Genomic DNA, 144,179 nt, shown 5'->3' with positions numbered 1-144,179 from the left:
TTGGTTCTGATGTTTGTTGCTGTTCTAGATCCATAATTTTATTGATCTTAGACCCAGTAATCATCTTAAAGAAAATTCACCACTGAGTACAATATCTACACTAACAGTTTATCATATAATCGTCCCCTCAACTTTACCAAAAAATTATTGTTATTCACTCACCCGGCATAGAGTTCTTGCTGCATTGGTGAGCAAATGTGTCATCAGCACCAGTGGACAGCACTGGCATCGGCAGCGTCGGGTGTTGGTTTCAGCATCGTTGTTGGTGAGCACATATGGAGTCAGCACCGGTGAGTAGCAGCAGGTGCAGTTGGTGTCGGTGGCAGGTTACAGCGTCGGTGCAATGTACATGCATGAAGACTGCTTACTCTCCACACCCAATCTTCTTGGTTGAAAAGTTGAGGTCTTCTCTCCAGTTTTCTCCACTATTACTACATCAAGTCCATTTGTTTATTGGACTCGATACGATTACTGGAAACATTCTTGTACATTGTTAGCCTTGGTTGCTATGGAAACGCCTAATATCTTCTTTCTGTTTCTGTCTTTAAATTCCTGTTTTCTTCGGGGCCTGTCACTTAGGTCACCACGTTCAAATGTTTTTCGGATGACAAGAGACAGTGTGGTATTGGGTTACAAGGCACAGAGGTCTCTCAATTCAGTTAACTTGCATGTTGTGTGTAGCCGATCCTTTTCTCTGGGTGATCAGCTATGTCGATCTCCCACAAGCTTCTTCTCCAAAGACTATAGCTGGTTAAGGGAATTTATTAAAATACTTCTCTATCCTTGAAATAATTTTGGTACTTGTATAGTACTTTTCCAGTCAATCACTTTATATTTTCAACTTTCACAGATAATAATTTCTGCAAGCTAACTTATCCTTACATGTTAGACTCATTACACTTATTCAAATAGCATACATGTGTCTTGTTTCATTCATAGCCAAGACGTGAAGTAATTCAAAAGTCTCTAATCTCAAGCGAGTCCAATACATGAATGTACATAGCACTCTATATTCAACTGTTCAATAGTCTTTTTACAATCACCACAGACACTAACACATCAAAGAATATGACATAATTATTAGTTGAGTTCTCCTCACGTCTTCTGTGGCACTGGCAGCAAACACTTCTCATCATCAGTGACCCGCCCCTCTTACATTCTTCTAATAACAAACTTCCGACCTGCACACAGAAACAGGTGGGTCGGTAGAAACGTTCTCACTCTCCCGCACTCATACCTAAAATATCGGGTGTTTGAGTTGGTGGAAGGCCGAGTGTTTCTAGAACTTACCCCAAAATTCTTGACGCACTACAAACTCAATTATAGCACACTGTTTCTCATGCATTGACATAGTTACAGTACACATTGCCATGTTGCACAGTACAATTCAGAGGCCTCTAGCAGTAGAGGGCATGAAGAATAAAGATGTAGAATGTTACTGAGATTTGCTTTATTTAAAAATCTGTAAGAGTTTTGACATAAAACATTCAGAGGCATTACTTTTCAGCACCACCTTGTACATGTTTACATGATAATAAAGCAATCACTGTACCTACCTACACACCAGCTTGCCACCATTTTCGCACCTGCAGGTGCACCTAGCACACTTGCAGTTACCACCATCATTTAGTTCAATAAATTGGTACATGTAACTGATGTCACCCACTTAACTAGTTTGAGAATCAGTTCCTAACAACAAGTTCATGCTTAAATTAGGGACTACTAACAAGGAAAGTATTTGCATTTGAACAAATATATCTGTATGAAATTTTGGTTACAGCTCCATTACACACCTCTCATAGTGCTGGTGGATGTTGCTTTTCTGCAAGACACCAAAAATGTCTCTGCAGATGTCATTGTAGAAGCCAAATGCAGTACAGGTATCTTGACTACAAATGCAAGTGAAGACTTCAATAAAATGCTCAGAACAATATGAATGATTACAAAATCCACAGAGAATAAAGTGAGTTGATCACATGTGATAACTGAACAGCCTGTAATATCGGAGGTGAATACCACATCAGTGACACTTTTGAAGTTGTCCACAGATTCACCAATATTTTTGCCAGCATTCTACCATGTATAACGAAACATTGGCCTATATACTACTGCAGATAGTTGACTGTAGAGGACAGAATGCATTTTCATGATAAATAATGTGTCACATAATTTTGACTCGTGTAACTGGAATGTAGTTTAAGTACGTCTTTTATTCTCTTGGCGTATATTTTATATTGCCTAAAAATATACATGTCCAGAGGTTAGCTTTAGGCGGACTGATTTTTAAAACTACATTATTTCCTCCAGAGACTTCCAGTAGTACTTGTTCATCCTTATGTCCATATCAGGAGTCACAAAGTACTAGAGATTTTCTCAGCAAATATGGATTCAAAACTGACCGTAAAATGTCTTCAGATGTTCTTTAATTATCTTCCCACTAACACTTGCATCTACAGAGACTTTTGGCAGGCACCATTTCTTTATTTCCCTTGACACACTGGGTCCACACTTTCCATTTGGTTCTTGGAATCATACAGTTTGTCTGCCAACCATCTGTCCATTGATGTAACAAAGTTGATCGTGCAGCTGTGTGTTGCACTGTTAACTGATTGTGGCATCGAGACAGTGTTTCTCTCCACTTTTTGCATAGCGTTCTTTTTGAAGAAAGCTCATAGGTGAACTGACTCTGAACACAGTTCCATACAGAACCCATTTGGATGACTTCAGTGACAAATGTTTGAGCTATTTGAATCATCTCTTCTTTGTCGTCCTTATCTTTTCAGGATTGGAGCATAGTTCTATGGCGTGATGCTATCCTAAACTCATTTTTCAAATTAGCAATAAATCCTAGTGATTATGTAAAGTTTGTGTGTCTGAGAGTTCTGGCTATGCCCAATGTCCAGTGTTGTAAATGCCAATAATGAATGGAGGAAGAAATACATTCTTGTGCTCCTTCAGTACAGGGTATCTTTAAAGATGCTTGTCATATGTGTTGAAACAGTAGTCAGATGGCATAGTGGCAGGCAAAGGTTGAATTTGGCAAGGGATACTCAGCAGCCTCTAATGGATGACTGCAGAGGTTTGCAGATAAACGAATATCACAGGTGTAATAAGGGACATTTAAACGACCTCTCATGGGACTGTGGTGTAAATGTGTTTCAGTCCAAATGCTTTCCTTGTAAGAACCCAGGAACATAAATAACACCCATCAATAGTTACATCAAAAATACTTTTGTACTTAACTGGTCTGCTATACCTGCCAGTTGCAGTTTTAATTTTCACTCCAGTTACAGGGTACACAACACAATCTTTATTATTAAATTATATTTGTTGTTATATTAAGTTGCCTGTTCAGGTCCTAGGTGCATCAATTGAGCTGAACAGACTGCCAAGTCACCCTCTGCGAATGGTATCATCAGATGCGGTATGGAGGGGCACACCACCTCTCTGCCGTCGTCATGTTTCCTGACCTTGGAACTGTTACTAACTGGTCCAGTAGTTCCTCAGTTGGCCTCATGAGGCTGAGTGCACCCCATATCAGTCATAATCTTCCCACCAAGAAAAAAAGCCGTGGCACCGCAAGGAATCAACTTGAAGTCTTCCACATGACAATAAGCCACACTGCCCACTCAGCTATGGAGGTGGACATCCATACTATTAGGGTGGTTAAAAAATGACTCTGAAGCATGTGACACATCATTTATGGTGTTGACCAGGCAATTCACTTCAATACTGTTAACAGAAACATTTATGATTGGCTGAATTTTCTCTTCTGACTCCTTTTTCAATTAGCAAAAATTGCTTGGTGGCCCAGTTTTACTGTCTTTGCCAAAAATTAAATCAAAAGCTGCACGAAACTCAGGCTGATTCTCGCCTAAACTGCATAATTTTCTGGCTATCTTATATTTTTCTGTGGTATCATAATCTCCATTCTGCACTGTGCAGTGTAATCACTTAGTTGTCAATCACATTCATCTTTATTGAGCCACTCACTGTGTAAATCATCAATAACAAATTGTTCACTTTCATGAACAATGATTAATGTCTTAATTCCTTCACAGCTGTCAGAAATGTTTATACTATTATATTGATGATCAGATTCCAGTGTGTCTCTTACTGAATCTGTAATAAGGTCCACTGCAGCAACCTCTATACAGTGGTAATTTCGTCAGTACATATAAGTTTCTTTTTGTGCCTGGCTCCTGTCCTTGCAGCCATAGGTTCCACTTCCAGTCTGCTATTAATTAAGCACTGTGACGCCACAACTGTCTCAGACTGTGCCATATAAAAATTCATATTGGCTTCGTTGTTTGCTGTTGATATTGACCCACTCACCTGTGTCAAGCTCTGCTGCTACAAATCTTATTAAATGTTATTCATTATGATCTTTGTGATTAAATAAACACTAAATTTACATCTACAGATGGCGTACTTTGGCCCTGTCTTCTGTTTCCACCACAACCGTGCTGTCTCCAGCTTCCCCATAATTATTTGTTGCCCAAATTGGCATCAATAATACATATTCGTGCCTCTTTGTCTGTGTTATAGCTGTTGCTATGATCCCTTCTCCTCATTCCATCCCTGGTCCTATTCATAGCAAATTTTGTCCTGCTCCCTTGTCAGACCTCATCCAGGAGAAAATTTAGTTACCTGGCTGCTACCTGAGTTGACTATTACTCTGCAACACATTGCCATTCTGTCTCCCATGTTGAGTGGTACTTAAGTAAATAAATTAGTGAAATCAAAGTGAACTAGAAATTAGAATATAAATGGAAAACTTGGTTTAGTTTAGAGAGTTACATACTCGCATTCAGTGAGCAGAACAGCAGAAGAGACAATGACCATGAAGTCAGCGAGTTCCACATAAGCGGGCGCTGTCGATTCAGCCGTCAGGGCATCGCCCGACCGGCTCACGTGTTTCTCAGTTGTCGCATGTGAGCAAAGGCCCTCGCCTACATTCCAAGAGCCAATGACCGACGTCAAGAAGATTCTTCGAGAAGCTTTTCAACGTGACAGAAGAGGCAATGGCCGTGAAGTCGTTCACCTCCAGTGAACTGAAGTGAATAAATATGCGAGACGCGGTGGGCCCGACAGAGGAAGACAGTTGAAGACAGATGAAGACAGACGGAGACGAAGACGAGAGACGAAGGAAGAAAAGAAGAGTAGCAGTAGTTTTCAGTCAGTTTCGGTGCTGAAGACCGTCTTGCAAGAAGAGACTGCATCATGCACAGACGCACCAAGTCCGCCGCTGTAATGGAATAGCAAGCAGCAGCCGCGGCGCCAGAAGACAGAAGTTAAAAGGTATTGGAAGTCTGGTTTTTACATACCCGGGTGACTCGTGAGGACGGGAAGGAGACGGCCTCACATCAGTAGTTACCTGTGAGCTGGGATGAAGACCTGACAGCCGAAGACTGGCAAGCGGGAGTCCGTGGTTCGAGTTCGGGACACTGGCCTTCCCCCGCCGCGCCGCTCCGCTGGTCGACGCACAACACACGCGGCCGCTTAGAGAAGAGAAACACTGGGACGTCACATTCAAGGTATCACCATCCGATGCACGACGTCGCTCGCAATAATTAAACGGGCCACCTCGCGCTGCGCGTCTCCGGTCAGCTGGGCGAGACGGCGACACGAGATACACACCGCTACGCGTAATCAGACGCCGCCGCCGCCGCCGCTGTCGCAGCAGAAGGCTACGCAAACGACACGGCTGCCGCTCTCCGAACCAGAACGTCCCAGTAAGATACAGTTGTACGAAACTTTCAATAAAAGTTATCTATTTAAAAATGATGTTTCATTCGACCTCATACCCGAGCCAAGGGAGAACCCACCCTGCCCACATGTTGTAAGAGAGAAAAGTTAATTTATTTAATATTTTCACCCTGACAGAATGCTTTAGAATGCTCATCCTGACAATTGACAGCATCAAAAGAGAAAACCCAGTTACATTGAGTGACAGAACTGTCACATTTAGTAACACAACTGTTACATTTGATGTCAGAAGCCGTTTTAGCTATTACATTTGGTGTCAGAGAAAAAACCCTTGGCTCAATATGAGGTGTGAATGACAGTCACTAAAGGTCCACAGATAGTATTTTTTAATGTGTGAAGGGATAGAGGTTTGCATAGCAGTCGTAATATTTTCTTTATTTAGAAGTGTATTTTCTCTCATGATTTTAAGAGTTTGTCGGAAATATTTAAACATCTTTTAAATTCAGTGTAGTAAGATTGTGTAACTAATAGTTTGTAAAATGATGACACGAAATCGTACAAAGTCAGAGTCAGCACCACAAGCGGTTTCTACTGATGAAGCTATTCAGAGCTTAGTTAATCAAATAGCACAGCTTAAAAGTGATAATAATGCATTATTTAAACAGTTGAGTGAGGTTAGGCAAACCAGTTCAATCCCTCCCACCCTAGATTCCTCAGCAGCAGCCTTAGTAACTCCTTTTTCAGGTAAACCTGGCGAGGACATAACAGCCTTTTTTGATGATTTAGTAGCAGCTGCAAAGTTAGGATCATGGTCAGATGAACAGCTCTTACAAATGACAAAGTTAAGATTGACAGGGGAGGCTAAAGCACACGTCTTATACCATGAAGAATTACGGAATGCTCCAACATTTGAGGAATTGAAGAAAGGATTGCTTAAACGTTTTCAAAAACAGAACAGCTGTAGATTTTATAGGGAAAAATTAAACACTATCACTCAGAGGCAAAACGAGTCGTTAGAAAGCTTTGTAGATAGGATTCGAAAAGTTAATATTAACACCTATCAGTTGACAACTAGTGATGAAGCAAATAAAGTTATTTTACAAGAGGCAGAAAATAGAGCTCTGGATACATTTTTACGTGGGTTACCTCCTGAAACGTCCCGTCGTGTCAGGGCAGAGTTTCCTAAAAATTTAGCAGAAGCTGTATCTGTGGCGACAGCTTTTGAAGAAATAGACATTGCCACCAGATACAAGGAGAAGCGAAATGTATTTTCAACAGGAGTACGATGTTTTAGGTGCATCGACAGGGACATATAGCAAAAAACTGCAGCCAACCTCAATGCACTAATTGTCAAAGAATAGGTCACACATTCAAGGAATGCAGGTCTAAGAAAGTTTTTGGAAATAGAAATCAGTTAAACTCAAACGGGAATGTCGGAGCCGCCGCCAGGCGTTCCCAATAAAATTTCATGCCATTAAGGCGAATGTGAAGGCGGAATGCTGGTTATCTGCTACCATACAGGATAAAGAGGCAAGGATACTGGTGGATACAGGCGCAAACGTATCAATAGTAAGTAATGAATGTATTGGAGAAAAGAAATATGACCCTCCAAGGTATAGATTGAGTGGAGTACGAGGAGGTACAGTTAAGTCATTAGGATGTACATCATTGATTTTCTATATTCACGGTGTACAATTTCAGGAAGATGTAGAAGTGGTAACAAAGGTAACTGACGGGTACGACGCGATCCTAGGGTTGGATTTCCTGAATAAACATCACGCTAAAATCGACCTCAGACAGCAAACTGTAGAACTTAGCGGAATAGTGTTTCAGCTAGGTGACACCGCTGCAAAGGGCCCTCTGCCGCAAGATTTCCCTAACCGGAAGGTGAAATCAACTATACTGCGTGCAACGTCCTTGAAGGTTGATTCGCGGGATCAGATACCATCTGGCTCAGGAAAACTTCTCTGGATGACCGTTGACCACGAAGTACCTACAGATACAGTGTGTCTAATAGAGCCTTTAGAGGAAAATGAGGAATTAGATGTATCACATTGTTTTGTACGTAGGAGTGTTGTACGGGTTCAAGACGTTGAGGGAGAAAGAAAAGTACCGGTACATATTGACAATTTCGGAGTGGAGGACAAAGAGTTGCATAAGGGAATATTAGTGGCTGCAGTCAGTACTTTTGAAGAAGAAGATTTCATTTGGTCAGATATTACTGATGGTCAGAAACCAGACGCCTACAAAACCGCATTGCGCCAGAAGATTGAGCATTTGAAAGGAAAGGATAGAGACACGATAGAAGCAGTTTTAGTTGAGTTCCAAGATTTATTTAATGCAGAAGGTCCACTGCCAGCAACAGATATCACACAGCATAGGATTCCAACAGGAAATAGCCCCCCAGTTTATAGGAAGCCTTATAGAGTTGCGCATCACTTACAGCCAGTACTGGATGAATTTATAGAACAGCATCTAAAAGATGGAATTATAGAATATTCTGATTCGCCTTATAATTCAAATATTGTAATTATTCCAAAGAAGTCTCCCGACGGTACGAAACGATATAGATTTTGTTGTGACTACAGACACCTTAACAAACTAACTATGTCAGATGTTTATCCTCTTCCAAACATTACAGATATCATTGACAGTTTGGCTAACAGTAAATACTTTTCAACAATCGATCTACATAGCAGATATCATCAATTGGAAATTGCACCTGAAGATAAGCATAAAACAGCATTTTCTACCCCTGGAGGCCACTGGCAATTTAAAAGAATGCCTTTTGGTTTGAAAAATGCACCAGCAACTTTTCAAAGACTTCTCGATGGAGTATTGCAAGGACTCAAAACTCAGAAATGTTGTGTATATCTAGACGATATTATTGTATTCTCCAGAGACATTAATGAACATGCTGTGCGTCTGCGTAATGTTTTTCAGAGACTTAGAAAAGCTAAATTAACATTAAATATGGAAAAATGTAGTTTTGCATTGACAGAGGTTACATACCTAGGGCATGTCATTAGTGAAAAAGGAATTAAAACAGATCCTCGATTAATTTCGGCAGTTAAGGACTTCCCAACACCACAACGCGTTAAGGAGGTACAAAGTTTCATTGGTCTCGCATCGTATTACCGAAAATATGTTCAAAATTTTGCTGAAATTGCCCGACCCTTAACCCAATTATTGAAAAAGGGTGCAAAATTTCATTGGTCTGAAGATTGTGAATCAGCATTTCAAACCCTTAAAGATAAGTTAACACACAGTCCAGTATTAGCCTACCCAGATTATAACAAAGAATTTATTTTATCCTGTGACGCAAGTGGTCATTCAGTAGGAGTTGTTTTGAGTCAGAATATTAATGGCACGGAACACCCCATAGCCTATGCTTTGAGACAACTAACAACGGCAGAAAGAAATTATTCCACAACGGAGAAAGAATTGTTAAGTGTTATTTATGGTATCAAATACTTTAAATGCTACTTGTATGGTAGGAAATTCAAGGTCATTACCGACCACGCAGCTTTAAAATGGTTGCTTGGATTAAAGGATCCATCTAGTCGTCTCACGCGTTGGGCCCTATGTCTTTCCGAAATGGATTTCGAAGTTATCCATAAACCAGGCAAAAAACACACGAATGCAGATTGCCTAAGTCGGAAAATAGCACTTTTGGAAGCAACAGGCCGAGATACTGAGGACTGGAGAAAGGCACAAGATGAGGATACAGAATGTAAAAAATACGTAACTCAAAAACAATTTTGCTTTCAAGATGGTGTATTATGCCGTAAAACAAAACTTGGACCGCGAATTGTTGTTCCCCAACACCTTAGACAAGAAATAATGGCAGAGGCCCACGATCATATCCTTGCAGGACACAGTGGACAGCGGACAACCGAAAGACGTGTAGCAGAGCGATTTTGGTGGCAAACCAGAAAGCAGGATGTTGCGCAGTACGTTCGTAATTGCATTGCGTGCGCACAACGAGCTGAACTTTCTCGTTCAAAAATACCCTTACAGCGGCTCCCCGAGGCTTCATGTCCATTTCAAATCTGCGGATTGGATCTCTACGGGCCATTTCATAAAACACCTGCTGGTAATAAGTATGTTCTTACGATTATAGATCACTTTTCACGCTATCTAGCTATGGTGAGTCTCCCAGATCAGCAAGCAAATACAGTTGCCCAAGCTTTAGTTAACAACTGGATACTTAAATTTGGCATACCTGAAGCTATTATCACAGATCAGGGATCTAATTTTATGTCTGAACTAATGAAACAGCTCTGCCACTTACTAAAAATACGCAAATTACGCACAACTCCGTTACACCCTCAGTGCAACGGGCGCACAGAAAGAGTTCATCGGACAATTGGCAAGATGCTTAGTTATTATATTAAGGAACAACATTCTAATTGGGATACGTATTTACCAATAATCGTGTCGGTATACAACGCCAAAACGCATGAAGCAACTGGAATGTCACCTTATGAAGTGGTCTATGGAAAAAACATGCCGTCCCCTTTTGATGTAATCAGGCCGAAAAACGGAAAAGTCGGAGAAACAGTAAGAGATTTCAGTCGAATGATGAAGGATGTATGGAAAAAGGTTCAAAAATCTAATACAAAGGCTTTGGAACGACAGGAAAGATTAGGTAATACCCAAGCTAAATATCCAAATTACAAAATCGGTCAGTGGGTTATGCTTTCAGCTCCTTACATAGCGAAAGGAAAAACGAAGAAATTTGTAACGAACTACAGAGGTCCTTATCAAATTATTGAGATCACGTCACCAGTCAACGTTAAATTGCAACTGCCCACCCGAACTACCATTGTCCATGCAAGTCGTTTAAAACCTTTTAAGGGCGCTCCAGATGTAATTCCTTCAACAATAGTGTCTGCTTTTCCGAAGGGTGGAGGAAGTTCCCGTAAAGGAAAAAGAGTGGCCACGCCAGCACAACATACAGACATGGCACCATACAATCTTCGTTCAAGGGTGCGAATGTCCTAGTTGAATCTTAGTAGACTATGGACTGTATACAAATGTAAATAATTAATAAATTATAATGGTTTATTTTTTAAGAAAGAAAAGATGAACGTAGAAACAAGTAGATCTTGTAGTTAACAATGTATTCCTTCTGTTCTTTGTTTTTGTTTTTACTAGGTTGGTAGGTTCATAACCATGTTGTTTGCTTTTTTCAGAAAACGCCATGCAAGCATTTCGTACACAAAACCTGTCCTACCTCAATCACTCCCTTGACAGTTTCCTTCTGAAGTCATAAACTCACAGCAAGTCAAAATTGATACTAATGTTATGATGCAACATGTCTTACAATTAAAAGGTGAACACAAAACTAAAATTATAATGCTAGAAACGAGTATATCTGGAACCTTTGTGTTGGTGTTTCTGCTTTGTACAGTTTCCTGTTATTTAAGACGAAAAAATAAGCCAAATAATAATATACCACTTCATCAAATCCCTGTTAACTGGATACCACATTCTTAACTGATGTACTTCAGTAGTTACTTTTGAGCATTAGTGTATTAATTTTGTTTATTGTACTTCATTCTTTATTAAACGGTCTCTTGTTAACATAAACAATACTGTAGAATAGATATTCTTACATTAGTATAGGGTAGATTAAACAGCTGTTGCCCTGTAATTTTCTAAGTGCAAAATCTATTTTTTGTGTATTCATTGTCATCAAGATTTGTTACACTTATTACAACCATTTATGTAAGAACTATGTGATTCATGACCTTACAGTGCTTTTGTAAAGTGATAAAGTATTTTCCACATACTTAATGTGAAGCGTGTGTAATCTTCTAACTCGAGAGTTTTCAGTGTTTGTGCTTTTGCCGTGTGAAGAGTGGAGGAATGTTGAGTGGTAAATTCGAGGGCGAATTTCTCCGAAGGGTGGAGGTATGTTGAGTGGTACTTAAGTAAATAAATTAGTGAAATCAAAGTGAACTAGAAATTAGAATATAAATGGAAAACTTGGTTTAGTTTAGAGAGTTACATACTCGCATTCAGTGAGCAGAACAGCAGAAGAGACAATGACCATGAAGTCAGCGAGTTCCACATAAGCGGGCGCTGTCGATTCAGCCGTCAGGGCATCGCCCGACCGGCTCACGTGTTTCTCAGTTGTCGCATGTGAGCAAAGGCCCTCGCCTACATTCCAAGAGCCAATGACCGACGTCAAGAAGATTCTTCGAGAAGCTTTTCAACGTGACGGAAGAGGCAATGACCGGCTCACGTGTTTCTCAGTCGTCACATGCGATCAGAGGGCCCCGCCTACATTCCAAGAGCCAATGACCCAGATCAAGAAGATTCTTCGAGAAGCTTTTCAACGTGACAGAAGAGGCAATGGCCGTGAAGTCGTTCACCTCCAGTGAACTGAAGTGAATAAATACGCGAGACGCGGTGGGCCCGACAGAGGAAGACAGTTGAAGACAGATGAAGACAGACGGAGACGAAGACGAGAGACGAAGGAAGAAAAGAAGAGTAGCAGTAGTTTTCAGTCAGTTTCGGTGCTGAAGACCGTCTTGCAAGAAGAGACTGCATCATGCACAGACGCACCAAGTCCGCCGCTGTAATGGAATAGCAAGCAGCAGCCGCGGCGCCAGAAGACAGAAGTTAAAAGGTATTGGAAGTCTGGTTTTTACATACCCGGGTGACTCGTGAGGACGGGAAGGAGACGGCCTCACATCAGTAGTTACCTGTGAGCTGGGATGAAGACCTGACAGCCGAAGACTGGCAAGCGGGAGTCCGTGGTTCGAGTTCGGGACACTGGCCTTCCCCCGCCGCGCCGCTCCGCTGGTCGACGCACAACACACGCGGCCGCTTAGAGAAGAGAAACACTGGGACGTCACATTCAAGGTATCACCATCCGATGCACGACGTCGCTCGCAATAATTAAACGGGCCACCTCGCGCTGCGCGTCTCCGGTCAGCTGGGCGAGACGGCGACACGAGATACACACCGCTACGCGTAATCAGACGCCGCCGCCGCCGCTGTCGCAGCAGAAGGCTACGCAAACGACACGGCTGCCGCTCTCCGAACCAGAACGTCCCAGTAAGATACAGTTGTACGAAACTTTCAATAAAAGTTATCTATTTAAAAATGATGTTTCATTCGACCTCATACCCGAGCCAAGGGAGAACCCACCCTGCCCACATGTTGTAAGAGAGAAAAGTTAATTTATTTAATATTTTCACCCTGACAGAATGCTTTAGAATGCTCATCCTGACAATTGACAGCATCAAAAGAGAAAACCCAGTTACATTGAGTGACAGAACTGTCACATTTAGTAACACAACTGTTACATTTGATGTCAGAAGCCGTTTTAGCTATTACACCCATTATCCAGGCTTCTATTATTCATCTGATTCCCACGACTACCGGAATTTTGTTGTTAATTATTTATATCTCACTGCAAGTGCTCTTTCTCTGGATTTTGCACTTCCTGCCTTCTTCCTCGAAATTGTGTTATCCACACTCTCCACAAAATTAGATATCAGTTCAGTGGGGCTATGGACTAGGTTCCACAGCAGGTAATCCAATAGGTGCCTTTTCAAAGTAGATATCTCTGTCAGAGTGCACAAGGGTTTGTCAAAATGCACCAGTTTCTGCAGTTTGGCATGGCAGAACTCATATATACTTCCATGACTGCTGCTGAAGCATGGCCCATTCAGCAAAGCATTCTGTAACTGCAGATGCTTGCGACCTACAAAGGTAATTGGTCCTTGGAGTAGTTCTTGTTGAGCAGTATCATTTCGAGTAATAGAAAAGGTATCAACACTCTTGTACACAGGCATCCTTGATCTTCTAGTCCATCTTCTCCTCCTGTAAGGCACGGCTGTGTGCTTGGTGCGGCTGCCTCGAGTCGAATGAGCATGCTCCTGCCTCTGTAACGGAAGTTGGTAGTGATAAGAATGGGCGCGGCAGGAAGTAGCGCGCTGATAAACCGCAATGGCGACGCCGGAAGTCGAGCAATTCAGCGGATCGCGCTCAGTTAAATATTAGCGCGATCCGCCGAGCCCTAGCATCGGCCGAGCGAAACTTGTTCAAGGTCACCCGCCAATATGGCGGCGCACACAGCCATGATGTAACCTCCTCCTCACTGATCTCAGCCTCCCTCATTACAGCAGTAGGCAGTTCTGTTGCAATTCCTGCCCGGTTCTGTTTTACCTAGCCCACACTTTCGGTCATTGCTTTTATCACAGATTCCGTGTCTTTTGCTTTGCTCTCGCACACCATCTGCACATCAGCTATCCTCTCCTCAGAATCCTTTACTATTGCTGTCACCCGATCTGCCAGCTTCTTTTCAACTTGACTGACCTTAGGTCCAATTCCTTTTAATATACACCGGGATTTCACTGTCTGATCATTGAAGTAATTTTGACTTTTCATTTAATTTTTACCTAATTCTCCCATAAACGTAAACTCCCCCATCTAGAAGCCCTGGTGGGGCCACTGGTACTATCAAATGGTGTGTCTTGCAGAACCACACTCACAGGGTGACTGCTTAATCCCCTCCACCACAGCTAACAATCAGCAATGACAACACTAGAGCAGCTACAGGTGCTTCTTGCACTTAATGTTTGGTCTGTAACTGCTGGTGTGTTGGCGATGACAGAGAACTCCAAACCGTGTGCGTGTGTGTGTGTGTGTGTGTGTGTGTGTGTGTGTGTGTGTGTGTGTGTGTGGGGAGGGTGGGGGGGAAGGGGGGGGGGGGAGGGCGCCACGTTGTTGGGGAATCCATACCTTTGCTGTTGAAATAATTACTTATATAATTTTATATTATTGAGGTGGTACTTAAAACTTTACGACTACCTGACATGTTGTCCAAGCTGCCACTTTGCAACTGTGTTTGTAGTTACTTGGTAGGTTTGTCTTTCATAAACATTTACCTTAACAAGGCCAACTGAAGATACTCTGGGATTGGTTAAATGGTGCTGTGGCTACACTGAATGTTTCTAGAAATTAACCTTGCAAGGAATCTCTTACCAGAAACATTCATATACAGATCCTGCCATATACACAATTTGAGGTGAAACAAATCACCCACACTTTACACTCCTGTGTAATTGCTCCACTCTGTTGAGCAACTCCTAAAGCTCTGCATTTACATGCTCAACGGAACATTTCTCCCAATGCTTGTCATTTTGATCGGAGTGTGACATAATCTTCATATTTGTTTGAAGAGCAATATGTGTAGATATTATCTGCAATTGTATATTCGATGTTAGAGTCCAAACTGTTCACAGCACCTTCGATAATCAGTACATGATTTTCTTTACCAAGATCTTTCCCCAGAGACCCTAAACCACAGGTGACATTGCTGAGCACTGCACATCGCTTAAATTGACTAGTTGCCTGTCATTTGCGACCCATGTCGTTCTGGTATTAGTTTAGACAATGGGCCTCTGCCAACTACTAACCTTAGATTACACCTTTTCCCTGTCTGGTCAGGGTGTTTATGTCTGCACACTTTTGTTCACACTTCCCAGAGCAGTGAAACTGTCAGTTGTCTAGACTAAAACTTGCAGACATAAAGCATCTCTTGAACTTCTTGTGTTATGCTCCTCCTAAACAACTGCTTCACAACTTGAAAACAGCCTGGACAGTCTTGACACTGTCATCTGTTTCTCACTGCTCTGCAGCAGTTTCTGACTTGTTCAGTGTGATATTTTTTATGCTTATAAGGATTATTTAGCAATAGCTGTTTTATGAAGAACCAGGGTTATGCGACTTTTGTGGTTTTATTAAATAAAAACTGACTGACTTGTGATACCAGTATGTTATTTATGGGACAAACATGTATAAACATTCACTTAATGTTAGTTTACTAAATATTTTTCAATGAGATGTTATGTTACCTGTATAAGTTTAATTGCCACTACAGCAGAGACTGAGATCAGGTTAAGTTGCATTCGCTACACAAGTATAATACACTTAGTAAAATATGATACTACTACTGGTTAATCTTATCCTCTAAATTGATGGAAAGCTCGTAAATGATCTACACACAAACACTTTAGAAACTGACTACTGTTTACTACAACACTACAGCATTTAATTTTGTTGCCTTTGGAACTTTGATTATTACTGTTCTTTGACACTTAAAGCACAAAAATGTCAAATTTAGAGTCATTTGCAAGTTCTAGCAATCTTTTCAGTGTCATTTTTTGCCACCACACTGAATCAACTCAAGTGACAACTTCCCAATCTGGCTGCACCTTTTGAAAGACACTACTTGAAGGCATATCATCCTCAGACAGTTCAACGGATTGGACTTCTGGGGACACTTATAAACCTTCACATGGTTTTTCCTGTCTAGGCACATTTTGTTTTAGATTTTGAGATGGCAACATTCTGCCAGAGAGAAGAGAAACAAGAGAATGGAGTCCCTCGGGAATCTGTTGTAAGTGTGACAATGTTTGACTCTGTAGTCAGTAGTATTAAGTTCACAGCTAAGTGTCCCAATCCAACTCTCAACAATCAGTCTTTCCTTCTCAACCCATATGGTAAGTCTCCGCTGACCTGCGGTTCTGGGTGACTTTTCCAAAGTCTACCCCTTTTCCTAGACCTCTCCAGTTCTTTTCCTTCACCCTTCTTCCTTTCCCTTCAACCCTTCTGCCTGAAGAAGGAGCCACTGGCTCCAAAAGCTTGCCAATTCTAACAGTCTTTTATGTGTGTGTTCTGCTGCTGCTGCTTGGTGAGTAGATTTTTTATCTATCCAATTAAATAATCCATATATCTAAAAACAAAGATGATATGACTTACCACACGAAAGCGCTGGCACGTCAATAGACACACAAACATACAGACAAAATTCAAGCTTTCGCAACAAACTGTTGCCTCATCAGGAAAGAGGGAAGGAGAGGGAAAGACGAAAGGATTGGGTTTTAAGGGAGAGGGTAAGGAGTCATTCCAATCCCGGGAGCAGAAAGACTTACCTTAGGGGGAAAAAAGGACGGGTATACACTCGCACACACACACATATCCATCCACACATATACAGACACAAGCAGACATATTTAAAGACAAAGAGTTTGGGCAGAGATGTCAGTCGAGGCAGAAGTGCAGAGGCAAAGATGTTGTTGAATGACAGGTGAGGTATGAGTGGCGGCAACTTGAAATTAGCGGAGATTGAGGCCTGGTGGATAACGGGAAGAGAGGATATATTGAAGAGCAAGTTCCCATCTCTGGAGCTCGGATAGGTTGGTGTTGGTGGGAAGTATCCAGATAACCCGGACGGTGTAACACTGTGCCAAGATGTGCTGGCCGTGCACCAAGGCATGTTTAGCCACAGGGTGATCCTCATTACCAACAAACACTGTCTGCCTGTGTCCATACATGCGAATGGACAGTTTGTTGCTGGTCATTCCCACGTAGAATGCGTCACAGTGTAGGCAGGTCAGCTGGTAAATCACGTGGGTGCTTTCACACGTGGCTCTGCCTTTGATCGTGTACACCTTCCGGGTTACAGGACTGGAGTAGGTGGTGGTGGGTGGGTGCATGGGACAGGTTTTACACTGGGGGCGGTTACAAGGGTAGGAGCCAGAGGGTAGGGAAGGTGGTTTGGGGATTTCATAGGGATGAACTAAGAGGCTACGAAGGTTAGGTAGACAGCGGAAAGACACTCTTGGTGGAGTGGGGAGGATCTTTGCCTCTGCACTTCCGCCTCGACTGACATCTCTGCCCAAACTCTGTCTTTAAATATGTCTGCTTGTGTCTGTATATGTGTGGATGGATTTGTGTGTGTGTGCGAGTGTATACCCGTCCTTTTTTCCCCTAAGGTAAGTCTTTCCGCTCCCAGGATTGGAATGACTCCTTACCCTCTCCCTTAAAACCCACATCCTTTCGTCTTTCCCTCTCCTTCCCTCTTTCCTGATGAGGCAACAGTTTGTTGCGAAAGCTTGAATTTTGTGTGTCTATCGACGTGCCAGCGCTTTCGTTTGGTAAGTCACATCATCTTTGTTTTTAGATATATTTTTCCCAAGTGGAATGTTTCCCTCTATTAATTCACATCATTAATTTGAACCCAACAATTAAATAATCCATTGTTTTTGTTTTTTGTTGATGACTGCTATATTCTTCTACTCCATTGAACTTCCAACAATTGCTCATCATTTGAAACTGATAATTAGGATACTGGAGAAATGTTCAGATTTAACGAGTTTTAAATTTTCATCAGAGAAAAGTGAATGTGACAATTTTAACCGTTCCCACAATATTTTTAATTTGCCCATACTAAAGATGAGGGATACTGCTCTAAATTTTCAAAGCTCTTTAGAGGTTTCTGTGTCTAGCTTTTGTTAAGAGAATTTAAATATTTTTCACACTGTAAACTGCAATGGCCAATGATCTAAAAGGACTGGAATATATGGAAGTGTCTCAAATCGTAGATTATGGAGTGAGTCGTACATTTCTGCAGCAGTTCTACAACGCTTTTGTGGACAACTATGGATGTACTGTTGAAGGTTCAACAAGGCAGCCATATGAGAAAGTAATGACACTGGTCAGCATGGAGGAATTAACCTGGCTTTGGGTGTTTAAGACCAAACATTATTTCCATCCTATCTGCTGAAGTTAGTGAGTCATTACCACCCGTCTGTGAGAAGATCCCCATGCATCATACGTATAGCTAACTATTGATCTCATAAGTACTGACATTCTGTAATTTTTCTCTTCCTCCAATGGAGCAAGTATTCATGAAACAACTGCAAACAGCACAGCCATTTAGGATTAACAATAAGCATGGCCTATGGTTCTTCGTGCAAGCCACATTATTGTACGCAGCCCAGGGTATAGTAGTTAAGCACCCTCATTGATAAGGAAGTCCAGAATTATTTTAGATATATTATAGTACAGAAATGATAGGCTGCAGACTGTTTTATAGCATTTTGTAAGAGCACTGAAGCTACATGATAGTTTACAGAGAGGGTTACAAACATGGGTATTAAATCTGCTACTCTGAATTATTTTCGAGATATATCATCACCCAATAACTACAGGTTTTTTATGCAGCTTTATGTGCAATATTGAGGGAAATGAATCAGATGAAATGTTATTGTTGCACTAAATCTTCATCTGCATGGTTTAAGTGTCCTCCACGCCATCTGTGGTATGTCCCCAGTAGATACACAAGGCTCAGAGGTGTCATTCTGCTTAGTACCAGAGCACATGGAATTAAAGGAAATTAAGATGCAGTTAAAGATGCCTGCGTAGAAGACAATGCTGGATAGTGTGCTATCATACTACATCCAGTCACTTGGGTGTTGAGGTACTGGATCATGTGATAATGGAAGAAAGAGTGGCTGCTGCTAGGATGGAGGAACAAGTAGCTATGAATGGTGAAGTAAGCAGTTTGGCCATGTTGTTTGTTCCTCTTGTGAGCTACTGAAGAGAGGTGAAGCTATTTTAATGTCCTTCTCGATAGGACACTGTCCAGTGATGTCAATTACAACTGTATGTGCCTTTACTATGTACACCCCATTTTAATTGAATGTTTTTATATCAATTACAACAGAGCTGGTATACTAGCTGACCTCTCCCATATTTTAGGTGTCTGGGAGACTAAAATGATATAGGTTTCAGCATTTCTTGTTATGTCTGACCTACTAAGTTCTTAGGCATCACGGTGGCTGTTTCATACTTTTTTCTATGGAATGATCTGAATTTTATAGAACTACTATAGAACAAGTTTAATGGACTGAGTGCTTGTATGTGAGCAACAATACAAAGTGGATCAGATTTCAGTTGCAGATTGAGTTTTAAATATTTTGACCACATTGGTTTCAAATACATTCATCTATAAATACCAAGACATTATTTGCTCTGGAGAAAGAAAACTCATTTACGGAACCTTGTAGATAATATACTTCTTAGGAAGTGAAAATTCATTGCAATATATATATATATATATATATATATATATATATATATATATATAATAGAGGGAAACATTCCACGTGGGAAAAATATGTCTAAAAAGAAAGATGATGAAACTTACCAAACAAAAGCGCTGGCAGGTCGATAGACACACAAACAAACCCAAACATACACACAAAATTCTAGCTTTCGCAACCAATGGTTGCCTCGTCAGGAAAGAGGGAAGGAGAAGGAAAGACAAAAGGATATGGGTTTTAAGGGAGAGGGTAAGGAGTCATTCCAATCCCGGGAGCGGAAAGACTTACCTTAGGGGGAAAAAAGGACAGGTATACACTCTATATATATATATATATATATATATATATATATATATATATATATATATATATATATAATGGAAGGAAACATTCCACGTGGGAAAAATTATATATAAAAACAAAGATGAGGTGACTTACCGAACAAAAGCGCTGGCAGGTCGATAGACACACAAACACACACACAAAATTCAAGCTTTCGCAACAAACTGTTGCCTCATCAGGAAAACACGCACATATCCATCCACACATACAGACACAAGCAGACATATTTAAAGACCTTTATATGTATATATATATATATATAAACAAAGATGATGTGACTTACCAAACGAAAGCGCTGGCAGGTCGACAGACACACAAACAAACAAACACAAACACACACACAAAACTCAAGCTTTCGCAACAAACCGTTGCCCCACCAGGAAAGAGGGAAGGAGAGGGAAAGACGAAAGGATGTGGGTTTTAAGGGAGAGGGCAAGGAGCCACTCCAATCCCGGGAGCGGAAAGACCCACCTTAGGGCGAAAAAAGGACGGGTACACACTCGCACACACACACATATCCATCCACACATATACAGACACAAGCAGACATATTTAAAGACAAAGAGTTTGGGCAGAGATGTCAGTCGAGGCAGAAGTGCAGAGGCAAAGATGTTGTTGAATGACAGGTGAGGTATGAGTGGCGGCAACTTGAAATTAGCGGAGATTGAGGCCTGGTGGATAACGGGAAGAGAGGATATATTGAAGAGCAAGTTCCCATCTCCGGAGTTCGGATAGGTTGGTGTTAGTGGGAAGTATCCAGATAACCCGGACGGTGTAACACTGTGCCAAGATGTGCTGGCCGTGCACCAAGGCATGTTTAGCCACAGGGTGATCCTCATTACCAACAAACACTGTCTGCCTGTGTCCATTCATGCGAATGGACAGTTTGTTGCTGGTCATTCCCACATAGAATGCATCACAGTGTAGGCAGGTCAGTTGGTAGATCACGTGGGTGCTTTCACACGTGGCTCTGCCTTTGATCGTGTACACCCTCCGGGTTACAGGACTGGAGTAGGTGGTGGTGGGAGGGTGCATGGGACAGGTTTTACACCGGGGGCGGTTACAAGGGTAGGAGCCAGAGGGTAGGGAAGGTGGTTTGGGGATTTCATAGGGATGAACTAAGAGGTTACGAAGGTTAGGTGGATGGCGGAAAGACACTCTTGGTGGAGTGGGGAGGATTTCATGAAGGATGGATCTCATTTCTGGGCAGGATTTTAGGAAGTCGTATCCCTGCTGGAGAGCCACATTCAGAATCTGATCCAGTCCCGGAAAGTATCCTGTCACAAGTGGGGCACTTTTGTGGTTCTTCTGTGGGAGGTTCTGGGTTTGAGAGGATGAGGAAGTTGCTCTGGTTATTTGCTTCTGTACCAGGTCGGGAGGGTAGTTGCGGGATGCGAAAGCTGTTGTCAGGTTGTTGGTGTAATACTTCAGGGATTCCGGACTGGAGCAGATTCGTTTGCCACGAAGACCTAGGCTGTAGGGAAGGGACCGTTTGATGTGGAATGGGTGGCAGCTGTCGTAATGGAGGTACTGTTGCTTGTTGGTGGGTTTGATGTGGACGGACGTGTGAAGTTGGCCATTGGACAGGTGGAGGTCAACATCAAGGAAAGTGGCATGGGATTTGGAGTAGGACCAGGTGAATCTGATGGAACCAAAGGAGTTGAGGTTGGAGAGGAAATTCTGGAGTTCTTCTTCACTGTGAGTCCAGATCATGAAGATGTCATCAATAAATCTGTACCAAACTTTGGGTTGGCAGGCCTGGGTAACCAAGAAGGCTTCCTCTAAGCGACCCATGAATAGGTTGGCGTACGAAGGGGCCATCCTGGTACCCATGGCTGTTCCCTTTAATTGCTGGTATGTCTGGCCTTCAAAAGTGAAGAAGTTGTGGGTCAGGATGAAGCTGGCTAAGGTAATGAGGAAAGAGGTTTTAGGTAGGGTGGCAGGTGATCGGCGTGAAAGGAAGTGCTCCATCGCAGCGAGGCCCTGGACGTGCGGGATATTTGTGTATAAGGAAGTGGCATCAATGGTTACAAGGATGGTTTCTGGGGGTAACGGATTGGGTAAGGATTCCAGGTGTTCGAGAAAGTGGTTGGTGTCTTTGATGAAGGATGGGAGACTGCACGTAATGGGTTGAAGGTGTTGATCTACGTAGGCAGAGATACGTTCTGTGGGGGCTTGGTAACCAGCTACAATGGGACGGCCAGGATGATTGGGTTTGTGAATTTTAGGAAGAAGGTAGAAGGTAGGGGTGCGGGGTGTCGGTGGGGTCAGGAGGTTGATGGAGTCAGGTGAAAGGTTTTGTAGGGGGCCTAAGGTTCTGAGGATTCCCTGAAGCTCCGCCTGGACATCAGGAATGGGATTACCTTGGCAAACTTTGTATGTGGTGTTGTCTGAAAGCTGACGCAGTCCCTCAGCCAAAATCCCCAAACCACCTTCCCTACCCTCTGGCTCCTACCCTTGTAACCGCCCCCGGTGTAAAACCTGTCCCATGCACCCTCCCACCACCACCTACTCCAGTCCTGTAACCCGGAGGGTGTACACGATCAAAGGCAGAGCCACGTGTGAAAGCACCCACGTGATCTACCAACTGACCTGCCTACACTGTGACGCATTCTATGTGGGAATGACCAGCAACAAACTGTCCATTCGCATGAATGGACACAGGCAGACAGTGTTTGTTGGTAATGAGGATCACCCTGTGGCTAAACATGCCTTGGTGCACGGCCAGCACATCTTGGCACAGTGTTACACCGTCCGGGTTATCTGGATACTTCCCACTAACACCAACCTATCCGAACTCCGGAGATGGGAACTTGCTCTTCAATATATCCTCTCTTCCCGTTATCCACCAGGCCTCAATCTCCGCTAATTTCAAGTTGCCGCCACTCATACCTCACCTGTCATTCAACAACATCTTTGCCTCTGCACTTCTGCCTCGACTGACATCTCTGCCCAAACTCTTTGTCTTTAAATATGTCTGCTTGTGTCTGTATATGTGTGGATGGATATGTGTGTGTGTGCGCGAGTGTGTACCCGTCCTTTTTTCGCCCTAAGGTGGGTCTTTCCGCTCCCGGGATTGGAGTGGCTCCTTGCCCTCTCCCTTAAAACCCACATCCTTTCGTCTTTCCCTCTCCTTCCCTCTTTCCTGGTGGGGCAACGGTTTGTTGCGAAAGCTTGAGTTTTGTGTGTGTGTTTGTGTGTCTGTCGACCTGCCAGCGCTTTCGTTTGGTAAGTCACATCATCTTTGTTTTTGGATATATATATATATATATATATATATATGAGAATCAAAGATGAGGTGACTTACCGAACGAAAGCGCTGGCGGGTCGATAGGCACACGGACAGGCACAGGCATGCACATGGAGTTCGGGCTTTCGCAGCAGGCTGTTGCCTCGTCGGGAGGGAGGGAGGGGAGGGGAGGACGGGGGGAGGTGGGTTTTAAGGGAGAGGGTGAGGAGTCGTTCCAGTCCCGGGAGCGGAGGGACTTGCCTTAGGGGGAAGAAAGGACGGGTGTGCGCTCGCACACGCGCACATATCCATCCACACATACAGACACAAGCAATATGTCTGCTTGTGTCAGACATGGTTATGTCTGCTTGTGTCTGTATGTGTGGATGGATATGTGCGTGTGTGCGAGTGTATACCTGTCCTTTTTTCCCCCTAAGGTAAGTCTTTCCGCTCCCGGGATTGGAATGACTCCTTACCCTCTCCTTTAAAACCCACTTCCTTTCGTCTTCCCCTCTCCTTCCCTCTTTCCTGATGAGGCAACAGTTTGTTGCGAAAGCTTGAATTTTGTGTGTATGTTTGTATTTGTTTGTGTGTCTGTCGACCTGCCAGCACTTTCATTTGGTAAGTCACATCATATATATATATATATATATATATATATATATATATATATATATATATATATATATATATATATATATATATATATATAATAGAGGGAAACATTCCACGTGGGAAAAATATATCTAAAAAGAAAGATGATGAAACTTACCATGGGGTGTACATAGTAAAGGCACATACAGTTGTAATTGACATCACTGGACAGTGTCCTATCGAGAAGGACATTAAAATAGCTTCACCTCTCTTCAGTAGCTCACAAGAGGAACAAACAACATGGCCAAACTGCTTGTGTCTGTGTATGTGTGGATGGACATGTGTGTGTGTGTGTGCGCGAGTGTATACCTGTCCTTTTTTCCCCCTAAGGTAAGTCTTTCCGCTCCCGGGATTGGAATGACTCCTTACCCTCTCCCTTAAAACCCATATCCTTTTGTCTTTCCTTCTCCTTCCCTCTTTCCTGACGAGGCAACCATTGGTTGCGAAAGCTAGAATTTTGTGTGTATGTTTGTGTTTGTTTGTGTGTCTATCGACCTGCCAGCGCTTTTGTTTGGTAAGTTTCATCATCTTTCTTTTTTATATATATATATATATATATATATATATATATATATATATATATATATATATATATATATATATATATATATATATATATATAACTGAAATATAAATAAATAGATGATAACTGTAATCTGTTATGGCCTAATGAAATTACACCTATCCAGTCATAACTGTGGATTCTTTGACTGCTCTGGGAGATGATGGATCAGAACTACAACATATGAAATATTAGTTCACTATATCACAAGAATGATAAAAAGGTTTACTTAATTTTGTACGATCCATAGCCACAAGAATGTGCTGAATATTTACAACTGTCTTTGAATATTAAAGTATCAAATGATGCGTACATTTATTAAACTTCCTCCTAAAGTATACACATCACTAAGTTCTGAAATATAGTTCATTCTAAGGCATGAATAACACTTGTCTCCTAACTAGGTAATGTCATCTGCTGGATCAGAGGTCATGAACCATGCAGATCCTCACTCTGCTGGGCTGTATATCAGCCTCCAAGTGCTGGTGCTGTGTAGCTGGGAGCAATGGTGTGGCTTCACCAGTGCCAACCATTTGTCGGTACGGATTGTAGAAAAGACATCGACACAAGCAGTGGACTTCAGTAATGCACCATGATCTTTGGACAATACCACATAATATCATAATTAAGTAGTTTTATTAGTCAGAAGCTTCAGTGCAAAAATAGAAAAAGAAATTATGGAAAACATAAAACAAATAATTTAAATGTGTTTGGGTATATCATCATAGAAGTGCACCATGGATGACCAAAAATGGTCCTCACCACCTTTCGGTTCTGTCTGAAGATCTCCCTTGGTGCAGGGTGTGGGACAGAGCCAGGAGCGGAGCAAGTGGCCTACAGTTTACATTCCTCTGCGTTTGCAGCTGCTAGTGATGGCCAGATATGCCCATTTTTGGATATTACATCTAATCTCCCAACTATAAAGTGAAAGCAATCTCATGGGGCAGGAGAGAGATTTTGAGATGGCTGACGCCAATGAGGATCAGTCATTGCTGATGCTTTCCACTTTCTATCCTTGTTTTGGATGGAGTCACTTGCAGGATGTTTCTGGCTTTCATGAAGATTTTTCTGAACATCTGTCTCTGTATGGTTGGTGGACAATCATGCAATGAATGGCTAGGTTTGGTGACCAGGTGTATTATTTCCACACTGATGAAACTAACTTCACGGTGGATGTCTGAGAGTGCAACACCTCTTTCTTTTTTTTTCTCCTGCCATTTGTCCCTTTTAGTTTGGGATCACCTTTTCTAGAATTTGACAAATTTTATTTTATTTTATTATTTAAATTTGTGGCTACATGCCCTTCCTGAAGCCATTGTCGTCAAGGTAACCTAAGGGCAGAAGTTGTTTGCACCTATCTGTGCATCGAGTAAACTTAATTCTGTATCCAGAATGAGATTTTCACTCTGCAGCGGAGTGTGCGCTGATATGAAACTTCCTGGCAGATTAAAACTGTGTGCCCGACCGAGACTCGAACTCGGGACCTTTGCCTTTCGCGGGCAGAGCACTTGCCCGCGAAAGGCAAAGGTCCCGAGTTCGAGCCTCGGTCGGGCACACAGTTTTAATCTGCCAGGAAGTTTAATTCTGTATGTCATCAAATTTTAACGGTTTGTGTATTGCATTCTCTGAGGCACGATTTGGGGACTGGCCCAAAATTTGCCTAAACAAGCTTGGGCAACTATCTAAAAATCATACTCTGGCTGGCCTGTGAGCAGCCGACAGTTGCCAGTCTGCATCTCAGATTCATTCCAGGCATGGCTCACCTCCCGAGTTAATGTGCTGTGCATTATACTATGTGAGCTGGTCATGGGAAGCAATACTAGCTAAATGATGTATCTTTGTAAACAATGTGGGCCTCCTGCAGCAATAAGCCAGCACATTTTATTTAGGCAGTATCATCATGGTGAGAGATTAATAATTTTTATGTTGTATACATCTATCAAGAAAGTTATATTGTGAATATCCCATATTGTTACAGGAGTGGGGGAGTACTGTAAAATTACGCCCAGAAACAAATCCTTGCAGAGATACAGAAAAGTTTATGTACAGTAAAAAATGTTCAATGCCCACTGGTGTAAGCTGTCTTCCAGATTATATTCACTACTCATTTTTTTATTTGTTGTGTGTCCATGTATTTAGTCCACTGACTGTTCATGATCCAGTCGTAACAGGTGCAATCAAAACCTACATCAGACATTTCAAATGCAACATATTGTCGTGATAGCATGAAAACAAAGTTAGAGATTCCATGCAGTGTATCAGTGTAGACACATAAAGTAAGTTCAAGTAATCAACATGAGAAATAGCAGATATAATTTTCTAGCATGACATTCATTGATGTGTGTGTGTGTGTGTGTGTGTGTGTGTGTGTGTGTGTGTTTTCAGGGCCACAAATGGTAAACTGCAAAACTTCTAAAAAAAAAAAAAAAGTTTAACAAGTTATTCCAGTGGCTTGGAGACACTGAATCATGGTAGACATTGCACAGTTAACATACCAGATGTGGAGAAGCAAGTGTTAACAATAAGCAGACAACAGTTCCAAAATAAATGTTGTGACAAATTGCAGCTACTGAATGAATCATCTACACTCTTGCAAGATCTGCATGAGCAGTTAGTCATCCTTATGACGTAAAGTGTGTGCCTAAGCCACAAAAAGCATCACATCAGATGATTACATATCTGCCAATGAGCTCTAAGGCAGAAGACACTACCAGGTGTACCAGTATGAAATGAGCGTTAAGATACAAATGTGTCGACAGGGAACATTTGTTGTGAACGAGCCTTAATTTTTTTTTTGTTTGGTTGGTATGACATCTGTCAAAAATATTTAGTATACATCAAGTCATGGAACAAACAACAACATATGTGAAACTTCCTGGCAGATTAAAACTGTGTGCCTGACCGAGACTCGAACTCGGGACCTTTGCCTTTCGCGGGCAAGTGCTCTACCATCTAAGCTACCGAAGCACAACTCACGCCCAGTACTCACAGTTTTACTTCTGCCAGTATCTCTTCTCCTACCTTCCAAACTTTACAGAAGCTCTCCTGCGAGTACTGAGCGTGAGTCGTGCTTCGGTAGCTCAGATGGTAGAGCACTTGCCCGCGAAAGGCAAAGGTCCCGAGTTTGAGTCTCGGTCGGGCACACAGTTTTAATCTGCCAGGAAGTTTCATATCAGTGCACACTCCGCTGCAGAGTGAAAATCTCATTCTGGGAACAAGATATGTTTTCACCGTGTTAACAATGTCGAATTTTGTACCAGAAAGTGATGATTTGCGGAAAGCATTAATTTTTTGTTTTAATTTGAAAAAAAGTGCTGCAGAGTCGCATTGAATGCTTGTCGAGGCATATGGTGATCATGCTCTATCAGAAGCAATATGCAAAAGATGGTTTTGATGTAAGAAATCAAGAACGTGGAAGACCACCAAAAAAGTTCGAAGACGCCGAATTGCAAGTAATATTGGATGAAGATAGCAGGAGCAAATAGCAGCAATGCTAAATATTGCACAACAAACAATTTCTGACCATTTGAAAGCTATGGGAAAGATCCAAAAGTGTGGAAAATGGGTGCCACATGAATTGAATGAAAGACAGATGGAAAACCGAAAACCCATTTGTCAAATTTTGCTTCAAAGACATGAAAGAAAATCAATTTTGCATCGAATTGTTACTGGCGATGAAAAATGGATTTATTTTAAGAATCCTAAACGGGAAAAATCATGAGTTAATCCGGGACAACCATCAACATCGACTGCAAAACCAGATCGATTCGGCAAGAAGACGATGCTCTGTGTTTGGTGGGATCAGAAACGTGTGGTGTACCATGAGCTTCTAAAACCCGGTGAAACTGTGAATACTAATCGCTACAGACAACAAATGATCAATCTGAACTATGCAAAATGGGCCAGAAGACATGGCAAAGTAATTTTTTTACATGACAATGCACCTGCACACAAAGCAAAACTGGTTCAGGATACAGTCAAAACACTTGGCTGGGAGCTGCTACCCCACCCGCCGTATTCACCAGACTTGGCCCCTTCCGACTACAATTTGTTTTCATCAATGGGACACGCATTGGCTGAGGAACACTGCAATTCCTATGAAGAAGTCGAAAATTGGGTGTCTGATCGGTTTGCTTCAAAAGATGAACATTTCTGTTGGCGTGGTGTCCACAAATTGCCAGAAAGGTGGTCAAAACGTATAGAAAGCAATGGTCAGTACTTTGAAGAAAATGGTTTTACTTTTCAATTCAAAATCAATGCTTCATTAAAAAAAAAAAAAAAAAAAAAAAAAAAAAAAAAAAAAAAAAAAACGCTCATTTCATACCGGTACACCTGGTATTATTATTCGTTTCATATCAATGTGTGGATGGGAAACTACACAGAGCTCTGTAGTTTACCATGGCATTGCCAAGTGCTGTTTATCAACATTTTTTGCACGGCAAATTGGAGGATGTTATCTTTGCACAAAGCCATTGGTTGTGGTTTATGCAAACCAATACACCTCCCACTCTCTATACTTTGTACAGCTGTACCTAATCCAAATGCATAATGAGATAGTAGATCCACTGCAACCACGGCCAAAATTTTCAACACACACACACACACACACACACACACACACACACACACACACACTGTTAATATCAACTGACTTCAGCTGAGAGAACCTTCACTCTTACATGTGTAATGCTCATTCATTGATACAACATTCAATACAGAGGGAGGGGAAAAATTATGGAGTTTTTATTTTATTGGAGTAATAAATTCATATAAAAGTTTCAGTGACAACAACAGTACAAATATATAATTTAAAATGGACACAATTAACATCTAGTTTACAAGCTAATTTTAGAGCTCAGAATTTCTATATTTCATGTATTCATTATATGAAAGATATGCACTGAAAACAGAGATAACAATAAGAACTTTAACGCAGTTTTGCCAATGAATACCCCTTTTCTGGTGAAGAAACAGTAACATTAATATTTGAGGACAGCTTGTACTGCTTCCAGGCAGCGCCATTTTGTGGGAATGTAAAAAGGCTCAAAGATACATGGAAATGGTGTATCAAAGCCTGTGACCCTTTGTACCGGTGCTTCCAGATGTAGAAAACACTCTTCCTGTAATAAATACAATGCAAAAGTTTGAAATATTACAAACATCTACTAACAGAGCAGAAACAAGTTCATGCTAACCTCAGTCTATAGTTGTCTCATTCTGCCCACTCTCTCTGGCAGTATTGTAATGAGTAACACACATTACCATGTCTAAACTAATACAGAAATGATCCAACAGAACGTCATGAAAAATATGAGAGATTAAGAGTCATGTCATGAAATATTTAAGGCGAAAAAATGTGGAAGCCTGTCACAAAGGACAAAGCCTTAGTTGATTTCAAAATGGATCAATTTTGACAAAGAAATGTGTACTGAAATGAGGAGAGAGGAACAAGGAAAATGAAGAGAAAGAAAATCCTGTAGTGAGATGACAGTAGAATGTCTTTATGCTCACATGTGGCTTGAGACAGAAGAGGGAAAATAAGGTGGATAGAATCTCAATGGCGTGACTGACTTATTCAGAAGAAGATACTAAGTGACTAACTACCAAATAAAAATTCAGCTCTCTCCTCCTCCAACGGAGGCGAGTGAACAATGACAGTAACACCAGGAGACAGTGCAATTCCAGTTAATTTCAGGTTGGAGGGAATGACATTATGGCTGCACAACAAAAGGTGGGGTATTGAGATTCATGGTTTTGCCTGTATAGGAGTAATTCTGAGTAAGGTGTTATGTATGGACAAGCCAAGAATGGTGTCGTCCCTAGTTAGTGGTTGCTATAAACTCTAGGCTAGAAAGATGTTAGAACTAGCCGAAATGGTTGTTTAATAGGTGAAAGGAACTGAGGGGATGGCTCCCTCGTACACCAACCTATTTATGGGTCGCTTAGAGGAAGCCTTCTTGGTTACCCAGGCCTGCCAACCCAAAGTTTGGTACAGATTTATTGATGATAGCTTCATGATCTGGACTCGCAGTAAAGAAGAACTCCAGAATTTCCTCTCCAACCTCAACTCCTTTGGTTCCATCAGATTCACCTGGTCCTACTCCAAATCCCATGCCACTTTCCTCGACATTGACCTCCATCTGTCCAATGGCCAGCTTCACACATCCATCCACATCAAACCCATCAACAAGCAACAGTACCTCCATTATGACAGCTGCCACCCATTCCATATCAAACGGTTCCTTCCCTACAGCTTAGGTCTTCGTGGCAAATGAATCTGCTCCATCCTGAATCCCTGAACCATTACACCAGTAACCTGAAAACAGCTTTCGCATCCCGCAACTACCCTCCTGACCTGGTACAGAAGCAAATAACCAAAGCCACTTTATCATCCCCTCAAACGCAGAACCTCCCACAGAAGAACTCCAAAAGTGCCCCATTTGTGACCAGCTACTTTCCGGCACTGGATCAGACTGTGTTGTGGTTCTCCAGTAGGGATACGACTTCCTCAAATCCTGCCCTGAAATGAGATCCATTCTTCATGAAATCCTCCCCACTCCACCAAGAGTGTCTTTCCACCGTCCACCTAACCTTCGTAACCTCTTGGTTCATCCCTATGAAATCCTCAAACCACCTTCCCTACCCTCTGGCTCCTACCCTTGTAACCGCCCCTGGTGTAAAACCTGTCCCATGCACCCTCCCCACCACCTACTCCAGTTCTGTAACCCGGAAGTTGTACACGATCAAAGGCAGAGCCACGTGTGACAGCACGCACGTGATTTACCAACTGACATGCCTACACTGTGAAGCCTTCTATGTGGGAATGACCAGCAACAAACTGTCCATTCGCATGAATGGACACAGGCAGACAGTGTTTGTTGGTAATGAGGATCACCTTGTGGCTAAGCATGCCTTGGTGCACGGCCAGCACATCTTGGCACAGTGTTACACCATCCAGGTTATCTGGATACTTCCCACTGACACCAACCTATCAGAACTCCGGAGATGGGAACTTGCCCTTCAATATATTCTCCCTTCCCGTTACCCACCAGGCCTCAAACTCCACTAATTTCAAGTTGCCGCCCCTCGTACATCACCTGTCATTCAACAACATCGTTGCTTCTGTACTTCCGCCTCGACTGACATCTCTGCCCAACCTCCTTGCATTTACACATGTCTGCCTGTGTCTGTATACGTGCAGATGGATATGGGTGTGTGCGAATGTATACCTGTCCTTTTTTCCCCCCTAAGGTAAGTCTTTCCGGGGATTGGAATGGCTCCTTACCCTCTCCCTTAAAACCCACATCCTTTTGTCTTTCCCTCTCCTTCCCTCTTTCCTGATGAAGCAACCTCGGATTGCGAAAGATTGAAATTTGTGTGTGTTTTTGTGTGTTTTTTATTGTGTGTATCTACCAGCGCTTTCTCATTTGGTAAGTCACAGCATCTTTGTTTTTATATATATCTTTCCCACATGGAATGTTTCCCTCTATTATATTCATATCATTAACTTAAGTGTGATTTTTATACAAAGGCAACAAACTCTGCTCTGGCTGTAGAAAGTTTATTATAACCCTGTCCGGTTTCACGGCAGTTTAAGCGCATCCTCAGGTGATCTTAACAGGGACTGGAAAGGGAGTATTTTACAATTTTTTTTTTACACAGGTTTAGTGAATACAGTTACATGGAGTAGAACAGACCCACACATTAACTACTTACGTAATTGTGTCTACACCATTATGTAATGCTTTCTTGAGGCCTCTCCCCATCATGCACATCAATGATAATATTAAAACCCGCTAAAAGTGTTTGTCAAATAGATCAAATGGGGTGTCCCTAAAACAAAATAAAAAGACTATTTGCTGTGGAGAGAGTAAAAAAGCTCTTCAAAGCATGCTAAATTGTATACAAGCACAAATAAAAAATACCATAACATCAGCTGGAGGTGATCTGTGCAAATGCATTTTCCTCATGGTTGCTTGCACAGAGCTCTACTTAGTTCAGCGAGCTGATACTATGGTATGTTTTTATTGGTGCTTATATAAACTTTTGCATGCTTTGAAGGGCTTATTTTACTCTCTCTGCACCAAATATTCATTTTATTTTATTTTAGGGACACCTCAGTTTATCTATTTGGCGAATGCTTCTACCAGGTTTTAATTTTAACAGTGACATGAAGGACAACCAGAGACTTCAAAGAAAAGCATTAAATAATGTTTTAGACACAATTAAGTAACTACTTAATTGTGGGTCTATTCTCTCCATGTAATAGTTTTAATTAAGCCTGTGTACAAAGAAAAATTGTGAAATACTTCCTTTACAATCCCTGTTTACATCACCTGAGCATGCACATAAACTGCCATGAAAATGGTCATGGTTTCAATAAACTTTCTACAGCCAAAGTGGTGTTAGTTATCTTTATATAAAAATGTGGACATTTGGATGTGGCTGCCTGCAATTCAAGATATGTACGTAAGTTTGAACTGGAAAGTAATGATGCAGATATACTTTTTCATGCAGGCAGTGGTTACACCTCTATATTCATGGGTTGTATTTTCTAGCTTTGATCACTGAATTATTGACTTAACAAAACGCATTGTGAAGCTGGTTGGGGTTCCATTCCACATTGTTATCTTCATGACATACCAACCTCATTCAACAAGCAGTTAACGAATAATGTACAAATGAGCTCTGATGAGCTTAATTCTCAAAACAGAATTGCAGAAGGAACAGAGAAGATAATATGAGTAAATATCTAAGCTTCAGTATGGAGCCACTGACAGTGACTAACAAACTAGGATGATGGTGGTGGTGGTAGTTAGTGTTTAACGTCCCGTCGACAACGAGGTCATTAGAGACGGAGCGCAAGCTCGGGTTAGGGAAGGATTGAGAAGGAATTCGGCCATGCCCTTTCGAAGGAACCATCCCGGCATTTGCCTGAAACGATTTAGGGAAATCACGGAAAACCTAAATCAGGATGGCTGGAGATGGGATTGAACCGTCGTCCTCCCGAATACGAGTCCAGTGTGCTAACCACTGCGCCACCTCGCTCGGTAAACTAGGATGAAATGCTTCTACATCTTCATCGATGCTCCACAAGCCACCATCCAGTGTGTGGCAAAGGGTACCCTGTACACTAATAGTCATTTTCTTTCCTGTTCCTTGTAAATAGAGAGAGGGAAAAATGACTATATATATGCTTTTGTATGAGCCCTAATTTCGCGAATCTTGTCTTCACGGCCCTTACGCGCAATGTATGTTGGTAGCAGTAGAATCGTTTGGAAGTCAGCTTCAAATGCCGGTTCTCTAAATTTTCTCAATAGTGTTTCTTGAAAAGAACATCCCTTCAGGGATTCCCATTTGAGTTCCCGAAGCATCTCCAGAACACTTGTGTGTTGTTTGAACCTACCGGTAACAAAGCTAGCAGCCCGCTTCTGAACTCCTTTGATTTCTTCCTTCATTCCGACCAGGCGTGGATCACAAACACTTATGCAGTACTCAAGAATAGGTAGCACCAGCACTCTATATGCAGTCTCCTTTACAGGTGAACCACTCTTTCTTAAAATTCTCCCAATAAATCGATGTCGACCATTCACCTTCCCTACCACAGTTGTCACAAGCTCTTTCCATCTCATTTTGCTTTGCAACATTACACCCAGATATTTAAACAACTTGACTATGTCAAGCCAGACACTGGTAATACTGTAACTGAACATTACAGATTTGTTCTTCCTACTTGTCCACATTAACTTACACTTTTCCACATTTAGAACTAGCCGTCATTCATCACACCAACTAGGAATTTTATCTAAGTCGTCTTGTATCTTCCTACAATCATTCAACTTCGACGCCTTACCGTACACCACATGATCAGCAAACAACCACAGTTTCCTGCCCACCCTGTCTGCCAAATCATTTTGCTCGTATTTTTGTTAACAGCCTGCAATGGGACACTATGTCAAAAGCTTTTCAGGAATCTATAAATATGGAATCTGCCTGTTGCTCTTCATCCATAGTTTGCAGTATATCATGTGAGAAAAAGGCAAGCTGAGTTTCGCAAGAGCTATGCTTTTTAAAGCCTTGGGATTTGTGGACATTAGCTTCTCAGTCTCAAGAAAGTTTATTACATTCAGACTCAGAATATGTTTAAGGATTCTGCAGCAAACCAAAGTTAGAGATATTGATCTGTAATTTTGCAGGTCTGTTCTTTTACCCTTCTTATAAACTGGAGTCACCTGCACTTTTTTCCAGTCGCTTGTTGGGACTTCGTGCTAGGTGAGAGATTCACAATAAATGCAAGCTAGGTAAGGAGCCAAAGCCATAGAGAACTCTTTGTAAAACCAAACTGAGATTCCATGTGGGTTTGGTGATTTATTTGTTTTCAAATCTTTCAGCTGTTTCTCTATGCGACGGATGCTTATTACTGTGTTGTCCATCTAAGAGTCTGTCTGATAGTCAAATGATACGTTTGTACAATTCTTCTGTGTGAAAGATTTATTGAATGTGATAATTAAGACTTTGGCATCCATTTTGCTATTTTATCTGCCACACCAGATTGGTCAACAAGGAACTGAATGGAAGCCTTAGACCCACTAAGCGATTTTACATAGGACCAGAATTTTCTCAGGTTATCTGCCAGATCTTTTGCTAAGATACGATTATGGCAGTTGTATGCTTCGTTCATAGATCTTTTCACAGATGAATGAATCTCTACTAACCTTTGTTTGTCATCATTTGTGTGTTCTCTTTTGAACCTGGAGTATAACAGCCTCTGCACCCTCAGCATCTTCCGAAACTTGTTATTTGGTGGGTCTTTCCCATTCTTTATACGCTTACTAAGCACATAACTTTCCAGACCACAATCTATAATTTGCTTAAACTTTGCCCACAAATCCTCAAACTTTGCCCACAAATTTGCCCATAAATTCTATACATCCATCTTACTGGGACTAAGCGATATCAATTCACTGTCTAAGTGAGATGCTAACAACTGCTTATCTGCTCTACCTAGCAGAAACATTGACAAGGTTTGGTCTGTTTGTAGCTACACGAGCTATGACATTTCTATTGCGTGTGAGCTGCAGAGCTAGCTGTTACAGACAGTTTTCAGAAAACTGTGTTCGAAAGTATTTCACATGACTGTCTGTCTGTACCTCCTGCAATGAATCCATAGGCATCTGTCTCTACTCAGGAGGTTAACGTCGCCTCTAACTAGTATTGCAAGATCTGGGTACTTCCACATTACCGACTGTAGACTTACTTTCAATAACTCTATAACTGTCACATTGGAGTAGGAATTAATCTGTTTTCGCTTACACCTGTTATATGTGGCCAGATAACTTCACTGTCACGCTAAACTTCGACCTCAATAGAGACAATGATTTTTATCAAATGCAATAACCATTCCCCGTCCTATGGCCTCTAATCTTTCTTTGCGATATATGTTCCGTGACTCACTAAATATCTCGGAGCTTTCCACTTTGAGTTTCAGCCAGCTGTCGATCAAAAGATAATTTGAGAGCAAGAAATTTCCTAGATGGCAATAAATTTGGGAACTTTGTTATTAATACTCCGACAGTTAACTAATAAAATTTTGACAGTCAAAGTGTCTTTACTCTGAACACTGTCTGGCTTCCTTTGCTGAGTATCACCTGGTGACTGTTCATCAGAACACCTCAATCTACTATGTAGCCTAAAAAACCCTTATGCGCACTCCATGTACTCTGCTACCTGAGTAGCTGCTTCCATTGTGTAGCGCACCCTCCGATCAAGGGGAGTCCTACAAATCCCCACACGACAACGTAGTTCTAGAAATCTGCAGCAAAGACCATCGCAGAGTCAACGAAGCCTTTGGTTGAGACCCTCCACTTGGCTCCAAACTGAAGGAACCCAATCAACTCTGGGAACAATGCTGCAAATTGCGAGCTCTGCTTGCGCCCCATGCTTGAAGCCAGCAGTCTTCACCACCTCCATCAGCTGTGTGTATGAACTGAGGATGGCCTCAGAACCTGTGTGATAGGCATCATCGGTGCTGATGTGAGCCACAACTTGCAGAGGACTGCACCATGCATGCTCGACAGCCGCAGGCAATGTCACCTCCACATCTCAGATGAGGCCTCCCTGGCAGACATACCAAGTGCACATTGGCTTTCTTTCCAGCCATGAATGCTGTCTGCCTAAGGGGCTCCATAACATGCCCAACACTGGAGCTCCTGATAACTATTAACCCCTCTGCCCATGTGCCTGCTTGGACCCTGCCAAAGGAGCAGCCGCCTGTCCATGTCAGGCCAGACAGCCAGTCTCTACATTGTTTCTCCACCTCGAGCAACACGAATGCATTACCACCCGCCACTCACCCTGCTGTGAGGGCAGATCCACGGCGTTGGGTACACTAGGAGGTGCCTCGGAAGCAGAGCCTGTGGGCCACAGCATGGCACAGTCCGAAGCATGACTGACAAAGAATGACTCCCTTCTAGATGGATAATTTCTGAGTGGAAATCAAATTAGCTCACAAGACACTGACTGCAAGCCTGAAGGCATTAGACAATGAAGGATGGAGGAACAGGCAAGTTTATGGAAATGGGGGCCAGCCGGGTAAAGCTGCCACCCATCAATCCGCTATAGTTGAGTGGTTGCCTTTCACATATTTTACTTATTGTTCCATCCAGGAATTTCCATTATTGTTATACCAACAATTAGAAATATAGCAGAGCACAAGCATCATCTGAAGAGGAAACAATAACTGCTGAAATTAAGTTTACCAGGACAGCCACAAGTCGCAATCAGTAGGTTTTATTTTTTACCAGTTTTGATCCATAACTTTACAAGAGACATCATCAGAAACTGTTTGAAATACAGTAGTTGGCTGATTACATTGCCAACAATGTAATCACCCAATTATTGTGTTTTAATCAGTTTCTAATGATGGTCTTGTAAAATTATAGAGCAAAAGTGGTAAAAATAAAACATACGGACTGCGACTTGTGGCTGTCCTGATAAACTTAGTTGGAAATACCACCAGAGGACAGACCTTTACACATGTTTGTTGTTAATGGGTCCAAAATTACAATTACTTTACAGTGCACAACATTGCTTAAAGTATGCCAAAATGGAGTATTCAAACTTTTAGGCACAATACTGAGAGATAGTGGGGACAGCTTCATTCAACCGAAGAACGATGTCACTAGTGTAGGCAATGGGCTGCATTTAAACACTTGTTAAACAAAAGTAAAAGTCTTCTGATTGGGGGTTTCTACACACAGCTCTTTCTCTTTAACAAATTAATTCCTCTTCATACAAATATTAAGTATGCCATTTTTACATAAATATGGTAACATTTATTTTTTGGTAACAACTGTTTAATCAATGATATCTTCTTGGGTTAAGAGAGGTTCTTCCCACCATTTTTAGCATTGCGCGTAAAAATATGCATTACAGGCTTCAACTTTGCTAGGTTTTAATTGTGCCTTATTTTCCAGGGTAGGTTGTATTTCCTTTGGCTTCCAGTTTATGTATGAAATTAAGTCATTCACTGCCATACAAAATGCAAAAAGATAAGCTTAGTGAAACTTGTTTCTTTGCTTTGCAAAACTTACTGAGACATTTTTGATTCACTATCAAAGTGATACAATCCCTGCTTCCATTTCTTGCTGCAGATTTGACAACTTTGATCTGTAATTTACTGTCAACATTCAATGTGTTAAAAGAAGAAAAACTTACAGTAATCAGTTCTTCAGCAAAATTAGTACAGTTCACATTTTAAAAAGTGTCTTGGAATGACACATCAAAATTTAGCTTGGGATTTATTGGGGATCGATTATTGAAGGAACTTCTAAATAGCAACAAAGTCACAGAGAGAGGCACAATGGAAGTAAAACATGAATCTATGAAGCTTACAGTTGCATTTATTAAAAGATTGTAGAAAAGTGTCTAGTAAACTATCCTCTAGTTAGACTTATTTGTTGTCTGGGCCCAAGAAATACTGCGTCAAATGAAAAGTCCTGTCTAGAGAAAATGGGGATGATTTTCATCAACTTGGTGGACAGCAACAATGATTGTTCAGATGAATGTGACAGCCTGCTCCTGCAGTATAGAAATTTTGTAGAATCTGATCCATGCACCACTTTTTCCACTTTTGATCCCATATCCCAGAATTCTAAATTGGATTTTTTTAAATATATTGTTTGAAAATATCAGATGATGTAAAAATTCTGCTGATATTGTCACATGGACAAGCCTCCATACGCAGAGGATTCTTAGTAAACAAAATGTTGGAAGATGTAGAAAACCTAAAGGAGTGTTCTTAAATTTCATTGAGAATAATCAAATACCACATCAGTCTTTATGGTGGCTTACTAAAAGTGGAAATAGCAAAAGAGCTTGTGTGTCCAGCAAGTAACACTAGGCAGAGATACATGCTGTATCTTGAGAACAAAAAAAGACAAGGAAGCTGAAGGTGTCTCTGAAAGAAAGAAAAAACTGAAGATGAATTTAAATCATTAAACAAGCAGTGAGCTTGTTTAGAAACTGATATTGTAAAGCTAACAAAATTGACTGATGAGTTATTAAAGAGAGCACAGAAGACAGTGGGTATTGCATTTTGTTGTCAGTCAAACACTTTCCGAAGAACAGCTACGGAAAAGATGGAGGGAATAACTGAAATTGAGGACCAAAGAAGAAAAAAAAGGAAGAGTTTAAAGAACTAAGCAAAAATTTCACTATGATCTAAAAATCAACAGTGCTGCACAAGAGGATGTTAATGCAAGAAATTTCAGATTATAACAACAACAACAACAACAACAACAGAAGAAGACATAATGTCTGAGAAAGGGAAGAAGATAATAACAACAATAATAGGGAGGTAAGTTATTCTTGTATTTTATGTGAAAAATATTTTATTGAGGCCTACAGTTTATGAAATTGCAGTTGTTTTACTTGTTTAAGATTTTTATATACTCTTTAAGAACTCCTTATATTTATAAGCTTCTTATAGATATATATTCATTTTTCCAAAGAAACAATACCAGAGAAGGAAAGTTACTACTCACCATATAGCGGAGATGCTGAGTCGCAATAGGCACAACAAAAAGATTCACTCAATTATAGCTTTCGACCATTAAGGCCTTTGTCAGCACACACGCACACTCACGCAAATGCAACCTGCACACACATCTGAAGTCTCATAGAACTGAGACTGCAGACATGTGAGCAAGTTACGTTTGCGTGAGTGTGTGTGCACGCGTGTGTGTATGTGTGTCTACTGCTGACAAAGGCCTTAATGGCCGAAAGCTATAATTGTGTGAATCTTTTTGTTGTGCCTATCGCGACTCAGCATCTCCGCTATATGGTGAGTAGCAACTTTCCTACTCTGGAATTGTTACATTCCATTCTGGATTTTCCATTGTTTGATTTTTTCCAAAGAAAAGTGTACAAACAATGGTATATACCAATGAAAAGATCTCGTTTTGATATGTTGGCAAAAGTACACCATATCTGGATAAGTATGAGGAACACACTGTGTCTGCCAAAGCTACTTTACATCTAATGGATTCTCTATTACACAAAGGCTATTCTGTAACAACTGACAATTTTTTACACATCGGCTGGATGTGCTGATTATTTGGTCCAATGCAGAATAGATATCTGTGGAATTCTTGAAGCAAGTAGACACCTGAAGATGGCGGCCAGATGGATTGCCGAAATATCGTGTATTGAAGATACATACCAGTGAAGAGCTTACTCATGTACGGTGCCGGGAAAATCTACGGGATCACACCTACTGACTGTTTGCAGCCATAAAACTTAAAAAGGGAGAAATCAGAGCTTTTCAAAGAGGCGAAGTCATGGTCCTGAAATGGCAAAAACAATTTGCACTTTGAGCACTGTACTCAACCCATCATTGAATACAATAGAAACGAAAGAAGACAATAAAAAAGTAAACCTCAACTGATATCTGATTACAACGATAAAATGGGAGAATTGACAGAGCTGTTCAAGAACTTCCTCATTACAAGACCATGGCAGAAACAGCAGAAGAAATATTACAACAAAAAATTTGGCATCTTATTGATCAGTATCTATTTAACAAATTTATTATATTCCAGAAAATTCAAACCTCAAGAAAACAATTTTGGTATTTAGGATGAATGTAATTGAGACTTTTGAAAAAATACGTACAAGCATTACTTAAACACATACAAGACAGATAGAAAGGCACGTCATATCCCACATACTTCTGAGCCCAATACAAAAGAAACTTTGTAGAAAATGTGCTGTATGCTGTTCCAGAAGAAATTCTGATGGGGGAAGGATAGAAAGATACCAGAATATGGTACAAAGATTGCAATGTGGGCTTGTTTACAGAACCTTGCTGAAGCTTTATCACACCCAGAATTTTTTTTTAGTAAGCTTCTCGTGCATTTGCAATGTTGAACATGATTTGCACATTTCCCACGTTATGCAAGTCATCTATCTATTAAAACTTGCTTCTAAATTCAGTTTTTTTTCCTTGTTGCATTCCTTTTAATACTATCCTTATAACTACTACAATTATTGAATAAGAATGCCCATAATTTCGGACAGAAAAAGTGGAAAATCACTTGCAGTTGGAGTGTCAACTAGGGGTACAGAAATAGTTAGTTCTCCCACAACCTTAAGCCTTATAAAATTTTTTTCCTCTTACTATTCTCTCTCTCTTCTGCCAGATAATGCTCATGTTTCTGGAAATCAGCAATTTTATGCATTTCTGTGTGTTTTCATATACTGCCACTTTGTAAATAGATTTTTATCAGCTTGAGATAAATTTCCTCAAAATATGTATCTTGAAACCATTTATTTGTGACGTTACGAGAACTTGAAACTAATTTTCAAATGTCAGAAAAATCACTTGATGTAAAGTAATTATTAAAACAAATTATAAGCTGCTCTTGTACAGAAACATTCAGGTGGGTCATATGAAGAAGACAGCACATCTAGACATCAACTTATCAATGCTATAAGCTGTGTCAATCATGCAATTCGGGTGTTCAACAGTTGAATACCACGTACCATACATGAGAGAGTTATGATGTCAATGAATGGTTTAATGGTGGATGTTTGGAAAAATTTATGTCAAGTTCCCAAATTTAATCAGCCATGTGACCTGCCTCTATGTTGATCTTCATGATGAATAAGATCCTAGGAGTATCTTTTTCACTATTCATTTCATAAGTATGACTAACTGACACTTAGATAATTCTGAAGTAATATTTTAAAATACTAGCAGAAAAAACAATGTAATTAATAACTAATTCTTTACCTGTATTGTTGCAGCTACTTCAGCACCAAAGCCACATGTCAGTGGAGCTTCATGTGCAATAACCACACGGCCTGTTTTCTTCACAGACTGAAACAGGAAATTTTCAATTTCATTTGTTTTTAATGTCATCAGTAAGTCCAGTAACTAAAGAATGTCATAGGTAAGTGGAAGTCCATGCTACAATTCTAACAGCAAACATACATGAGTTCGAGTCTCGCTCCGGCACACAGTTTCAATATGCCAGGAAGTTTCACATCAGTGCACACTCCGTTGCAGAATGAAAATCTCATTCTGGAAACAAGACTAACTTCCCTTTGTTAGTATCCACAATTACTTAGTAAAGTTGATGCAGCTGGATGCAAGTTTGTGTTTCAAGTTTTAGATTAAAGGATATAAGAGCCTGTTGGCCATCATATTTGGGAACAATATTTATGCATAGTTTCCCTTGTTGACAATGCATCTGTGTGAAATAACTGTGCAAACTTATTTGGTTCTTGGGAGCATAGACTGTGTTTAACAGACTTCACTTCGTAAATGCTTTTTTCAGTGCCACATTAAATGTTTATGGTGATCTTAATAACGTACACTGTTTAACTGCTTGCTTTTATAAATTTGAATTATCAGACGAGTTTCACAATAAGAGTTACCTTTGAAATTCATTGATTGGGTGGTCTAGCCTGGTTATCTTGATATATGAACAGAAACTTTAGTGAACTAGTCGTTGCCCTACTGGTTGACAAAAGTAATAAATGTGTATCCAAGTGAAACTAAAAAACAGTGCTGCTGCACCCATTATTGCATAACATTGTTCAATAACCCAGACGTTTACAGTGTGGAGTCATGAGGGTCAAACATGGTTAGTTCTGTTTCACATTTGGCTGCAACATGATGTTGCTTCCAAGCTACAAAAATTTTTGTATGGAACGATAAAGAGGAACTTCCAGAATAACAGACAATAGACACTTCTGAAGTTTGTTAAAGTATTTTTTATTTTAACAAATATAACAATACAGTGATCTACAAATAAAAAAAGAGGCCCTCTTTCATAAAAAATAACGAAATTCTGAATGGCAGTACCAATATTGCTTTACTGAAATAAATGTTGGACACTAATGAAACAATAGACCAGAAGAGCAGAAAGGACACAAATGAGATATCTTAGAAATGTGGTGAACTATATCTAACTGGACAGGAATTGATTTGACAATATCAGAAGAAAGCCTAGTGGAGAAATAATAAAATGCAGAAAGAGTGGGAGAACACGTGGCAGGATAAGAAGGGTCAGGATTCCACAGATTTTGTTGAACTATGAGTTGAAACATGGTTATGGCATGATGTCATATGATTTTTAACTCTAAATTCTCTTTTGTAATTATTTTCCCAAATAAAATTTATGCACACGCTTTCAGTATTCTACACAATGATTTTCACCTTCTACAGACTCACATTCTGGCAGTCAACACATCTTTCAAGTAAAATTCTGGATCTTCTATTTTGAATACAGTCCCTCTTAGAAAAGACACTGATGACATTAACAGTGACTTTTACGAGTACTGCACATAATTACACTCCTGGAAATGGAAAAAAGAACACATTGACACCGGTGTGTCAGACCCACCATACTTGCTCCGGACACTGCGAGAGGGCTGTACAAAAAATGATCACACGCACGGCACAGCGGACACACCAGGAACCGCGGTGTTGGCCGTCGAATGGCGCTAGCTGCGCAGCATTTGTGCACCGCCGCCGTCAGTGTCAGCCAGTTTGCCGTGGCATACGGAGCTCCATCGCAGTCTTTAACACTGGTAGCATGCCGCGACAGCGTGGACGTGAACCATATGTGCAGTTGACGGACTTTGAGCGAGGGCGTATAGTGGGCATGCGGGAGGCCGGGTGGACGTACCGCCGAATTGCTCAACACGTGGGGCGTGAGGTCTCCACAGTACATCGATGTTGTCGCCAGTGGTCGGCGGAAGGTGCACGTGCCCGTCGACCTGGGACCGGACCGCAGCGACGCACGGATGCACGCCAAGACCGTAGGATCCTACGCAGTGCCGTAGGGGACCGCACCGCCACTTCCCAGCAAATTAGGGACACTGTTGCTCCTGGGGTATCGGCGAGGACCATTCGCAACCGTCTCCATGAAACTGGGCTACGGTCCCGCACACCGTTAGGTCGTCTTCCGCTCACGCCCCAACATCGTGCAGCCCGCCTCCAGTGGTGTCGCGACAGGCGTGAATGGAGGGACGAATGGAGACGTGTCGTCTTCAGCGATGAGAGTCGCTTCTGCTTTGGTGCCAATGATGGTCGTATGCGTGTTTGGCGCCGTGCAGGTGAGCGCCACAATCAGGACTGCATACGACTGAGGCACACAGGGCCAACACCCGGCATCATGGTGTGGGGAGCGATCTCCTACACTGGCCATACACCACTGGTGATCGTCGAGGGGACACTGAATAGTGCACGGTACATCCAAACTGTCATCGAACCCATCGTTCTACCATTCCTAGACCGGCAAGGGAACTTGCTGTTCCAACAGGACAATGCACGTCCGCATGTATCCCGTGCCACCCAACGTGCTCTAGAAGGTGTAAGTCAACTACCCTGGCCAGCAAGATCTCCGGATCTGTCCCCCATTGAGCATGTTTGGGACTGGATGAAGCGTCGTCTCACGCGGTCTGCACGTCCAGCACGAACGCTGGTCCAACTGAGGTGCCAGGTGGAAATGGCATGGCAAGCCGTTCCACAGGACTACATCCAGCATCTCTACGATCGTCTCCATGGGAGAATAGCAGCCTGCATTGCTGCGAAAGGTGGATATACACTGTACTAGTGCCGACATTGTGCATGCTCTGTTGCCTGTGTCTATGTGCCTGTGGTTCTGTCAGTGTGATCATGTGATGTATCTGACCCCAGGAATGTGTCAATAAAGTTTCCCCTTCCTGGGACAATGAATTCACGGTGTTCTTATTTCAATTTCCAGGAGTGTATATCCAGAAACATTACATGACCATTTCCAATAATATTATTCTGAGACTTGAATTTACAAACTAGCTTTTTTACCAACAGTTACGTTGCATATTGACATGAAATTCACTGCTGCAATATACTCTGTCAGAATTTTCCTATCTGTTTCATTTCTATACGGTTTCTTTCTGTTGTTAGTAAGCCAGCAGTTGTCACTGAAATGTCATACACTATAAATATAGCCTCCCCTTATTGTTTCAGTGCATTTCATGCTTTGATTAAACCAATTCTGTAATTAATATTTTTGCAAGTTGCGTGGGAAGAGAAGATGTCATCCATTCATCCCTAGTAATCATCCAAATACACACACACACACACACACACACACACACACACACACGCACTTGTAAAAACAAATAATGACACGAGCTGCACAGCATTCACTATGTAGTAGCAATCAGTGTTGCTGTCTGCCACGCTGTGGATTGCCAGTTGAAATATGACCACCAACAAATGTTTGTTATTTAGAATTTACGATTTCTGGAAGGTTCTTAAAAACTGTTATGTCTGTCATACTTGCATAATCTGGAATATTCTGTGTTTGTATAAATAGCGGCAGTCTCTGTCCATGGCAGCACTCTCCATCTAGGAGGCAGTTCTCTTCTGTCTGTACACTGGCACTGATAATAAACGTACTTTCAGTGCTATGTGCTGTACTTTACTGGTGACCCTGCTTTCAGAGTGACCACTGCTTGGTGGAGGTGCTGAGTATTCATAACACCTACATCCCTGGGCTCCAATTAGGCAACACCCACTGTGGCACTAAATACAGAGAGCATAAAGTGATATTTTGACCCATGTGAACTGTAAGGGCAACAGCTTGCAAGTCAGTAACCAGGGATAGAGTACAAGAGTGTTGTCCACATTATTGACACACACAGTTAGCACTCCCTTGGGTGTCCCCAGTACGGTCATCCTATTGGTGGAGGGCATATCCCTGTAACACACTAGCACCGGTCTGTTTAAAATGTGTTTCTTGTGAACACAAGCACATGGGACATTCCTGGGCTACGAGTTTCAGTTCTCTCCACATGTGTGCTGTACCCACTGATGTTCCACTGTAGTATGAGAGGCCACTTTATTGGTGAGGTTCTTCTTTCACCCTTTTTCTCTGCTGGAGTGGGGATCATGTGACAGATGGAGGCTTAGTCTGGGAAGTAGACATTTTTCCCAGGCAGGCTTCACATTCCATTGTAGCCAAAACTGAAACTGTCATGTAGAATGAGATCTATATGACCTTACAATTTATGACCTGCTTTCTTCTTTGGTCAGCAATTTCCATTTGGTATGACTGCTAGATGAATATCTGTGGCAATGATAGTGCCAATGCTGGCCTGTTTACTAGAGTCTGCTTGTTGAGGTGCTGGAAAATCTATAAAGTCAGGAACTGTGGCCTTTCCTGATGTTATGGGGGAGCTATAGGCTTCATAATAAAGCACTGCCAGAGCAGCACTTACATATGCAGGTGTTAGTGGTAGCACTATGAACCTCTGTTGTGCAAAGGCATTGGCTTTCTGAGAGCTGAAGCACGTACAGGTCTCATTGTTTTATGGATATTTTTTGCCTTGCCTTATGGAATACGTTCTGTTGCTTTTATCTCCTGCATCTTCCATTCTTCAATGTAGACACTGCAGGGTACACTCCAGACACGAAGATCCACACAGCAATTAACACACTTCAGAGAAGATGAGCTAACAAATCCTTAGTGGGTTTATTACATTTACAGCAAGTGGCTTCTCTTTTACACTCTATATTGGTGCCCAAAACATTGATGTGTAAAACAGCACATTGGGCTGGGTATAGAAAGCCCTACATTCAAGCAAATGAATTTGGTCTTTATGTGCTCTGTAAGTGTTATTCTTCTGAAAATAACAATAAAGGTATTGGATTTTACCAATTTGACATCTTCCCTTTTCGCACATCAATCACACCAAGCTTTGGCCCAATCATCCTATAGATTTCTTTGCGAAAACCTGTTCCAGCTCACATGCCCACTGGCAGTCATAAGGCACAGGTGGACAGGCAAGCGACACACTGGCTGTAAAACTGCTAGGCCATAGTCTACACCATGCTACTTCACTGGTAGAGCACATGCAGAAAGGATTGGCCACATATCTCATGCACGTGCAGGATGCGTATAATTGGACCACCTGGCGAGACGCTTCTCTTAGCTGCATTTGCCCACAGGTGAGCTGATGGGTGCCAAGGAGTTCCCGCACCCTATGGGGCAGAGTTAGAACAGCTTTATCTATAATATCCCTGCATAACACAACATCTTTGCTATAGTTTAGGGTACCATGTAGCTCTGTTTCGATGGCATATTCTCTAGGTCATTTAGCTGTTTTGAGGTTTGTTGCTTGTTCAGAACTAGATGTTTCAACTAAAAGTGCTTCATTCCTCATTCATTTAGCAGATTAAAAAACATTCTTTTTTGCAGCAACTATATGCCAAAATATTTAAATAATTCCTATAAAATGGGGACTGGCAATATGAGCCCTGTCGTTGAGTTGGGCATTGATACACACCAGCAGTGCACCTATTCCGCTGGGAGGTAATTTGACTTAGTTCAAGGGTTGTAATTTGACTCAGTTCAAGGGTTTCACCTCAATCCCAGGAAAAGCTTTGGAAACAAGGGTCCACCGAGAGTCCCACTCGCTAGGATAGATAGAAACTGTCTGAAAAGGTTGTAAGGTGTCGCAGGGTACGTTGTGCTGAGAAATAACTGTCAAGAAAAAAAATTCAATATGTTGGGCTGTTTCTGAGCTAATTAGCATTAAGTTAGCCGATCAATACGTTGCGTGTACAAATTCAAATGGGCCACCAGATATAATTCGTATCAGATGTTCTCATAACGTAGATGGTTCGATCCTTACTACTGCCCCATTTCAATTTTTGTGTTGCTTTCTTGTTAGGTTTTAGGAGACCAATTGAAGAACAACATTTGGTGACACTGTTTCTGGCGAGCCACTTGATTTGCATGCGAAATGACTCAATTGGTTAACTTCAATGCTAATTACTAATAAATGGCACAATGCACCAAATTTTTTTCTTAACAGTTATTTCTCACCATAGTCTGCTCTGTTTTTCAAGCTGTTTCTGACCACATTGTATAACTGAGGTGCTGCAAGTGTCTCTAGAGATTGCCTACTAGTGACTGTTCAACCTTAACAGCCATGCAGCATACTTTGAGATTGAAGTAAGTTTTTTTAAGGTTCATACCATCCTCACAATCTGGGCGGCTAAGCCAAGTTCCCTGTTCATCATGACATACAACATTCCATCGCTGCATTGTATGGTGGTTGCAGAAGCTTGCCCAAAGCTTACAGTTACAGAGGACTGGCGGCGCTTAACACTTTGCAGCTCAGGAAACCTGTGTTCGTCAAGCTTATATTCAACAAACGAATGCTGAGCTCCCGGAGCTGCTCATAATTTAGAACAAGCTGGGAGTACATGTGGCTTTATCAAAAGTACCACAGATGCGGTGAGCATTACCCCCCCCCTCCCCACCCCCCTCACACACACACACACACACACACACACACACACACACACACACACAAGAATCCTTTAGTCATTTTTACTGGAAACTTCTGAAACAGCGCGTCGCTGCATGTCGAGGAGGAGGAGGAGGAGGAGGAGGAGGAATGCTGTGAGTTGTGCTGCACACACTGTAGGAAACCAGTTGGCATCACTGGTTGTTGAGCTGCGTGTTGCCAATTCAAATCCAACATCAGGAAATATTTGTTATTTGTTACTTGGTTATCAATTCTGGAAGATTCTCAACCTTTCTTATGTCTGTAATATTTGCAGATTCTGGAATATTCTATGTGTGCATAAGTAAGAGCACTTTCCATCCAGGAGGCAGCTCTGTTCTGCATGTATGTTGGTGTCCATAATGAATGTGCTTTCAGTGCTAAGTGTTGAACTTAACCGACAACCCTGATTTCAGATTTGTTCTCGCTTGTAGCTACAATGTGACAACATACGTTACTAATGAAGGACTTACCTTGCTTACTGTGTCCACATCCCAAGGAAGAATGGAAACTAAGTCAATGACTTCACAGTTCACATTCATTGTTTTCTTTGCTATTTCAGCTGTCTCCCTCAGAACATGTATCTGAGTACCCCATCCAATTAGAGTCACTGCATCCCCTGGAATGCAATAACCACAAATTCAAACTTTAATAATACTACACAAAACCATCAGTATATCAGTTACTAAGACAAAACATCTCATTCAGAACAATTGAAACATTGCCCCTGTTTTTCTTTCAGTTGATACTGAAACAGACAAAAATATGCTGGAAAATATGGACACTGTTTGGACCTTTTAAAGAGAATGCACAACTTTGTTACTGTACATGAAAAGTGGATTTAATACTTTGTGCTAGAAGTAAACAGCAAACAGCCGTTTTGTTGCTCTCCCCAAGTGAGACCCAGAATAAAGGGAGGAAACAGTGGAGCATGTTAACAAACTTCCTTTTATTTCATCTTCTCCTTCTTCCAAAGATGGGAGCCCCTCCATGCCTGCACTGTAATGGTGACCACAGCACTAGAATGGTGACTACGTCACTTCTGCAATGGGTTAGTATTTCAACTGATTGGTCACTGGATGTAGGTCTGTGATGTTCTATATACATCTGGTTCACATCACCCACTGATTCAAGCCAATCGAAAGATAGCAGATAGAAATGTTTGAAGGATAGTGGGTTAAGAGCAGAGAGGGAGAAGTGCCACGGCAAATAGCATGAGGAAAAAACCTCTGCTACAGTCAGGATGAGCAATAAGGGCAGTTGGTCAACTTGCTTGCCACCTGCGACAGATCATCCTGGTATCATGAAACTGCTTTTTACTATTGTCATTGCTCATGTTCGTCACAAAGATGTCAGTCAAATCATTGCGACAGAGCCATGCAGCATTATGGATATCTCTTGCTGAGCTCTTACCTGACTTTACTAAGCACAGCAGCAGACCCGGGTTGAATGCGGTGTCTTTTCTGGCATCACCCCTCTTTGGCTGAGCTAAGAGCTATGCCTCCACCTCCCCCTCCCCACCTCCAGCCCCTCCGCCCCATAGTGGTGGCAGAGCTTGACTGGTGTGACTTCGCTGTCTGCTGAGACATTCAGCTGCTACTTCTTCCTGTGTCACATATTCTGTGGGAAGTTGTCAGACGCTACAGGCAACTGTGTGATGTCCCACAGTATTTCACTGTGGACATCACTCGTCATGCCCTGTTGCCACCGATGGATTTTGGCCGCCATTTGAGCCTCCCGCAGTGGGGCGACTGTGGCAGCTGGTGTCTTCATAACTGGCTGGGCAGCAAAGATGAAGACACGCATCTCTTAGTTGGGAGTGCTCTCGCTCTCCTTCCACTCTATGGATGGAGTGGTGGTGGGGGAAGGCTCCCCTTCTGTTTTGCACTGTGTGTAAGTACTGCACACAGTTGCCAGCAGGTCACCTACATTCTGCACCCAGCGCATCTATGAAAGCAGCCCCCTCTCCCACTACAGCAGCTGTGAAGCTCGCAGTTACCCTTTCGGCAATTGCAAACAATGTGGTGAGCTTGTCGGACACAGGCAGTGCCTGCCGCCTTGCTACTTGCTACTGGTCCTCCCCACCACTGTTACTGGTGAGATATTCCAGCTGTTTGTGGTCAGTGGAAGGCACTGCTGTTGTTGACTTGTTTCTCAGTTGTGCTGTCTATCGAGTCCATAGGCTGCTGCCATTTTCCACTTCATCAGCATATCTTCTGCGCTGGAGCCATGGTCTCTTGTCTGAGACTTGCTTGTGGCCCAAGAAGGCCTGGCTGCCATGCCAGATGGCAACAAATGGCCCACTACAGCAGGTGTAATTCTGTGCTGTTTCTTTTCTTCTGTCACAGGTGTGGCCATTGTGCTCATGTGAGCACTTGACACACCTTAGTGCACTGTGACACTTCTTAGCCACATGGCCCTTACCTTGGCACAAGGATTGGGGTTTAGGACCCAGGTCTGGAGGGAAAACTTCTACTCTGATGAGGAAGCCCAGGAGCTTCCACAGCTTGAACATTTTGTCAGAGTTTCATGCTGTTTGAGCAATGATGGTAAACAGTGGTGGTCTCTTCTTAATTGTCTGGTTGTGTCTCTTGATTGCTACATCTTCAAAGCAAGCACATAGCAACCCTTTCTAGATTGGCTTTTCGCCGCAAATCCAAGGTAACTCCCAGAGGCATGTCTAGGTTGCCTTCTCTCACTGCGTTGGTGGCGGGTTGTTCTTAATGGATGGTGCCATGGTGCGAGCAGCCGCAACACTTGAATGTCATGAATTCCGACAAATCACTGCCTGCAGCTCGAGCACGGCATCTGAGTCAACAGATCACTGAATTCGAGCATGCAGCAGTCAACCATTTTGTCGTACAGCTCTATCCATCCTACACCTCTGCACTGGGTGTATGCAGAAGGGACATGTGTACAATCAGCTGTCTTCTTGTGTCAATCATTTTGAGGAGCACTACCGACAACTTGTTAACTGAGTCAGCTTTCCCTTATCTGGCCCCTTCCCTCCGCCCATACTTCAGTGCAAAAATGACAAATATTCCTTTCATCATAAGAATGACATTAACAACAAGTTTGTGAACACCACAGTGTGAGCATGCCTTCTCAGCTTAGCAGTGGAGTGTGGTACAGCTGTTGGTGCATTCACTATGGCTACTCAGACTGAACTCAACCTCAAACTTTATCAGCAGTTCTCCCAAGTCTATTGCACAGTTGAGTTTATATACTGCTCTTTGTGGTCAATGTTTCAGAAGACTGGTACATGAGATTTAGAAACTTGATCTATATCATAATCTTTGCCCAAAGGCAAAATATAGGTTTCAGTTTCTGCACAGAAATCAATGGGAAGTTTAAAACATAGCTTCAGTGATTCTTGTAATATGTCACACCTTCCCTGGATGTGACATACCACTTTCGGTTTAGGCGGCAGCAGTAGCAGTGGAGAGTATATAATGCATGTTGGAGGGGAGGCAGAAAACAGTGCAGTCATTACCATAATGTGGAAAGAGTGTGTGATTTATCCAAGTTCCAAAAGGGCATGATCATTAGCTTTCAGGCCAAAGATGGAAGCATTTCTAAAAAGGCTATGTTTTTAAACTGTTCGAGTGGCACTATGTTTCAAGTATACAATGCATGGCAAAACCAATGCTGAGCAACTGCGGTGCACTAATGCTGACTGCTGTTCATAGGTGAGATGAAGGTTGGAATTTGCACACCAATACCGCAACTGGTGGCCTTTCCAGATAACAGATGAATAATGGCGTGTACGGTGTGAGATGTATGAAACAGACACATTGCAACAATTGTCGGATGGGGACCAGGCCGGACGGCATTCCCTTGGTGACTTCTTCATTCTGGAAGGCACAATGAATCAACAGAAGTATGCATCTATCCTTGGGGATCATGTCCACCCCTACGTGAAGTTTGGTTTCCCTCAACACGATGGCACCTACCAGCAGGATGATGCGATATGCCACACAGCTCGCACTGTACATGTGTGCTTCGAAGAGCACCAGCATCAGTTAACTATAATCCCTTGGCTACCAAACTATCCAGATTCAAAACTAATCAAGAGTCTGTGGGACCACCTCAATCATGCTGTACGTGATGTGGATCCTGAACCAAGAAACCTAGCACAGCTGACCACAGCACTGGAGTCAGCATGGCTCCACATCCATGTTGGTACCTTCCAGAACCTCATTGACACTCTTCTTGCATGTCCCACAGCAGTCTGTGCTGCAGAAGGTCGTTATTCAGGCCTTTGACAGGTGGTCACATTAATGAGACTGGGCAGTGTATATTAGTGCAAAGTACATTAATTATTTTCCTGTTTAAAATTTTTATACCTTTGTTCAAAAACAAACAGATGAAGTTTGATTTGTGGGGCGCTCAACTGCGCTGTCATAAGAGCCTGTATAAAGTCCTAATTTTTTCCACAGTCCGATTTTTTTTTTCTTCGTAGTCCAATCTAGTCACTTGTCGTGAATGATGATGATGATGATGATGATGAAGACAACACAAACACCCAGCCCCGGGCAGAGAAAATATCCAACCTGGTTGGGAATTGAACCTGGGACCTCGTGAGCCAGAGGCAGAAACGCCAACCACTAGACCACGAGCAGTAGGGGGGGAGGGGGGGGGGGACCGGAGGGGGAAGAAAGAAACCATAGGCAGAGAATCTGAGAATATCGAGCAAGGTAACCAGAAAATTTATTCCTTCATCTTTATTGAGTGTGCACAGCTGTAGAATATGAACCAGTTTAAACTAAAAATAATGTATCCTTGTACCATTTCGAAAGAGAATGGATTATGAACCCTTTTTCTTCCAAGAACCTACGATCATCGGAATGATTTCCATGGCGTGTTGGGAAACTGGCTAACACTACATCTGAAAGATGATGATAAGACAGCACAATGGCTGTATGACTTACTACCACAGAGATAAGTGGAAGTATCTCAATCACAGCTTCCCACAGAGACGGTTAGAATGCAGAGGATGCACTAATGTAATGCCTGCCTAGATTTCCTGACTTAACCCACTGTGAGTTCTTCCTGTGGGACTTTCTGAAAGATATCTTGTCTATGCAACTATTTCCCACATATCTTGATCTTCACTTGTAGCTCGTGTGATTTACAACATGTCTAGCAGAATGGTGCCACAATAATGTTTATAAAATGTTGTATGTTTTCAATCTTCTCACAGATTTGCAAATATAAGGAGCAGTCAAGTGAAAATAAGACAGATGGAAAAAAGTAACTAAGCCATATACTATTTCAAAATTAACTGCCATACCTGTTAACACATTTATCTCACAAAGCAGTCAATGTCTTCATGGGAGAATGTTTGCAATTGCCTACAGAACCATAACTGTACCCAGGTGTGCTGTTCTTTGTCCAAAGTAAATTGACGGCCATGAAAGTCTTTCTTTGGGGCATCAAACATATGTGAATTACATGGGGAGAGATGTGGACTGTATGGAGGATGTGTATGGGCTTCCCAGACAAACTTCTGCAAGATGTGGGCCTGCCCACAAGTTGCCAAGGTTGTTTTGTCTACAATGGAGAAGTTTTGCTGGGAAGCCCTTACACATCCTCCAAGAAAGACATCTGTAACCATCGATTTGCATCAAACAAAGAGTATATTCTGTGATACCATCATCGTTCTGTAGGCAACCAAAAACATTTGTCAATGAAGGCACTGACTGTCTTCGCTCACAATGGGATAAATGTATCAACAGTTATGATGATTACTTTAGAGTTTACTTACATTTTTCCCAATTGTCTTGTTTCCATGAGACTGCTCCTTATAAATACACTCCTGGAAATTGAAATAAGAACACCGTGAATTCATTGTCCCAGGAAGGGAAAACTTTATTGACACATTCCTGGGGTCAGCTACATCACATGATCACACTGACAGAACCACAGGCACATAGACACAGGCAACAGAGCATGCACAATGTCGGCACTAGTACAGTGTATATCCACCTTTCGCAGCAATGCAGGCTGCTACTCTCCCATGGAGACGATCGTAGAGATGCTGGATGTAGTCCTGTGGAACGGCTTGCCATGCCATTTCCACCTGGCGCCTCAGTTGGACCAGCGTTCGTGCTGGACGTGCAGACCGCGTGAGACGACGCTTCATCCAGTCCCAAACATGCTCAATGGGGGACAGATCCGGAGATCTTGCTGGCCAGGGTAGTTGACTTACACCTTCTAGAGCACGTTGGGTGGCACGGGATACATGCGGACGTGCATTGTCCTGTTGGAACAGCAAGTTTCCTTGCCGGTCTAGGAATGGTAGAACGATGGGTTCGATGACGGTTTGGATGTACCGTGCACTATTCAGTGTCCCCTCGACGATCACCAGTGGTGTACGGCCAGTGTAGGAGATCGCTCCCCACACCATGATGCCGGGTGTTGGCCCTGTGTGCCTCGGTCGTATGCAGTCCTGATTGTGGCGCTCACCTGCACGGCGCCAAACACGCATACGACCATCATTGGCACCAAGGCAGAAGCGACTCTCATCGCTGAAGACGACACGTCTCCATTCGTCCCTCCATTCACGCCTGTCGCGACACCACTGGAGGCGGGCTGCACGATGTTGGGGCGTGAGCGGAAGACGGCCTAACGGTGTGCGGGACCGTAGCCCAGCTTCATGGAGACGGTTGCGAATGGTCCTCGCCGATACCCCAGGAGCAACAGTGTCCCTAATTTGCTGGGAAGTGGCGGTGCGGTCCCCTACGGCACTGCGTAGGATCCTACGGTCTTGGCGTGCATCCGTGCGTCGCTGCGGTCCGGTCCCAGGTCGACGGGCACGTGCACCTTCCGCCGACCACTGGCGACAACATCGATGTACTGTGGAGACCTCACGCCCCACGTGTTGAGCAATTCGGTGGTACGTCCACCCGGCCTCCCGCATGCCCACTATACGCCCTCGCTCAAAGTCCGTCAACTGCACATACGGTTCACGTCCACGCTGTCACGGCATGCTACCAGTGTTAAAGACTGCGATGGAGCTCCGTATGCCACGGCAAACTGGCTGACACTGAAGGCGGCGGTGCACAAATGCTGCGCAGCTAGCGCCATTCGACGGCCAACACCGCGGTTCCTGGTGTGTCCGCTGTGCCGTGCGTGTGATCATTGCTTGTACAGCCCTCTCGCAGTGTCCGGAGCAAGTATGGTGGGTCTGACACACCGGTGTCAATGTGTTCTTTTTTCCAGTTCCAGGAGTGTACAAGTACTGAAATTATGTAAGACACATTTATGGTAAAATATAACTTGTCACTTAGAGTGAAACTACGCTACGACAAATGGCACACAATCATGTAATTACTTCTGAAAGACGAGTTATTTATCAAGCAGCGGATGGCAAATGGGCTGTAGTGATGGTAACGAACTAATTCTGTAAACTTTTGTTATGTAGAGAGTAACAGATTAGAATGCCTTATGGCAACTGATTAATTCTTCCCATATTCATCTAGTGAGGAAAAAAATTGTATTTGAAGGAAGTATAATTGACTCTGACTGAAACTTTCAGACACATCCAGGTAAATTCCTTCTGTGAAACACGACTCATCCAACCAAACTGATTTCTTATGTTGCTCCATAATCCAGGTTTTATGACTTCCACAGCAAATTTTTCTGTTACAAACATTTGCAACACTGGTAAGTGATGTTGGAACTCCAGCTCGCCACGAAATTCCCTGCGTCTGGAGCTCTCTTTATGTTATTTTGGGGCTGAAAGGCTCGCAAGTGTGACATTCAGTTCTGCAGTGACTTTTGCAGTTGTTCTCTTCTTATTTTTCATCATGGTGTTCTTGAATGACCATCTGGCATGATTACACGAAACACAATTTCGTCCATGTTGTGACTTTGCAGATGATGTTTTTCCACTTTTTTGGGATATAGCATAAATCTTTGATACAGTGCCTCTTGAAATACCAAACACTTCGGCTACCTTGGCTACAGATGCACCTACCATACGAGCACCAACAATTTTCCTATGTTCGAATTCACTTAGCTCTGACATAATGCACTTGCAACTCCACAGAACACTTGCAACGGATTGAGGACACTGGACATGGGCCGTTCTTGGTCAAATACTACAGTGCAGCCTGCAGGCTTGGCTAGCACATTCATTTATGTCCAAGCATGCACTTCTCTGGTGTTTCCACATTTTTGTCCAACCCCTGTATGTATATGGTACCAAAATGATCATGGGAGATGCTTTATAATTAAAAGCAAAACATGACTGTTAAAAAATATTCTTCAACTGCAGTAATATTAAGACAGAAAACTCAGTAACAATTTATATTTTTAATTTCCTTGTATCACACACACGCATAATTTTTTTATACAACAACTAAAAGGAGATAAAGGAGATTACAAGATTAGATGCTGACATTTCCCTTTTGGGGAAAAAATGGTGTGCATAGGAGCTTGATATTGCACTCATTTCCAGAGTTAGTGAGGTACATGTTATGAAGCAGTTGTCAAACTCAGAAGTAATAAGTTTTCTTCTGCGGTAGAATGTTGCTGATTTTATGCTTGAATATAGATCTACAAATTTTGAGTAAATGTGATGAGGTTAAATTGCATTCAAGAGTTCACCAGACTGAATATATGTCTCGAGGCAATCCATTTGAAATTACATACCTTTATATACAAAATAAGCAATGATCAAAGTGAAATACAAATTGCAAATACTTTTACTGATCATTTCACAACTGCAATACCATCTTGAGCAGGAATCACTAAGTTTTACAATGATGAGCAGAAACTATCATTAGGTGTTACCTACACAGATAAACAAAATTTACCAAGATTATATGAAACGACAGTTTCTTAGAATACTGCTCTGTTTAGCAACTTAATTAGGCAATGTGATATGTAACACATCAATCACGAGAAAGTAAAGGATTAACTGAAAACATAATTAAATATGTGTCAACGATGACATATCATTCCCCATCCCCAAGTAACTAACCTTCCAACACAATATCTGCCTTCCCCAGAGGAAGCAGGTACTCATCAACTGGCACATCTTCAACTGCTGACCGATATAGCACCTTGGGTTCCAGAAAGATGCATGGATCATTGTCTCTTATGCAGGACGCCAACAAACCTTTAGCCTTCGCTGCTCCCCGTGGCACCACCACCTAGCAGAAAGAGAACGAAAGTGAAAAGAGAGAGAGAGAGAGAGAGAGAGAGAGAGAGAGAGAGAGAGAGAGAGAGAGACAGACAGACAGACAGACAGACAGAGCGAGCGAGCGAGAGATATAGATAGATATTCAGTCCACCCAATACCCACATAAGCAAGGAATTTGGATAGGGTAAGAAGTGAGAAGATATGCACAGGACATGACATGCCAGATTCTGTGATAACTTAAGTTCATTTCCTGTGTGCTCACACTCTACACATTATCAGAGGATAGATCAGTATTCTACGATGTGATACTGACATAATATGGACATGTCAATTAAACTAACTTTTTTGCTACACGATTAAACCTGACCTCAACATTTGAGTGGCAACCCATAGTAATAATAATAACAATAAGTAGAGCCTGCCTTTTATGTAATTACATATTCTGTTTCTTTATATGTAGTTATAAGAAAGACTAAAATTATGGTGAATTATACCGAAAGGATCCTTATTTCAAAGTTTTAAGTGACATATTTTGAGATATAATACATATTTCACACTATATTACATAATTTTTCATATTTTATTATTATTGTGGGTTTATTACAAATTTTATAAGTCCTATACATTTTCATTACATAGCAAAACAGGAAAAAAAAATTAAGTTTTATTATTGTGTTTCTCAGACTGTCGTCTATCCCATAACCTCAAATCTAAATTGCACCAGTCCAATACAGACAACAATGAATTGTTTTAAATGCTTTCCTTTCTTGCTCTCAACACTTCACAATGTGTGACAGTCATTATTCGCATGTACATTAACCATAGCTCCGATTGCGTTTTCGTTGTCATCAAACATGGATGTCTACTGACAGTGCTTTACCCACTGATGATGACAAAGTTCTCTGTCAAACTTGTCATAAACGTGTAGGATGTACAATGAAATTTGAAATTAAACAACATTTACAAAGCAATCTACATATTAGGAGTAAACAACGGAATTCTTCAAAGAAACAGATTCCACTTAACACAGTTGCAGGGGCAGCCTATATCATCTAACAGTGAATTTTACAAAGAACTGTGTTTTGTACTGGGCAGGGAACATACCCTGAAACAAACTTCGGGTATCTGAATTTAAACATTTCTTACAGAAATATTGCAACTGCAACATTCCTGATGAGTCCACTCTCATACAGAATTATCTAGATTCCTTCTATGCTGACATATTAGAAAACAATTGGGCTGACGTTGGCACATCACCTATATGGATTTCTGCTGATGTAACGATAGGCCATGTCATCACTAATCTAACTGTGAATGAGTTGGACTCTGAGGCTGCATCTAAATCCTATTTAATTTATTGTAAAACAAATTTGGAGGCGACAAATAGTACAATAATTGCTAGATTCATTAATCATGGACTTTCAGTACTATGATCAGATAGCATCAATGGACATAGGGTCATATTTATGTACACAGATTAGTTCCATACATGGTGAAAGCAAGGAAATCATTTAATACATTCTATCTGAACTTAATGCATGTTACAAGCATGGCTCATGCAGTCCAACGAGTGACAGGGAGAGTTAAACATCTATTCCCAGAAGATACATATCAGCAATGAAGGTTTTCTCGAAATGTCCTTTTCATGTAAAATGCTACAAGGAGCGACTATATGATGTACCTCTGCCTCCTGAGTCATTGACAAGAAGGTGCACAACATGGATTGAAACTGTGATTTTCTACCACAAGCACTTCGAAGCTGTGAAGTCAATGATGGAGAACACTACTTCTGATCCTGCACTGTCTGTGAGTGAATCCTTGTCAGCATTCAACAGTTCTGAAGCACTCAGTTCAGTTTCATATGTCAAAAGTCACTCCAGCTGGTTTACAGACACTATCAAGAAACTGGAGGCTTCAAGTATGCCTCTCCGAGAGACTGTGGGAATAACAGAAGATGCAGTTCAGGTCAGTGTTATTCCAGGTAAAGTGGGTAGTGTACAAAACCCACTGAGAATATTATTCCTAGCATAATCTCTCTGTACAAATACGCGCCATTGACTTCTTACAAAGTTGAGTGATCTTTCTCTACTTATAGAAATATACAGTGGAACCTTGCTTAACAAGCATCTCCTGTAACACACAATTTGCATAACGAACAAAACAAACTGTAAAAAAAGGACTCGTTTAATGAGTGATGAAAATTTAGTGTGATGTCACCAGCCATTCATGCACAGTGGGTGAAATGTTGAACAATATATTAGCAGCGGTACATGGAAAATGTCTTTAGTATGTACTGCAGTCTGGGTTTAGCGCTCTTCCTGCTACTGTCTTCATGCAGCTTGTGATCACAAAGTTTTCTAAACTTGTGTTCACACAATGTCTTTTTTTTATTGATCACAAAGTTTTCTAAACTTGTGTTCACACAATGTCTTTTTTTTTGTTTAGAAATGTCCCAAAAATAAAGCTGCAAGAAAACAACCACAAGAGAAAGAAAATGACATTAGGAATGAAACTTAAAATCATTGAAAATCATGAATGTGGTGTGAGTGTTGCTGATTTAGCATGCACAAACAATCTGTCTACATCAACTATTTGCACTACCCTTAAGAACAAGGACAAGGCTAAGGAGATAGATGCTTCAGAGAGAGTGACAAGAGTATCTAAACGACGGTTTCATATTCTGGACAATGTCGAGAGGTTGCTCCTTACAAATGAATAGTAATTGTAAGGTGACACTATTAACATCATTTGTGAGAAGGCAAGAATGATTTTCACTGACCTGGTTAAGAAGATGCCATAATCATCAGAGACCGAAGAGGTGTTTAAGGGAAGCTGTGGGTGGTTCAAGAAATTTAAGGAAGAACCAGCATCCACAGTGCTGTGAGGCACAGCAAAGCAGCCAGCTCTGACACAAAGGCAGCAGAAAACTTCATCAGCAACTTCAAGATGCTCGTAGATTCTGTGGGTTATCTGCCACAACAGGTTTTAATTGTGACGAGACAGGTCTATTCTGGAAAAAGATGTCGAAGCATACCTTTATAACAGCAGAGGAGAATGCATTGCTTGGTTACAAGCCAATGAAAGACCGTCTCACACTGCTATTCCGTGCCAATGCAAGTGGTAATTTGAAAATTATCAACTGCTGCTTGTTTACCATTCAGAAACTCTACAAGCCTTCAAGAAGTGTAAAGTACAGAAGATTTTTTTTGATTGGATCAATGAAGTACTTGGTTCTTTGGTGAGGAAATATTTGCTAGAGATGAATCTGCCACTCCATGACTTGCTTGTTATGGACAACGCTCCTGCCCATTCTTCAGGCCTACAAGACCACCTCCTTGAAGAATTTCAGAAATATCACTTCAACATTGTTGTCTGCATCAAGATGATCAAAAAGGGATGGGAAGGGATTACCAAGATAACTCTCACTTCTGCTTGGAAGAAGCTTTTGCTGGAGTGCGTTGTTGAATGTGACACTCAGGCATTTGAGTTAGTTAACTATGGAGCCCCTAGCCAACAAGATTGTGTCTTTGACAAAGAGCATGGGACTAGAAGTGGATAACAATGATATCAATGAGCTTGTGAAAGATCACAACCAAGAAATGATCACTGAAGAGCTTATGGAGTTACAGTGCATTTAACAGCAGAAGTTGTGGAGAGGTATTCTTCAGAGGAGGATGATGTGATAACAGCAAAGCAGAAATCTTCTGGTGCAATAAGAGAAATGCTGAACGCATGGAAATCAGTTGGACTGTACATTGAAAATCATCACTCTGATATAGCAGTGGCAATATGCGCTACAAATTTATTTGATGATAATGCTATGTTGCATTTTCGCCAAGCCTTGAATTGTTGGCAGAAACAAATGACTATAGATAGCTTCCTGGCCAAAAAGAATTAGTTGTGTATCGTGAATAATAAATAAAGTACATAATACTGTACATATAATTTTCTTTGAATAAATGGCATGAACAGGATAAAACTTCTAGCACTTTTTCTGCATGGAGCACATTACTGTATTTTATATTAATTTATATAGTATAAATTGTTTCACTTAACAAATGTTTCACACTACGAGTAAGATTCTGGGACAAATTATACAAGGTTGTACTGTACTAGCGGACAAAGACCATGTATGGTAACAGAACATTTGGAAAAGTACAAGGTGCACAACTTTGCTTCCGCCGTTTGCCGATAGGTGGCGACAACGATGAGTAGCGGTCGAAAGAAACAGATAGCAGACGTCAGGCAGTTAGCTTGGACCTCAGTCAACATAAGCTCATTCAAACATTAGTCGATTTGTCTCTGCATCATGAACTTGTTTTGGATTGAAAATGTCAGTTTACGAGCCTAATTCTCGTCATTTGCGGGAGGTGTTACTGTTTTATTTCAATATGAAGAAAACAGCGGCTGAGTCTCATCGAATGCTCTACAGTACGTATGGTAAGGACGCTATTAGTGAGACTGTGTCTCAAGTGGTTTCAATGCTTCAAGAACGGTGATTTTTAACTTCGTAGACCAGCATAGTGGTGGAAGAGAGAATGTTTTCAAAGATGCAGAATTGGAGACATTGCTGAGTGAAGACTCGCATCAAACTCAAGAAGAATTGGCACGATTAGTGGGTGTGACACAGCAAGCCATTTCAAATCATCTCAAGGCTATGGGCATGATTCAGAGAGAACTTGGGTCCCGTGTGAGCTGAAACCAAGAGACGTTGAATGGCGTTTGCGAACAGTTGCTTCAGAAGCAAAACCGGAAGGGATTTCTGCATCGCATTGTGACTGGGGACAAAAATGGGTTCATTACGATAACCCTAAATGCAAAAAATCATGAGGATATCCCGGCTATGCTCTCACGTCGTCAGCCAAACCGAATATTCATGGCTCCAATATCATGCTCTGCATTTGGTGTGACCAGCTCAGCTTTGTGTACTATAGGTGTTAAAACCAAGTGAAACAATCACAGGTGCTTGTTATTGAACACAATTAATGTGTTTGAGCAGAGCATTAAAAGACAAACAGCCTCAGTACAGCAAGAGGCACGATAAAGTGATTTTGCAGCATGACAACCCTCGACCCCATGTTGCAAAAGAGGTCAAAATATACTTGGAAATGTTAAAATGGGAAGTCATACCCCACCCTCCATATTCTCCAGACATTGCTCCCTCTGATTATCACCTTTTTAGATCAATGGCACATGGCCTGGCTGCCAACACTTCCTATCTCATGAAGAAGTCACAAATTGGATCGATTCATGGATTGCTTCAAAAGATGAACAATTTTTTCGACACAGGTTTCGTACACTGCCCGAAAGTCGGGAGAAAGTAGTGACCAGTGATGGAAAATACTTTGAATGATACATGTGTGACCAATTTGTTTCATTAAAGCCTCAAATGTTGGGGAAAAAATTATGGAAGCAAAGTAGCACACCTTATATATTATAATTAACTGTGCAGTCTGTTACAGTGACTTAAATACTTGAATAGGAGACACTTATACTTCAGTGCTTTGTAACTTCAGTTCTTTGTAACAGAGGTGAACTCATTAAGAATTAATGCAGATAGTTGACTAGTCTATCTGTGAACTTACACTTTTCCAGAGGGGAGGGGGGGGGGGGGGGAAGTTTATTTTTTATGTTTTTTTACATCTAATTGCTTCTTATATGTTTGTTTATATATTTCAACAATTTTGGTTTCATATGTAAGTACATATTTCTTAGTTTGATATTACCTAAGACCTGGGCTATAAATAAAAAAAATAAAAATAAAAAATAATAATAATAATAATAGTTTGCATTATTACAAACTACAGATGGCTCCAAAATGCAAAATGAGAACTAATGAGGAGATCTACAAAAATACACAGAAAATATCAGAAGTAATGGCTAAAAAGAAGATTAATATTTTTTGGAAACCTCTTTTGAATGAATGAGAACAGGCTCACGACACAAATATTCCTGTATTTCTGGAAGAAGAAATTGACAATAGCACGGATTACAGACATAAGGAAAGAACTAGAAAGAAACGATATCAAAGAATCAGAAATAACAGACAGAAACCTTTTTAAGAATAAAATACTAAATTTAGAAACCTTCAATATAGAAGAAATAAGAAATCGGGAACAACATGGATAGAAGAAAGGAAAAGATAACATGGGGAGAAGATGAAGGAGTATTTAAAAACTATAAACAACAATGAAAAAAGAGGAATTGAAGTTTTTTTGTGAGCCTAGGTGGTAAATATGAAAACAGTAATAAACTGATCATGATGGTTCAAAAGACCTAGATCTGTGAGGTTGGACTTGAAACTGGTTTGCAACACCAAACATTAGTCAAAACCAATAAAATTGGATAGCAAACAAGAACCATTCAGTGAACCATTTTCCACAGCCTTTATGGCACTTTCATGAACTTCCAGAATTCAATAAACATGATTTTCTCGCAATTTCTAGTGACCTCATGGCTGTGAATGTTCCTCAATATGTCCTCAAAAAATAGAAATTTTCAATTAATATATCGGCCTGACAAGTTTGGGAGTCTGGAAACTTCACAATAATTGATTTGATCTAGAAAATAAAAGTTCTTTTTTTCTTTTCCCAGGAGTTAAAAATCTTTCACAGAGTATAGCCTATACTAGTTGCCTCAGTAAATGCTCATGAAGATTATATCCTACTCGATGAAATCAGTACATCTTATGTTTCGACTCCTGGGTCCGCCAAAAGAAATAAAATTTTAATTCACTGCCTTTAATGAAAAGAATTTTACTACTGAAACATGTTGTAGGTGGGCTTGAATCTGGGTCTGAGCTAGATGTTGCAGTTGCTAAGAGACTGGACTTTTATAGGAAAAAAGGCTTGCAGATAATAACCCTTATTTGGGTATAAATTTCCTCCAAGTTTTCTAGATCAGTTCGGCCAAATGCTGGGATGGTTCTAATGATAAAGCCACAGCTAATTTCTTTTCCTGTTCTCCAACTTTAATTAATGTACTGACCGTTGCTATCTTACAACATTAACTGACCTCCTTTTCTTGAAACCTCTATCTCCAGGTCATACAAGTAAACTTCCATCAAAGTTCACTCACCACTAAATCGACACAGCAGAAATTTTTGGAAATTTGTGGTAAGGTCTTATGGGACCAAACTGATGCGGTCATCGGTCCCTTGACACAGCAGACAGTTGGCCTCAAGCTCCATTTTGATACACATTTTATGTCTGGAAGGTTCAACACCACTCTAATGTGAAATTTTGAATATCGGAAGAATTTCTATAATTCTGAATGTTTAACTTATAGCTACACTACATGCTATATGAGGTCTGTAACCGTGAAGCACATGTGATTGGCAAATAAATATTTCCTTGAAATCAGTTAATAATAGTTCATGTTTCACACCTAAATCTGGCATTCCATGTCCAACATAACATTTGGAACACAAAAATCCAAAGAATATAAGTACTACTGTGTTGGAACATTATTAATGAAAAATTTGACTGCTTTTGATGAAATATCAAAAATCATTGAAATTAAGTTCACCCAACACCATTCAGCACTTATAAGAAATTAGAGTTTTCTCATTGTCAGAAGCAAGCAATATTAATAAGTGTTAAAGTAATCTTACCTTAAGCCTGTGTACTCGTTTTATTTCACAGATATCTTCCATCGTCCAAGGTTGTCACAGATGTGACACAATAAATGCAACAACGTATGTTTAATATGGAAGTTAATTTCTCAGTCTCTTTGTTTCAAATCACAAACATTGCTATTTAGAATCATCCTACGATATGTAGCATCATCAGTAGCAGCTTACACTATCAACTAGTAGTGCTTTTACATAGTGATCACTGACCTCTTAATTCCTGCTGGACGTATTCCCTTCCTCCAACCACTTTATCCACAATATGTTCCCACAATTTGTTTTGCCCATTCTAAGCCTGCCATCAGTGTGAATGTCCCTACTTTCAAACGAACTATCCCAGAATTTGCCTTAAGCGATTTAAGGAAATCATGGAAAACATAAATCACGATGGCCGAACGCAGATTTGAACCATCACTCTCCTGATTGTGAGTCCGGTGTGCTAATCACTGTGCCACCTCACTTGATCAACAATGATATCAATGAGAATTAGTGAAGACTCTGATAACGATGGAGAAAGAAGTCAGATTCGTGCTCTTCCACGTAGTCATTCCAGCATCAGTGTCAATAAATTTAAACAAGCCTGGGCAGCTGAAGTGGCATGGCATTGTTAAAAAAAATCAATACTCCTTATTTAAATCCAAGACTTCCACAAAAATCAATTCACAGAACTTTAATAATTCTTTGTCTCTTTCACAGTAGATATCTGCATAATGTAGCTTTACTGTACAATTAAATGATGATGGCATCCTCTTGGGTAAAATATTCCGGAGGTAAAATAGTTCCCCATTTGGATCTCCAGACGGGGACTACTCAAGAGGACGCCGTTATCAGGAGAAAGAAAACTGGCGTTCTACGGATCGGAGCGTTTTTTTTTTTTTTTTTTTTTTTGTTTGTGGTTTTAGGGCGCAAAACTTCTATGGTCATTAGCGCCCAAGGATCGGAGCGTGGCATGTCAGATCCCTTAATCAGGCAGATAGGTTAGAAAATTTAAAAAGGGAAATGGATAGGTTGAAGTTAAATATAGAGGGAATTAGTGAAGTTCGGTGGCAGGAGGAACAAGACTTCTGGTCAGGTGACTACAGGGTTATAAACACAAAATCAAATAGGGGTAATGCAGGAGTAGGTTTAATAACGAATAAAAAAATAGGAGTGCGGGTAAGCTACTACAAACAGCATAGTGAATGCATTATTGTGGCCACGATAGACACAAAGCCCACACCTACTACAGTAGTACAATGCCAACTAGCTCTGCAGATGATGAAGAAATTGATGAAACGTATGATGAGATAAAAGAAATTATTCAGGTAGTGAAGGGAGAAGAAAATTTAATAGTCATGGGTGACTGGAATTCGACAGTAGGAAAAGGGAGAGAAGGAAACGTAATAGGTGAATATGGATTGGGGCTAAGAAATGCAAGAGGAAGCCGCCTGGTAGAATTTTGCACAGAGCATAACTTAATCATGGTTAACACTTGGTTCAAGAATCATGAAAGAAGGTTGTATACATGGAAGAACCCTGGAGATACTAGAAGGTTTCAGATAGATTATATAATAGTAAGACAGAGATTTAGGATCCAGATTTTAAACTGCAAGACATTACCAGAGGCACATGTGGACTCTGACCACAATCTATTGGTTATGAACTGTAGATTAAAACTGAAGAAACTGCAAAAAGGTGGGAATTTAAGGAGATGGGACCTGGATAAACTGACTAAACCAGAGGTTGTACAGAGTTTCAGGGAGAGCATAAGGGAACAATTGATAGGATTGGGAGAAAGAAATACAGTAGAAGAAGAGTGGGTAGCTTTGAGGAATGAAATAGTGAAGGCAGCAGATGATCAAGTAGGTAAAAAAATGAGGGCTAGTAGAAATCCTTGGGTAACAGAAGAGATACTGAATTTAATTGATGAAAGGACAAAATACAAAAATGCAGTAAGTGAAGCAGGCAAAAAGGAATACAAACGTCTCAAAAATGAGATCAACAGGAACTGCAAAATGGCTAAGCAGGGATAGCTAGAGGACAAATGTAAGGATGTAGAGGTTTATCTCACGAGGGGTAAGATAGATACTGCCTACAGGAAAATTAAAGAGACCTTTGGAGAAAAGAGAACCACTTGTATGAATATCAAGAGCTCAGATGGAAACCCAGTTCTAAGCAAAGAAGGGAAGGCAGAAAGGTGGAAGGAGTATATAGAGCGTCTACACAGGGGCGATGTTCTTGAGGACAATATTATGGAAATGGAAGAGGAGGTAGATGAAGATGAAATGGGAGATATGATACTGCGTGAAGAGTTTGACAGAGCACTGAAAGACCAGAGTCAAAACAAAGCACCGGGAGTATACAACATTCTATTAGAACTACTGACAGCCTTGGGAGAGCCAGTCCTGACAAAACTCTACCATCTGGTGAGCAAGATGTATGAGACAGGCGAAATTCCCTCAGACTTCAAGAAGAATATAATAATTCCAATCCCAAAGAAAGCAGGTATTGACAGATGTGAAAATTACCGAACCATCAGTTTAATAAGTCAGAGCTGCAAAATACTAACGCGAATTCTTTACAGACGAATGGAAAAACTGGTAGAAGGTGACCTTGGGGAAGATCAGTTTGGATTCCGTAGAAATGTTGGAACACGTGAGGCAATACTGACCCTATGACTTATCTTAGAAGAAAGATTAAGGAAAGGCAAACCTACATTTCTAGCATTTCTAGACTTAGAGAAAGCTTTTGACAATGTTGACTGGAATACTCTCTTTCAAATTCTGAAGGTGACAGAGGTAAAATACAGGGAACGAAAGGCTATTTACAATTTGTACAGAAACCAGATGGCAGTTATAAGAGTTGAGGGACATGAAAGGGAAGCAGTGGTTGGGAAGGGAGTGAGACAGGGTTGTAGCCTCTCCCCGATGCTATTCAATCTGTATATTGAGCAAGCAGTAAAGGAAACAAAGGAAAAGTTTGGAGTAGGTATTAAAATCCATGGAGAAGAAATAAAAACTTTGAGGTTCGCCAATGACATTGTAATTCTGTCAGAGACAGCAAAGGATTTGGAAGAGCAGTTGAACGGAATGGACAGTGTCTTGAAAGGAGGGTGTAAGATGTACATCAACAAAAGCAACACGAGGATAATGGAATGTAATCGAATTAAGTCGGGTGATGCTGAGGGAATTAGATTAGGAAATGAGTCACTTAAAGTAGTAAAGGAGTTTTGCTATTTGGGGAGCAAAATAACTGATGATGGTTGAAGTAGAGAGGATATAAAATGTAGACTGGCAATGGCAAGCAAAGCGTTTCTGAAGAAGAGAAATTTGTTAACATCGAGTATAGATTTAAGTGTCAGGAAGTCGTTTCTGAAAGTATTTGTATGGAGTGTAGCCATGTATGGAAGTGAAACATGGACGATAAATAGTTTAGACAAGAAGAGAATAGAAGCTTTCGAAATGTGGTGCTACAGATGAATGCTGAAGATTAGATGGGTAGATCACATAACTAATGAGGAGGTATTGAATAGAATTGGGGAGAAGAGGAGGTTTTGGCACAACTTGACCAGAAGAAGGGATCGGTTGGCAGGACATGTTCTGAGGCATCAAGGGATCACCAATTTAGTACTGGAGGGCAGTGTGGAGGGTAAAAATCGTAGAGGGAGACCAAGAGATGAGTACACTAAGCAGATCCAGAAGGATGTAGGCTGTAGTAGGTACTGGGAGATGAAGAAGCTTGCACAGGATAGAGTAGCATGGAGAGCTGCATCAAACCAGTCTCAGGACTGAAGACCACAAGAACAACAACATCTGCTTAATTATCTTAAGAGCATCATATACAAAATTATAAGAAACAGATGACGAGAGAAGTAGGATATTTTGCTCCGGAGCAGTTTTCAGTTCAAATGACATTTACACATTTACTACACATTGACTCTATTGCATCTTCTCTGTTTTTAAGTTTATACAGAGGTACTGTAAAAGGAGAAAAATCAAAATATGTCCATATACAAATACGTACGCTACACTGACCGGGGGCCATAGAGTGAGAACAGCAATGTTACGTCAGAGAGAGGTGACGTCATCTACTCTGGCGCAAGGCCAGGCTCTGGCGCTGTGCCAAAGCTGAATCGCGGCCGCGCGTGGTCTAGAGATCCTACCATGCGCGTCCGGGATTCGAACCAGTCAGTTCTTGCCCAGCGCCCGGTGAGAGCTACAGTCTAAGACGGCGTCAGTCGTCGAGCAGCCGCACGAGCAGCAGCACCGGATCTATTGTGAGATGCCTCGTTACAGGAGAAGATACAGATATTCTCGTCCTACTGTGTATAAGGCATTAGAAGACTTGGAGATAACTGTTTCTAACAAAGGAGCACAGACTATTTTGCAAGGTCCATCTGTGTTTTGTGGTTGTGTTATTAATTTTGCAATTAACCAATTAGATGTCAATCAATGTGGTAATGGTTGGATTACTGTTGCTGTTGTTCGTTATCCTGGTAATGCAGTGAAGAATGTAAGTGGTTTGGAAGCTTTTAATGCAAGAGACATTATAGCTTATCGCACTTATCATGTTGGGGAAGTGTTTAAACAATGGAAAATTCAGGGTGGAAAGTAACAGTATTACGAAAAGGAAAGTTGCTACACCCACGTAGCAGAGATTCTGAGCCGCAGATAGGTACAACACAAAGACTGTGACAAATGAAGTTTTCGGCCAGTAATGCCTTCATCAAAAATAGACGACACACACACAAACACACACACACACACACACACACACACACGACTGCAGTCTCAGGCAACCTGTGTGCCTGTTATCTATTTTTGATGAAGGTCTTACTGGCCGAAAGCTTCATTTGTGACTGTCCTTTTGTTGTGCCTATTTGCAAGTCAGCATCTCTGCTACATGGTGAGTAGCAACGTTCCTGTTCATAATCTTGTTACGTATACAAACCTAGTTTGCCTTGTATTATTTAAATTATGTATGTATTTTGTTAGCAAATGATTACTGATGTGACAACATGTAGCATCTAAGGTGAATTTATTGTAATTATCACTGTATCTCCTGCCCCATTATTTCAGTATCAGCACAATGCTCCTTTCTCTTGTTATTATGCTACTTTGTTCTGGCTCTTAGCTGTATTAAGCCACTTCCTAGATGACATCTGTTCATTTTATTCTGTGGGTGTTTTATTTAATTTCATTAAAAGCTCACTAAACAAAAGACAGAAATGTGGAGATAACACTCAAAAGTTATCACAATTTTTAAAATTTAGTATGTTTAGTTATAGAAGGGGAGAAAAGGATGAGAAATACTGTATTTATGTGAATCGAAAGCACTCTTTCTTTTACCATATGCAGTATTCAAAATTCGGGTGCACATAAGATATGACAGCACATTACATTTGAGTACAAAATTGAATCCGTCATTCAAGGCAACATCATTGGCATTTATCTGTTGTTTCTCATGTCACAATGCACTGTTGCAATTTTCAACTTCTTTTCATTATTATTGGCCTATTACTGCGTAGTGTGTTTGCATTACATAATCATGAAATGGAAGGCAAGCAGAGATCATCATATGAAGCTACTTTCAAGCGTAAAATCATTCTTTACACTGAAAAATAAGCTAACAGGATTCTAGTACCTTCCGCCGCGGAAGTCGAACACGCGCCAGAACAAATGGACGTGGTCAGCCCATAGAGGGCTCTGCCTCCGCGGCGGCTATTCCACGCAGTGAGGGCGCCACCACTAAGCCACGTGTAGACAGCGGCCGATAGCCGCTCCCTCCGGTTTTGTATATAGTGACCCGCTCTGCCCTAGTCCAGTCAGTCTGGTACTCGCCCTGGATTTCGTTTCTATCTCGGCGGTACTGCGTTCTGGTCATTGCTCGTTGTTGACATTTGCAAGTAGTAGTGGATTTACATTTGGTGTTGTGGTTTCCACAAGCCTCCGTTGTTTATCTCTTCCTTGTTGTGTCGTGGTCGGTTGTTGTCATTTGTCGTTGGTCTGTCGTCCGACTCGTCCTGTGTTTACCTGGTGGTGCGTGCTCCACCACCAGCGGATTCCCCGCCTGGCGGCTCTGATACGCAGCCCAAGGTGTTCCCGCAGTTGGTTTTGGTTACTACAAGGATGATGGGACAAGTCCAGTGTAGCTGAGAGTAACGTTTGCTTATGGAAGAAACAAAAATTGGCATTATTTGCAACTACTGTTACTAGAAACGAATTCACTGGTCTACACAAAGGAAGACATCCTGATGTTGAAGTAAAAGTTTTGGAATTCATCTATGAAAGGAGGAAGAATGGGCAACCAGTGACTTGAGATACCATTAGAAACAAAGCAAAAGAGGTGACTGCGGTTCTTAATAGGCCAAGGCATGAGTTTAAGGCTAGCTGTGGATGGGTTGATCATTTTATGAAATGGGTGGGCTTACTTTATGATGCTATACATGCTAAAAACTTCCACACAACTCTGAGGAAAAACTTCAGTAATTTCAGCAGTATGTCATCACATTTCGGAAAGAGAAGAATTTTTTGATGGGCCAAATAGGTAACACTGATGAGACACCAATATGGTTTGATATGCTACATAATTACATGATTGATGAACAGGGAACAAAAGAAGTTTCCATCAAAACATCTGGGTGAGAAAAACAGCATGTAATTGTAGCACTAGGGATCACAGAAATGGGCACCAACATCCTCTTTCTTAATCTTCAAGGAGAAAACAAACCTCTAAAACCCCTAAGAATGAAAATCCGTTTCCCAATGATGTCATTTTTCAAAATCAAGAGAAGGGATGAATGATAAACTTTCATGCTTGACTAGTTCCAAAATATATGGGAATTCCATCCTGGTGCACTTTCCAAACTATCATCCATGCTTTTTCTTGATGCATTTCATGGTCATCTCACTTATGATGTAAGAAAGAAGATCCAAAGTCAAGCCTGACCTTATTATTATTTCTGGAGGAATGACTTCTGTGTTACAACCTCTGGACATTAGTCTCAATAAACCTTTCAAAGATTATGTTCAGAAACAGTATGAAAAATGGTTTTGCAAACCAAACTGTGAACTGATTCTGAGAGGAAAGATTAAGTGTGCTGTGCCACACACAATTGCACACTGGGTTTCGGCTGCCTGGGAAAGCACTGAAGCACCAGCGATTATAATATATTCCAAGTACTCTAGATGACAGTGAAGATAACATGCTCTGGAATGATACTGAAGATGATGGGAAAGAGGAAATGAATCTGTTTCTGTTGTAGACTCCTCCAAGGATACCAGTAATGATAACATTAGTGGATAATGATGAGTAATAACTCTTACTTACAGTACATTTGTTTTGCATATCATGCAGCTAATCAAGTTAGTTGTTCTTTTCTAATAATGACTGTTTCACTCAGCAATGGGTCATTTAAAATTGGTGTTTTTTCATAGTTCACTTACACATTCATTGTTGTGCAAAATAAATTTAGCCTGCTAATGATGCACCAACAAACTCTTTTTTTTATTTTTATTTTTAAAATTGTGGTACATAAATATGGTAATCAAAAATTTTATATATTAAAAAAATAAAATAAAATAAAAAATAAATAAAAAAAGATCACAAGTTATCAAAACACATAAATTAGCGCAGAGAAATACAGAGAGCCTTGTACAACAGCATTGAAAGAATGTATATGTTTTCAAAATGAAGTTAGGTTGCCTGACTATAAAATAAGCAACACGATACCAATTGTCTCTTAGATAGCTGTGATAGGAGAACAATCTCTCTCTCTCTCTCTCTCTCTCTCTCACACACACACACACACACACACACACACACAGTTGCACCTACAAAAAAGTACTAAAAACACTCATTAGGAGGTTATGGACTGCCAAATCCGCTGAAAATTTTCAAGTAAGTGTCAGATGGTTTTGCAGACTCTCACAATACATAAACAAAGCATCTCAGCATTAAAAATGTCTGCTGCATAAACTAATTGTTTTAAGTGACCACCTCAGATGATAACCAAAATGATTTAAGTTGAGCGTATGTTCAGACCATGGGACTGGTCCTCTCGTATCCTAAATCCTGTAACATAACGGAATTGTTCAATAATGACTCTCAGGTCTCTCACTGGATCATGTTGTGTAAACCTTACAATATTTCTTTGACACAACTTCAACATTCACAGGCAGTAGGTGCCGTAAGTAGCAATGGCAAGTGCCCACATTCCGATGGTGTTCTCCAAGAGGCCTCATAGAAAGTAGCACATGTATGACCAAAGTGATTTTAATGTGTCCAGAGTCACCCACTAAGCTGTGTTCTTTCACAAGTGCATTATGTCGCTGTCGCTGTTCTGCTGTCAATTTTGGTTAGCCTCCTGGCCACAATGACACTTGACAGCAGTACCGGTTACCTAGTGCACATGCCCAAAGCCACAGCTCTGTTTCTGGTACGGGGTTTGGAGATGATACCATTTTGTATGTGGAAGCTTCTCTGACAGGCACACATTACTCTCAGATGAGGCTTCTAGAAGAAGATTATTGCAGTTATCTATATGAAGTTACTATCTGAAAAAAGCTGCATAAATAATCAAAAATAATTTAAGTGGATAGATAAAAAATCTACTCATCAAGCAGCAGCAGAACACACACAAAAGATGGTTGTAATTAGGCAAGCTTTTGGAGCAAGTGGCTACTTTTTCAGGCAGAGGGGTTGAAGGTGAAGGAAGAGGGATGACGAAAAATGAGGTCTACAAAAAGGGGAAAGTCACTTAGAACTGAGGGCCAGGGGGGACTTACCGCACGGGATGAGAAGGAAAGATAGATTGTTAGGGACGGCATCGGATGAGATTTGAAAACCTTACAGAGTAAAGGTGGATGACAGGGTAATATGCAAGACAGAGATTACTGCCTAAGCATCATGTATGAGTTAATAAGAGTGAAAAGCTAAGTGCATTGTACGAACAGAGGTGGGAGGGAGTGGGTGGGGCGGTGAAAAATATATTGGTAAGACAATGAAAGATGTAGAACACAAAAACGGAGTGAAGAAAAGAGTAGATACTGTGAATAAATCAGGAGATGGAAGAAATTAATGTAAATTAAGGCCAGCTAGGTGACAAGAACCAAGGACATGTTGTAGCACTAGTTCCCACCTGTGGAGTTCTGAGAAACTGGTGTCTGGGGGAAGAATCCAGATGACGTGTGGTGAAACAGGTGCCGAGGTCACGGTTGTCATGCTGTATAACAGCTGGTATATGACATGTCATTTCACATGTGGCTCTCCCTCTGATAGTATATGCTTTGCTAGTTAGGGCTGCTATAGGTGTTGGTAGGAGGGTGGATGGGCAAGTCTTGCAGCAGGGACGGTCACAGGGATAGGAGCCATAGAGTAGGGAGATGGGTGCAGAAGGAGCATAGGGTCTGACAAGAATATTGCAGAGTTTGGGATGGTGACAAAAAGCTATTATAGGTGTGGTGGACATAATCTCAGACAGAATGGATCTCATTTCAGGGCATGATTTTAGGAAGTCACGGCCCTATTGAAGTATCTGATCAATACATTTCAGACCAGGATAACACTGAGTCACCAGTGGTGTGCTCTGAAGTTGTTTTTTGGAATGATCAGCAGTACCAGGATTGGATGTGATGGTGTGATATGCTCTTGAACTAGGATAGTGGGGTAATTATGTGCAGCGAAAACTGAGGTGAGAATGGTGGTGTATTGGTGTAAAGAGTCTGCATTTGAACAAATATGTTTGCCTCAGATGCCAAGGCTGTTTGGGAGGGAACTTTTGACATGGGAAGGATGGCAACTGTCAAAATGTAAGTACTCTTGTTTGTTGGTAGGCTTAATGTGGACGTAAGTACATAGTTGGCCTTTGGTGAGGAAGAGATCAACATCAAGGAAAGTAGCAAGAGCTTCGGAATAGGACCATGTGAAATTTAATTGGGAGAGGCTATTCAGCGATTCGAGGAATTTTAGCAGGTCAGCCTCAGCATTAGTGTGTATAGTGAAGATGTCATCAATGTATCTAAACCAAACCAGAGACTGAAGACTTACGAACCTCAGGAAAGCCCCCTCCAAGCGACCCATGAAAAGGTTGGCATAGGAAGGACCCATCCTGGTTCCCATATGCATACCCCTGATCTGTTTGTATGCCTGCCCCTCAAGGGTGAAACAGTTGTTGGTAAGTATAAAGTTGACTGAGGTGAGAAGGAAAAATGTCATAGATTTGGAATCAGATGGGTGTTGACTGAGGAAATGTTCAGCAGCAGACACACTATGTACATGGGGGATGTTGGTATAGAGGGAGGTGGCATCAATGATGACAAGCAAGGTGTGTGGTGGGAGTGGGATGGGCACACATTTCAGACGATCTAGGAAATGGTTGGTATCTTTGATATAAGAGGGGAGATTTTGGACTGCGGGTTGCAGGTGATGATCAACTAAGGCAGATATATATTCCGTGGGTGCTTTGAAGCCAGCAACTATTGGATGGCCAGGATGACAGAGTTTGTGGATCTTAGGAAGAAGGTAAAAGGTGGGGGTGGGTGGTATGGGTGGGGTGAGAAGTTCTATGGATTGAGGTGTTAGTCCATGTGAGGGGCCTGAGGTTTTAAAGAGGGACTGCAAGTCAGTTTGAATCACAGGGATGGGAAGCTGATGGCAGATGCTGTATGTAGAGGTGTCAGACAGCTGACATATATCTTCACTAACATACTCCTTTTGGTCAAGTACTACAGTGATAAATCCTTAGTCTGCTTGGAGGATAATGATGGAGTCAAAACTTCCTGGCAGATTAAAACTGTGAGCCGGACCGAGACTTGAACACGGGGAACTTTGCCTTTCGCAGACAAGTGCTCTGCCAACTGAGCTACCCAGGCACGACTAATGACCCATCCTCACAGCTTCAGTTCTGCCAGTTCCTCGTCTCCTACCTTCCAAACTTCACAGAATCTCTTCTGCAAGCCTTGCAGAAATAGCACTCCTGTAAGAAAGGATATTGCGGAGACATGGCTTAGCCACAGCCTGGGGGATGCTTCCAGAATGAGAATCATATCAGCGCACACTCCGCTGCAGAGTGAAAATCTCATTCTGGAAACATCCCCCAAGCTGTGGCTAAGCCATGTCTCCGCAACATCCTTTCTTCAAGGAGTGCTAGTTCTGCAATGCTAGCAGAAGAGCTTCTGTGAAGTTTGGAAGGTAGGAGATGAGGTACTGGCAAAATTGAAGCTGTGAGGATAGGTCGTGAGTCGTGCTTGGGTAGCTCAGTTAGTAGAGCACTTGCCCGCGAAAGGCAAAGGTCCTGAGTTCGAGTCTCGGTCTGGCACACAGTTTTAATCTGGCAGGAAGTTTCATATCAGCGCACAATCCACTGCAGAGTGAAAATCTCATTCTGGAATGATGGAGTCGTCAGCTTTTAGGGAGTGAAAAGCCTTGAGTTCTGCAAAGGAAAGGTGAGGGTCATGTTGTAGGGACCTGAGGAACAGCTGTGAAGCAATTCTGGATGTGAGGAATTCTTGGAAGGCTTGCAAGAAATGATTTTGAGGTAGTGGTGGTGGATCAAGTTGGGATCGTGGTCTGAACTGTTCAAGGCATGGTTCAATGCCAGGTTTGCTGTTGGAAAGGTTTTGGTATTGGCTTTCAAAGTGATATTTCCAATTGATATTATATGTGAAAGAATGTACATCCTCTACCGAAGCAGCATGATCAAACGCAGGTTTAGGGCTGAAAGTGAGACCGTTATATAATACAGATACTTCAAGAGGGGAGAATGCCTTAGAATAGATGTTAAGGGCACTGTATTTTCATGACTAGTTCTTGTGATTATGGGTTATTCTTAGTCTGGCGGGCAGCTGTGAAAGCTGTGGGATGTTAAGGAGGTTGGCCAAGCTCGGTTTGTAGGAGAGTGGTTGCTGATGGTGAGGCTGTTTATGGAGCTGCAGAGGGGCAGGAAGGAAAACACCACTGTTCAGGTAGTTTAGGAGATGGTGGGATACCTTTCTGAGGAGAAGTCTGACATGTTGTTGCACTTTGAAGTTGCATGTTGTTGTAGTTTGAAGTTGGATTGATGGTTGATAGCATCCAAGAAACATGAGGAGCAGATAGCTGCAGGATTTTGTAGGAGGAGAGAAGTACGGTGGAATGGAAATTGGCTGATGAGGTATACAGGTCACAGATTAGCAGGACACGGGCAAGAGATTGCTGTGGAATGGAAATTGGCTGATGAGGTATACAGGTCACAGATTAGCAGGACACGGGCAAGAGATTGCTGTATTTGAAACTGTAAAGGAGCCTGGTGTAGAGTAGGATTACATAAAAAACAGGGGTTTTCAATGTTAGGACATTAACAACAATTACACTGTTACTTATGAATTTGCATATAACAATTTATGGTTCATTACACTGCATGGACTATTCCTGATAGCCTTTCACTGATCCATTTGCAAATCTGACAGCTATTTTCTATCTCGCCCTCCACTTATCTTGTTTACGCATAATTATTTCACATTTTTGTGGATTTGTTTTTCAGCAAACCACTAATGTCGACTTTTATTGCCGTCTCTTACATCACTTTAATTGCCAAGCTAAGTAGCTTACATTTTCTTCTATGACTTTTGCTTTCTGTTTACCCAGTTTTTAAAATTTTGTCTGTTTTCAGGACTTCCCAATTTTTTTCCCCCTTTTTTCTTTTCTTTTTGTATCATATAGATCGCCTGCACATTACCTCTTATTAACGATTTTCGTAAGGATTTTTACTGTTTTTTTCGAATTTTTTGCTTGCTTTTCTTCCATTTTTCTAACTTTTCCACCCTCTCCTTCTTCTTCTTCTTCTTCTTCTGCAAACTCTCTTCTGTTTCCATGATGAATCCCATCTCAGATTACATCTGTTCTTTTTGAAAACATGCTTTTGCACTATCAAAACTAAGATCCCAAATTCTGTTTCTTGAAACTTGCTCCCTTGGAGTTACTCTAAAAGGTTTAACATTCAAAGTACCTGTTTCTGGATGTAGGCCAGCAACACACTTGTCCACATTAAACCTAACAACACACAACAGTACTTATATTTTGACAGTAGCCACCCTTTCCATATCAAACATTCCTTCCCATACAGCTACTGCTGTGACCGTCCCCACTGCATAACTTGCCTATGCACCCTCCTACCATACCTTTAGAAGCCTGGTAATTGGCAAAACATATACAATCAGAGGGAGAGCCACATGTGAAATGACACGTCATATACCAGCTGTTTATAAATACTGTTCGGCCTTTTACATCAGAATGATTACCAGCAAATTATCAATTAGGATGAATGGGCATACGTAGAGGGTGTATACTGGCAACATGCAACATCCTGTTGCACAGCATACTCTACAACATGACAATCGTGACCTCGATGTCTGTTTCCCCACACTCATCCTCTGAATTTTTAACCCAGACACGAGTTTCTCAGAACTCCACAGGTGAGAACTAGCACTACAACGTGTCCTTGGTTCTTGCCACCCAGCTGCCCTCAATTTACATTAATTTCTTCTATCTCAGCATTTCTTCACAGCAACAACTCTTTTCTTCACTCCGTTTTAGTGTTCTACATCTTTCATTGTCTTACCCGTCTATTTTTCATCACCGCTCTCCCACCTCTGTTCGGTAAAATGCACTTAGCTTTTCACTCTTATTAACTTATGCATGATGTTAAAGCTAATCTCTGTCTTACATATTACTCCATCTTCCACCTTTAAGCTCTCAGTTTTTCAGATCTCGCCCGATGCATTAGACAATTGTCCCTAACAATCAGTCTTTCCTTCTCACCCCATGCGGTAAGTCCCCCATGACCTGTGGTTCTGGAAGACTTTCCCAAAATCTACCCTTGTTTGTAGACCTCTCCAGTCCTTTTGTTCCACCCCTCTTCCTTCCCTTTCAATCTCTCTGCCTGAAGAAGGAGCCACTGGCTCTGAAAGTGCCTAATTAAAACTGTATATTGTGTGTGTTTACTGTCTCCACTTGGCGAGTAGATTTTAATCTATCCGATTAAATTATTTTGTCAAAAACTGATGGGTTACATTGTTATCTTTGCATAAATATTCAGTCAGATCAGATAAGGTTTTGAAGTGGTGCAAGAACTGGCAACTTGCTATAAATATTCAGAATTTTACAATTTTGCATTTCACAAAATGAAAAAATGTGGTATCCTACGACAATAACATCAATGAGTCATTACTGGAATTGGCCAACTCATACAAATACCTAGGTGTAACACTTTGTAAGGATATGAAATGGAATGATCACATAGGCTCACTTATGGGTAAAGCAGATTATAGACTTTGGTTTACTGGTAGAATACTGGGGGAGTGTGATTAGTCTACAAAGGAGATTACTTATAAATCACTTGTGTAACCGGTTCTAGAATATAGCTCAAGTGTGTGGGACCTGTACCAAATAGGACCACCAGGAGATATTAAATGTATACAGAGAAGGGCAGCATGACTGGTCACAGGTTTGTGTGATCTATGGGAGAGAGTGTCACAGAGAAACTGAAGTGGAAGACTATTGAAGATAGACGTAAACTCTCCTGAGGAAGTCTATAAACAAAGTTTCAAGAACTAGCTTAAAATGATGACTCTACGAAAATACAACCCTTGTGATTCACTCAGACAGGGATCGTGAGGATAAGATTAGAATAAATACTAACAAAGAGATAGAGAGGCTGGCCAGTACTTACCTCAGCTCAGTACAGCCGATAGATACACAAAAAGAGAACCGAAAATTTACGGTCCTAGCTTTCGGTACAAATGTTCCTTCATCAGGGAGGAAAGGGGAAAGAAAGGGAAGAAGGGAAAGTAGATTCAGTTACTCACAACCCAGGTTATGAAGCAACAGGGAAGTAGCAAGGATGGAGGCATGGTTGTCAGAGGGAAGCCAAAGATATTCTACTGTAAGTACTGTGCCAGCTTCAAACCAAAGAGGATGCATACAGAAGTAAAGAGGTATATAGTATAAAGATAAACACAACTATGTAGGATGAAAAGATGCGTGAATGGCTAAAGAGGAAAGGGAAAGAGGAGAAGACTGAAGAGTAAATGGGAGTGAGGTTGTTTAACGTAGGTTCAGTCCAGGGGGATGGTGGGATGAAAGGATGTGTTGGAGTGCAAGTTCCCATCTCCGCAGTTCAGAGGGACTGGTGTTGGGTGGGAGAAGCCAAATGGCACATACGGTGTAGCAGGTTCCTAGGTCCCTAGAATTATGCTGGAGGGCATGCTCTGCTACTGGGTATTGGACATCTCCTAGGCGGACAGTTCGTCTGTGTCCGTTCATGCGCTCAGCCAGTTTAGTTGTTGTCATACCGATGTAAAAGGCTGTGCAGTGCAGGTATGTCAGTTGATAAATGACATGTGTAGTTTCACAATGGCCCTGCCTTGAATTGTGTGTGTTTTACCAGTAGCAGGGCTGGAGTAGGTGGTTGTTGGGGGATGCATGGGGCAGGTTTTGCAGCGGGGTCGGTTACAGGGGTAGGAACTGCTGGGTAGAGAAGGTAGTCTGGGAATATTGTAGGGTTTAACAAGGATGTTACGGAGGTTAGGGGGGCGACGAAAGGCAACTCTGGGTGGTATGGGGAGAATTTTGTCAAGGGATGATCTCATTTCAGGGGTTGACTTGAGAAAGTCATATCCCTGGCGGAGTAATTTGTTGATGTTTGTTCCGTTTATAGTCCACTTCTCTTTTTTTATTTATTGATTTATTTTTTTACATTCCATAGTTTTAACGTTCGTTATTCGCTGTTTTCCAGCCAACAATCACTGCCAACAATCTCTTCCACACCTACTAGTATCATCCATTTCTGTCTATTTCGTGTTGCTGGCGATATTTTTGTGCCATTGGCTATCTTTCTCTGCCACAGGAAAATTTTTTTGGGACATTTCTGCGCCACGCGCGATCTCTTTTGCGGCAAGCGCGATCTCTTTTTTGCCACTCGCTATCTCTGTTTTTGAGCAACATGTGTTCTTTTCCCCTGATCTGGATATATTTGCTTGGTCTGGTCAACTTTTTCTGTATTTTTCATATTTAGTGGTCTTCCTTTGGTATTGAACATTACCAACACAATTTCTTTCTTTCTCGTCCTTCCCTCCGTGTTTTATTCCTTCTTATGATTACTATTTTAACTTTAGTTATTTAATTTCCCTACCCACTATGTACCCTAATCCTATACCACATTATTTACATTCATTCCGGAAACATGCATTCACCGTAGCCAAACTGCAATCCCACATACTTTTCCTCCAGTCCTGATTAACCTTTGGAATTACCCCTAAAGGACTTACCTTAAAAGTTCCCATCTCTGGGTGCAATTCCTCCTTCCACCAGTCTCTCCTGGACTTCCAGAACCTTCAATCCTTAGCCCTTATCCAACTTATCCTGAATCTCTACACTACTTCATGTAACCACCACTCCCAACAGCTCCTATCTCTCTTCAAAGTCCTCCACCTCTCAAACCCTTGCTTGGAGAACACACTCAGGAACATCATCCTAGAAGCCAGCTGCAAACTTGAGTTCCATGCCACACACCACCTGAAAAAACTATCCACAGTGCTAGTGTAACACCTAAGAAGTGGGGTCCCTCTCCCTATCCCTCACAAACACCAGCCACAACAGAACCTTCAACAAACCCCCCCTCATAGCCAACAAACCTAGCTTAGCCACCCTACTCAATCTCCCCATCCCAGCACATACCACAAACAGGCCAAATCTCAACTATAACCACAGTCAAATCCACATATCACCAGTCCCAATTCAGTTCTAAACCTCTCATCCAGATCCCTCTCTCCTCCAGAGACATCTGTTCTATCAAAAGGCTTAACCTTTAGCCCCACGCCTAAATTCAACCACACTGCCCTGGTTAAAGATCTCCTCTCATTCACCCAGAACCACAACTGGAAATATCACTTCACTACCCAAGCACAGCCCCCAAATACTAGACCCAGTGTTGAACCCTATCTAGAACAGTTCCGACTGCCTTCCCAAAGGGATCCTCCTCCCCTCCCCCAAAACCATCCCTTGCAGACATTTCAGGAATTCCTCACATCCAGTGTTGCCTCCCAGTCCTTCTTGAAGAACATCCCGACAACACCTAACATCACCCCAGCTGAATCCCATGCCATTAAGGAGCTGAAAATAGACCGCTCTATTGTCATCCTCCCGGCGGATAAAGGCTCCACAACTGTCGTACTTGACCGTGTGGAGTATGTGGCAGAAGGACTGCGCCAACTCTCCGACACCTCAACCTACAAAGCTGTTACCCAGGATCCCATTCCCTCCATCCAGACTGAGCTGCAGAAAATCCTAAAAATCCAAGGTCCCTCACAAGGCCTCACAACGGCTTCCATAGACTTCCTCACTCCACCTGAGCCACTTACCCCTACCTTCTACCTATTACCCAAAATCCACAAAGAGAACCATCCTGGCCGTCCCATTGTAGCAGGCTTCAAAGCCCCAACAGAACGTATCTCAGCTCTGGTAGACCAACACCTCCAACCTATCACCCGCAGACTCCCATCCTACATCAAAGACACAAACCGCTTCCTAGAATGCCTCAAATCCATTCCCACTCCTCTCCCACCTGAAACCTTTCTTGTCACCATAGATGCTACATCCCTTTACACAAACATCCCACATACCCATGGTCTCTCTGCCCTTGAGCACTACCTCTCCCAACGCCCAGACGAAGATCTTCCAAAAACCTCGTTCCTTATCACACTTACCAACTTCATCCTCACCCATAATTACTTCACTTTTGAAGGCCAGACCTACAAAACAAATCATGGGAATGGCCATGGGAACCAGGGTGGCTCCGTCCTATGCCAACCTCTTCATGGGCCGCATGGAGGAGGCTTTCCTGATGACCCAATAGCTGCTTCCCCTGGCCTGGTATAGGTTTATAGATGACATCTTTGTGGTCGGGACTCATGGTGAAGAAACACTCCTTAATTTCCTCCATAACCTCAACTCTTTTTCGAATCTGAATTTCACCTGGTCCTTCTCCAAAACCCAAGCCACCTTCTTGGATGTTGACCTTCATCGTGAAGCTCACATCCGCACCTCTGTCCATATCAAACCCACAAACAAACAACAGTACCTTCACTTTGATAGCTGCCATCCATTCCACATCAAACGCTCCCTTCCCTACAGCCTAGGTATTCGTGGCAAACGTATCTGCTCCAGTGACGAATCCCTCAACAATTACACCAATAACCTGACCAGTGCTTTCCTCTCCCGCAACTATCCTGCAGACCTTGTCCACAAACAGATCTCCAGAGCAATACATTCCTCCCTGTCCAACAACAATGTTCCTACCCCCAGACCACACATAAGCATCCCCCCCTGTCACCCAATATTATCCGGGCCTCGAAAACATCAACAAATTACTCCGCCAGGGATATGACTTTCTCAAGTCAACCCCTGAAATGAGATCACCCCTTGACAAAATTCTCCCCACACCACCCAGAGTTGCCTTTCGTCGCCCCCCTAACCTCCGTAACATCCTTGTTAAACCCTACAATATTCCCAGACTACCTTCTCTACCCAGCAGTTCCTACCCCTGTAACCGACCCCGCTGCAAAACCTGCCCCATGCATCTCCCCACAACCACCTACTCCAGCCCCGCTACTGGTAAAGCATACACAATTCAAGGCAGGGCCACGTGTGAAACTACACGTCATTTATCAACTGACATGCCTGCACTGCACAGCCTTTACATCGGTATGACGACAACTAAACTGGCTGAGCACATGAATGGACACAGACGAACTGTCCGCCTAGGAGATGTCCAATACCCAGTAGCGGAGCATGCCCTCCAGCATAATTCTAGGGACCTAGGAACCTGCTACACTGTTGTGCCATTTGGCTTCTCCCACCCAACACCAGTCCCTCTGAACTGCGGAGATGGGAACTTGCACTTCAACACATCCTTTCATCCCACCATCCCCCTGGACTGAACCTACGTTAAACAACCTCACTCCTATTTACTCTTCAGTCTTCTCCTCTTTCCCTTTCCTCTTTAGCCATTCACGCATCTTTTCATCCTACATAGTTGTGTTTATCTTTATACTATATACCTCTTTACTTCTGTATGCATCCTCTTTGGTTTGAAGCTGGCACAGTACTTACAGTAGAATATCTTTAGCTTCCCTCTGACAACCATGCCTCCATCCTTGCTACTTCCCTGTTGCTTCATAACCTGGGTTGTGAGTAACTGAATCTACTTTCCCTTTCTTTCCCTCTCCTCCCTGATGAAGGAACATTTGTTCCGAAAGCTAGGAACGTAAATGTTCGGTTCTGTTTTTTGTGTATATCGGCTGTACTGAGCTGAGGTAAGTACTGGCCAGCCTCTCTATCTCTTTGTTAGTATTTGTTTCACATCTTTATATGAGATTTTCCATTAATCATTAAGATTAGAATAATTACTGCACGCGCATAGGCATTTGAACAATCATTCTTCCCACACTCCATACATCAATGGAACAGGAAGAAACCCTAATAACTGGTGTAATGGGACATACCCTCTGCCATGCACTTCACAGTGGTTTGAAGAGTATGGATGTAGATGACAATAGATAGAGTGTTACAATTAAATGTAATTATTTTTTTATGTTAAGAACATCTATAGCACACAGAGCAGTTTAAGCAGTTACCTTTATTTGCTACTTTACTGCTATACTTCTTAAGTCATTTTACATTCCTAAATGTTCACCTTGTTGAGTTACTCTTTGTGACATTGACTCTACACATCTGAACTGAAAAAAAGGTCTCTGATATAGAGATTTGATGCAGGGGTTTTTTATTTTGTTTGGAGCAGAGATAACCTTCCTTTACAACTTCAGAATTAAGAATTACTTTTCCCTCTACCTTACTCTCCTCATCAAGATTCCATTATAATATTGACAAGTTGTACTGCACTAACTGTTGCCTGTGAAGAAATAACTTTTTGGCTCAATTTTCAATCAACCAAGGAGTTAATTGAGGAGGTGGATTAGGCCTCTATGCGATGTCCCAACGAGGATAATGGTTAGAATTTTTCAGCACTCATACTACCGCATGTTTAATATGTATCTTACGTTTCAAGTAGAGGATGTGTCAAGTTGCACACAGGCCCGATACAAAATAACGCTAGAAATATTTTAGCTTTGGACAGAGCCCTCCTCCGGAATTACAAAAAACAGACACAATTGTACAAGAACAATTCACATACACATGGCCATTGTCATCGGACTAACACCCAAATGTGACCGATGTAAGCAGCAATCTGGTTGGGATGGGTAGTGGGGGTAAGGAAAAGGTGTGGAGCAGGGAAGGTGAGGGATAGCAGGGTACGGATGGGGTAAGATGCTAGCGCTGCTTGTGGGAGTGTGCAGTGGACAGTCTGGGGCTGCTATGTGCAGCATCAAGAGGCTATGCTGGGGAGGAGGGCAATTAGACTTTAATATCCCATTGACAGCATGGCCATTAGAGATGCAGCACATGCTCGGATTATGAAGGATGGGGAAGGAAATTGGTCATGCCCTTTTTCAAGGTAGCCATCCCTATATTTGTCTGGAGCAACTTGGGAATCACAGAAAGCCTAAATCAGAATGGCTGGATGGGGATGTGAACCATCATCCTCCTGAATTTGAGTGCACTGTGCTTGTCACTGACCCTACCTCCCTCAATGGGAGAGGAAAGGGAGAGGCAAAAAGTACAGAAGAGGAAGCGTAATACCACAGGGAGGAGTGGGGAGAATAGTGGGAAGATTATGTATGTTTCATTTCAGGGCACAATGAGAGGTAGTTGAAACCCTAGTCAAGAATGTGAATCAATTTCTCCAGTCCTGGATGGTACTGAGTCATGAGAGGTGTGCTCCTTTGTGGCTGGGCAGTGGGAAGGTGAGAGACAGGATTGGTGAGACAAGCCATGGGTGATCAATTAATGAACAAGGTTGGGGGTACAGTTACGGTCTGTGAAGGCCTCAGTGAACCTCTTGGCTCATTTAGAGAGGGGCTGCGTGTTGCTACATATGTAACGACCATTGGTGGTATGCTGCATGGAAGGGACTTTTTGGTGTGGTATGGGTAGCAGCTGTCTAAGAAAAGGTCCTGTTGACGGTTGGTAAGTCTATCCAAAGGTCTTATCTTTTGCACCATTCCTAAATTTAATCATGTTTGACTTGTTAAAGACCTTCTCTCCTTCTCCTGGTTCCTGCAGTGGAAATACTTTTTCGTTACTAATCCCACCAATCACACACAAATCAAAACCAAAACTAAATCCTGCCTGACTCAGCTTACTCTTCCATCCTACTGTCATCTACTCCCCAAATCACCCCGTTACCTTTCCAAAATTTCTTAAACTCGAACCTTGCCTCGCCATCATTTCCGTAATCCCTCTGTGTGAAAACCACCCTTCCATCTGCAGAAAGAACTGCAATCCATTACCTAGAAACAGACCCCAATTTTATAATCTTACCTGCCATCAAAGACTTTACCACTGTGTCCTGTTGAATGGCACAGACATTTCCCCTGTGCCAGAGATTACAGTCACTGGTGTGTGGCACTGGCACTGACAGAGGGTGGCCACCACAGCAGACCATATGAGTGCTGAGAGTGCTGCCATGGCGCAGATGGTTGTGTGAATGGATGGTGGCAGAGTCAGTTGCTGGAGTTATATGAAGCAGCAAGTTTTTAGTAATGACAAGTCCGAGGGTCTGAAGACCTGGTAGGTAAGGGATGGTTGCCAGATGAAAAGACAGTTACCACAGACGGGGCTGCCATGTGGGCAGCAATCTGACAGGACCCATAGCAATTACAGGGATAGCAAAGGAATGGCTTCTGCTGGTCATAAGAGAACTAACTGAGTACTTTCACAACTGATGTTTGTAGCCTGATGGCTTTATGATTTAAGTGGTGCATAGTATTGAGAAGTTAGAGTGTAACCACCTGTAAAACAATTTCCTGAACAGAAGTGCTGAGTAACGTCTTGTTTGTATTTAAGGTACATAAGGCACGAGGGGCATGTGGCAGGGAGAGATTTTATACAGAACAGGTATAATTGTCAATACACATTGTGGGCATGATTAAGCAAATTAAACCAAAGTTGATTCTGTTCACCATACGTATGAATCAGTTGTTTATCCCATGGTTTTGAAAGTTGATTGTGTATTACGACGTTTTGCATAAATAACCATGGGTAGCTTGATAGAGTTGTTTGTAGCATGTGTCTTAGTTCTCAAGTGTCTGTAGTGATTGTAGAACAAGTTATAGGTGGAAGCTAGGGGACTGATGACCACAGATGTTAAGTCCCATAGTGCTCAGAGCCATAGGTGGAAGCTATATTACTGATACTTTTTTTGGCATTTTTGGTTATGGCAATGTGCCAGAGATTTTGAAGCGCACATTGCTGCCTCGTGGCCCATTGTATTGCCAGATTGAACTGATCCATATATGATCTTATTCTGTTGTTGTCAAAAAGATATTTTTTGCTTGTATATTTTAGCTCTACCTAAGTTCTTTCGGGCAACAGAAAATTGTATTTATTTTATTGTAAGTGGTTTATCCCCCCCATGAACCATGGACCTTGCCGTTGGTGGGGAGGCTTGCGTGCCTCAGCAATACAGATAGCCGTACCGTAGGTGCAACCACAACGGAGGGGTATCTGTTGAGAGGCCAGACAAACCTGTGGTTCCTGAAGAGGGGCAGCAGCCTTTTCAGTAGTTGCAAGGGCAACAGTCTGGATGATTGACTGATCTGGCCTTGTAACAATAACCAAAACGGCCTTGCTGTGCTGGTACTGCGAACGGCTGAAAGCCAGGGGAAACTACAGCTGTAATTTTTCCCGAGGGCATGCAGCTTTACTGTATGATTACATGATGATGGCGTCCTCTTGGGTAAAATATTCCGGAGGTAAAATAGTCCCCCATTCGGATCTCCGGGCGGGGACTACTCAAGAGGATGTCGTTATCAGGAGAAAGAAAACTGGTGTTCTACAGATCGGAGCGTGGAATGTCAGATCCCTTAATCGGGCAGGTAGGTTAGAAAATTTAAAAAGGGAAATGGATAGGTTGAAGTTAGATATAGTGGGAATTAGTGAAGTTCGGTGGCAGGAGGAACAAGACTTCTGGTCAGGTGACTACAGGGTTATAAACACAAAATCAAATAGGGGGAATGCAGGAGTAGGTTTAATAATGAATAGGAAAATAGGAATGCGTGTAAGCTACTACAAACAGCATAGTGAACGCATTATTGTGGCCAAGATAGATACGAAGCCCACACCTACTACAGTAGTACAAGTTTATATGCCAACTAGCTCTGCAGATGACGAAGAAATTGAAGAAATGTATGATGAAATAAAAGAAATTATTCAGATTGTGAAGGGAGACGAAAATTTAATAGTCATGGGTGACTGGAATTCGAGTGTAGGAAAAGGGAGAGAAGGAAACATAGTAGGTGAATATGGATTGGGGGACAGAAATGAAAGAGGAAGCCGCCTGGTAGAATTTTGCACAGAGCACAACATAATCATAACTAACACTTGTTTTAAGAATCATGAAAGAAGGTTGTATACATGGAAGAACCCTGGAGATACTAAAAGGTATCAGATAGATTATATAATGATAAGACAGAGATTTAGGAACCAGGTTTTAAATTGTAAGACATTTCCAGGGGCAGATGTGGACTCTGACCACAATCTATTGGTTATGACCTGTAGATTAAAACTGAAGAAACTGCAAAAAGGTGGGAATTTAAGGAGATGGGACCTGGATATACTAAAAGAACCAGAGGTTGTACAGAGATTCAGGGAGAGCATAAGGGAGCAATTGACAGGAATGGGGGAAATAAATACAGTAGAAGAAGAATGGGTAGCTTTGAGGGATGAAGTAGTCAAGGCAGCAGAGGATCAAGTAGGTAAAAAGACGAGGGCTAGTAGAAATCCTTGGGTAACAGAAGAAATATTGAATTTAATTGATGAAAGGAGAAAATATAAAAATGCAGTAAGTGAAACAGGCAAAAAGGAATACAAACGTCTCAAAAATGAGATCGACAGGAAGTGCAAAATGGCTAAGCAGGGATGGCTAGAGGACAAATGTAAGGATGTAGAGGCCTATCTCACTAGGGGTAAGATAGATACCGCCTACAGGAATATTAAAGAGACCTTTGGAGATAAGAGAACGACTTGTATGAATATCAAGAGCTCAGATGGAAACCCAGTGCTAAGCAAAGAAGGGAAAGCAGAAAGGTGGAAGGAGTATATAGAGGGTCTATACAAGGGCGATGTACTTGAGGACAATATTATGGAAATGGAAGAGGATGTACATGAAGATGAAATGGGAGATACGATACTGCGTGAAGAGTTTGACAGAGCACTGAAAGACCTGAGTCGAAACAAGGCCCCCGGAGTAGACAATATTCCATTGGAACTACTGACGGCCGTGGGAGAGCCAGTCCTGACAAAACTCTACCATCTGGTGAGCAAGATGTATGAAACAGGCGAAATACCCTCAGACTTCAAGAAGAATATAATAATTCCAATCCCAAAGAAAGCAGGTGTTGACAGATGTGAAAATTACCGAACTATCAGCTTAATAAGTCACAGCTGCAAAATACTAACACGAATTCTTTACAGACGAATGGAAAAACTAGTAGAAGCCAACCTCGGGGAAGATCAGTTTGGATTCCGTAGAAACACTGGAACACGTGAGGCAATACTGACCTTACGACTTATCTTAGAAGAAAGATTAAGGAAAGGCAAACCTACGTTTCTAGCATTTGTAGACTTAGAGAAAGCTTTTGACAATGTTGACTGGAATACTCTCTTTCAAACTCTAAAGGTGGCAGGGGTAAAATACAGGGAGCGAAAGGCTATTTACAATTTGTACAGAAACCAGATGGCAGTTATAAGAGTCGAGGGACATGAAAGGGAAGCAGTGGTTGGGAAGGGAGTAAGACAGGGTTGTAGCCTCTCCCCGATGTTGTTCAATCTGTATAGTGAGCAAGCAGTAAAGGAAACAAAAGAAAAATTCGGAGTAGGTATTAAAATTCATGGAGAAGAAATAAAAACTTTGAGGTTCGCCGATGACATTGTAATTCTGTCAGAGACAGCAAAGGACTTGGAAGAGCAGTTGAATGGAATGGACAGTGTCTTGAAAGGAGGATATAAGATGAACATCAACAAAAGCAAAACAAGGATAATGGAATGTAGTCTAATTAAGTCGGGTGATGCTGAGGGAATTAGATTAGGAAATGAGGCACTTAAAGTAGTAAAGGAGTTTTGCTATTTGGGGAGCAAAATAACTGATGATGGTCGAAGTAGAGAGGATATAAAATGTAGACTGGCAATGGCAAGGAAAGCGTTTCTGAAGAAGAGAAATTTGTTAACATCCAGTATTGATTTAAGTGTCAGGAAGTCATTTCTGAAAGTATTCGTATGGAGTGTAGCCATGTATGGAAGTGAAACATGGACGATAAATAGTTTAGACAAGAAGAGAATAGAAGCTTTCGAAATGTGGTGCTACAGAAGAATGCTGAAGATTAGATGGGTAGATCATGTAACTAATGAGGAAGTATTGAATAGGATTGGGGAGAAGAGAAGTTTGTGGCACAACTTCACCAGAAGAAGGGATCGGTTGGTAGGGCATGTTCTGAGGCATCAAGGGATCACCAATTTAGTATTGGAGGGCAGCGTGGAGGGTAAAAATCGTAGAGGGAGACCACGAGATGAATACACTAAGCAGATTCAGAAGGATGTAGGTTGCAGTAGGTACTGGGAGATGAAAAAGCTTGCACAGGATAGAGTAGCATGGAGAGCTGCATCAAACCAGTCTCAGGACTGAAGACCACAACAACAACAAGTGGTTTATGCCCCGTTAATTGAAAATTTTGATGCTACATTAATTAATTGTTAAACTCCACATCTCCACAATCCCAACACTAACCCCATTCCACCTAAATCCTATGCTACATCATTAGTTGTGCACCTGTAGCTTCTACTCCCACTACACCCTGCACTCCTACTTTCTACATGCTGCATAAATTTTGTAATCCTAGCTGGCCAGAATGACCTACTGCAACTGGTTATTGTGCCCTCCACCAAATTTCTGCCATTGTGGAATGACCCCACCAGCTTATTACCTATAACATACCCTCCTATATAAAAGATACCAACCATTTCCTCCACTGCCTCTCCACAGATCCTGCTTCTGCTTTTTTTTATCACCTGCTTTGCTCATCACTGTCAATGCCACCTCCCTCTACACTAAAATATACAATGCCCAGACCTTGGTGCTATTTAACATTACCTAAACTAATACTCGACTTACTCCAAACCAACTACCTCATTGCTGTTCACCATGACCAACTATATCCTCACTCCCAATTACTTATCCTTTGACGGAATCACCTACAGACAAATGGGCACCTGCAGGACACCATCCTACACTAACACTTTCATTGACCATCTAGAGGACTCCTTCCTAACCAAACCCCTCACCGGGCTCAAATTCACTGATGACATCTCTGTGATCTGGACTGAGGACATGCTATCCAGATTCCTCCGGAACATCGACATCATCTCTCCATTCGCTTCACCTGGTCCTCCTCAGCCAACAAGCCAGATTCCTCAATGTCGGCCACCACCTCAGAAGTGGCTACTTCGGTACCTCCATTCACTTCAAACCTACCAACCACCAACAATACAGGGTGTATCAAAAAGAATCATCTGATTTAAAAAATTTTAACTATTATGTTATTTTGAGATATGTGCATGAACTGTATGCCATTGGAAGGAACAAACTCTGAGTTTTACCAACAGGAATTCGGGAATTTTTAAATCAAAGGATTACTGAATGATAGATCAGTCACACTGGACCAAATGATTCAGCTTCACATTACTGGCCTCCTAGCTCACCTGATCTGACTGTATATATATTATTTTCTTGTGGAGGTTTATAAAAGACTGCTTATGTGCCTCTGTTACCAACAACAATGAATGAATTGAGACATCGCTTAACAGCAGCTGTGGAAACTGTAACTCAAGACATGCTCACTGCTGTGGGGGAATAATCTGAATACCGCATTGACATATGCCATGCATCTCAAGGGGGGCATATTGAACACCTCTGAGAAGGTATGGAAGAAAACTTTATAAATTTCCCATTCATCGAAAAACAAAATTCATTGTATAAGGTTATTAGTTTCAGAAATATAGACATGCCAAATTGGATAATTCTTTTTTTGGTACACCCTATATTTCTGCCACCCACTTCAGACAGAAGTTCCTTCTGAACAACCACAGCCATGGCTGTTTCACCTTTGGTGACAAGCAGTCCCATTCCAAATATGCCTAGGATCTCACTGAGGTCTTCACAGACCTTAACTACACTCCAAACCATGTCCAGAAACAGGTCCACTGTGCCTTCTCTCACATCGTCTACCATCCTCAACATACCCAGTGTCCAGCTACAAAGTACCACCCAGGACTGGAGCAACTAAATTTCATTCTCTGCCAGTGTTTCGACTGCCTCACATTGGGCTCTGTTAATGGCCATCAACTCTACTGTAAAATCACTATACGTTTCCAGCAATGAATGGTGTTCTTGACTGGTGGGAGATGTAGAAGCATAATGCGTCCTATCCATGGTTTTAGAGCCATCAGTCTAAAAGAAGATAGCACCAAGATGCTCCTGAAGAAATAAAAGAAACACATACCAAACAGTCTTTGTCTTTAGGTCTTTGAAATAGATTGGTACTAATTCATGACCTGGATACCAATTGATGTGGGGTGTGCAAGAAAACTCGGGAAATACATTCTAAGGAGGATAAGCACAGGTTCTGGTAGAGGGTTGTGAGGCGCCTACCATCTGGTAATCTGACCTGAGGACAGGTGTAAGCAGGTCAATACCCCTCATATGCAAAAAGAATAGGATTGACAGATGATCAGGAAACTGATGAAAGGCAATTGCATAGGTGAGCAAGAGTTGGCACTGTCGGAACTGAAGAGTGAAGATCCCTACTTCAGCAAGTAGACTGTCTAGAGACTAATCCAGAAGGTGGCAGTGGCCATCTGAACTCTGCAATGATGGACTGGGTCTCACAATTTCAAAGCTGAAGATGCCGCCAAACTGTAAAACTGGCAACCATAGTCCTAGCATGAATGGACCAAAACCCAGTAAATACAAAGGAGAGCAGCATGATCCGCATCCAAGAGGTGTGTGCAAGGAAACAGTGTGTTAAGCTTCCACATGTAGCTAGTCATTAGTTGTCAAATGTGGGGCAGCCATGTCAAAGAGGAGACCAGAAATCAGGATTGGGCAACAACGTCCAAGCACTCCTCACCCACGTTCTGGGGCGAGGATGGACCATGGTATGATGACAAAAATGCACGACCCACCTTTTTGCAGGAGAAAAATGGAAACAAAGGGAAAGGGTGCATGCAGAGGCACATCGGATGGCATCCTGGAGCCAACATTCAGCCAAGGAAGCAGAGTGGGAGCTGTATCAAATGCAGGGTTTGACCAGTGGCCCGACAAGAGGCCACTCGTTCACTGATAGCAATGAGGAAGAATGTGACAGTCAGCATGGAGCCTTGTGGGATGCTTTTATTTTGGACCAATGGAGAGCTAAGTGAAGTACCAACCCGAACCCAGAACAACTGTCTGATAAGAACTGATGAATAAAAACTAATAAGGAGCTTCCAAAGCACCATCCATGGAGGGTATGTAAAATTTGATGGTGCCAGGTAGTGACATATGACTTATTTAGGTCACAAAATTCTGCAGTGAGCCATTGGCATTTAGAAAAACGTCTGTCAGACTGTCTTTTCCAACCTAACCAGATGGTTGGCTGTTTATTGTCCCTCCTAGAAACCACACTCTGAGATTCAAGAACCCAGCATAATTTGCAGGCAACAATCCCCTCAAGCAGTTTGAAAAGCATTGGTGAGGACAATCAGCCAGTAACTGTCAAAGGATGTTGGGGTTTTGCCCGGCTTAAGGAGAAGAATGATGATACTATCTTGCCATTCGATAGGCAAGACACCAATGAGCCAAATATGGTTGAAGATCATGAGGAAATGGAGCGGTTGAGTAACAATAAGATGTACACTCTGATTGTGAATGGAATCAGGGCCCTGGGTCACATTATGAGATGAGCCAAGAGCATGAAGCAACTCCCAGTCAGTGAATGGTTCATTGTATAATTTGACATGCCAAGAGGAGAAAGAGAGTGGGATTTTAAAATTTGTCAATTTGCCATCCAGAAAGCAGCAGCTTAAGAAGAGGATGCTGTTGCAAAGCGTTCAGTAATAGCTGATATGTCAGGACAGAAATCAATCTGACGGAAGAGACCCGGTTACAGTTGTGAATCTTTTCTGGGCCACCAGACTACAGAATTTGGCCCACACGTGGAATGAAAAGGCATAAGTTTCCAGGGAGGAGACTTAGTGCTGCCAGCATTTCTTCTCACTGTGTTCAAATATATAGCGAGCCTTAGCACAAAGATGCTTAAAGTGATAAGGTAGGTCTGGGAAAGATGCCATCTGAAACGTTGCAAGGCTCTTCAATGATCAAGGTAGGTCTGGGAAAGATGCCATCTGAAACGTTGCAAGGCTCTTCAATGATCCTGAACAGTTGTTGCAATGTCTTTGGTCCACCACGGCACTGACTGGCAATAGAGGGGACCTATAGAAAAGGGAATAGCAATTCCAGCAGTGTGGGTGATCACATTCAAGTGTAACACAGCCTCGCTGTTGCAATCTGACAAAGTGGGGGATGAAGGTAATAGCAGAGCCATACAAATGCCAGCTGGCTCTTCAAAGCACCTAACGTAGTAATCGGTCTCGTGGCAGCAAAGAAGTGATAGGATCATCAGAAAGTGGTCACTTCACAAAGATTGTCATGTAGCGAAGCCATGAGAACGTGGGAAGAGATCGTTAGACTGATAGCTGAAAAGGTACAATGGGTGTGATTGAAGTGATTAGGAACCAATGTTCCTTGTAGAGCAACACACATTGCACAAGAGGAGGAAATAAGGTGTTGTAGTTCTGGCAGGTTCCTCTTAATGATCACATTATGGGTGTCCAGGTTAGACGTGAAGGGGCCAGGAGGGCTGGTTAAGCCCAGGACCTCTGTCTGCCACCAATGGGAATGGAATTACATAAATGAGCATTGGTTCAGAATCTGACAGTGTGGGGGAATATGGTGGCTCTGCAGTCCCCGGAGTAGCCTTGTCCCTTTCTCCTCCCACTCCTTCGCAGCCTTTGATGGCTTGAATTCTTGCAATGGCCTATCCGTGATGGGTGTGGGGGCAGTTGAAGAGTGCAAGCCCTTGAGTCCACAGGCTGCAGTTCCTTCAGCCATTGACTGCTGTCAGGCCTCTTTATGGGGGTTTCTGGGGAGAGGAGTCCCAAGAGGAAGAGGCAGTCAATAGATTTATATTCCTGTATTTCATTTTCTTTCTTGAAGACTGGGCAAACCAGTGAATGTGGAGGATGTTGTTCTGCGCCATTGATGCACAAAAGTGATTGTTCTCGCGAACTACCTACGTGGAGCGAACACCCGCATTTACCGCACTGTGAGTCTGCTGTGCAGCAGGATGACACACGCCAAAAGTGTGAGTTTCAGAAGTACCTCATGGGTGGTGGGACCTAAGGTTTCCCATCACACCTACACATTATGACTAACTGAATATAGCTCCTGTCTGTCTGGAACGTAAGGTCTTTGTGAAAGATGAATCCTTGGACCATATTCAAAGTTTTGTGTGGGTCAATGGTCACTGGTATCTCACCCAGACGATCATATGGCTGAAGAGCTGTAGACTGTGCACTAGAGGGCACTTTAATCAATAATGATCCAGTGCACATTTATCCCAATGTCCGCCTCCATATCTGAGTGGTCAGTGAGGCAGAATGCCATGCAGGAGGCCCGTGTTCGATTCACGGCTGGGTCGGAGATTTGCTCCACTCTGGGACTGGGTGTTGTTGTGTCCTCACCATCATATCATCATCATCGACACGCAAGTAGCCGAAGTGGCGTCAACTAAAAAGACTTGCACCAGGCGACTGGTCTACCCGATGGGAGGCCCTCGCCACACGACATTTCATTTCGTTTTTTCATCCCAATTATTCAACTTCTTCAAATTTATCTTCAGTATGTTCCACAAAAAAACTGCTTTGTTGTAACAGTATCTTCATCAGTTCGAGTACATGCTAAGAACTGGATACAATGATTCATTCCCAAGCATCTGGCTTGTCCCTCATCTCTTGTGGCAGCTAGGGTAGGGACAGCAGTACGCTTATAACTGTCTCCATTGAAATTTCTACACTTGCCTAATGAGACAACTGGATCAGGACAGCCATTGTTTTGGCATAATTTAACATGTTTCAGGTGCAAAACATCCATTATGATGCCACCTACTCTGATCAAGGGCTCTCCCCATGAGTGCCATCCAGCTGCAGCATAGGCCATCTGGCATGATGATCAATGCTGGGGGCACTGATGACACAGGAAGTCCTAGTATGTTGGCTTTGAAGTGTATATAAGAGCCTACACAGATACTGTGTGCAGATGTTTAACACTGCATGCTGTAGGCACTATTTAAGGTGTTCTTCCCCAGTTGGTCAACACTAGAGGATAAAATTAGAATATAAAGGTCAAACCCAGAAAGGAAGCAAAAATTACTTAGGTGATGTAAGAATATATATTCAGAGAAAGGAAGGTAAAACCTAGAGAATAGTTGGGTTGACATCAAAGGCTGCCACCATGAGAAAGATAGTAAGAGAAAGGACGATAGCCAGACATGAGAGATTACACTACAGGGCAGGAGGTAGGAGCCCCGATAGATTGGAGACCTGTGCTCATCACACACATACTCACTAAAGAGCCATGAGCGTAAGTGGTGTTTCCCTGAATTACTTCTGAAAAATGCTGAGATGGTTCCTATTATAAGGCCACAGGTAACCACCTATCCCATCCTTGTCAAACTAGACCTGCAAGTATGTAAATTCCAGTATATACGAGATATGTTTTTTGTTATTTTTCTTGTTCTTAAATTGTAATACCAAGGCATGTACAAATGGGTAAACCTACTACCATTCTTTTTCTTCTTTTCCTCCTCATCACTCTTCAGTACTTCCCCTTACAATTATAGCAGAGTCTAGCAATTTAGTGTTGCATTAGATTTACGTGGTGTGAAACTTTTGCTGTTATTTCTGTTTGTTTCTGGGTAGCAGAGTAAAGACACACTACAACTGGCATTTGACAGACACATGATACAAGGTCATCCAACCAAATTTGGTCTTCTACAAGTCAGCATATGGAAAACATAATGACAAGCAGCTAAGACATTAAAGACAACACACCTGATACACTTAGTGTGCATAATATTCCACAATTGTAAACCGTATCACTAAAACTAAATTTTGAATAGTTGTTAAATGCTGGTGATGGAGAATCATTGTAGTTAATAGCACTGCATGAATCAGAAGAGAGGAGGTATATGTGGAAAATGCTGGGTGACATGGGAAGATTTCAATTCGATTACATCATGGCAAGGCAGAGATTTTGAAATCAGATACTGTATTGAAAGGCATACCCAGGAACAGATATAGACTCAGATCACAATTCAGTTGTGATGAGGAGTAGGCTGAAGTTTAAGAGACTGGTCAGGAAGAATCAATACACAAAGAAGTGGGAGATGGAAGTGCTAAGGAATGAAGAGATACACTTGAAGTTCTCTGAGACACTGTGATAAGGAATAGCTCAGTAGGCAGTTCAATTGGAGGAATGGACATCTCTAAAAAGGTCCATCACAGAAGTTGGAAAGAAAAACATAGGCACAAAGAAGGTAACTGTGAAGAAACCATGGGTAACAGAAGAAATACTTCAGCTGATCGATGAAAGAAGGAAGCACAAAAATGTTCAGAGAAATTCAGGAATACAAATCACTTAGAAAGACCTTGGGAGTTAAGGTGAAATGGCTCCATGGAAAATGTGAAGAAATCAAAAAAGAAATGACTGTCAGAAGGACTAACTAGCATACAGCAAAGTCAAAACATCCTTCGGTGAAATTGAAAGCAAATGTGGTAATATCAAGAGTGCAATAGGAATTCCACTGTTAAATGCAGAGAAGCTAGCATGTAGGTGGAAAAAGGTTACTGGAGGCCTATATCAGAGGGAAAACTTGTCTCATGTGATAGAAGAAGAAGCGAGAGTCAATATAGGAGAGATAGGAGATCCAGTATTATAATCAGAATTTAGAAGAGCGTTCGAAGATTTAAAATCAAATAAGGCAGAAGCGACTGATAACATTCTATCGGGATTTCTAGAATCAGTAGTAAAGCCGCTTTATAAAAAGGGAGAAAGGAATAATGCGCACAATCTTAGACCTATTTCTATGCCATCAGTGTTTGCTAGACTTATTGAAAAGGCTGTGTATGTAAGTATAACTAATCATTTTATATCACATAATTTGCTATCATATCTGCAGTTCGGCTTTAGAAGTTGTTTAACAATTGAAAATGCTATATTCTCTTTTTTCTGTGAGATACTGGATGGGTTAAACAAAATTTTTCGAATGCTAGGCATATTTCTTGATTTTACTAAGGCATTTGATTGTGTTGATCACAAAATATTGCTCCAGAAGTTAGACCATTACGGAATACAGGGAGTAGCTCACAATTGGTTCACCTCTTACTTTTACAACAGACAGCAGAAGGTCACTATTCACAGTGATGAGAATGGCTGTGATGTGGAGTCTGAGGGGGGTACAGTCAAATGGGGGGTGGGAGCCACTCCTATTCCTTATTTATATAAATGATATGCATTCTAGTATTATGGGTAACTAAAATATTTCTGTTTACTGATGACACTAGATTGGTAGTAAAGGATGTTGTGTGCAACATTGGTTCGGTTCAAATAGTGCAGTTCATGACATAAGTTCATGGCTTGCAGAAAATAAACTAACACTAAATCATAGTAAGACTCAGTTCTTACAGTTTCTAACACACAATTCAACAAAACCCGACATTTTATTTTCACAAGACTAAAGGAAGATCGAGACACATTTAGAGGATCTGTCGACCTGGAAAAACTCTTCGACAATGTCAAATGATGCAAAATGTGCAAAATTCTGAGGAAAATATTGGTAAGCTATAGGGAGAGATGGCTAATATACAACTTGTACAGTAACCAAGATGGAATAATAAGATTGGAAGACCAAGAACGATGTGCTCGGATTAAAAAGGATGTAAGACAGGGACGTAGTCTTTTGCCCCTACTGTTCAATCTATACATCGAAGAAGCAGTGATGAAAATTAAACAAAGGTTCAAGATTGGTATTAAAATTTCAAGGTGAAAGAATATCAGTGGTAAGATTTGCTGATGACATTGCAATCCTCAGTGAAAATGAAGAGTACAGGATCTGCTGAATCGAATGAACTGTGTATTTAGCACAGAATATGAATTGAGAATAAATCGAAGAAAAACAAGGGTAATGAGAGTAGCAGAAATGAGAACTGTGAGAAATTTAACATAAGGATAGATAGTCACGAAGAAGATGAAGTTAAGGAATTCTGCTACCTAGGCAGTAAAGTAACCCATGACAGACGGAGTGAGGAGGACATCAAAAGCAGACTAGCACTTGCAAAAAGGGCATTCCTGGCCAAGAAAAGTGTACTAGTATCAAACATAGGTCTTAATTTGGGGAAGAAATTTCTGAGAGTGCACATTTGTATCACAACACTGTATGGTACTGAAACATGGACTATGGGGAAACCGGAGCAGAACAGAATCAAAACATTTGAGATATGGTGCTACAGATAAATGTTGAAATTAGGTGGACTGATAAGGTACGGAATGAGGAGGTTCTGCATAGAACCAGAGAGGAAAAGAATACAGTGTATGAAAAAACAGACAAGAAGAAGGGACAAGATGTACGACATCTGTTAAGACATCAGGGAATAACTGCCATGATACTAGAGGGAGCTGTGGAGGGTAAAAACTATAAAGGAAGACAGAGATTGCAATACCTCCAGCATATAATTGAGGGTGGAGATTGTAAGTGCTACTCTGAGACAAACAGAGTTGACACAGGGGAGAAATGCTTGGTGGATCACATCAAAACAATCAGAAGACTGATGACTCAAAAAGTGAACCTTTACATTCAGTAAAGAAATACTATTCATTGGCAGTGTGACATAGTATTCTTACATGAAAATAAGTACTGACAGCATAAAGAATAATCAATCAACGAATTACCTGCATTTGTTTACGGAAACATTGATTTTCCTATGATCAAAGATTGAAACACTAGTTGCGGAGTTATAAGCAGTAAATCCAACTGTCTGCAAAATTCCTGTGTATGAATTACAAATTCTAGATGAACATGGCAACAAATAGTCTCAGAAATGTAGATAAGCTGAAAGAAAGTGTGGTGAAAAAAGAAGATTAGAGAAGCAGTATTATTCAACATGCAGTATCAGTTGTGTATTATATTACCTTAAGTCCTGGTGCATGTGCGAAGAATGCCTCTGGGCTTTGGGAATGATAAAGTCCACCATGTCCAACAGCTCCGCAAGGTGTTCTTATAGTAAGACTGCCACAGTGGAACTGATTGCCACTGCGATACCGACACTTTGCAGCCTCATTTACTATCTGAAAACATAGAGAAGCTGCATTTACTTTCTTTCATAAAAATAAAGAACAAAAGTTGCAACAAGATCCACAGCCAAATTAAACCTTTTTAATGGCAATAATCTGCCATACTGGCATTTGCACTTTGCATCAGAAGACCCTTTTAGTTTGTCTTTTTCGCAAGTGGCCAGCTTCAGTTGTGTAGTTATTTTAAAGCACATGGTATAACCTCCCATATGGACATATTTAGGTTATCGAGAGAGAGAGAGAGAGAGAGAGAGAGAGAGAGAGAGAGAGAGAGAGAGAGGAGGGGGGAGTCAGAGCGAGATATACTGGTCTCTATTTTATCAACAATGTTCAAAATACACAGGTTGATATCTATCACATCAGATGAATAAATAGGAGAGGAGCAGTTCCGTAATCTGAACATACCTTCAACTGCAATCATATGTATTATTATCTGAGGTGGCCATACAAACAAACAGTTTATGCAGTAGGCTTTTTTAACACAGAGATGAACTCATCAGTCTACCATGGAAGTCTGCAAAACCATATGACACTAAATTGAGGGTTTTCATTTGACAGCCCATAATCCAATGAGTACCTATGTTGTTGTTGTCGTCGATGTGGTCTTCTGTCCAGAGACTGGTTTGATGAAGCTCTCCATGCTGCTCTATCCTACGCAAGCTTCTTCATCTCCAAGTAACTACTGCACCCTACATCCTTCTGAATCTGCTTAGTGTATTCATCTCTTGGTCTCTCTCTACAATTTTTACCCTCCACACTGCCCTTCAATACTAACTTGGTGATCCCCTGATGCCTCAGAACATATCCTACCAAATGATCCCTTCTTCTAGTCAAGTTGTGTCACAAATTTCTCCCAGTTCCATTCAGTACCTCTTCATTAGTTACATGATCTACCAATGTAATCATCAGCATTCTTCTGTAGCACCAAATTTCGAAAGCTTCTATTCTCTTCTTGTCCAAACTATTTATCGTCCACGTTTCACTTCCATACATGGCTACACTCCATACAAATACTTTCAGAAATGACTTCCTAACACTTACATCTATACTTGATGTTAACAAATTTCTTTTCTTCAGAAATGCTTTCCTTGCCATTGCCAGTCTACATTTTATATCCTCTCTATTTCGACCATCATCAGTTATTTTGCTCCCAAACAGCAAAACTCATATACTACTCTAAGCGTCTCATTTCCTAATCTAATTCCCTCAGTGTCACCTTATTTAATTTAGCTACATTCCATTATCCTCATTTTGCTTTTGTTGATGTTCATCTTATATCCTCTTTTCAAGACACTGTCCATTCCGTTCAACTGCTCTTCCAGGTCCTCTGCTGTCTCTGACAGAATAATGAGGGTCATTCGATAATAAAAGTGGCAAATTGGTCTGGAGAAAAAAGCGTTTATTTTCACAAAACAATACTTTCCTTCTTTTCAACATAATACCCCTTGACAATTTATGCACTTATTCCAATGTGCTACAAGCATTTTCATTCTGGCTGCAAAAAACTCTGTATCTGGATGTTTGAACCAATTTCCCACAAACTTTTTCAAGTCCCCGTTGACCTGGAACCTCTTCCCACATAACTCCTCCTTCAGTGCACCAAACAAATGGAAGTCACAAGGTACCAAACCAGGACTGTAAGGGGGGGGGGGGGGATGAGGCAGTACTTCCCAGCCCATTTTGTTGATGGTTTCATGGGATACTTGAGCAATACGAGGACGAGTTGTCTTGCTGGAGAATCACACCTCTCCTCCGAGATCCACAATATCTCTCTCTCATGGCTGGCTTCACCCTGTTTAAAAGCAAATCTAAGTAGTATTGACTGTTCATTATACACTGCTCTTCGAGATAATCACAAAAAACTGGATATTCAGCATCCAAGAACACTATCAACATGACTTTTCCTGCTGATGCTTGGGTTCTGAATTTTTTCTTGACAGGTGAGTTGGTGTGCTTCTATTCCCTGCTTTGTCTTTTTGCTTCTGATCCATAACAGTGAACCCAAATTTCATCACAAGTTAAAATTTTGTTGAGGAAGTGCTTGCCTTCTCATTCATAATGTTCCTTTATCTCTGTGCACACTCCTCAAACTTGCTTCCTTGTGTAGCTGTGTCAACTCCTTTGGGATCCATCTTGAACATGTTTTGCGGTACTTCAGCATGTTACAGATAATGTTATGAACTGTACTAGCACTAACTTGAACCTTATCAACTATAATTTGCACAGTCACATGGCGGTCGGCACAAATAATGTCATCAATTCGACTTTCAAACGAGGAAATTCAAACTGCAGCTGGCCGGCCAGAACAGTGTTTGTTAGTTACTGAGTCGTGAGCATTTTTGAACTGCTCTACCCACTTGTAAAAATTTGGACGATTCATAAAACCTTCATTATAAACTTTAGACATTATACAGTACATATTCACTGGTTGCTCGCCTTCAGCAAGTAAAAAACGAATAACAGAACGTTGTTCGCATAATGTTGATGTTTCAAGTGGACTTTCCATCTTGAAATGTATTTTTGAGATTATAAACTAAACAATGCTGATACATCAGATGACCAGGGCTCATCCCAGTGATGCCAACTTAAAGAGTTGTTAAAGTACCAAACTGTCCCTACTAACAGTTTTTCCCCCAGACCAATTTGTCTCGCTAATTATTGAAAGAACCTTGTACAATGTCACCAGCAAACCTCAAAGTTTTTATTTCTTCTCCATGGATTTTAATTCCTACTCCAAATTTTTCTTTTGTTTCCCTTACTGCTTGCTCAGTATACAGATTGAATAACATCAGAGATAGGCTACACCCCTCTCTCACTCCTTTCTCAACAACTGCTTCCCTTTCATGCCCCTCAATTCATAACTGCCATCTGGTTTCTGTACAAATTGTAAATAGCCTTTTGATCCCTGTATTTGATCCATGCCACCTTCAGAATTTGAAAGAGAGTATTCCAGTCAACATTGTCAAAAGCTTTCTCTTAAGTCTACAAATGCTAGAAACGTAGGTTTGCCTTTCCTTAATCTATCTTCTAAGATAAGTCGTACGGTCAGTATTGCCTCACTTGTTTCAACATTTCTACATAATCCAAACTTATCTTCCCCAAGGTCAACTTCTACCAGTTATTTCATTCGTCTGTAAGGAATTCGTGTTCGTATTTTGCAGCCATGATTTATTAAACTGATACTTTGGTAATTTTTACGCCTGTTAACACTTGCTTTCTTTGGATATTTCACCTGTCTCATCATCTTGCTCACCAGACGGAAGAGCTTTGTAAGGGCTGGCTCTCCCAAGGCTATCAGTAGTTCTAATGAAATGTTGTCTACTCCTGGAGCCTTGTTTCGACTTACGTCTTTCAGTTCTCTGTCAAATTATTCAAGCAGTATCATATCTCCCATCTCATCATCTTCTATGGCCTCTTTCATTTCAATAATACTGCCCTCAAGTACATTGCCCTTGTATAGACCCTCTATATACTCCTTCCACCTTTCTGCCTTCCCTTCTTTGCTTGGAACTGGTTTTCCATCTGAGCTCTTGATATTCATGCAAGTGGTTCTCTCTCCTCCAAAGCTCTCTCTAATTTTGCTGTAGGCAATATCTGTCTTACCCCTAGTGATATATGCCTCTAAATCCTTACATTTGTCCTCTAGCCATCCCTGCTTAGCCATTTTGCACTTCCTGTTGATCTCATTTTTGAGATGTTTGTATTCCTTTTTGCCTACTTTATTTGCTGCATTTCTATATTTTCTCCTTTCATCAATTAAATTCAGTATGTTTTCTGTTATCCACTGATTTCTACTAGCCCTCATCTTTTTACCTAATTGATCTTCTGCTGCCTTCACTATGTCATCTCTCAAATCTACTCACTCTTCTACAGTATTTCTTTCCCTCATTCTTGTCAATTGTTCCCTAATGCTCTCTCTGAAACTCTCTACAACCTCTGGTTGTTTCAATTTATCCAGGTCCCATCTCCTTAAATTTCCACCTTTTTGTAGTTTATTCAGTTTTAATCTACAGTTAATAACCAATAGATTGTGGTCAGAGTCCATATCTGCACCTGGAAATGTCTTACAATTTAAAACCTGGTTCATAAATCTCTGTCTTACCATTATATAATCTATGTGAAACCTTCCAGTGTCTCCAGGCCTCTTCAACGTAGACAACCTTCTTCCATGATTCTTAAACCAAGTATTAGCTATGATTAAATTATGCTCTGTGCAAAATTCTACCAGGTGGCTTCCTCTTTCATTCCTTACCCACATTACATATTCACCTACTACTTTTCCTTCTCTTCCTTTTCCTACTATTGAATTCCAGTCCCCCATAACTATTAAATTTTCATCGCCCTTCACTGTTTGAATAATTTCTTTTATCTCATCATACAGTTCTTCAATCTCTTCGTCATCTGTGGAGCTAGTTGGCATATTAACTTGTATCTTGAGAGTATCCATATGAAGGTGCAATTTGTACATACTTTGAACATTAGTTATAAGTCTGTGGCCTCAGCACTTACTGTTAACAACCTAAAAATGAACATTTTCATAGGACATAGTTTAATATGGCCCTTTTTTGTTTATTTCATTGTGAGGAATATGACCCAAGCTACACCCTGTGGGATATGGAACAAAACATCAGGATGAAAACAGTTTTATTTTTGTGTACTTACACTGTGAGACAAGTAAGCACATGAGATGCAAATGTTATTAAGTTTTTTCTTTTTATTATTTCACTTTTCTGCTCATCATTTATGAGTATACCAAAAAGTAACTAATATTCCAGTTATTCTAGCTCCTAAAAAGAAGAGAGTCTGATTAGCTGTGTGAAGTCCCATCACAAAACGGATGTTGTTGTTGTTGTTGTTGTTGTTGTTGTTGTGGTCTTCAGTCCTGAGGCTGGTTTGATACAGCTCTCCATGCTACTCTATCCTGTGCAAGCTTCTTCATCTCCCAGTACCTACTGTAACCTACATCCTTCTGTATCTGTTTAATGTATTCATCTCTTGGTCTCCCTCTACGATTTTTACCCTCCATGCTGCCCTCCAATACTAAATTGGTGATCCCTTGATTCCTCAGAACATGTCCTACCAACCGATCCCTTCTTCTGGTCAAGTTGTGCCACAACCTTCTCTTCTCCCCAATCCTATTCAATACTTCCTCATTAGTTATGTGATCTACCCATCTAATCTTCAGCATTCTTCTATAGCACCACATTTCGAAAGCTTCTACTCTCTTCTTGACCAAACTATTTATCGTCCATGTTTCACTTCCATACATGGCTACATTCCATACAAATACTCTCAGAAATGACTTCCTGACACTTAAATCAATACTCGATGTTAACAAATTTCTCTTCTTCAGAAACGCTTTCCTTGCCATTGCCAGTCTACATTTTATATCCTCTCTACTTCGACCATCATCAGTTATTTTGCTCCCCAAGTAGCAAAACTCCTTGACTACTTTAAGCGTCTCATTTCCTAATCTAATACCCTCAGCATCACCCGACTTAATTAGACTACATTCCATTATCCTTGTTTTGCTTTTGTTGATGTTCATCTTATATCCTCCTTTCAAGACACTATCCATTCCATTCAACTGCTCTTCCTAGTCCTTTGCTGTCTCTGAGAGAATTACAATGTCATCGGCAAACCTCAAAGTTTTTATTTCTTCTCCATGGATTTTAATACCTATGCCAAATTTTTCTTTTGTTTTCTTTACTGCTTGCTCAATATACAGATTGAACAACATCGGGGAGAGGCTACAACCCTGTCTTACTCCCTTCCCAACCACTGCTTCCCTTTGATGTCCCTCAACTCTTATAACTGCCATCTGGTTTCTGTACAAATTGTAAATAGATTTTGGCTCCCTGTATTTTACCCCTGCCACCTTCAGAATTTGAAAGAGAGTATCCCAGTCAACATTGTCAAAAGCTTTCTCTAATTCTAAAAATGCTAGGAATGTAGGTTTGTCTTTCCTTAATCTAGCTTCTAAGATAAGTCGTAGGGTCAGTATTGCCTCACGCATTTAGTTGATGCATGACAACCGATTAATGCAACACTATCACACTCACTCACTCACTCTCTCTCTCTCTCTCTCTCTCTCTCCCGAAAAAAAGTATATCAATATTAATGAGTGTTCCCACTCAACCTTTGCACAGAAAAGATCATCCATGTACATCATTACCAAAAATGCAAGTAAACAGAACAAAAACATTGTATAAATTGGCCACAAGCATGCGAATAGTTCTTTATAAATACCTGATCAAAAGCGGGAAGGATGTAGTCAGCAAACTGTATTTCTGCAATTGCTGTTGCACCAACATTTGCAAGACCTATTCCAAAGCCTACAATGCCCTGTTCACAGAGAGGAGTGTTGAATACTCTATCTTTGCCATACTTTTTTTGTAGGTCCAGTGTGCAGCGAAACACTCCACCAAATGCAACATCTTCTCCAAACACAACTGGGGGAAAAAAGAAGAAGAATAGTAACTGCAACATGTTTAAGTGAACTTAATATTCACTTTGTAGTAGTAACAGGTAAAAAACTTTATACAGTTCTCTTTTTGTTTTAAAAATTACCACAAGATATGATTACAACTACTACCAGCTTCAGGAACAAACTAGCTATCTTCAGAATCTGAATCTAACAAGCCAGATAAGATGAACAAAGCATCCATAACAAGCAGTGTCAGGTTCACAAGAACTTGACTTTTACCATTACCAATAAATGCCATTATGATATATGAAGAGATGACTGTAAAATGTGAAGTTGTTTTCTTTACATAATACAGAACACTTTAGCGCCATTGCTTCATGTGAGAATTGCATATTGTTACAGGGGGTAAAAAAATAGAAAATAAGACACCACTGTCTTCAAGTCTACACAATGTGAGAGACATCTACATGCAAACAATGCTATATTTTCTTTCTTAATTTTATCTAGAAGTTGCTCCATTTTAGCTTATTATCTTCAGCTAACATTAGTATTCAAACAGTCATTTAAAGTAAACTGAAAGTAATTTATATAAATTAAGAAGAGGAGAGTCATACCTGCAGAGGGATCCTTATCGAGTGTTATATCCATTGCATTGTTAATTGCCTGGAACATATTCATCTTCAGCGATTTCCCTTTTACGAGAAAAAAAGTGAAATAAACACGACAAGTCAGTACAGTACAATAAAGAACACAAAGACTACTGTCATCAATATCCTAAAGTTTGCCTGTTATGGAATTCCAAATAATGAACAAAAAAATAATGAAACAAAATTTTCCATGTATGTTTAGTGAAGGCTCTTAATTTTCTTACAAAAACAAAAAAATATAAGTTATAATTATGTAATTAGTTGAGACTTGGTAGTGTTAACTGTGTCTAGACTAATGCAAAGATGCAGATTTCAGTCCTTGGTGGGTTTCGGGATTTCTTCCCAACTGTCTACATCTAAATATATAGTCTGCAAGCCATCTTATTGTGTGAGGCAGAGGGTCTTTTGTGTACCACTATCACTTCCCCGTTTTTCCACTCCTGTCACATATGGTTCGCAGGAAGAACAACTGCTGATAAGTCTCAGTGAAGCTTGAATTTCTCTAACTTTATCTCCATGGCCTTTTCACGATATATAGACAGGAGGAAGCAATATGTCGTATTCACTCTTCTAGGAACACACATTCCTGGAATTATACCAGCAGACTATACCATGATGCGGAACACCTCTCTTGCAGTGTTTGCCTATGGAACTGACTGAGCATCTTCGTGACACATTTGCAACTACTAAATGGACCTGTAATGAGATGTGCTGCTCTTCTTTGAATTTCCGCTATTTCCTGTATCAATCCTATCTGGTACAGAACCATGACTGATGAGCAGTATTCAAGTATTGGCCAAATAAATATTTCGTATGCTGCTTCCTTTGTTTATGGACTATGTTTCCCGAAAATTCTTCCAATATATCTCAGTCTGTCATCTGCCTCACCCACAATCAATTTTATGCGGTCGTTTCACTTCAAACTGGTCCATACATGTACTCCTACATGTTTTATGTAAGTAACTGCTTCCAGTGACTGTTCTGTAATCACATAATCATACAATAAACGGTCTTTTTATCTATCTATATACACTATTTTACATTTGTTTATGAAGGAGGTCAATTACCTCTCCCTATGCTCCAATTTTTTCATCACAGGAATACTGCAACACACCATTTTACACATCAAGAGGTGCCTGTCTTTTACTGAAACTGAAGCTGAGCCAGTGGGACTCACTTCGCCTGTTTTGAGAAAACCTATTTTTGTCTGGTGTTAGGAGGAGGCAAACACAAGGAGGCAAGCACAAAAGAGTAGGGATCTAATCTTTGGCAGTTCAAACGTATGGCAAATGAACGTACCCCTTAGGTAAATCACAGCAAGGGACAGGAAAGAACACCAGATGCACTCAGTGTTTATGACTAGGGGCCTCATTCAGGCTGTTGAAGAGGCTATTCCAGCAGCCATTGAGGGAACAGGGTGCAACCAACTGTAGATTATGGTGCACACTGGAATGAATTATGCCTGTTGTCTGGGCTCTGAGGTCATTCTTGTGTCATTCCAGCGATTAGCAGAGAAGGTTGAGAAGACCAGCCTTGTGTGTGGAGTTTCAGTGAAGCTCACAATTTGCAGCACTGTCCTCAGACCTGATCATGGCCCTTTGGAGTGGAAGGACTGAACCCGAGACTTCAAAGGTTCTGTGACAAGCTAGGCTGCAACTTCCTGGACTTGTGCCATAGGGTTGAGAATTGTAGGGTCCCTCTAAATAGATCGGGTGTGCATTACACATGAGAGCTGCTAATCAGGTAGCTGACTTCGTGTGGGGTGCACACAAGGGCTTTTTAGATTAGGCGACTCTCCATCCAATCCAGATAATGATATCTGTAGGAAACCCAGAAGTATGAGTGTAAGATTGAAAGAAATGCCTCCCACAGGTGAGAGTATTAAAATCCTAATGGAAAAGTGTCAAAGCATTCACAACACAGTGCCATAGTTTGAAGCTCTCATGAAAAGCAGTGAAAGCTTGCGTGATACTAGGTACAGAAAGGTGGCTGAAACCTGAAATTGATAGCAGTGAGATTTTTGGGGAAAATTTAAGTGTATATCGAAAGGATAAGCAAATGGGAAACGTAGGTTGTGTATTTGTCACAGTAGACAAGAAACTCAAATCCATTTGGTAGAAACTGAAGCTGCATTTGAGATCGTTTGGGCAAGACTCCGTATCAGGGGTGAGCATAAAGTGACAATTGGATCCTTCTATCACACACCAGAGTCATCATCTGATGTAACCGAAAACTTCAGAGAAAACCTCAGTTCACTTATACGTAAGATCCCCAATCATACTAAAATATTGGTGGAGACTTCAATCATCCAACAATTAATTGTGAAAATTACAGTTTCGTTGGTGGTGGGCGGGATAAGACTTCATGTGAAACTTCACTAAATGTGTTCCCTGAAAACTACCACGAACAGATAGTTAGGAACCCCACTCACGATAGAAATATAATGGATCTAATGGCAACAAACAGACCTGACCTCTCATTGAAACTGGTGTCGGTAACCATGAGTTGGTTGTGGCAACAACGATTACCAAAGTATGTACGACAACTAAAACAAGCAGAAACATATGTATGTTCGGTAAACTAGATAAAAAATCTAGTAGTGTCATATCTCAATGAGGAACCTGAAACTTTCAGTACAGAACAGGGGCATGTAGAGGAACTCTGGCTCAAGTTTAAGAGAATAGTTGACCATGCAGTGGATAGATGTGTATCCAGTGAACAGTTCATAATGGGAGGGAGCCTCCATGGTGTACAGCCACTGTAAAGAAACTTGTAAAGTAACAGAGATTACTGCATAATAGGTGTAAAACAAAGCAAAGGGCTATAGATAGAGAGATGCTGAATGAAATGTGTTTGGCTGTCAAGAGAGCAATGTGTGATGCCTTCAGTGACTACCACAGAGAGAATATTGTCAAGTGATCTTTCACAGAACCCAAAGAAATTCTATTTATAGATAAAGGCTGTTAGTGGCACCTAAATTCATGTCCAGTTACTAGTGAATGAGACAGGAACTGAAATTGAAGGTAGCAAAGTGAAAGCTTAAATGCTTAATTTTGTTTTCAAATGTTCCTTTACAAAGGAAAATCCAGAATAATTATCCCAATTTAATCCTTGTACCACTGAAAAAATAAATGAAATAAGTATAAGTGTCGGTGGTGCTGAGAGACAGCTGAAATCATTAATTTGAACAAAGCTGCAGGGCTCCATGGACACACTGTCAGATTCTGTACTGAAATTGCAGCTGAGTTAGCACCTCTTCTAACTGTAATCTAGATCATAGATCCCTCGAACAAAAAACCATAGCCAGATTTTGGAAGAAGGTACAGGTCACACAAGTCTACAAGAAGGGTAGCAGAAGTGATTCACAAGACTACCATCCAATATCCTTGACATCCATTTGTTGTAGAATCTTAGAATATATTCTGAGCTCAAACATAATGAGGTATTTCAAACAGAATGACCTCTTTAACCAGAATGGATTTCGAAAATATTGATCACATGAAACCCAACTCTCACTTTACTCACATAACATACTGAAAGCTTTGGATCAAGGCAACCAGGTAGAGGCAGTACATTTTGATTTCCAAAAAGCATTTGACTCAGTACTGCAGCTATGCTTATTGTTGAAAGTATGACCATATGGGGTACCCAAGTGAAATTTGTGACAGGACAGAGGACTTTCTAGTAAGGAAGACACAGTATGTCATCTTAGGTGGCGAGTCATCGTCAGATGTGCACAAACAGACCAGGGGTGTCCCCAGGGCAGTGTGTTGGGACCCTCCCTGTCATATTGTATATTAATGGCCTTACAGACAATATTAATAGTAAAATCAGACTTTTTGCTGATGATGCAATTATCTATAAGAAGTGCTATCTGGAAAGAGACTGCAGAAATATTCAGTCAGATCTTGATAAATTTTCAACATGGTGCAGAGACTGGCAACTTGCTCTAAATGTTTAGAAATGTAAAATTTTGCACTCCACAAAACGAAAAAATATGCATTGTCCTATAATATCAATGAGTTGCTGTTGAAACTGGCCAACTCATACAGATACCTGGGTATAACACTTTGTATGGATATGAAATGGAATGATCACATATGTTCAGTCGCTTGTAAAGCATATTGTTGACTTCGTTTATTGGTAGAATACTTGGGAAGTGCAATCGGTCTACAAATGAGATTACTTACAAATCACTTATGTGACCAGTGCTAGAATATTGCTCAAGTGTGTGGGACCTGCACCAGATAGGCTTAACAAGGGATATTGAACATATACAGAGAAGGGCAGCACAAATGGTCAAAGGTTTGTTTAACCCATAGGAGAGTGTTAACGAGATACTGAAGCACTGAGCTGGAAGACTCTTGATGGTAGATGTAAACTATCCCGAAAAAGTCTGTTAAAAATGTTTCAAGAAACGGCTTTAATTGACGACTTTAGGAATACACTACAAACTCCTATGTATTGCTCATATAAGGATCATGAGGATAAGATTAGAATAATTGCTGCACACATTCCATACGTGTATGGAACAAGAAGAAACCGTAATCACTGGTATAATGGGACGTAGCCTCTGCCATGCACTTCACAGTGGTTTGCAGAGCATAGATGTAGATTATAAATTACCCAAAAGCTCAAAAGAGGGTTTGGTTAACAGGTTTGTTTGCACACTATTCTATAACTACAGAGGGTTTTAAGAAATTGTTGTATTGAGATCAAGACTGTTTTAATTTTAATATATTCCATAAAGATTGCTGTTTTATATTCCACACAAATGTCTTCAAAAATACATATACATGCTGCTCCGCAGCTCTGACAAATTTGAATTGACACCCTTGTGTTTCATAATTTGACAAAAGCTGCACAACAGGCTATTTATTCACAAACAAGCCAGACTGGAACCCATCTTTGGCAGCAAATAGCACCCATCTTTGGCAGCAAATAGCAATATTTTGAAACTTTGTACTTTTATGTTTTGTAAAAAGGTTAATGTTACAGTTTGTAAAAGCTTCAAAACATTCTCATTTGTTATATCTAGCTCCACAATGATCAAACTTGTTTGTGAATAAATAACCATGTTTTGATTTGTGAATCAGAATGACATTGTTCAAATACTAATATTCAGTTGATAGGAATATTCAACACTGCAGATTCCCAGATAATATACCACCGTTACCATGTTTACTGATCTCAAATTGGGTGTGATGTGGGCAAGTGTGTGGTACTGGACTCACCCTGAAATCTCGGTTGTAGTGACAGTCTGATCTGTAGTGTAGCCCACGGCGAATGTTATATTTGAAAGGGATAACCTGGTTTTGAATTGGTGAAGCCAACAACTGTGAATGCCAAATAAACAACGTGATAACAGTCTGAGGAATGTTTATGCAACCCATACTTGACACACCTTTCATTATAAAAATGAAAACTGCAAAGTAAATTTAGAAACCTATATTAGATTATAGACATATATCTAAGAACAAAGATGATGTGACTTACCAAACGAAAGCATTGGTATGTTGATAGAGACACTAACAGATACAAATACACACACACAAAATTCAGGCTTTCGCAACCCACGGTTGCTTCATCAGGAAAGAGGGAAGGAGAGGGAAAAATGAAAGGATGTGGGTTTTAAGGGAGAGTGGAAGGAGTCATTCCAATCCCGGGAGCGGAAAGACTTACCTTAGGGGGAAAAAGGGACAGGTATACACTCGCGCGCGCGCGCACACACACACACACACACACACACACACACACACACACACATATCCATCCGCACATATACCTGGTATATGTGCAGATGGATGTGTGTGTGTGTGTGTGTGTGTGTGTGTGTGTGTGTGTGTGTGAGTGAGTGAGTGAGTGAGTGAATGAATGCGCGAGTGTATACCTGTCCCTTTTTCCCGCAAGGTGAGTCTTTCCGCTCCTGGGATTGCAATGACTCCTTACCCTCTCCCTTAAAACCCACATCTTTTCGTCTTTCCCTCTCCTTCCCTCTTTCCTGATGAAGCAACCGTGGGTTGCGAAAGCTTGAATTTTGTGTGTGTGTTTGTTAGTGTCTCTATCAACATAGCAACATTTTCGTTTGGTAAGTTACATCATCTTTGTTTTTAAGATATATTTTTCCCATTTGGAATGTTTTCCTCTATATTTTCATATCATTAATTAGATAATAGACAAGTATACAGTGAGTGTTTTGATGAATATTATTTACATATGCTGTACATAAACTATGAAAAAAGGAGAGGGTCCACTACATTACTTCTATCATAATTTACCTATCAAGTTCAAATAATTTAACTAGGATGAAACTATGCATCTTTCAAATAGTAGTAATAATATATTCTCAACAACTAATATGGCACACTTTTAAAACAAGACTTTCTAGCAATTATTCTGCGATTGAAATCAAAGGTTGTGTTTACTACGACAAATTATTACCTTAAACTATTGCTTGCATGATAAATAGTTAGACAGCGGCATTTATACTTATACCATATTGATGTTATGTGAATGATCTACAGAAAACACAATTAACCAAATAATTACTAAAATACAAGATTATATATGAGGAGAAATTCAAAACAAGAATGTTATATGTCCAAGTCAACAAGACAGCATAGCTTTCATTAGTACTGTTTCCTAACACTACATGTTGCTATTAACAACAAGCATAAAGATGGCTAGAGTGACACCATCATTTAAAAAAGCAAAAGTCTTAACATGCTACAGAATTTAACACATTCCAACCAGGAATACACAGCACAAAATTCTGATAGTTAACATGCTAACTGCCACAAGGCAGTTGCCACCATCCGCAGCAAAGTTTCATACCAGATAACATACGCTGCTGATGGAACTTCCATAACGATGTGTGCAGCAGTCAATGTGTTTTTTTTTTATGTTACAATTTCAACTGATCTTAATATGGCAGTGAAAACATGTCAAGTCGTGCTGATTAGCATGAAGAAAGCTGTGCAATTTGAATACGACACACATACACTCAAGTGTTGGTGCATTTATTATTGGAAAATCTCGATATGAGTAGAACACACATCATGAATAGACAAATTAACTTGGTAAAATACCTATCCTTAACAAAAATAGGCCCTACAGTACGCTTTGGTGCATGTCTATCCCCACAGTTGAATTGTCACACATCTTAGTGTCACATGGAAAATTTGGATTCAATCCACAGCACAACAAAGAGTGTTTCAATTTGCAGGATCACTAAAACAACGTGCATTCAGTCTCATGAGAGACAGCTGAGGAGCTGCTTGATGGAGAAGTAGTTGCTTTGATTTAGAAATTTGACATTACAGGCTGAGAGAAAGATGTGATAATAACAAACAGGCCCTTACACACAGATATGGTTGAAGCACAGTTGTCAGCTGACATCACCAGGTTCCTTGCATCCCAATTTTGTGTGTCTAGTGTGACAGTGTTCCGCTCAATATCTTTGTTGTGATAGCAGACTCATGAATAGCTGAGCCCAAGATCTAAGATAGGGACATGGGAAGTGTCCAATTCCACTCGTCTGCTTTGACCCATAAGTATTGGTATTGTGTTGTGTGAAATCTTTGTGGCAAAGTTTTTTTGAGTTTGCTTCAATGTTTTTAGATGTCATGTTGTAGTATTTGGTGGCATGCTCTTATGGTGGCCGTTGAGGTCTGAAGTTATTTGTGTTATGTCTGGTATTCGGTTATTTGCCTCGAAGTAATCACTGTGTGAGGTGGTTGTTGGAAGAGCATGCTTTGTCGCCAGTGAGTTACTTTTATTTATGGTTCAGGGTTTTATGAGTTCGTATTTGTCTTAGGTGTGATTAGTGTTGGTGTAAGGGTATGATGGAGAAATTCAATGGCTACTTGATCTGTGCTGCACTGGGCAATGACATGAAGATAACTATTACATTATTGCAGCAATTTGGCTTGATTGTCAACTACATAAGGTGTCATGCTTGTATTGCAATTATTAAGTTGACTGGAGCCTTGAACTCTCGTATCAGGGACCTGTACATGTGATGGTGTCACCATTACAATATTTGGTGATTTGTCTGACAGGGGACCTAGTTTGAGAGATCTAGTTGGCCACCAGGGAGATTGTTTTACTAACATATTACTTTTGTTACTGATCCTCTTTAAATTTTTTTGTGCATGAGACAGGAGTCAGTGTGAGAAGTGTGTTAGATTGATTATTTTTTTGTAGGGAAGTATATTCTGGGCATGTAAAGTACAGGGGCAAAATGGGGAGCCTGGTGTGTTAACGGTGATCGTCGAATCTAAATCTGGGAAGCACTAGCATGGGAGGGGTGGTTCTTGGATTGGTTTGAGAGTGTGGGGATTGTTATTTAGGCACTGGGCTTCCAGAATGTGTAAGAGTGAACTTGTGGGGCTGATGGAAGATTATACTGATGAGGAGTGGATTACTGTCATGTCTGATGCATTTTCTTCTAATAGGGTTTTGGGGAAAATGGGTTCTGAGCACTTGGCAGTAAGAGCGAGTGGGTGGGTCAGAGAGAGAGAGAGAGAGAGAGAGAGAGAGAGAGAGAGAGAGAGAGAGAGAGAGTGTGTGTGTGTGTGTGTGTGTGTGTGTGTGGTGGGAGGGGGGGCAGGGAAAGAGGCGGGAGGAGGAGGAGGAGGAGGAGGAGGAGGAGGATGGGATTTGTGTGCAAGGTTTTAGTATTGTTAACTTTGTCTGATCTTTGAAGGTTATGTGAAATTTGCAATACTGGGATTTTTGACTTGTGTTTGGGTTCTTGGCATCGATGGCTTCATTTGAACTATATAGGTAAAGTGAAATTTGTGGTTTCACTTTCTGGAGTTGTGTGTGTGTGTGTTGGCTTTTTGGTATGAAAGGCTTTGTTTGAGCTATATAGGTCAAGTGAAATTCACAATACTGCATTTTGGAGTTGCATTTTGGTTTCTTCATATCAAGGGCTTCATTTCAGCAATGTAGGTAAAGTGAAATGTGGGATTCTGTGGTTTGTGTGTTTGTAGCGCTCTGTCAGGTGTTTGATACTGTGGATAATATTCGTTTTGGGGTGGTACTGTTTTTCATATTGTCATATGTTTAGCTTGTCCCTGCCCTAAACCCCCATTTTCTCTCAGTTGTCCCATTAGTTTCACTGTATTCCTGGGGTGAAATATTCTCATGTCATTTTTATTTTTGGTAGCATGTGTTACATAGTGACATTATGGTCACCACATGGGATATGCTGGAAATATGGGTGACCGCCTTGTCCATGATGTCATGGGTTAAAGGAGACAGGTGGAATATGATGCTTCAATAATGCCCTACAGTGGAATGGGCAGTGAAAATATTCAAGTTGGTGAAACCAATGAAAGCAAAGGTGAAATAAAGGTTATGGTATAGCATAGCTTGTGGTCTATGGCATTTGATTCACTGTAATATCCGGTCCAACTAAGACAGACTTTGGTAAATTTGAGACATAACAGGCCATCAAAGTTCTTATGTACTGAATGTATTACTCTTCTCATTAGTCACATGATCTCTATTTCATTACATTCATAGCCCTACTCTGCAAACCAATGTGAATTGCACTGCAGGGGGCACTTCCCATTGTATCACATACTATTTTTTTCCTGCTCCAATTACATATGCTTTTAGATTTTTTATCAATCTCTTGTGCCTTCCTTTCAGTGTGTAAATGTATTCTGAAACACTAAATTAAACAGTGACTGGTGAAGTATTTTAAATTGCCAAGACTCAAATAATTTTGAAACAGATCTGATCATGCATCTGTGGTGAACAGCAACTCGGCCACTTATTCAATAAAATAATTTATGATATATTCTCTTATTCTGCCCATCTCCTTCCTAGGACTACATGCACTAGCAACACTTTCTTGAAAGAGCTAGAAGCAATCCTCTGGAGTTACAACAGCTCATGCAGAAATTAAACACAAAGCTCATATTTATCATTGCTGTTCAGTTAGTTGCTAACTAAGTAATGTTCAAACACAGTGAAATTAAAGTGTCAATTCTACCAAAGATTTAGCAGTTTTATGCCAAAACATTTTTTAGAAGTCCTGATACAAGAACGAAACAAAATTTACACAGATTTGCATGAACACCAACCTGCTGAGGTGATGCTCTTCTCTTCAACACTTTTTCTGTTCAGTTACCTCTGCACAAATCAACAGTTCACATTGCCAAACCTATTGTCTGGAACGTCACACGAAGCGCCAGTCGTGCAGATGCTGATTCAGTCGACAAATCTACCAAAGTGAAGAATTACATTCCACTGACACAAAATGAGCTTTTAACTGCTGTGCTGTGACCCTCAGTTCTGAAATGTACTAGCAGCTGTATGTACAATGAGTTTGACGCATTTAATAGAAATATCTCAACTACAGACGGACTATGACCACTCTATTTATATTTTCATTCCTTGTACGGAAGTTCCTGTGAGTAGGTACGGTCCAATGCATTGCACAGCGTTTCCCGTACACAGTATCAGTGGCTTGCAACGTCTGTCTGTTTGCCAATTGTGCGAAGCATTTTAAGGTAACAGCGTTGGTTGTACGTGAGAACAAAGTATTTGGAAATTCAATGTCATTTCATTGCGGCAATTCTTGTTGAGAATCTCTACATAGTGATCCCGAAGACGCCTCGCGGCGACAAACTCACGTTGGGTACCACCTCATCTATGGAATCATCTAACCCATTTTTTATATTGTCGTTATGTTTTCCGGTTTTAATAACACATATTATCAGGTGGAAATAGCGGAAGACGATTCTTCTGTAAGATAAATCTCAGCGATGTTAATGTTAACATTACATTCCCTGCTGGTGTCTTCCTAGATTACTAATATTTACAACTAACTTTGTTTTTGTTATGTTTCAGGCACGACTGCAAATTCCATTCTGCTATTCAATTACATTTACGTATGCTATGTAAACACCGAGCTGCTTATTGTTAACACAAGCTACAAAATATCTAAACAAAACAGTTCCCAACAAACTCCAGTTTTCAACACAACAAAGTGATAATTTGCTGCGTTCCATGGCATATTCATTCGTTGACTACAGTCTAACCACCATGTACAACTGTTCCGATATTAACCTTTATCCGACGTTATTCCATCAGGATAATACTTGAAGTGCGACGACTTCCGTATAAAAATGAAATTGTTGGACTGTGTTTGAAACTTATTGCTAATCGTAGCTAAACACTTCAATGCTCTCATTGTAAACACTCTGAACTGCACTCAGAAATCAAAACGTGTCGATGTCGAGGATGTGATGCTCCCCTCTGCGGATGTGTTTCTGCAGCACTGAACCGCTGCCAACCTCCCAGTACCTTACCGTTATTATGGTATTTAATAAAGTTTGTCTTGAGATTTTTTATATATTTATGGTGTGAGTGTGTATGTGTATCATACGAAAATGTGCTCGATGTATGTCCCAAACAGTTTGCTCTGCAGAAATTTGTTTACTTGCTGATGTACAGTTGCAGACTACCATACGCCCTCCCAGCTCCCACATTCAATGATGTCTGCGCAGATATCTGCACAAAGGGAAGCGCATTCAATAAATCGCGGCATATGTGGTGTGTAAACACAACAAAAGTTCAGTCTACTGCTCGCTCGCAATCTGTCGGTGTAGAAAAGACATTTCGGGAGCAGGCGACGAGGCTATTGTAACCTCAAAGTTTATTTCATTTATCAAAGAATTCGCAATGGATAAAATTCTGTGTCCCGTGTTCGCAACTCGTGTTGCAAACAGAATGCAAGAAACAGAAAGACCTATCAAAATGGTATATGTAGACATCGGCAGCTTAAGAGAAGGCAGTTTTCGCATATAAATTTAGTTCGCGAGTTGCAGATGGAAACTGACGATTGGCGTAATTATTTCCGGTGGGATTGGAAACACATAATTCCCCTTTGATGTTCAGAACCTGTCATATAATACTGAACAGGCAACAGAAAGAAGCAAAGTAGCTAGAATTCTCAACTGCAATTTCGAAACGAGCTTTGAGTGAAATCATACCCAACACATTTGAAGCTATTTACTCTGTCTTGAAGCAAGATTTCACGAAGGCAGGGAAAGTGTATCAGTTCTGTAATAAATCAATTCTGACAAGTTATAAATAACATTTTTATAGTTAGGCGTTTGTAAAACTCAGTATATTCTTAGAAATCATAGGTGTGGCCAATGAGCTGTAGTTTAGTTTGTTTCTTAGCAGGAATTTTCACTGCCTGAAGAGTACCAACAACTTGCAGGCTTTTGCGCCAAAATGTAACTCCATTCTGAATTCTAGACGTGGATTTGTAATCTACCCAAAAAGTCTTACTTCTAGTATTGTGGTAGTGCGTTCTACAGTTCACCCCTAATTCACTCTCGTTGTGCAAACAAGGCAGCCCTTGAGTGCAAGGTCGCAAGTCAGTCTTTCGTAAGGCTAATTTGAAAGTTGTCAACATTTTTTTTTTTTTTTTGAGTCATCAGTCTTCTGACTAGTATGCTGCGGCCCGCCACGAATTCGTCTCCTGTGCCAACCTCTGCATCTCAGACTAGCACTTGTAACCTACGTCCTCAATTATTTGCTGGATGTATTCCAATCTCTTGTGTTCCTCTACAGATTTTGCCCTCTACAGCCCGCTCTAGTACCATGGAAGTCATTCCCTGACGTCTTAATAGATGTCTCTTTTCCTTGTCAGTGTTACCCACATATTCTTTTCCTCTGCCATTCTGTGCAGAACCTCCTCTTTCCTTACGTTATAAGTCCACATAATTTTCAACATTCGTCTGTAGCATCACATTTCAAATGTTTCGCTTCTCTTCTGTTCCAGCTTTCCCACAGTCCATGTTTCACTGCCATAGAATGCTGTGCTCCAGATGTACATCCTCAGGAATTTCTACCTCAAATTAAGACCTATGTTCGATGCTACTAGACATCTCTTGGCCAGGAATGTCCTTTTTGCCAGTGCTACTCTGTTTTTGATGTCCTCCTTGCTCTGTCTGTCATTGGTTATTTTGCTGTTTAGGTAGTAGGATCCCTTAACTTCGTGACCATCAGTCCTGATGTTAAATTTCTCTCTGTTCCATTTCTGCTACTTCGCATTACTTTGGTCTTTCTTCGATTTATCTCAATCCATATTCTGTACTCATTAGACTGTTCATTCCATCAGATCATGTAACTCTTCTTCACTTTTACTCAGGGTAGAAATATCAACAGCGAATCATGTCATTGATATCCATTCACCTTGAATTTTAATTCCACTCGTGAACCTTTCTTTTATTTTCATCATTGCTCCTTCGGTGTACAGATTGAACAGTAGGGGCGAAAGACTACATCCCTATCTTACACCCTTTTTAATTCGAGCACTTCGTTCTTGGTCGTTCATGGTTATTATTCCCTCTTGGTTCTTGTACATATTGTATGTTACCCATCCTTCATTATAGCTTACCCCTGTTTTTTTTCAGAATTTTGAACATCTTGTACCATTTTACATTATCGAACGCTTTTTCCAGGCCGACCAACACTATGAATGTGTCTTGATTTTTCTCTAGTCTTGCTTCCGTTATCAGCACCAAAGTGAGAATTGCCTCTCTGGTGCATTTACCATTTCTAAAGCCAAACTGATCGTCATCTAAGACATCCTCAATTTTCTTTTGCATTCTTCTGTATATTATTCTTGTTAGAAACTTGGATGTATGAGCTGTTTAGGTGATTGTGCGATAACTCTCGCACTTGTCAGCTCTTGCAGTCTTTGGAATTATATGGATGATATTTTTCCCAAGTCAGATAGTATGTCGCCAGACTCGTGCATTCTACACAGCAAAGTGAATAGTAGTTTTACTGCCACTTCCCCCAGTGATTCCAGAAATTCTGATGGCATTTCATCTATCCCTTCTACTTTATTTGATCATAAGTCCTCCGAAGATCTCTTAAATTCTGATTCTAATACTGCATCCCCTTCCTTTTCTAAATTGACTCCTGTTTCTTCTTCTATCAAATCTGACAAGTATTCTTCCTCATAGGAGCCTTCAATGTATTCTTTCCACCTATCTACTCTCTCATCTGCTTTTAACAGTGGAATTCTCGTTGGACTCTTAATGTTCCCACCCTTGCTTTTAATTTAACTGAAGGGAGTTTTGACTTTTCTATATGCTCAGTAAATCCTGACAATGATTTCTTTTACGATTTCTTCACATTTTTCATGGAGCCATTTCATCTTAGCTTCCCTGCACTTCTTATTTATTTCATTCCTCAGCGACTTCTATTCCTGTATTCCTGAATTTCCCTGAACATTTTTGAACTTTCTTCTTTCGTCGATCAGGTGACGTATTTCTTCTGTTACCAACAGTTTCTTTGCAGTTACTTTCTTTGTACCTATGTTTTTCTTTCCAAATTATGTGATTGTCGTTTTTAGAGATGTCTGTTCGCTTCAACTGTACTGCCTACTCAGCTATTCCTTATTGCTGTATCTATAGCCTTAGAGAAGTTCAAGTGTATCTCATCATTCTATAGTACTGCTCTATCCCACTTCTTTGGATATAGATTCTTCCTGACTAATTTCTGGAACTTAACAGCCTACTCTTCATCACTACTACATTGTGATCTGAATCTATATTTGTTCTTGAATACACCTCACAATTCAGTATCTGATTCTGTAATTTCTGTCTGACCATGATGTAAGCTAACTGAAATCTTCCCGTATCACCCAGCCTTTTCCAAGTATACCTCCTCCTCCTGTGATTCTTGAACAGAGCATTCGATCTTCCTAGCTGGAATTTATTACAGAACATTATCCTCTGTCATTTCTTGTCCCAAGTTCATATTCACCCGTAACCTTTTCTGCTACTCCTTCCCCTGCAACTGCATTCCAGTCCCCCATGACTACTAGATTTTCATTTCCCTTTACGTAATGTATTATCCTTTCAATATCCTCATACATTTTCTCTCTCTTTTCATCTTCAGCTTGCAGCATTCGGCATGTATACCTCAACTATCATTGTCGGTGTTGACTTACTGTCCATTCTAATAAGAACAACCCAAATCACTGGGCTGTTCACAGTAACACACTCTTTGCCCTACCTTCCTATTCATAACGTATCCTACTTCCATCCTTCCATTTTTCAGCTGCTGTTGAAATTACCCTTTACTCATCTGACCAGAAATCCTTGTCTTATTTCCATTTTTCCTCACTGACCCCTACTATTTCTAGATTGAGCCTTTGCATTTCCCTTTTCAGATTTTCTTGCTTCCATACCACATTCAAGCTTCTGACACTCAGCGCCCCAACTGATAGAACGTTATCCTTTCACATCTACATGTACATTTTTACTCCGCAAGCCACCCAACGGTGTGTGGCGGAGGGCACTTTAAGTGCCACTGTCATTACCTCCCTTTTCTGTTCCAGTCCCGTATGGTTCGCGGGAAGAACGACTGCTGGAAAGCCTCTGTGCGCCCTCGAATCTCTCTAATTTTATATTCGTAATCTCCTCGGGAGGTATAAATAGGGGGAAGCAATATATTCGATACCTCATCCAGAAACGCACCCTCCCGAAACCCGGACAGCAAGCTACACCGCGATGCAGAGCGCCTCTCTTGCAGATTCTACCACTTGAGTTTGCTAAACATCTCTGTAACGCTATTACCCTTACCAAATAACCCTGTGACGAAACACGCCGCTCTTCTTTCGATCTTCTCTATCTCCTCTGTCAACCTGACTTGGTATGGATCCCACACTGATGAGCAATACTCAAGTATAGGTCGAACAAGTGTTTTGTAAGCCCCCTCTTTTGTTGCTGGACTACATTTTCTAAGGACTCTCCCAGTGAGTCTCAACCTGGCACCTGCCTTACTAACAATTAATTTTATATGATCATTCCATTTCAAATCGTTCGGCACGCATAGTCCCAGATATTTTACGGAAGTAACTGCTACCAGTGTTTCTTCCACTATCATATAATCATACAATAAAGGATCCTTCTTTCTATGTATTCGCAATACATTATATTTGTCTATGTCAAGGGTCAATTGCCACTACCAGCACCAAGTGCCTATCCACTGCAGATTCTGTATCTCGCTGCAATTTTCTAATGCTGCAACTTTTCTGTATACTACAGCATCATCCGCGAAAAGCCGCATGGAACTTCCTACACTATCTACTAGGTCATTTATATATATTGTGAAAAGCAATGGTCCCATAACAATCCCCTGTGGCATGCCAGAGGTTACTTTAACGTCTGTAGATGTCTCTCCTTTGAGAACAACTTACTGTGTTCTGTATGCTAAAAACTCTTCAATCCAGCCACACAGTTGGTCTGATATTCCGTAAGCTCTTACTCTGTCTATCAGGCGGCAGTGCGGAACTGTATCGAACGCCTTCTGGAAGTCAAGGAAAATGGCATCTACCTGGGAGCCTGTATCTAATATTTTCTGTGTCTCATGAACAAATAAAGCAAGTTGGGTCTCACGCGATCGCTGTTTCCGGAATCCATGTTGCTTCCAACAGAGTAGATTCTGGGTTTCCAGAAATGACATGATACAAGAGAAAAAAACATGTTCTAAAATTCTACAGCAGATCGATGTCAGAGATATACGTCTATAGTTTTGCGCATCTGTTCGACGACCCTTCTTGAAGACTGGGACTACCTGTGCTCTTTTCCAATCATTTGGAACCTTCCGTTCCTCTAGAGACTTACGGTACATGGCTGTTAGAAGGGGGGCAAGTTCTTTTGCATACTCCGAGTAGAGTCGAATTGGTCTCCCGTCAGGTCCAGTGGACTTTCCTCTGTTGAGTGATTTCCGTTGCTTTTCTATTCCTTGGACGCTTATTTCGATGTCAGCCATTTTTTCGTTTGTGCGAGGATTTAGAGAAGGAACTGCAGTGCGGTCTTCCTCTGTGAAACAGCTTTGGAAAAAGATGTTTAGTATTTCAGCTTTATGCGTGTCATCCTCTGTTTCAATGCCATCATCATCCCAGAGTGTCTGGATATGCTGTTTCGAACCACTTACTGATTTAACGTAAGACCAGTACTTCCTATGACTTTCTGTCAAATCGGTACATTGAATTTCACTTTCGAATTCACTGAACGCTTCACGCATAGCCCTCCTTAGGCTAACTTTGACATCGTTTAGCTTCTGTTCGTCTGAGGGGTTTTGGCTGCGTTTAAACTTGGAGTGAAGCTCTCTTTGCTTTTGCAGTAGTTTCCTAACTTTGTTGTTGAATCACGGTGGGTTTTTCCCATCCCTCACAGTTTTACTCGGCACGTACCTGTCTAAAACGCATTTTACCATTGCCTTGAACTTTTTCCATAAACATTCAACATTGTCAGTGTCGGAACAGAAATTTTCGTTTTGATTTGTTAGGTAGTCTGAAATCAGCCTTCTATTACTCTTGCTAAACAGATAAACCTTCCTCCCTTTTTTTGTATTCCTATTTACTTCCATATTCAGGGATGCTGCAATGGCTTTATTATCATTGATTCCCTGTTCTGCGCTTACAGAGTCGAAAAGTTCGGGTCTGTTTGTTATCAGTAGGTCCAAGATGTTATCTCCACGAGTCGGTTCTCTGTTTAATTGCTTGAGGTAATTTTCGGATAGTGCACTCAGTATAATGTCACTCGATGCTCTGTCCCTACCACCCATCCTAAACATGTGAGTGTCTCAGTCTATATCTGGTAAATTTAAATCTCCACCTAAGACTATAACATGCTGAGAAAATTTATGTGAAATGTATTCCAGATTTTCTCTCAGTTGTTCTGCCACTAATGCTGCTGAGTCGGGAGGTCGGTAAAAGGAGCCAATTATTAACCTAGCTCGGTTGTTGGGTGTAACCTCCACCCATAATAATTTACAGGAACTATCCACTTCTACTTCACTACAGGATAAACTACTACTAACAGCGACAAACACGCCACCACCGGTTGCATGCAATCTTTCCTTTCTAAACACCGTCTATGCCTTTGTAAAAATGTCGGCAGAATTTATCTCTGGCTTCAGCCAGCTTTCCGTACCTATAACGATTTCAGCTTCGGTGCTTTCTATCAGTGCTTGAAGTTCTGGTACTTTACCAACGCAGCTTCGACAGTTAACAATTACAATACCGATTGCTGCTTGGTGCCCGCATGTCCTGACTTTGCCCCACACCCTTTGAGGCTGTTGCCCTTTCTGTACTTGCCCGAGGGCATCTAACCTAAAAAACCGCCCAGTCCACGCCACACCACCCCTGCTACCCGTGTAGCCGCCTGCTGTGTGTAGTGGACGCCTGACCTATCCAGCAGAACCCGAAACCCCACCACCCTATGGCGCAAGTCGAGGAATCTGCAGCCCACACGGTCGCAGAACTGTCTCAGTCTCTGATTCAGACCCTCCACTCGGCTCTGCACCAAAGGTCCGCAGTCAGTCCTGTCAATGATGCTGCTAGAGAGACCGGCAGTCTTCACCAAATCAGATAGCCGCTGGAAGCCAGAGAGGATTTCCTTTGATCCATAGCGACACACATCATTGGTGCCAACATGAGCGACCACCTGCAGACGGGTGCACCCTCTACCCTTCATGGCATCCGGAAGGACCCTTTCCACATCTGGAATTACTTCCCCCGGTATGCACACGTATTGCACATTGGTTTTCTTCCCCTCTCTTGCTGCCATATCCCTAAGGAGCCCCATTACACGCCTGACATTGGAGCTCCTAACTACCAGTAAGCCCACCCTCTGCAACTGCCCAGATCTTGCAGACTGATGGGCAACTTCTGGAACAGGACAAGCAGCCATGTCCAGCCGAAGATCAGTATCAGCTGGAGACAGAGCCTGAAACCGGTTTGTCAGACAAACTGGAGAGGCCTTCCGTTCAGCCCTCTGGAATGTCTTTCGCCCCCTGCCACACCTCGAGACGACCTCCCACTCTACCACGGGTGAGGGGTCAGCCTCAATGTGGGCAGTATCCCAGGCAGCCACAGCCGTAGTCTGATCGGGGCATGCATGGGACAAGCTGGCCGTCCCCGACAAACCCCCATCTGGACCCCCACAGTGATGCCCATTGGCAACGGCCTCAAGCTGTGTGACCGAATCAACACTGCCCGAAGCTGGGAGCGAAGGGACGCCAACTCAGCCTGCATCCGAACACAGCAGTAGCAGTTCCTATCCATGTTAAATACTGTTGTGCAAAGAACGTCTGAACTAATCTACAGAGAGCACAAACAATCCGACACAAAATTTAAACGGTTATTAAAATTAAAGATTGCCTAGTAAATGCAGTAATGCTGCTACTTGCGCACTGCTGACACACTGCTCGGCGGAAGAAGGAGACTACGCGATTTTACACTATTCAGGTACTAAAACGCGATGCTACAACTCTCAAATACTATAATAGGCCCGAAATTTATGAATTAAACAATGCAAGTACCCAAAAACACTCAAAGAAATTAAGAATTAAACTATGTAACAAATAAGTGAGCTAAGAGTATACGACTGGCTGCTGGCAGCTGCTTATCCAACGGCGGCGTTGAGCACACTGGCTGTGACCAACCGACACTGGCCGTTCAAAACAAAAACAGAAGACAGACAACTACTCCAATTACACTATTCAGGTACTAAAACGCGACGCTACAACTACTTTGGTTGGTTATTCATTCTTTTTCTCTTGGTCACCTCTTCCTTGCTAGTCCCCTCACAGAGATCCGAATAGGAGACTGTTCTGGAATCTCTTGCCATTGTAGAGATCATCATGACACTTTTCAATTACAGGCCACATGTCCTGTGGACACACTTTGTGTGTATTTAATGCAGTGCTTTCCATTGCCTTCTGCATCCTCATACTGTTGATCATTACTGATTCTTCTGCCTTTAGGGGCAGTTTCCCACCCCAAGGACAAGAGAGTGCCCTGAACCTCTATCCGCTCCTTTGCTCTCTTTGACAAGGCCGTTGGCAGAATCAGGATGATTTCTTCTGCTTGAAGTCTTTGGGTGTAAATGCTGGTTATTAATCAAAATTTAAGCAGTGGGTTTCAAACCCGGGACCAAGGATGGTTTGATTAGTAATCGAAGATGCTACCCCTAGACCATGGGTGCTACCTGTAATAATTACGACAGGAAAAATATTAACCGCTAGTGACTCACATTGTGCATCAGGAAAACGACAGAAAATAAGTGTCCCGGAGGTGCAGAGATGCACCTCAAAAAAGGGATATCGGCGACATTCAAGAAAATTCAAAACAAACCATTAACTTACACCATGAACACCGAAAAGGAAATGGCGTGCCACAGTGATCACAAAGGTTCACACTAAAGAGATCGAGGGTGAGCTCCTTGGGAGTTACACACAATGAAGAACGTTCAACTCTCTTGGTACATCTAAGTTCCAGCGTTTCTTTCGATATGCATTTCCTCTTCAAATCCCAATTGGTCAGAGTTGAAAACAAGTTCCTTCCTGATCGAAGTGATACGTTTGTTTATCTCATATAAAAATTTTAAATTTTCTACCAATTCCGCAGCTTGCTGTGCATCGTCAGGTTGACCTTTTATTTATTTATTTTTTTTTTTTTTGAATTTCCGTACCTTACGTCTTCTAATTCTATAGCGTTGTTTGAAGTTATGCAACCATATACCACTTCACTTGAAATCATTGTAATCTATGTTGTGCACAATTTTATGTTCATAACGTAGTAGGTCACTATCATGCACATCCTGTAAATTATATCGACTATCCTTGAAGCATGCAAACACCAGTTTTTGTAAAAAGTGCCCCTTGTCCTCTCTTGAATATCCATAGTTTTTGTAATGTGCTACATGATCATATTGCTGTGGACAGATTAGCAATCTGTTCATAATTATTTGTTTACTGTACTGTGGACAGTCTTTCATGTATGCGATTGTGTTTAGTACCCACTCCTTGGACAACAATTGTCCTTTTCTTCGTTTCACTGGAGACGGGATTTGTGGCTCCCTGTCTGAGAAGAATGATGAACAACATGGCTGGACACCTGTTTTAGTATAACTTTCAGTTGTTAAGCATGTATCGTCATCATTGTACTCTTCATGTACATTGTCCACAATGACGAGCATATGTGACACCATGCATTCCAGTGACTCATACTGCAGAAACACTAGTATTTCATTTGCTACTTCTTTCTCACTCTGCGAAATTACTTTGGTTCCTTTCTGTCAAAATGTCATCTTTGGCAACTGTTGCTGTAGATATAATTAAATCTTTGCGCTGTTTATCATTGCTGTAGCTTTGCTTTGTATCAAAACTGCTGGCACTGTTGTTTGTTTCTAGTCAACTAAGCAGTTGAGCGACGCTCCTTAGCCTCATGCTGTGCTGACCATTGAATAACTCCAATCAAACCTCTTGTTGCCATTAGCAACCAATGTTGTGGTTACATGGTAGGCAGGATGTAGGGTATCGAAAGCTGTAAACATCATTGGCCTATTGTGACCTCACATTCAAGGGGGTTCCTTGTAATAAGTAAAACAAGAATCCCTGGTTCCTGAAGGCATTGCTGAAATATCTTTCATTATCAGCTTAACACAATATTCTGACTGCACTTTTCGTTAGACTTAATAGTGTCTACTTCTTTTTACTACAATGCCATGCCATGTGCGATAGCCATAGCCTTGTCACGGTTCGCGCGGCTCTCCCCGTCGGAGGTTCGAGTCCACCTTCGGCCATGGGTGTGTGTGTTGTTCTTAGCATAAGTTAGTATGTAAGCCTAGGGACCGATGAACTCAGCAGTTTGGTTCCATAGAACCTTGCAACAAATTTTTCAGTGCCATGTAAGATTATGGCAAAGGACAGTACTGAGTGAATGTATGCTAGCAATGCATGTTGTAGTCAACATAATGAGAGATAATTATGGTTAGTTATTCACATGCTAGTGACACCTCAGTTTATGAAATAATTTCTATAATAATAATATAATGTCATGTGACGAGGGCCTCCCGTCGGGTAGACAGTTCGCCTGGTGCAAGTCTTTCGATCTGATGCCACTTCGGCGACCTGCGCGTCGATGGGGATGAAATGATGATGATTAAAACAACACAACACCCAGTCCCTGAGCAGATAAAATCTCCGACCCAGCTGGGAATCGAACCCAGGCCCTTTGGATTGACATTCTGTCGCGCTGACCACTAAGCTACCAGGGGCGGACAATAATTTTTATCAGTAGCACCTAATAGAGGTAGTGGGTAAAGCACTGTGTAATTATTTGCAGTTATCTCTCTTAGTTGTTACCTGTATGCTACATAAGCGAGTAGAGTTGTAAAAGACAAGTGTCAGTTACTGATAACTTGAAGATGTTCTGTTCTAAACTATGTTTCATAAGATCCATATTTATTGGAATCATCCGAAAGCAGAGGAGATGAAAAAACCACAAACTTATATAAGATCGTCGTCCCAGACAGCAGATCGAATAGATTTCGTTACTTTGCTTTGCTCTTTGCGGTAAACAGTCCGTAACGATTTTTTTTATTTCCATTTTTCTGTTTTCCATAGGATCAATTCCTCATAATTTCTCTGTCAAAGAGGAACTGCTTTCTTATTTAGATCGCTGTATTCCTTGCCCTTAGGTTTCCAAAACATTGTGTGCCTCCTACACATTCCAGTAAATTGAGCAACAAACTCTCTAGATCACTCAGAGTATCTGCCATTATAAAATTCGCTGTGCGCATACAGATGAGAAACACAAGACTGAACAAACAGCTGATTCAAACATGGTTCGCGTTCTCGATTTGCAGCGATCTCCTGTTGACACGCTCTAACTTCTCTGGACAAATGTGATTTGAACTGTCAATGTCCATGTCCACCAGCAAGCGAAATTATGTAAGTCGAACCCACTTCTGCAGGTTATTTTGTGTGGAAACACTCTCAGCTAGTCGACTTGTGCAATTTCTATCTACTTGCAGGAACACTTGTGCAAGTTAGTGGAAGCATTCTTGCATCTTGTTGCAAGTACTTGCCAAACTTGCGAACTGCTGGAAGTTTTTTTCAAACTTTCAGTGGTTGCACTGTCCGGAACTGCTGCCTACAACGTCATGTAACCTGACATGTTCCTAGCAGATAGAACCCAGCCTTACTAAGAGAAGAAACTGAGATTTTCTTTAAACAGCCTTAAGAATTATGATTTGTAATGTTAAGGAATGCAGTGGTAACATTCTCGCTACACAGAAGTTCTAATTCTGGGGAACTGCAATTGAGCATACAAATGGCAGCTATTTGCGTAGATTATTATCGATATAATTTTTAAATATATTTCTGTTATGTGTTATTATTACGTTAAGGTAAGCAGCACTGATCTTAATGAGGTAGTTCCTCCTATATTGACATCAACACGTTAACGGAACAAATGCAATTGTGTATTGTACATAGTCCAGTAATACCGCAGATTAGATACCACAATTTGATCAAATTTAATCTGAAATTATTTTGTCTAAATATGTATGTAAGAGGTAGCATTCCAGAACTGTTCCTGTAACAGAAATAATTTAATTTATTTATTTGTAAATTTATAGAGTAGCCTAAAATCAGTACTAGCAGTACACATATCAGGCCGCTCTTCAATGTAAGTCACAGACCTTAAAGACACTCATTTCACTATTGAGCTTTTAGTAAAATCACAGTAAAGGTTGATATATTTTGCAGTCTTCTTACTTATGTGTACTACCTCCACCAAAAATCGAAAAATGTTTCAAATGTATGAATTTTGAAAGAAACACTCAGCGATCTGTTTTGTTGCTACAGCAACGCCCATCAGTAATATAGACAATGACTCTGTCTTTATGTTACAAAACTGTTTGTAAACTTTCAACTTTAGAACAAAAATAATCCAATCCCTCGTATTTTCTGTACTTTTCAATAGAGAGCTGATTCTTAATTCCTTTTAAACACAAACTATAGCACTAATTATTGTATTATGATTTCGTCAGTTTAATGATTTTGAATTTAAAATTCTTTAACTCGCAATACTTGGATTACCTACCTTGTGTTCATTTGTAACTCAAGAATCTCTGATTTTGACAGTTCTTGCGCACTTGTTAATATTCAGTATATAAGATCTGCTTGTTTCTGTCAAAAGGAATGATTTCACTCAAACAGTAATTGTTTAGTAACATTGGGCTAAATGAGAATGTGAGGAGTAGATTTTGATTTGTAAACAGAATAACAGTTTATTTAATTCTCTTTAATGACTACATACAGGGACAAATGCTCACGAGCGATCAAGTGACAAACAAAAGTAAATACCCAACCTAAATGAAGTGAAGCAATAAAAAAAAAATCAAACAAAAATCCTAGGTGGCACCACCACTTTTTAACTGAATTTAAAACATAAATTGCAAAATTCTCAGCCACTTCAGGCATTAACAATCGGCTATTACGTTAACAAAACTGAATGAAAAGTCACTTGTCACTATTAACTACAGGGATATTGGTTGCAGTGGAATTCCTCTTAAATATGATTCAGCTAGGGTCTGGACCAACACGAAATGTTACTATTTCAACTCTAATTGAGGTAAACTATATCAAAATTAAAAAAATACCAGTCTTGGTGTTCCGCTAACAATCTTCAAATCTCTACAAAAAATCGAAAACTCCCCTTGAAAATAAAATAATTCAGTATCCACAAAATCCTAGTTAGAACAAGACTCATCCAACACATTCACAGGCATTACTCTATATCTCAGAGAATGCCTTTATCAACCCTTGCACCCATTTTATGGGAATGCTACAAATACACCATAACTGGAACCCCAACTGTTATAGCTTCAGTCCAATTGCTGAAGTAAACCAATACTCCTTTGATTCACAATTCACAGTCCTCAACCATGTTGCAAGTATCAAAACTAAATTGACACTCTGCTAATTGAAAATGAATCACTGTGATAATTCTTCAAAATAAATTGAGGAGTGCAATAATTTGAAAGCATTGTATAGCTGTTGCTGCACTCTTACTCCAAAATAGAGACACTTTTAGTCATACTTCCAAAATTCTGGGAACTTCAAACCTACACCATAATGGATACAACTGTTCAACTATTTAATATCGATAGCTAGCCACATCAGATCAAGTTAGCTAACAAACACCAAGTACTCACAAACTTAGTTCCTCTCAGGTGTTTCTCACTGCTCTTTGATAGTAATTGCCTTTTCTTGGGCATAAAACTGTAGCTGAACCATTTCATTGACAAACGTACAGCATCATCATTATTACTTAACAGTTATCAATGAGCAATTTACAGCCATTGGTCGTTCTTTTAGTGGCCTGCTGGTGTACGATGATCTCTGGCTCTAGCACTCTGCAGTTGTTACTGGACTGACAGGTGATCTTTGCTGCTACCTCCGGAATATGGTGTGCAAGGTACTCGACTATCTGCACAAACACATAAGACATACATTTCATACATAAAGTTACAAAGTTTTATATACTCCTTTTCCACATTTTATCTTGTGCTGTTTCAATAAAGTGAAACGAAACCTAAAAAATTACATCGCTAAAAAGTGTGAAATTATTAACTCGCAGCACTCATTTCATTCTATTGTAAAGCATGTGTACCATACATGTAATATCAGTCTAAATTTTAAACTTTCCAGTTATGCATTATTCTACACTTATCATTCTAATAGTCCACCTGCTTAGCTTGCTTACCATGCGGCTAGCCCAGGTTTAATTCCTGAGTGGGTTGGAGATTTTCTCCACTCATGGACTGGGTGTTGTGTTGCCCTCATCGCCATTTCACCCTCATCACGGCGCGAAAGTCGCCAAATGTGTCGTCGACTGAAATAAGACTTGCACTCGGTGGCTGAACTTTCCCGGTTTGGGCCTCCCGGCCAACAGTGCCACACAATTATTTAATTTTTTTCATTCTAATAGATAATGAAATGATTATTAAATCGACACACTAACTGCAAACAAGCGTTGATATACATCACTGCGGACATGTTGAAAATGTGTGCCCCAATCAGGACTGGAACACATGTCCCAAATGATGTATATCAACGCCTGTTTGCAGCTGGGATATCGATTTAATTATCATTTCACCATACAGAAGCTGCACAGTCATCAATGATATCTGTTCTTTCGGAAAGAGATACTACCTTCATATATAGCTAGCAGATAACCTTGGTGAGGTATACTGCCTCCTCGCAGATTTTTCTGTGCAGTGAAATCATGTTAGCCATTACTCCTTGTAGGAGAAGGTGTACTATCCTATAACTATGATTGGAGTTTAACTTGAACGTACATAACTTGTACACAAGCACCACATCTATCTATCTACACCCCCTCCCCCCCCCCCCCACACACACAATTCCCAATATTCCCATTAATTAATCAACAATCAAAACAGACTAGTACTAAAAATAAATGTTCTAAAACCTGGCACTTAATAATCATAGTGGTGCCCCATGGCGTCAGTGAGGAGGACAACCTCCCACTGACCCATTGTAATCAATCTCTTTCTAATATTCTCGAGGCCTTTGTGCTTCTATTTCAAATTCTTTGAATTTATTCTTTTGGATGTTGTTACACTTCTTGTCCAAAAGCTTGCAATCATTTCCAATAGTTCTTGGCTTCTTAATCCTTTTAATTACACCCTCGTTACATGTAAGTTTTGCTCTTACTTGTTATTCTTGGATACTACGATTAAGAAATATTCTAATTCTCATATATTTAGTTCTTTCATTACAAACGAAAATAGTTCTCTGCATATTTCACCCTGTAAACTAATACCATTACAACAATCATCTCTCTCATTTTCTTGAGTAGACACAAAAAAAGTTTTAAATAAATCGACTTCCTCACCATTCTTAGTTTCTGTTGTGGTGTCCTGTTTCTCGACATGGAATGCCTGAACACAGCATACCACATACCATTTTGTCTCACTCAGATGATATTTCCCAACCTCTTTATCAGAGCCAAACTCAGTTACTATTACTGTTGTGGGATGGAGCACTGCTTTTATCTTAAATGACATTATGGAAATGGTAAAACTTTTTGATGCTTCAGTTTTTGTTGCACCTTTCCAAATGGGATTTCATCGTTATTAAATCCCCAACTTTGAAGTTACTCATTCTTAATTCTCATTAAGCCTCTCAGAACGAATTCCACATTTTTACATAGATTGCCATTTACAAACCTTTCCATTTCATTTTTCCATTGTAACCCCTTAGATGGATAATGGGTTAAATTCATTAATCGATCGCCTTAGATATTTCCTGAAGTTCTTTCATTGGGTGCTACCCCAGTACTGTCATGTGAGAGCTCGTTTAAGATTGTTTCGAATTTATTAACAAGCGAAGGTCACTTCATGTGCCTTAGTGCACAATACGTCCTTCCCAAACGACCTAACTCTTTCATACTTTCTTGCTCGGATTAGCTTGGTGGGTAGAAGAATGCTATTAACAAATGTTGTAAATCCTTCTTTTGCATAAAAATTTTAAATTCATCTGATACAAATCGAGCACCATTATTGTATATCAAATTGTCTGGTGTTCCTAACTTAGGTAAATAGTCTTTGTGTAGAATATGTATAATAGCTTTCCTACTTGCTGCTTTCACTGGATAAAACTTTACTAACTTGGACCAAATTCCCAAAATCGCAATTACAATTTCACTCCCCCACGACCATTGAGTAGCTGGTAGATGTCTATGGCCACCAGGTTCCAGACACGTTCTGGTGTTATGGGTATCCCTGAATCTTATACCTTCCATTTGCATACTTTGCTATTGACAAACTTTAGAAGACTTCAGTTATTTTTTTATCTTCCTACCTATCCCCTTAAACTAGCAATAGTTCTGAATATGAGCTAGACACTTCTTTACCCCAAATTGATCATACTTTTCATGAATGTACCATATTAACTGCTTAACATGCGATCTCAGAATACAAACCCTTCATCAAGTTAAACCATACTTGTTCTGACTGAATAAAGCCCCATTTTGGCCTAGACATTGTTGTTTCAATTTACACTTATCAAACCCCAGGGATAGCTTTTTTCTGATCCTTGTATTGGTACGTAAGGAAAAGCCCCAACAACCTATGACAAAAATTTAAAACCAATGATAATAATAGTATGACCGCTGTAAGCGTCGATGATGATATATTTTGCTACGCCAGAAGGCGAATAAGAAATGATAAAAACTCCATTCAATTATTTTGTCAGTTATTACATAAACTCTGTCTTTAGTTCTCATAGCGAGAAGACGTACTTCTTGTGATACAATGTGTTGGCTGAATAATAATCCTATGAAAATATGAAGTCTGAGAGTTCGCTTTTTTGCAAAACCACGAAAGTTTTCTTTTCTTCCGTGCATTATCCCAATGCCATGTCAGCAAGCTGCCTGCATCAGAAGAGGAAGTCTGATTAGGAACTAATATTATACACACAGTCAAGAAAGAGAAAAACTTATGGCAGAAGAAGATGAATATAACCAAGGATACCAGATTCGACATAAGTTCATGACACCACTGGCTCACAATTAACGAAATTTGTGAATTAAAAGAAAAGACAATTTATTCACTGCAAAGTTTATAAAAATCAAATATGTCCATAGTACAATTAATTTGTTTAATTATGTATTTTTACATAAATAAATTTGCACACCCTTCCTAATCATTCATATTTCTGGTGATTGTGTGCATCTTCATTCTCAATTCTTTTTCTTTTGCCAGACATTCTACCTTACACACTTTAAAATGACTCCCACTTTCTAAACAATTAATATCTCCCTCCATACCTAATGGCTGATGGGATAATGCATCTGGTACTTTATTTTCCTCTCCCTTCATGCATCTTATTTCAAGACCATACTCCTGTAAGATCAATGCCCACCTTATCAAACGAGAATGCAATAATTTCCTGGACACCAAAAACTTCAGACCTAAATAGTGTTAGTATATTATAACCTTACGACCATACAATAAATATTCAAACTTGTTTTCTGTCCAAACGAGAGCTAACGTCTCTTTTTTGGTTGTAGAATAACATCCTACTTGCAAACATTAAGGTTATGTGACTTTTTTCACCATTTTCTCCCTGCTGTCCTTGAAACACTTCACAACCAATGCCTTAATCTGAAGCATGTACCGCTATACAAAACTCTTTATATAAATCTGCATGTCATGACAGCATTACATAATTCATTCTTAAGAGCTTCCCACTCGCTCTGACATTCCACAACCACTGCATCTTTAACATCAACAAAACACTGAAATTGACACAGTCCATAACATGACCTGAAATATTATGTCCATAGAAACGATTTCAGCTGTTTCTTATTCCTAGGCCCTGGAAATTTTCGAGTAGCATAAACTTTTTTTTCAGGATGTGTACCTATTGGGATAACAATATGACCTAAGAACTTTATCTTACTGCGTCCAAAATGTGATTTTTCAAACTTGATGCTGCTCCACACGCCAATCACCTTTGTAACACTTCTTCTATTGACTGAACATATTCCTCCTATGATTTCGACGCCATTAAAATGTCGTCAACATAGACAGATACCTTTTATAATAACTTGTCTCCCATTGCCAAATCCAAGACTCTTAATTCTGCCACCGAGACTTTCAATCTGCTGCAAGTTAAAACTTCAAATTGGTAGGACCTCCAGCCGAATAAAAACACTGTACATTTCCTAGATTCCCTTGGTAACTTGGCCTGCCAATAACTGGATGTCAAATCGATTAAACTTAAATACTTCACATTATGGAAACTCACCAACATCTCTTCCATAGGTATTGGTCGTTTGCATTTGATTTCTGTTATTTTCTTCACTGTCTGTGTGAAGCTGCTGTACATTTCCTAGATTCCCTTGCTAACTTCACCTGTCAATAACTGGAAGTCAAATCGATCAAACACTTCACACCATGGAAGCTCACCAACATCTCTTCAATAGGTATTAGTCGATCTCATTTGATTTCTATTATTTTGTTTACTGTCTGTGTAAAACCGCTGTATATTTCCTAGATTCCCTCTCTAACTTCACCTGTCAATAACTGGAAGTCAAATCGATCAAACTTAAACACTTCACACCACAGAAGTTCACCAACATCTCTTCCATAGGTATTGGCCGATCTCATTTAATTTCTATTACTTTGTTTACTGTCTGTGCATCTAGCACTAACCGAATATCTACATTAGGTTTCTGTACCGCCACTACAGGATTGTTATACAGACTGTCCGATCTTTCTATTATCCCCCAGTCTTGCATTCGATTTATTTCAGCTCTAACTGCTTCATGAACACTCAAAGCTACAGGGTAAGGAGATTTAAAATTATTTAATACCTTTTAATTTTGAGTTAACATACATAACCAGCAATTACTCGAGGTCTCTCGCTGGAAGCCAACTCATTCCTATCAACAGCGTTTTTAATTCACCTGTTTGCTCTTTGGTTGAACCAGAACTAGTTACACACTTTTTATCTACTTGCTTTTCCAATTTACATTAAACTTTATTTTTGTTTCCTTCTTAACCATCCCTCATTCCATCAACTACACCCTGGTTAATATGGACATTCCAGCTATTCAAATTTTCTGTATACCAATCCTGTTCATCATTTTTCTTCAGTTTTACCCATTTGTGCTCTTTCTGTAAGTAAATCCAATGTTATACCATGCATTTTTAACCAGTCCTTCCCCAATAATGCTGGTAAGCTTATATCTACTACAACCAATACAGACTATTGCAAAATCAAGCCTGATTATTGAATAATAATAAAACCTCTTCATCTATCCTTTTACATTTTGTCTGTATTAATCCTATGACCTGGACATTGATTTTAGGGAAGGATGAACAATTCCAACTATCTTTGTTCTTTTCCCAGATGTCCTTTGATATCAAACTAACTTGGCTATCAGTATCGATCATAAAATCTGCTAACTGATCGTTAACTACATCTTGTGCTACAAGCGAAGACTCCTTTTGTACCTTCCTTTTCTAATGTCAGTTCTTCACTTAATAATTGCTGGTCACTGTACCTGAGAAATGCATTACTGACCGCTTCAGTCCCCCTTGTCAGTCCTGCCATTAGAATGGGTTGATGACTTTAGTTACATGTTCAATCAAAATACCTCTTCGAGATTGCCCATTGTTCTAGTTACTAACTTGTTCTCTGTTGGTTTCATTACATGAATCTATTTAACAATTATCGTTGCAATGATAATTGTTCATACTAACGTTTCTATATCGATTCTTTCCATTGGGTTTCCTTTGATTATTTCCCTGTATGACACATGGACATGTGCTTGCCACATAAATGTATCCACAGATCAGCCCGACCATGCTATCAATTATGTTGAATGGGACGATATTTAGTGTCGTCTCTCCTGAAGAATTATTCTATATATTCTACAGTTACGTATTTTCAAAATTCACGAACGGGCACTAATAGCTTTTTATCTCATAAAGATTCATGTTTAAAACATCAGTTTCAAGCTACTTTTCGCGTCTGGATATATTACAATTAGTTTCTGTTGTCAAGACGATGAGAGATATTAGTAAACAGTCAACTGTGCAATAGCATTAAGCATATCTCTAATTCGCGTAATGTAACTGTCAAAATATTTCGCTTTTCACTATTAACTTTCAATAAACCTGAAAAACTGTCAAGAATTTTCAGATTAACTTTAACTTTTCCCACTCTTTTCAGAAAAACTCACTCTCTAGCATGAGAAGAAATTAATCACATATTTAAGAAAAAACCAAATCAAACTGATCAGTCATATGAATTTATAATGTTTCTTGGTTGCGTATTTTTTAACTCTTTATCTCTCCTTTTTAGCTGATTAGGATCTTGATTCAGTTTTGATAACCAACTTGAAGAATGCACACTTCCAAAATGAAAATCTCTAACAGCAGGTTTTTTTCTTTTCATAACAATTATCTTCTCCATTGGTTTATTAATAATTCTTGCCAATACACAGAGTACGGTATACAACGACTGACTTCAATTGAATACAGACATGAACTGAGCTAAATTACAATAGTAATAAGTTCTTTTTCGTATTAACAATGTTATAATTTATTCTGTGTCAAAAATGCTAGTCCAGTGACGTCGTTCTCTGGTGTGGCATGGCTGTCGGGTCAGTGCATACAGCAACCAACTTCCAAAGCTGATGTTACCATGGTGCTGCCAGTCTGCCATCGTTGTTTCAGTGTCTTCAAACACATGGAATATAAGAAGACAAAAAACACTACACAAAGTACATCTTTTACATACCTTTAACCTATTATATTTGTAAGTATTAACTACAAACCTCATTAACTACATGGTACTTCATACATTATAGTATTGTTACTGCAAGATCATACATCGAACAGCAGGAAGGTAGGGCTGATCAGTAAAAAATGTACGATGTTCAGTCAATAATATCAGCACACCTGATAAACATTCCTTGCTGGGTTATGACAGTTATTACTGTAACGGTTCAATCCATTCTGTTCCTACATATTTGCTTTACCTTACCATCTGATCAGCAGTTACTGTTATTATTATAATCATTCTCTTTATCATAAGTGTAATGATACCCAGTTTCTTTCCTAAAAATTTCACTGTCCTTCCTAGGAGCATAAACATTATCCTTAACTACAACACAGCTGGAAAACCTTGTCTCAGTTCTATCCCTCGATTTATTTAAATGATCCAACCAGTCTAATAATTCTAATAGAGGTTGTGCTTGTACACATATTCCCACTGTTAAACATTCTCGAACTGTCAGGTCTCATGAACAATAATTCAATTAAACGTACTTCATTCAAAGGTTTATCCAAGCACAATACTTAGTTAAGATGGTACTCCACAAAATTCCAAAGTCCATCCCAACTGTCCTTATACATTCTCAGACTAAATAATTCAACCTTCAATGTTGTTTGATCATTTGAAGACCAGTGTTACTACTAGCAACACATACATCTGACCGTTCTTTAACATACGTGACAGGTCTTAAAAGCACTCGCTTCCCTATTGAGCTTATAATAAAATCACAATAAAGGTGATACATTTTGCTACCTTCTTAGTGACATGTACAACCTTCACCAAAAATTCAAAATGTTTCAAATTTATTAATTTTAACAGAAGATTCAGTGATCTATTTTATTGCTACGGTAGCGCCCATAGATGATATAGATAGAAACTCTATCTTTACATTACAAAACTATGTTTATAAGCTTTCAACTTCAGAACAAAAATAATCCAGTCCTTAGTATTTTCTGTACTTTTAAATATGTAGCTCACTCTTAATTCCTGTGATTTTATAAGTTTAATGATTTTGAAGTTAAAATTCTTTAACTCATAATATTTGGATTATGTATCCTGCTTTCATTTGTCACTCAAGAAGCTCTAATTTCAACAATTCTCTTCTACCTGTTAATATTCCACATATTAGATCTGGCTTGTTTCTGTCATAAGGAATGATTTGTCTCAAACAGTAACATTAGGCTAAATGAGAACACAAGTGCTAGATTTTGTCTTTTAAACAAAATAACACTTTATTTCATTCTCTTTAATGACCACATACTGGCACAAACGTCCACGAGTGATCGTGTGACAAATAAAAGTAAATACCCACTCTAAAGGAAGTGAAGTAAAAAAAAAAAATCAAACGAAAATCCTAGGTGCTACCACCACTTTTAACTCAATCTAAAACATAAACTGCAAAATTCTCAGCCACTTCAGGTATTAAAGATCCTCGATTCTGGTAACAAGACGCAATGAGAATATCACTTGTCACTATTAACTACAGGAATATTGGTTGCAGTGGAATTCCTCTTGCATAGGGTTCAGCTAGGGTTTGGACCAACACAAAATGTTACCGTTGGAACCCTGAGTGAGGTATACTTTATCAAAATTTAAAAAAAAAACACACTGGTCTGGGTGTTCTAGTAACAACCTTCAAATCTCTACAAAAAATCGAGAACTCCACTTGACAATAAAATAATTCAGTATTCACAAAATTCTACTCATGTATCGCCCTAAATGCTAAATCCATTCAATACATGCATGGCCGTTACTCTATGCCTCAGAGAACTCCTTGTCAACTTTAACAATTAATCACAATACCCACTTTTAGGTGTGCTACGAATATGCCATAACTGGAATTCTTAGTCAAATAGGTTCAGTCTGATTGTTGAAGTTAAACAGTACTTCTTTCATTCATGATTCAAATCGTCAGAAAACTTGTAACCACATTGCAAGTAACAAACTTAAAGCCACACTCTGCTAATTGAAAATGCATCACTGTGATAATTCCTCAAAATAAATCGAGGAGCGCAATCATTTTAAATTATTTTCAGTTTTTAATATCCTGCTGTATACCTGTGCTGTAATCTTTCACCGAAATACAGACACTTTCAGTCATACTTCTAAATTTCCTGAAATTTCCCACCTACACCATAAATCGATACAACCATTCGATTAATTAATATTCAAAGCTAACGACATCAGCTGAAGTTACCTAACAAACACCAACTACATAACCCAATCTTCCAGCCCTCTACATACAAACTTACTTCCTCTTAAGCATTTCTCACTGCTCCTGGACAGTACCTGATTTTCCTCATGCATAAAAACATAGCTGAACCATTTCGCTGACAAATGTATAGCGCCACAGTTACTCCTTAACAATTATCAATGAGCAATATGTAGCTGCTGGTCGTTCTTCTACCAGCCATCTGTTGGGCGATGATCTCAGGCTCTAGCATTCTGTGGTTGTCTCCAGGATGACAGATGATCTTTGCCGCCATCTCCCGTATATGCTGTACAAGATACTCATCTATTTGCACAAATATATATAAATTACATACAGAAAGCTAAAAATGTTTATATATATTCGTTTCCCATATTTCATTTGTCTTCTGTTTTTTCAACAGAGTGAAACAAACCCTAAAAAAATTACATCGCCGAAACGTGTGAAATCATTTTGTCCCAGCACATAGTTTTGTGTGTTCAATACAGTGTAACAGTGTCTGTGTGGAATAGAAGAATGATACAAAGACAGATGATCCGAAACAAATGTATTGGGGGAAAACATAAACATATATACTTGGCCACTTCCAGTGAAAGAATTGCAAAAAAATTAACCAATTATGTTGTTTCACCAAAAGGGAAAATTGAATGGCTGTAGAGATGCCTTTAAATAGTAGCTGAATTTTAATTTTAGTGGAAACATAAATGCATTATGTTTGTTATAAATAATGTTTGCAAATATCGAAGAGAAATTAAAATGAAATTTCGTGATGATCTAGTCTGTAGCATTTTTGTATCCTGTTTTTGAAGGAATTAGTTTTTTAATATCAGTAATAAATATTGTTTCCAAAAGCCGAAGAACAATTAATACGTGTGGTAGCTTGCAGCATTTTGTATCCTGGTTTAGAATATTCTGTTGTGCAATAGACAATAGATTTTTGAAAACTGTGTATGTATTCTAGTTTTTAATCAGAGCGAAGTTGTGTGATTGTACTTCATCTATTAGTGTTTCTCGCTAAATTTGTATACCTCTATATTCGTTCATCTCCCAAACATTTCTTTTTATCTTAACATATTCATTTTCGTCACTATTTATGTTCTAGAGCAATAATAATAATAATAATGGAACAACAGTGGTGGCTGCCTTGGTTTCTCAGTGCAACACTCTAAACATCAACTTGTCAATTTCATGGCGCGTCTCTTGTGGGAACACTTTTACAATTTATTGAAGCAATTCGCTGAAATTAAAATGCCCAAGCAAATTGCAAAAGAAAACTTGCACAACTTTTTGTTATAATGTAAATATGTAAGCAAATTCTTGCAGAAGTTACTTGTTAGTTGACACGTGCATTCAAATTTGCGCAATATTGGTCAAACTTCCAACTCCTATTTACAGGTTTACGCACATTTCATACCTGCGCAATTCTTCTATTCACATGCAACGTTCGATCTGCGCATATGTTATGTACACAGGCTTTTGCGCAGACAGATCTTTGCGTGTTAGTGGGCCTTCAACATGACTGTGGTACTATGGACTTCCGCAAAAGTGAAGAAGTTTACCGATGGCGCGTAAACAATTCCACTGGAAATTCCTATAGTGTTCCCACAATATGTTTCTGACTATATTTCTGTCTCCATCCACAGTGGTGGCAAACATTTCTCATTGTGTATTCGCATCGACTGCAACGCTACGTGTCTGTTACATTATGTCTGATGTGGAGGAAACTGTAGTGGTATGCCGTGCTGCATTATTAATACAAATTATGCTACTAGATTCACGCCAAGAAAGTGAAAGGTGTCGTCATCGTTGGTGGACGAAAATACGTTATAGAAGAACTGACGTGAATAACTTGCTGCAGGAGGTGAATGAGAAGATGTCTCTGGTTTCCCTAATTTCACACAGATGTCATCTAGCAATTTTGAATTTCTGGCAAACATGGTTATGCAATTTGTTAAAAAACACACACATTTTAGAAAAGCAATTACAGCCAATCAAAGA

At 40.8% G+C, this 144,179-nt stretch overlaps 1 protein-coding gene across 2 annotated transcripts; it reads right to left on the bottom strand.

Annotated features, from left to right (window-relative positions):
- Nucleotides 1–29,141: 29,141 nt before the first annotated feature.
- LOC126475078 (2-oxoisovalerate dehydrogenase subunit beta, mitochondrial) lies at nt 29,142–119,019 on the bottom strand. Of its 2 annotated transcripts, none has more exons than XM_050102639.1 (8): nt 118,835–119,019; nt 107,717–107,794; nt 106,925–107,127; nt 100,514–100,669; nt 57,252–57,423; nt 48,736–48,881; nt 41,703–41,789; nt 29,142–29,529 (listed from the first exon to the last, which is right to left on the bottom strand). In XM_050102639.1, the coding sequence occupies exons 1-8, from the start codon at nt 118,956–118,958 to the stop codon at nt 29,389–29,391; spliced, it is 1,107 nt and encodes a 368-aa protein (XP_049958596.1). In that variant the 5' UTR covers nt 118,959–119,019; the 3' UTR covers nt 29,142–29,388. The 2 variants fall into 2 exon arrangements, with proteins under 2 accessions (XP_049958596.1, XP_049958597.1); XM_050102640.1 differs by lacking the exon at nt 118,835–119,019 and adding an exon at nt 117,847–118,782.
- Between the last annotated feature and the right edge of the window lie 25,160 nt (nt 119,020–144,179).

This window comes from Schistocerca serialis, chromosome 4 (genome assembly GCF_023864345.2).
Source record: "Schistocerca serialis cubense isolate TAMUIC-IGC-003099 chromosome 4, iqSchSeri2.2, whole genome shotgun sequence".
NCBI classification, from domain to species: domain Eukaryota; kingdom Metazoa; phylum Arthropoda; class Insecta; order Orthoptera; family Acrididae; genus Schistocerca; species Schistocerca serialis.
Note: the sequence above shows the minus strand (reverse complement) of the source record. Positions and strands in the feature narration are given on the sequence as shown.

Coding starts and splice junctions, on each gene's coding strand:
- LOC126475078 (XM_050102639.1), bottom strand. CDS start 118,958: ATGAGAGCATTGAAGTGTTTAGCTACGATTAGCAATAAGTTTCAAACA. Junction 107,795..118,834: donor TGGAATAACGTCGGATAAAG/GTTAATATCGGA, acceptor TTCTCGTAAAAG/GGAAATCGCTGAAGATGAAT. Junction 107,128..107,716: donor CGATAAGGATCCCTCTGCAG/GTATGACTCTCC, acceptor TTTTTCCCCCAG/TTGTGTTTGGAGAAGATGTT.